The 134,591-nt window shown below is 37.4% G+C and overlaps 3 protein-coding genes and 1 pseudogene across 3 annotated transcripts; 1 reads left to right on the top strand and 3 right to left on the bottom strand.

The window, feature by feature from the left end:
• Nucleotides 1-311: 311 nt before the first annotated feature.
• On the bottom strand, nucleotides 312-9,044 carry LOC132152556 (EF-hand domain-containing family member C2-like; annotated as a pseudogene).
• Nucleotides 9,045-10,466: 1,422 nt separating this feature from the next.
• Nucleotides 10,467-12,716, bottom strand: LOC132153045 (FUN14 domain-containing protein 1). Its single transcript, XM_059562186.1, has 5 exons — nucleotides 12,583-12,716; nucleotides 11,864-12,026; nucleotides 11,635-11,710; nucleotides 10,997-11,125; nucleotides 10,467-10,843 (listed from the first exon to the last, which is right to left on the bottom strand). The coding sequence occupies exons 1-5, from the start codon at nucleotides 12,623-12,625 to the stop codon at nucleotides 10,766-10,768; spliced, it is 489 nt and encodes a 162-aa protein (XP_059418169.1). The 5' UTR covers nucleotides 12,626-12,716; the 3' UTR covers nucleotides 10,467-10,765.
• Nucleotides 12,717-13,372: 656 nt separating this feature from the next.
• Nucleotides 13,373-75,529, top strand: LOC132153046 (lysine-specific demethylase 6A-like). Its single transcript, XM_059562187.1, has 31 exons — nucleotides 13,373-13,833; nucleotides 13,971-14,034; nucleotides 21,635-21,743; nucleotides 21,824-21,873; nucleotides 24,431-24,489; nucleotides 28,862-28,906; nucleotides 36,253-36,373; nucleotides 53,204-53,258; nucleotides 53,695-53,729; nucleotides 55,429-55,522; nucleotides 57,084-57,210; nucleotides 57,570-57,668; nucleotides 58,251-58,470; nucleotides 58,745-58,879; nucleotides 61,728-61,868; nucleotides 61,958-62,017; nucleotides 63,941-64,045; nucleotides 64,133-64,516; nucleotides 64,947-65,719; nucleotides 66,748-66,877; nucleotides 67,217-67,322; nucleotides 68,215-68,420; nucleotides 70,261-70,322; nucleotides 70,409-70,483; nucleotides 71,724-71,872; nucleotides 71,995-72,109; nucleotides 72,231-72,418; nucleotides 73,218-73,359; nucleotides 73,468-73,594; nucleotides 74,253-74,423; nucleotides 74,562-75,529. Exons 1-31 carry the CDS (start codon nucleotides 13,676-13,678, stop codon nucleotides 74,592-74,594), a joined length of 4,338 nt encoding a protein of 1,445 aa, XP_059418170.1. The 5' UTR covers nucleotides 13,373-13,675; the 3' UTR covers nucleotides 74,595-75,529.
• A 403-nt stretch (nucleotides 75,530-75,932) lies between these two features.
• Nucleotides 75,933-80,678, bottom strand: LOC132152492 (divergent protein kinase domain 2B-like). Its single transcript, XM_059561255.1, has 5 exons — nucleotides 80,371-80,678; nucleotides 79,720-79,984; nucleotides 79,145-79,318; nucleotides 77,542-77,830; nucleotides 75,933-76,346 (listed from the first exon to the last, which is right to left on the bottom strand). Exons 1-5 carry the CDS (start codon nucleotides 80,550-80,552, stop codon nucleotides 76,000-76,002), a joined length of 1,257 nt encoding a protein of 418 aa, XP_059417238.1. The 5' UTR covers nucleotides 80,553-80,678; the 3' UTR covers nucleotides 75,933-75,999.
• Nucleotides 80,679-134,591: the final 53,913 nt, after the last annotated feature.

Consider the following 134,591-nt stretch of genomic DNA (forward strand, 5'->3'; position numbering starts at 1 on the left):
AATGTGCATGTCTTTCTGCCTGTATATGAAATATGGTTTGATTTAGCGGCTCATATTTTTAACGGCTCTATATGTGGTCCTAAGGCACATAAGGCACTTCCAAACAGCTCTCTCATTCCAGCATGTTTTGGATTTTAAAAAATACACATAAATGGTATTATGACATTTATGCAGCACAACAGAAACAATTTGAATTTAATCAGTGCAATACACAAAGTCAAGCAAATTTCTTGACTTTTCACATGTTATTGAGGATCCCATCAGTGCATTCTCAGCTTTCATTAATATTTGTGGTGCTGCCGAAGAAAGAGCTAGTAGTTGGTTTTAACTGCAGGGTCTGCAGCTTCTCCACTCCCGTCTGTGTCAAACTGAAAACAACAGGGATTGAGAAACAGAACACAGGTTCCTGGAGCACATATGTTAAGCTGGCACTCTCATTTCATGTCTTTGCAAATTAAGGTGAACCGAGACAGATTTATCAGGCTGGCTTGACTTAAGCACATGGTAAATATCTAGTACTTGCTATTTAAAAGTGTATGACAAATGTTTAAAGACTTTGCATGCTTCAGTAAATCAGACACATAATCATCTTTTAAAAAGAATTGCTGCAGATAAGATTTTTTTATTGCTCAATGCGTTAAGGTGACCAGATTTCTCAAATTAAAACTGTTAATTTTGCTTAAACTAATGTTCATCGATGGATGATGATATCAGCAATGTTATTAATGTTAAATGAACATAAAATGATTACAAATCTTTTTGTTAATTATGTACAGCTGACATAAAATAAGATACTACACTGATAAAAATGATTTTGTGGTGAAGTAAATACTACATAAAAACAAATGTAATTTCTACATTAAATATATTGGAGTATTGCATTTAGCTAAATAATTAAGTAGATATTATTCATCAAACTCTAACTGTCCATGTTAAATTTACTTAATTCCTTTGCTAAATTTTCCTAACATAGTTAAGTATATTTAAGTGAATGTTAAGTTTTAAGTAAATCCTACAAGTTATTTTTTTCAGTGTAAGGAAAATTTCAACTGAAGTACAAAAATGACTAAAACTTAATAAATAAAGCTATATATATATATATATATATATATATATATATATATATACAGTATATACTTTTAAATTAAAATTGACAAGAGCACATAACTAAATTACTAAAATGAAAAATAAATCTGAAAATACAAAGCTGAAGCTAATTCAAAATATGAAAAAAGTACTATAATAGTATACTAAAATAATATGAAGAAATACCATAATATAAATAATATAAAAAAACACCCACTGGATTTCAGTGCATATTGGCCACCAAAGGGGTAAAAATGGGGCATCCGGTTACCCTGTGACAGATGTACAATACCGGTAAGTATACATCATTTTTATGCAAAGCTGTGTGTTTTTTATGAAACATGGCTCTAGATGGGTTAGACAGACCGATTGATCCTTACAGTTTCAATGTTGTCTTGTTCTTCTTTCTTTCATACTAAGAAGTATTTGATAAATGCAGAGTAAATCACCATTGTATGGCACATGGCTCCTAGTTTATGTTCAACGAGGGCCACAGGAAATGGCTGGAAAGTGGGTAATTTAACAGTCAATAAACACTGTGAAATGAGCTATGAGAAATGAGTGAGCAAAGCAAAAAACACAGAATCACACAGCCTGGCTTGCTTCTCATGGATCCATCTCGGAATCGCTATGTATGGTCCTACAATCCCTAAATACATAGAAAAGACAGCAGTGAGAAACTATACAGACAAGACGACCGCTGTCTCCCCCTGCTGGTTAGTTAAGACCCAGCAGAACTGGAAGGCTTCTCATTGTGAGTCAGTGAGCAGATGGTTCTGCTTAGGCTCCAAGGAGGCATGCTAAATTACTGCACTGTAATAAAAGCTCCACTTCAGAGTAGTTGTTGAGTGGGATTTTCCCAAGGCTGATTTACTTGAAATAAGGCTTGGAGGTGCTCAAAACTTGTGGGGCCCACAGGTTACCAGGGCCTGGACCCTGACACAAACACTCTCATGTACATGTGGCCGCTCTAGCAAATGACAAAGAATGACGTCTCAAAGTAGGTGTATGATGACAAAACAAATGGACTATTTTTTTGATTGTCATCATTGCATCCAGACCGCTTTTAAACTCACCTTCACGGTGACATCTGGAAGCACAGCAGGGGCCAGGTTTTCTCTCCAGTTGATAGCGGATAGGAAGGCATGATAGTCAAACTTCTCAGACTCGTCTTGAAACCTGGATGTAAATATAAGAAATGCAGAAAATAAGGATGTGTTTTGGTGTAATGTTAATTGGATAATAAAGCTGAGCTCTGTTGACCCTGGTTTTCGAGGAGGGCTCGCTGTAGGTCATCACACAGCGGCAGTTGGAAGGCCTTCAAGATGATCTGTGTCTCTTTAGAAGAGAGGTGTCCACATCTACAGCACCATTTGAGTAGACAGAAACGAGACAAAAAAGAAGAATGAGCAACTCACATCAGCACATTCTCTAATAAATATAGAAATAAATTAAATGTAATGTAATATATATTATGCTTTTGAAAGAAGTCTCTTTCAAGTGTATATTAAAAAAAAATATATATATATATTTATCTGAATTACAGTTTGAATCTTGTATCTGAATTACTGAGTTACACTTTGCAGCATAACAAATGCTGCTGTCACTTTTAAACAATGTAATACATCCTTGCTGAATAAAAGTATTAATTACTTTACTGACCCCAAAGTTTTGAATGGTACATATTATAAAATACATTAGAAAATAATCGATTCCGAAATGATTTACAGTTTTCTTATGGAGTTCATGACGGAGAGCTGCAGGCATTCCAGATTCATTATTTTCAGAACATCGTAAATAACTAAACTTTCCACAGGGCCACACAAACAGGACAAGCACGTTGACCTGTCGGCATTCTTCCTCATTTATTTCCCCTGCCTGCAACATGCCACAGGTCTTCATCTGTTTCCAATGCTTCACTTGAACCGCTGAAACTAATCGCACCCCTTCAATCTAAAGCAGACTGATGGTTATTCTTCCTCACCGTGATTGTTAGTGGTTGACATCAGTGCCTGCGTGACTCTGAACAGCTGAGATATGGAGTCCTTAAGAGGAACAGTGAGGAATTAATTTGTGGTTCTGTATGAAATATGAATGATATATGTTTATGTTGAATAGAATATTATAAAGTAAACAGTGACAAAATGTTTGATATTATTTAGTTTCCTTTGCTAAGAAGATGAAGTGAATGCACAATTTTTTTTTAATCTAAACATGAGCAGCACATTCTAAAAATGTTTATAACACTACCCACAAAAAATTTATAAGAATATATATTTTAAATAGTTGTCTATATTGACAGCCTTATGTGCACAATTAATTACATAAAAAGATATAAAATATCTAAAAACTAAATTAGCTAATTTAAGATATTCCATAGTATTTGGATTTTTTTTTTTAATGAATGTACATTTTTCTAGTCATGCTAAGCTGTAAAATATTTTGGGTGAGTGGAGGGGATCTTTAAATATCGTTGTGGACAATAAGGCACTTCGAAGTAAAAATAATAATAATTGAGATCCACTGGTGTAAATCAAATTATTTATTGCTGTTAGTTATTTAATCATTTATTGATTGCAGTTAAAGCGGGAATTTTTACATCTAGTCATGTTATTCTAACAAATAAATCAGACAATGCACTGGGAATTTAGTGATATTCACACAGTTGTGGTTTTGATCAATCTTGAGTCCTTTTAGTCTGAGAGCAAGGCAAGACAAAGTACAAATGTGGTTGAGACCAGTCTTGAGTACTAAAACACTATTTTAGTTTTTATGACAAAACAGTGATGTGTATGTTGGGAATTGGAGTTTAATACAGTTACACACAGGTGTTATGTACCTTTTATTTGTGTATTTTGGCCGGCTCCTTATACCTGAATGATCAGCATTCAGTAGCTGGAAGGGCTGATTGTTCATATCCAGCTGAGCTCCCACATACAAACACAAGAACAATGGAATAACAAGGCAGAATCTTAATTTGTTTCCTGATCTGTTTTTAAAAGAACAGGATGCCAATACCTGAGTTTCTCTGAGGAGGTTCAAAGACTGTGTTGTCACTGAGGTAGACATATATGACAAAAAAAGTGTTCCTGTGGCTCAGTGGTAGAGCATTGCGTTAGCAGTGCAAAAGGTTTTGGGCTCAATTCCCAGGGAACACACATACTAAAAAAATAGTTATAGCCTGAATGCATTGTAAGTCACTTTATATAAAAGCATCTGCCAAATGCATAAATGTAAAACACGTCCCCTGTCAATAGAACTGTCTGTCAGCATTTTTGCTACAAATCTCAACACATTGCTCACGAGACCTTGCCTAAAGTTGAGAAAAAAGCTTAATTTATCATCTGGCTGAAGAATGTTTTGTTACAATAGAGAGGAATCAATAGAATAAAAATTTTATCATTGGTTGGACATTTTAAAATCAAACTAATCATGTAGATGCACCATGTATTTGCCTATACTTTGAAATATGTTTGGGCTTGTTTGTTGTCCTCATTTAAAAATTATATTTATTACATTTATTTGTTACATTTGTATACAGAATAAAACATCAAAACAATGCACTAGAGTTTGAGGATTTTGTTTTTAAAATGGTTATTTTAAAGAGATAGTTCACCCAAACCTAAAAATTCTGTCATTATTTACTCAATCTCATGTCATTGTCAATGTGTATGACCTTCTTTCTTTTTCAGAACAACAAAATAATTTTTGAAGAATGATTTTTGCTAATACTGTTTTAAACAGTTTTGGTTAACACTGACTTCTATTATATGCAAAAAAGCACACATTTCTCAAAATTTCTTCTTTTATGTTCCATAAAAGAAAGTTATACTCATTCGGAACAACACAAGGGTGAGTAAATGATGACAGAGTTTCAATTTTTGGATGAACTATCTCTTTAAAAAAGTGGTTGTACAGCTCTTGTTTATGTTATGTATACCATGAATGTTTAATGTGTTGTTAAATGCAGTTTGATTTCACAAAATGTCACCATAGTACGATGCAACGTTAGCTAGCTATAAATGTTTACTGAACACGGTCGCATCGCTGTCGTTTGAACCACATTAGTTTAACAACATAGGCCTGATGTCACACAAAAGGAATAACTTTTGCTATTAAACCGATTAGACATCTCTAAGATGCTGCTGTATTGAACATGGCACCTGATGACTAATTTACGATTTTTTGTTCCGTCATTTTGCTTTTACATTTTTGAAAATTAGATTCAACATTATTTTATATAAGTACAGAGCCAATGAAATGCAGTTAGCATCTAACCAGAAGTGCAAATAACAGTATATAAATAAATATATAATATGTGTATATACATATGACATATAGTGCGAGTTATGAGGTAGGAAGTCAGAGACCAGTTAAATATGTCTTAACAAGAAACTATGCTTCTAACGACAGCTTGAGCTGTAGTTCCAACCACATAAGTTTGCAATGCTGTTTGCGAATGTTCATTTGAACTATGGTTTCGGGAAATCCTGAATCACTGAACTATGTTGGTAACGACGGAACTTGCAAACATAGTTGGCTAACGACGCTTTTGGGAAACACATCCCAGGGCGATTATTGGCGCTGATGTTAAGCTTTATTATGGTTATAGTATCGGTCATTTTCAAAACCGATTTGCCGATAAAATTATTTAAAAGCACTTAAAGAGAGCCTCTGAGAGCCCTCGTTATTCTTAATTTTGACATTAATTTTCCTTTTTGCTCCAGACATATATATTGGTTTAAAAAATTTGTATCGGCATTAGTCCTGATATCGGCATCAGTCCTGAAAAACACATATCGGTCGACCCCTTGCTCACTATGTCAGAGAATAGTGCAACTGAGAATGCATAGAGGGCATTGAATACCACCTGTCACATGCTAGACAATTACAAATGAAAACATGATACAGAAATGTATGAAACTTACTTTAAACTTGCATTACTGTTCGATAGTTTGAGGTAAGAAATTAATACTTTTATTCAAAAGCGACAGTAAAGACTTTTACATTGTTACTATATATATATATATATATATATATATATATATATATATATATTTATTTTTTATAAATGCTGTTCTTTTTAGCTTCCTATATGCATAACAAATCCTTTCCATTCATCAAAGTCTTTCATTTTGTAAATACCACATCAGAATATTAGAATGAAGGATCATTTGACACTGAGAACTGGAGTAATGGCTGGAAACTGAAAAAAAAAGAGAAAAAAGCCTTAAGTCAGCCTCATAGACTAAACAGACCAATCTGCATCTGACATATTATGCCAAGTATTCTTATATGCTCACTATACTAATGGACTTCACTTTACTAGAACGTCTGAAGATCTGTCCTCTTTCCAACTTACATTGCCTATTCTTTAAATATTTAGTTCACCAGACCGACAAGATCAGATGGGTCTTGGTTCCTTATGAACTTTCAAGAAGTTTCCTTACTTATTCAATGTGTCCTGTGTCAATAAGTCCTGTCACTTAGCTGCTTTAAGGTATACTATCTATAAAAGAATCCTTTACTAAGAAGAAACTTATTTTTCCCTTCAAACTCTAGCCTGCCAATGTCCAACAATGTTTTGTCCAAAGCAAATTGAGTGAGCCAGTAATTTGCAGCGTGATACTGCTTCTGGGATTAAATTTGGAAGCAAAGCACTATGAAAACAATGTATAACAATAAACTGACCTGCAAAAGTGTGTTTTACATCAGAAGTATCATGAGATTGCGTTTAAGTTTCTGATTATTTATGAAGGGCATGTATTTCATCCATGTGTTCTTCTGCAAAGTGCTGCACTGATAAAGGAGAACTTTAACAGGACAGGGTCTAAAGTCATCTGTCAAAATGATCAGAAAGCCAGTAAGGGGCTGACATGTTTTGATGTAACATTAATGGTTGTAATATTAAGGTTGCAATATTTTAATGTAATGTTAAGAGAAGCATATACATTTAGGATGTCCTAATGGAGATTAGCTCTGCTGATTACCTGTCTTTTTCCATAAGTCCTTCTGTGGAGCTTTAAGCAGCAAACCCTGAGAGGAGCACAGCGAATCTTCCTCAGATCCAAATCCAGTGTAGGGTGGCACCTGTCTTGCTGGTTTAGAAGGGGACGAGGCCTTGTATGAGGCAGGTGTGAAGTCCTCTGTGAAGCCACACAGAAAGAAAACATCAAACACACACACATTTAAGCAGACATAAGCATGAAAAACTATGAGGCAAGACAGGTTACATTTTCCAATATGAATTCAGTCTGCATCCTCTTTAACACTGAGAAATGAGCAAGTGCTTCATCAGTGCATGTGTTAACCTGGCTCCATTAGGCTCATGTGTAACTAATGCTATGATCTCATCAGTCGGTATAACGCCACAGCAGACAGATGCACGCACATCCGTATTGTGTTACCACTGGCACGGAGCGTGCTCGTGTGCTTCTCATTCCCGGGCTTTTAAAGATAAAGAGGTCAGGCTGGTCATTGCTCATATCTGCTGTCCGAAAATTGAGTCACCTTGAGGTGTCAATCAGTTCTGCTCCTTTAGTCCTCTGCTGTTCAGTTCATGTTATTCTGACAGTTATTCACAGAGATGAAAGCACACTAGAAAGCATTAGTGTCTCATAGAGACATGGGACTTACAACAGGAAGACTTTGAAAATAATGAACAGCTTGTCAGACCACATAGATGTAATGTGTGCTGAGAATGAGCGGTTGGGGTATGTACATTTTCAGTTCACTACATATGGCTGTTGTGGAGAGTTTGTTTGTAGCAATCAAAATAAATATGAAAGTGACGCAACATACAGCCAAGTATGGTGACCCATACTCAGAATTCATGCTTTGCATTTAACCCATCCAAAGTGCACACACACACAAACACACACACACACACCTGGAGCAGTGAGCAGCCATTTTTATGCTGCTGTGCCCGGGGAGCAGTTGGGGGTTCAGTGCCTTGCTCAAGGGCAACTCAGTCATGGTATTGCCAGCCCGAGACTCAAACCCACAACCCTATGGTTAGGAGTCAAGCTAACCACTCTCTAACCACTAGGCCACAACTTCCCAGTATGAGTTCATCACATTGTTCTAAAGTCACAGATGAAACTCAGTACTGACATCATGTGGACATTAATAGCGGTGCCAAACCCCTCTCATCCTTGAGTCACCAATAGCATATTTACATGAGCATAAATACTCTTTAGTGAAGTTGTCGCAGTCACATATTATCACCCTACGACCCCATTCATTAATGTGGCCTCCTATAGTCAAGTCACAGTCTTTATAGAAATCTTCTTCAACTTCTCCAGTCTGTAAAATGTTAAGGAGACATTGACATACTAGTCCATTATAACTGAAACAACTAGCTACTAATTAAACAAATTAAAAATTGTATTTATAAAAAGAAACTCTTTTTTTGGTCAGTACTGACTTTGAGGCCAACCTCCTTGTCCGACTGGTCCAAATGAGGACTGTGCGGTCTGTTATTTCTCCAGGTTGACGTTTGGGAATAGGAGTCTGCTGTTTGACAGAATCAAGAGCAAAATAATTGTAATTTTTCAGAACTTGAAGTACAACTGAAATTTGCTAATGGGTTCATAATTATTTTCTCACTGGGGGATTCCCACAAAACCTTTTTAGATGACATTTAGTGAAAGGCAACAGAATGTGTGACAAGACTACATAACAACAGGAAAAAACCTTAAAAAATCCTTCTTCTTTCATAATGAGTTTGGCCTGTAAAACAAGCAGGGAGCAAACTGAAAAGTGCTTTAGGGAAACTGGATGTTCTTTCAGCCCTGTCAGTCTGGATAAAAGCTTGGCATAGAGGATGGAGAAATTTGTCCAAGCAAAAGAGGAAAGAGGAAGCTGATAACTACTTTGTCTTATCTAAAGATGGAACAGACTGGATTGAATAATAACCATTTAATTTCAGATTTTTCAAACACACTCACTGAAATCATCACCTCTGCATTTATTTGATCAAAATACAGTAAAAACAGTAATATTGTGAAATATTATAACAATATAAAACAACTATTTTATATTTGAATATATTTAAATAATGTCATTTATTTCTGTGATGGCAAAGCTGAACAAAAACATTTCTTCTTATTCTGAGGATGTGTTAATAAATTATGGATATGTTCATTTATTATTATTTTTTTGCAGTGCTGTTTTTTTTTTTACAAATCTTGGGAAAATTGCCCCTGTGCAGAAATTTAGGGACACATGATGGGATCACAGTCTGTAATCATAAAGGTTCTGGAATAGAATGCCATTTCCTGATTGATGTTAAAATGGTGCACATTGTAGAAGCATCATCTTTAGGAGCTGGAAGAGGAAAGCGGTGCCTCCAAATCAGGGTTCCTATATAGGAGGAGGAGACCAGCTGCATTTAAACAGTATGTTTTTACTGGGTTGTCATTAAATAGTGTGCTATACATTTGATTTCAATAGTTTACCCAGTGGGATTCCACTGTTTTTGAGCTCTGGCTCCTCTACTTGTATGGTGTCATTCTCCAGATAGAAGTAAATCTTGCACTTATTTACTCTACATTTTTCTCCCCTCCTCTGAGGTACAGTTTCTTGGAAATAAGCATCAAAACACTGGACCTTGAGGTAACAAAATAGTGATTAATATTAATATACTTTGCACAGCACTAAGGAAATTTTTTTTTTTATGTTCCCTTAGAATAATTACGAACCCGTTTGTCAAAAGCAACCCATGCTGGAGCATCACTGTGTACATCACAAATGCTGAGATTTGTGAAATTTGTCTCTTCTAAGCTGGGAAATAATGGATAGAAAATAAAATGTACACTAAAATGTTGTCATAGTTTTGTTATGACTGCATTTCTATGAGTTTTACTTGTTCTGTCGTTTCTACTCCATTTAATGTGTTTTTGGTTTTCTTCATCAAAAATAGAATGAACTTTACTGCAGGTTGTGAATTTGCCACAACTTTCAACATTTTAGGCAATAGTGACTACCTAACTAAACAGTATAGTATATATATATATATATATATATATTCTACACACACACACACACAAACACAATTGAATTATTTTCAGTTTAAGCAAATATGAACTAACTGCTCCAGATACTAATATAGATAGCAATACTACTTAAACAGCTCCTATTCACAGAAACGTATTGTCCCTCAACACAGACAAAACATTTATTGAATAACATGAATAGAGCGTAAATAACCAGAAGGACAGGATTTGTATTTTTTCACAAACATGTTATTGGTGGGTTATGCTGTATATTCAAAACAAATTCATCACAAAGCTCTCAAAAAAAAAAAAAAAACCTATACATGCCTCTGGACAAGTAAATGTATTGTCAAAAACAAAATACAATAAGAAACACTTGAGTCGTATATGTAAAAGACTTCATGTTGATGTCTTTATGATTAAGGGTAGGCAAAATAATATAAAAATATAACAAAAAAACACCACCAATTTTTGTATAAAGTTATTGGCACAATATATCTCTCTTCATCAGAATGATTAAGCTATGTACAGTTAAGAACAACATTTTGGAGGAATATATTTAGAACAACAGTTCAGACAATACATCAAGTTTCAGTGTTGTATCGCTGCGATACAGAGATAAGGGAGAATATTCATGTGCAAACTACTTAAATCAGTGGCAATACAGTAGATCCAGGTTTCATTTAGGATGCCAGGCCCAGCAGAAATCCTCCAACAAATCCCCCCGAGATAACAATATTCCTCTTCACAAATTCTGTCGACTGGATAAGAAAAATACACCACTTATTGAATGTAGGATAGATAAAACAACTTTCTAAATAATAATACAAAATGCTTTATAGAAAATTTGGGAGCGCAAAATAGCTATTAGACTGGTATATGAAGTAATGATGAATGTATGAAAGAATACCCACGTCTTCAATAAAGGAATTGAGCTCAGGGGCTGCTTTATTTGCCTTTTTCTTCAAATGCTTTTTAGCTTTATTGACATCCTTTTCCACTTTCCTCCAGTCAACCTGCACATAGCCACTGTGGTTGGCAATCTGAAATGAGAAAATTAAGATTTCTTTTCCCTCTTAAGTAAGATGACATAGAAGCATAAAAAACCCTTAAAGGAATAGTGAAAAATGCTAATTTGCTGAATATGTACTCACCCCCAGGCCATCCAATGAGTTTGAGAAACAATCATCGGAACATATTTTGAGAAATTTAGCATGACATCACCTGTTTAACAAAGGATTCTCTGTAGTGAGTGGGTGCCGTCAGAATGAGAAAGCATTATTATGGATAGAGGGCTTGTGTTATGGAAAGATCTGTTTGAAGTTAAAAATGTGAAGTTAAAGTTGTGTTTTGGATTATTGTGATGTTTTTTCAGCTGTTTGAACTCAGCACCCAACAACATAGGATCCATTGGTGAGCAAGTGATGAAATGCTAAATTTCTCCAAGCACATCTACATGGATGGCCCGAGAGGGGCAAATTAGCATTTTTGAGGAAACTATTCCTTTAAAAATGACTATGACATATGATGCAAGCATTATAATAAACCATACTTGTAGTAAAAGAAATCCTCCTCCAACAGCAGTAGCCACAATTTTCCCAACTCTCTGAAAAAGATAACCAGCACACCTAGAGGACAGAGATTTTAAGTAATTAATGCACTCATTATTATACATTAATGCAGTTCTTTCATACATGTAAAACAGAAAATTGAAGTACACCAATCAGAGAATACAGCACATGTGAAATATCTTAGGTTTCTTGATCTATGTTAACACTAACCATCCTGTCACTCCACCCATCATGATCTGTGAAGCCACAGAGTACTTTTCTGCGATGGGTCCTGTACTGTTCCCAAAAACAAGACTCCACCACTGATGCCTCCTGGCATAATCCGTGATGTTAACAACCTCATAAAATTCATCTTCGCTCTCTCCATCTACATCTGAAAACGAAAGTAACTGTTGTTATTATACATGAATGAAGTAATCACAAAGCGTTGATGCAAGTGAAAATACACCACATATATAATTCATTAGAACGTTTTGCATTGGTAAACAAATGGTATAAAGATTATTTCCACCAAAGAACCAAGTGTAGGTTTTACACAACCTGTTTTAGATTATTTTATATTAACCTTTTTTTCGATCTGCTTAAAATCAAAGTAGAAAAATAGCATGAACCTTTCATAATATGATAATAAGGTCTCACCGTCGCACCTTATACTGAAATATCGAACCTGAGAGCAAGACCCTTCAGAGGATATTTTGAATTTTGGCATGCAGTTACAAAAACATAAATGAGAATTAAAACAGTATGAGGTAATTTTCCGAGATTTAGCACATGATATCCGTACAGTCTGCTGACATAATCATCGATTATTTTGCTGCTTTACTACATTGGAAGCACTTGGAATCTCATGCATATAAACTGTATGATCAAATAAACACGTTGTCAACCCAGACTGTTTATTCAAATGTTTGTTTAGCAAATATATTTACCTTCACCGCGATCCGCCATTTTATGAGGCTCGGCTCTGTTCATAGCGTGTTCGAAACCGCCGCAGCTCTACGCAAAATCCTACGCAGTTTACGTGCGATAACTGTCCACGGACTCATAAAATAGCTTGTAAGTGTTATTCACAAAATAGTTTACATATTGTTTTAATTGTAATTTTACAAATATATATATTTGCTTAACATTTTGAAAGATGTAGAGATATCTCCAACAACTTTAAAGAAAATGGAAAAAAAGAAAGAAATCATGATAGGATATGGCAGAACAGAATGCTATTTATTATCTGAAAGTTAGGCATTACACCATTAGACAAACACAGAAATGGAAATAACTACAAGCACAAAAAATAAATACAGTACGGTGCAGTACAATAGAATAATAATAAAGAAAATAAACTGATAATAAAGAAAGAAATAGAAAGCGAGATCTGCCCTGTATTACACATTATACGTGTATCTGAAGTAATAAAAATCATACTGACGCCTGCAAATCTAACTGTATAATAACTAAAAAAAAAATCAGTCAACGTTACATCCTCAAAAAGCTAATTTTTCAAACAGACAGACTCTTGAACCAATAACGCGTTTTATGCTGGTGTTACGTAATCATAATAAACCCAGCTGAGCCAATCGCAGCAGGCGAAAATGCGACGTAAATTTGAGGTGTTTGTTATTTACCCTCCCCCTTAAAAGTTTATATGAAAAAAGGGATCCCAAGACAAGGACGATCACGTGATCGTCAACCGAAAGCAACCATTGGCCAGAACCTCAGAGAGGGCGTTCCGACGGCGGCGGCGTGGGCTCGCTTGAGTGACACAATTATAACAAGTTTGAGCTGGCGACTAGGGGGAAGTTTGAGATATTACTAAATAACAGTTTACCGTTGAATCCCGCATTGCTCGTTCCGCATGCGTTTCGGTGTACCTGCTACCTATGATTCCTTCATGTCGAGGACAATGTGAAAAAGAGGGTGTACAGAGGAAATAATTTTCCGTCTGTTCTTTTTTTGCGTTTAGATCTACGCAAAAAAGGTGGTCGGCTTGCGGTGCGTAAATATTTTCGCTGGAGTTTTTTGTCTATGAAATCGTGCGGAGTGTCGGTGGCCGCTGTAGCTCGCGCTGCTGCTGCTGATGGTGATGAGGAAAAGAAAATGGCGGCGGGAAAAGCGAGTGAAACCGAGGAGGACTTTCCGAAGCTTACGCCGCAAGAAAGAGAGCGTTTAGCCTGCCTAGACAGGTCAGTCAAAGCCCCTTTACTTGCACCGATAACCCTCCGTGCATTTCTATGAGCGTTCCCCGCGTGTTAACGCGGTGCAAATGAATGCGGTGCAGGTAAAGTAACGCGGAACCGCCTGTGTTGTCCTCTGTTTGCAGCACACTGTTTGGATTTCAGAGGCTTCATGAAGATGGCGCCAGAACGAAGGCCTTGCTGTTAAAGGTGAGAGTGTATGACGCTGATGGAGGTCTGGAGACAGACCCACACACTACTCTGTTAATCATATAACAGCACTCTTCAAATATGCTCGTGTTGTACAGAAAAATAAAGCGTAATATTGATACAACACACCATGCAATGACACTTAAGGGAGTCTGTGTAGACATATTTATACACTTTATTAATCAGCAGCATTACACGTTCAGAATATGCACAGAGACAAACATTTTTATTGTACAAAATAATGCAGTGTGCGTGACACTTTTATACACTATATAAAAGGCAAAAAGACAGTATAGACGCAGTATTCAATTCGTTTTGTACTATACAGTAATTATATACTTAAACGTTATACTAAAAGTTGAATATAGTACTTCCAACTTCATCTGTTTACATATAATCTACTGATTTAAGCAACAAATACTATATATAAAAACTGCGTGATTGTTTATCGACGCAAATATAAACTATATTATCGCAAATCTCTACTTTTCTAAATGCGACTGTTTAGGCGTGGAAAAATTAGGATATATTGTAAATATTGACTTTTCGTTAAACTGATTTGAGTATCGTGAAAAATGAAGTTGACTACATAAGGCTGTCAGTGATCTTCCGTAGTTGCTCCCTGCGATTATTTTAAATTAGTCCGCTTTGAAAGTTATTAAACTGAGTGTTATATTAGTTTGGGTGCTTGCTTTGTCGAGGCCTCGCGTTTGTAAACCGCAGGTAGACTTTGAGAACAAATGCTATTTGATATGAAGCCGTTTTCGCCTGTTATGACCTCGTTAACCCTTCGTCAATGCAGTTGAGTGTAATGAGAGTGCTGTTTTTATTCTTTTGCATCCATCTGAATATCAGTTAAACAAGCGAAGGGTGTTGGATTTAATTAATGGTCTTAAGAATAGAGAAAGCTTTTAATTGAGCCAGAATCTGTCGTTGGATGATAAGTCCCTTCAGTGTATAAGATGAGCAGAGCTGTTCAAACTCGGTTGGGCTAAGGCTGTGTACTATTGAATTTATTTGCCGATCTAAGAGCAGTCTGTAGGCTGTCGTAGTGTTTCAGGGTGAACTGGGAAGGTTAAAGCTCTGATCCCAGTGGTGAACCCGGTGTTATGGATCAACTGGCGATCGTGTTACGTTGGGATGTGCGCGTGCATGTGAGCTGTTTTACGTCCCATTCCAGCAGATTCGTCAAAAGTGACTGCAAAGCTCTAATGAAAAGACGTTGGTACATTATTAAATCTTGATGCAATTATTACGCTGTGTTGTTTCCCTAATACCTGTTTTAATGCATGCGACACAGTTTAAGTGTCATTTTAACGTGGTGACAACGTTCACAAACCACGCCCACGTTATCTTGGCACATTCACTTCAATGGAGAATGACCATCATACAAATAAATATACATTTCAAGTGTAATTCACTTCTGAGCATGCAATTAGCATGCACTGAGTGAAAATACCGTTATTTAGCAGTCTGTTATTTACACTAAGTGCAAATAGCCTAGATTTTATTTACACTAGTTAAAAATAGCAGTATGTTTGCATTAATTGTAGATATATGCAATTTATACTTAGTGGAAATAATGGCTGATACTCTATAGGCTACATTATAAAAAAAGTATGCAATTGTTAAAATGTACATATTTATTATAGTTATCAAATGGATGCTGCCTCATGGGACAGTTATTGCGCCCTACACCAACCCAAATACTTCTCAAATAGATTTTTTGGTGATTTATTTCCAACTTTACTGTGAATGTTTTATTCATTTAATTGAAAATACATGTATTTTGGACTAGCTATATGATGGGGAGCAATATTAAATCACATAGCTCTCATCCACACTTTCACTAAAATGAATAAAACATTCACAGGAAAGGTGGAAATAAAGCACCAAAACAGCTATTTGAGAAGTATTTGTGTTGGGGTAGGTGAAGGGAAAACTAACTGTCCCATAAGGCAGCATCCATTTGATAACTATATTATTTACATTTTAACTATTGCATACTTTTTTTTTAAAATAATGTCACCTATAAAGTATCTGACATTATTTCCACTAAGTATAAATTGCATCAGTCTGCACTTAATGGGAAGTAAAACAGCTCACATTTGTGCCAGATTTGTTTTAATGACTTATGTTTTATTTATACATATGGCTGTTGTTTACAACATAGGGGAAACGTATTGGTATTTAAAAAAATTAATTGTCTTTTTGCAGGACCCTTGAAGTAAGCATGAACTGCAGCAAATTGATAAAGATGATCGAAGTCCATGCAAGTTTTAATCCAAAGTGTAGATGCAGGGCTTCTCACAGGTTTTAAATATACTTGCAGAGGACAAATAATGTTTTTTTGTAAATTATGCAAAATTACAGCATTTAAATGGTAGAGTTCACCTTTGTCATATATAGTGTTTCTCTCAGTGAAAGGGACACAGATTTTACTGATACTAGTAAAATATATATATTGAATAATATATGTCAAATAATGTTCTTAGTCTTCCTGTGGGGAAACATCCCAGACAGAAACGACAATAGTTTACAATGGATGAAATTGAAATAAAATTAAATGCAATTAATTGTGTAACCAAAATACAAATAATGCCCAGGAAAACAAACAAACCTGAAATACACCGGGACTCTTATTTTGAAATGTCTATACTATTGCGAGCTGATCCTTCAGATGAGAGAGAGAAGATATCCATTCTTACAACCATCTAAAACATACTGTATAAAGGTTAGGGCTGCAACTTATTATTTTAATGGGATTATACCCCCTATTTTCTTTTTTAATTTTTCTGACAAAAACACTATTCAATATTCTGCCCAAAATCCTTAAAACAAACAAAAAAAACTAAAATGGCCTCTTTTGCCTTTGATAACAGCTCAGATGCTTGCTGGCATTGTTTATGTACTTTTTTTTTACTAATTGGGTATCTGAATAACTACACTATAAAGCACTTTCACAGATAACAGCAGTAATTATATTATAGCATTAAAAATAGCTTACTACGGTTACTAAAAAGCTTACACATATTGTAGGTCTAACCAATACAGAAAGCTAAAAATTATTTTGGATATTACCAATACTGTTAGTTAAGAGCAGCAAGTGGCACAGACCTTCCAAATTGGTTAAAAACCTTACATTTGTTTTAGTAAATTTGTTAATCACTGTAGGCTATATAGTGAATATAGTTTAAATCTCTAGATCAAAAATTAAAACAATAAAGATAATAAAGACGAATAAAATCACAGTAATGCTCTGCAGGAACACACATTGTGTGCACTGATCAGTCAGTCTCTTACTGTCATTTCTTTATCCTGTAAAAGTGTCTGATATTTATATTCAGACAATAGCACGCTGCTGTCCCTTCACAGTTCCCACTCTCATAAATTACTCCCACTTCATGTTGACTTTTAAACCTAAATATAAATGTTAAACAACATATTTCAGCACAGTGGATGTTTTTGCTCTGAATAGTACATCCCTCTCTACTGTGATCCGTCTGTTTAAATCTCGTGCCCGCCCCTCCGGCGCTCTTTTACTAAAGATTTCAACTTAATGCAGACTGTCAGGGTAGGCCTTTATGCAAAAATGGAAAGGCTTTCATGAATTTGTGACAAATACTGATAAGGAGATGACCATTAACTAAAGGAGATGCATTTTGTCCATAAAAATGCATTATTCAGTGCTGTAATTTGATGCAACTGGCTGCAGTTGTACGTGCACTGTAGTAGGGCTGCACGATATTGGGAAAAAATGACATTGCGATGTTTTATTTTTCTGTGATATTTATTGCGATATGAAATCTAATAAAATTTTTTCTTACAAACAAAAATGGGATGAGCACTCTTACATTCTCATTTTAAATGATTTAAACATCGACACCATCGTGTCAATTGATTAATATGCGCGAGGGAGAGAGAGCAAGACAGCGCTCGTGTTGTTTGAAGATGGTGAGCGTGCGGCCGGGGCTCACTCTCTCTCTCTCGCTCGTGCGCTCTCGCGCTGTCTCTCTCTCTCGCGCACACTCTCTCACTCTCTCTCTCGTGCTCTCCCTCTCTAAACTGACAGGACTTAAAACACATGCAAATTATAAACTTTCACTCTATGATGGTTAAGCTGTACAATTAATCCGCGAACCACATTCATCAAGGGCCGGGGAGCAGCTGGCCCGTACAGTTAATGAATAACGGATCAACTACGACAGCCTACATCGCAAATTCTGCGATGTGACTATTGTGGATTCGTACATCACGATATCGATGCTTAAACGACACATCGTGCAGCCCTACACTGTAGGCAGACCTGACTAATGAGAATCGTTGTCAATGATTTTCATTATCGATTTTATCGATTAGTTGTTGCAGCCCTAATCAAGGCTATAAAGTAGACATTGTCATAATTCATCAACTCAAGTTCATAAGCAATCGCTTGGCATTAATGTGTGCTATTCATTGATTGAGAATCCCTTTGTAGGTGAGTGATATAACTAACGATATGATCATGCGCATCTAGTTGGTAAATCTGGTTCTGTGATTACCGCTAAATCGCCACCCCCTGTTTATAATTGGAGTGGCATTTAATAGACAGAGCCGTAGATCACTGACAAGCTACGCAATATCGTGTCCATTATCGAAGGCGATACATCTGGGATAATGAACACAATATTGCCGTTGTTCACTGACAAACTGTGCAAAACATGATTGTGGTTTTGGCACAGCTTTTCAGTGAACAACTGTTCTGTGTAGTAAATGCTGCTCCATGTGAAATCACGCACGTGTAGAGATTTACTGCTGATTACAGAACCAGTATTACTGACAAGATGCGCATTAAATATCAGCCGATATTTATTGTGCATCCCTATCCATTTCATAAGAAATCTTTTGGTCCATTTCTACAAGTCCATGTGGATAGTTATGTTTTTCACATCTTCTGGATTTTTTCCCAAGGAGATAGACAGGGTGAATGTTTAATTACCTTTTCCGCCCCAGGGGAAGACATTTTGAGGTGTGTGTTGGCTCTGACAATAATGAAACAATTCAATTAGAAATTGACGTGCATCCCTCAATCACTCCGCTCAGTGCTGTTGTGCTGTCAGTGAGCGCTGCTTGCTGTCTGTCTGCTGCTGTGCAACTCTTACCACAAGCTAGCCATGTCTGTCAAAACGTTCAGTGTCCCAGATACAGCCAGCACCTCTTTAAAGACCGTGAGAACGCAGCAGTTAAATGAGCGCTTCATTTTAAGTTTCAGTATTTAGAACACATATTAATGCGTTTAGCAGTGATATTATTGGCTAAAATATTCTCAAGTTTTTTTTTTTTTTGGTTTCTAGATATTGTAGAAAAAGTAAATGTTTGTGCAAGATATTTTAAAATGTTGTGCTTATTATTAAAAAGAACTGAGTTCTGACATTGAGCTTCGTAAACAAGCACCGATTATTCAGTGTCAAAGTTTGCATTGGTCAGTCTGAATGTTTAATTTTGCATATGTTGTAATTTGCAGCCCTAATGCATGTTTTAGCGATTGTAACACCCCAAGTGAAATAATTCAACACAGAGACAATAATAGAGAGCAAATACCTCTGTTCTGAACTTATTTTGTCATAGTAAATAACCCATGTATTTAACCTTTTCTGTGACCTTCAGTTCTGTTCAACTCTGGTGACCTTGTAGGTGTTTCAAAGCTTTAAAGAGACAAGCAAACCATACTGCTGGTTGGTTATTGGATGTTGCATTAATATATTTACAATGTTGGCTCCTTGTTTACTTCAATAGCCACTTTTCCACTGTCGGGCCAGACCGAGCCAGGGCTTAAAACGGACCAGGCGGGGCTAATAGCCTCGGACCTCGGAATAGTAGCGCCGAGGCCAGAATAGCGCTGCGTTTCAACCGTCGGGCCTGAAGCTCTGCTGTGCTTCACTAAAACCCGCCCTTTACGCGCCTCTCAGGAACAGTATCATACAACCCCTTCATTTCACCAACAAAGAGAAGAAAACTAAGAAATAAGTCACAGGAACATGCGCGATCACAAAACGAACATGATAAAATGCATGCTTTGTTAAATATTTAAATTCAAAAGCATCAAAAGTAGAATAATTGATACATTGATCATAATGAATGAATTTATCAGGACTCAAAATTAGTCACACAGAAAAATTTTTTATTTCTATTTTATTTATTTATTTTTAACTCTTAAGCTTTATGAAAATAGCCTGCTTATTCAGTCGTGTCTGTTTCTGTTTATTTGTAGCGTCAGTAGCCTATATACGTCACATTTAGAATGAATATCTATTTTTATAAAAGCTCCCGAACAAAAACCGTTATTATATTTTTATGACATAGGCTATGTGGAGCTAAACTCTCGAGACGAGACTAAATAATTACACGATTGTGATAGAGAATAAGAAGCTGACGTCCGATTTCTTCAAGCAGTCATATTTACCATGTTTACTATGGTAATGTTAATGCCTAGCGTGCACATTCTTTTGCATTGCTTATATTTCTGCCTTGTTTGCTGATTATAATCCACATCGGATCGTTATTTCAAACACTCACTGCTGACTGAAAGTGAGTTTTGAGCTCCGCTTATTTAAAAAAGATTTTAATGCTTATGTTGTAGCTTATAGCTTTCTGAAATGATATGCAGCGATGACGCTGTTCAGACACGGAGAAAGTCCACCTTTGTTCATAACCACTCCTCTAGCCCCAGCTGGTCCGCTTCGGCCCAAGGTTTTTGTCGGACCAAAAAACCCTGGCCGTTGGATCCGAGGAAGCCCAGGAAGTGACAGTTGAAACGCGACTGGCCCTGGCACGCATTAGCACGCCCGCTTTTGGCCTGACAGTGGAAACACGGCTAGTGTTGCTTTGTCTCCAACATTCTAACAAAGCAGTTAAAATAAATCTTTAATGATGCATTAGTAATTCAGTTGCCACATTTAATTTGGAGTTAAAATAGTTAGATGTATTGAAGTAAATGTAACATTTTATAAAGCATGTAAGTTCAAAAGTGTAGGGTTTGCATTGTTTTTGAAAAGTCTTATTTTCAGCTGGGCTTCATTTAATTGATGGAAAATACATTTATTTTAATAAATGCTGAAAACAATTGAGCTCTTCAGTATTTTTGTGGAAACTATACTTTTTTTCAAGATTTATTTTTTATTTTAACATTTACTAACATTTATTTGAAAGAAGTGTTTTGTAAAATGCCTTTACTGTCCTTGCTAAATGTATTCATTTAATTTAAGAAAATTTGACTCTAAACTTTTGAATGGTAGTGTATAGCTGCTGTTTAATGAGGCAACATGTTATATAAAGCAGACATTAGGGTACAAAATATTTCATAATGCTTGGTGAGTGCTGAGATACACTGATTATACATGGGTTATATACATTAGAAGTATCAAACAAAGTTCTTTTTGCACTGTATATCAGCACCTTTGGAGTATCTTATGGTAAATATGACAATCGTAAGTTGCTTGAAAAATATACGTAACAGTAACAATTGGTTTGTCTTGGAAAATAATTTACCGAGTTGACGACAAACTGATCGATTTCTTCAAATGGGCATTCTGACTTTTCACATTCACTGTTTGCTTCACAGGCTGTTCGCTGCTATGACGTCTACATCTTAAAAGCTGAAGGGAAAGTGGAGCCAGAGGTGTTTTGCCAGTTAGGTCACTTCAAACTTTTACTGGAGGAATATCCTAAAGGTGAGTTCTGATTGAAGGATTATTTCTGTTATTGTCATAAAGTGACAATCAGTAATCTGTTTCTTTTGTTTTCTTCTCAGCATTATCTGCATACCAGAGATACTACAGTTTACAGTCAGACTACTGGAAGGTGAGAGTTGTTTGATTCTCATTGATTGTGAACTTACACAATTTACAATTGTTGTCAAATCCATCCAACATGTAGACAGTGCTAAATGAATACATTGTGTTAAGATCACACCCAGTTTCAAAGTCTCGTGGTAACATTGGTACATTTTCAGAGGTTGTGGATGCATTTGGTAACATTGCATTTGTCTAATGCAGTGGTGCCCAATCCAGTTCCTTCCTGCAAAGTTCACCCTGACCAAACACAACTGAACCAGCCAATTAATATCCTCAGGGACACTTTATTATTACAGACAGTTGTGTTGAAGCAGGTTTGGAACTGAACTTTGCAGGTAGGTAGATCTCCAGGAATAGGTGCAATGCATCACAAACAATATCTAAAGGTGGTGTAATCATTGTGTCAAAACAAGGGTTTTAAACTTAAATTCTGCTTAAGCAATAACGATACAATAAGAACTGAACAAATGTAGATGCACAAGACTCAGTGGACCATTTGCAGTATGGCTACTTGTATTTGGTTCACATGTAGCAGATGTAATTCCAGGTGTCCATTATTAGTGAAAGCAATTAAATTTGATGTGTCGGTTTAGCTGTAGCTGTCTGTAAGAGAGTTTTTAATGTGAAGTGAGATACTGTGGGAGTGTCAGTAATGGCCTCTGACAGTTCTGGGTTCCAGACACCGTTCTCTCGTTGAGCAAGAGTGACGTTTTTGGCTGTGGAATTTCCATAAGCAGAGTAAACTTTCACCATGTTGAAGTGTTTTTGACTGCAGATATGGCTGTCGACTGTAGAAGTGTCATCTCTCACATATCAGGCGCTCAGCCTCAGCATACGGCTAATAGAAACTGATTTCCAGCACAGATGGGACAAACTTATTAGGTAGTTTCTAACTATAAATTACATTTTTGCATTGGCACGATTTAGTTTGGATGCCTGAATGGAAAATTTGCCAATCTAAACATTGCAGACCGCAGCTGTGGAAGTTGAAGATTTCATATTTTCTGCCAAGCTTATGTAACCGCACCTCCCCCTCTCCCTGTTTAGGATTTATTTTTTGCTCTCAGAGTCAAGGCATGTTCTAAATTTGTGTCTGCGCTGAAAGGGTTAAAAGGTGCTGTCTCAGTAGTCAGACAGCTGTGTGTGATTTGTGCAGGTGTGATGATCGGCCCATGTGCAGTACTGTCAGCCTGGACCATGTGCTTTGCTGTCAGTGCTTATTTGGCACTCTTTATTATTCTGCGCCTATCCTACTTCACACTGCTGTCTGAGGTCTTGCGAGACAGTCATCCTTTTTAAATTGTAAATAAGTAGCATGTGCTGTCGAGCTGGTCATTGAAAGCTCATGTTATTGTTGACTTCGTGACCACATTTGAATAGAGCCACATTCGTCTAAAATGTGAAACCTGGTTTGCTTTTTTAAGACAGTCTTGTGCATTGGAATGCATGGGCTGATGAAAATGTGTACTTTGAATTAAATTTCTGTCACATACAAATGCACATGTAAAACTTTCTCTTGCTTTATCTACTCTATTTTTCTTGTACTTCTGCTCTGGTTAAAATGCATCCAACTGAAATATATAAATTGTCATTGACTGAGAACAATGAGCACTTGTCTCTATGAATAAAGGTGACTTGGGTCTTTATAGTGCACAATCCAAACTTACATTTTTATAATTCATGAATGAGAACATTTTGTAACATGATATTGATTTATGTTTACATGGTAATGCAATCTCTGATTTTAAAATGGGTTTTAAAGGATGAATTTTAAGAGTTTGTTTTCAGTCGATATATAATTTCTGATGATTTCTAAAATGTGTTGGATAAAAAGGCAACGAAGAAGTTGTTTATTTATAAAAAATTTTTTAAACAAAGGTCAAAACTCCTGTTATGTAGATTTTTGAGGGTGCACTCTTGTCACTAAATTAATCTATTACTTTTCCTACATAATTTTTTTACAAAAAACATTGGTAAAATATATATTCGGGTAGTCTTAGACCTTTCCAACAATATATAGTTTGTCAAGATTAGATTAGATTTAATTGTAATATAGTGAAGTAAATGTAGGTTTCCCGTATGTGGGACGGGGTGACGGTTAAAGGGTTAACCCTACAGCCCAGTCCTAGTTTAATTCTTAAGTTATTCTCTTCGTCAAGACAACATCTAGTTTCATCATCTAACGAAAGTGCATTTGTGGGGAAGACAAGCCACAGTGGCTTTCAGTTTGAGTCACGCTTTGCCTCTGTGAGCACAGATAAGTGGTTCAGATAATGTTTCATTGATCCATATTGTATAGCACATCCCGTTATGTAAATATAACCTTTAGTGGTTGCGGGAGACGAAGTCGTTGCCACCTTTTTAACATGTGCTCATTAGCCGCAGATGTTTCTGTCCCCTGCTGAGTGCAGATGTGTCAGACCTGCTGAGAGGGTAAACCATCTCTACTAATACTTACAGTGCCATCCTTAATTAGAAAGTCAATTTGCTCTTTAATTCTACTATGATGAATCGTTTCTTCTAATGTTTCTAATTCTCAACTTTGTTTTTTTTTCTCTCTCCAGAATGCAGCCTTTTTATATGGCCTTGGTTTGGTTTACTTCCATTACAATGCTTTTCACTGGTAAGTACACAATTACTGTATGTTCTGTAATGCATTTGTTTTCTCATGCATTCCATCTGGTTTCTTTTTCTTTTTTGTTAATCTGTAGTGTAACATTGTTGAAATTTCATCCCTAATAGCATTTTTCATGACCTGAGGTGTGATGTTGATGCTTTCTCAGCTTACAGACTATTTAGGAATTCTGTATTTTATTCTCTTGTTTGTCTTTTTTTTATTTAATTTTTTACATTCAGTCTTTTAATTTTTTTGTTGTTGCTAATGTCTGCAGAAAGTATGTGCATCATTTTTGTCTATTTTCTCTCAATGAATAACAGAAGTGTTATTTTGGAGACAGTAGCTCTTGTGTAAAGTACGGCTAAGCAGTTAATTGAATTAAATTAGCTGTTGCAAGATATGATGAAACCACAAAACTTTGGTAAATAAATATATGGTCTGCATGTACTGTGTGGTTAAAAGTAAAGGGGATCTTCATTCTCCTTTTGTTTATAGTCTTTTAAAATACAAGTGTGTGTGAAAGTGGGCTGTTTTCAGGGTGGCTTTGTTTCAGGAGACTAGTTCACATTAGAGGACCCGTTATGATTAACCTACAGCATGATTGTTTGTGTTCCTAACTCTGTATTGGTGTTTCTGCATCATTCTACAAGTATACAGCAAAAACACTAGTTGGCAGTGCTGGCTACGGCAGCAAAGCACAAGCAGAAAACTTTGCTGGAGAAGTGGCAACAATGTTGACAAATAGACCTTTTTCTCTTTTATTCTCTTATAAATCTCTGTTGTTCTTTGATATTGTATATGGATAAACAATGATAATTGACATCACTTGATTGATTCACAGTTTATGACCTTATCAGTCCTCAGTTGTTTCATTAGAAGCTTAAAAATGCAACTGTCATGCACTAGGTGATTAAATACTGTAAGTTGCTTTAAAGACATCCATTTGATTTGTGTTCAACGTAGCTTGATTATGAGTTGAAAGATGTTTGGTCTAAATAAAACATGGTCATATTTAAAATACGTAATATTTATTACAAAAAGGTTCTGTACAATATCGGTCTCTCTCAGCATTCACTCAGTGCTTGTCATAATTGATCACTGTAACATGGAAAAAAAATATACCGTATTTTTCAGACTATAAGTCGCACTGGAGTATAAGTCGCATCAGTCCAAAAATACGTCATGACGAGGAAAAAACATATATACAGGGTTTCCACAGGGCCATAAAAAGTCATAAATTTAACAATAAGAATTTAAGGCCATATAAACGTCCGGATTTTCCATACAAGGTCATAAAAAACATTTAGCCACGTCTTAAATTGATATGCTAGTCCATTAATTTGTTCTTCCATCAAAATGCATGTTTTGTAGTTCTGTATGAGGAATCTGGGTGGTATCACACTGGTATCACAGCGTTCCAGAACTACAAGGTCCATGCGACAGCATACAGACTTGTCAGAAGGACTTTCACAGAAACCTGCGCAAACTCCAAACATACTGTATCATACTGAGTCACTGCTTAGCTTAATTGAAATCATCCTGGCTATCACAATGGGAAAATGTACCTTTAACGATCTATGGCTCGAAGACGGTGCGTTTAGTAGCTGGCTCAAGCCCGTCGCTTACACTCTGTATCAATCATCCAAACACAAGACGCGGAAAAGCTGAACTGAGTCGCTGGTTACTCGCGTGCTGTGTTCGGTGCGGAGAGAGAGCCGCATATCACAGACAGTCCCTCCTTCACATGAACGAACAAATACTAATCGCAGTTTTGAACAAACAAAAGGATGTGAAAAAACCCAATTCAGTACCATGGTGTTCAGGGCTCACGCAGAGAAAGGCGTCTCAAAACGCTTGTACACCGAATTTGCTTCTTTTTGCTCTTGTGCTGATAAATACATACAAAATATGTGAAAATACCCGCCTTGGAAAGTATGCTCAAAAACTTTTTTTTTTCAGTTATTTGTCAGTTATTTCTTAAGTGAAAGTAAACAGTTGAGGAAAAATATGCGTTCATCATCTCTTAAAGTGACCGCGCCTAATTTAGCTACTAGCTGCTGTAATGTTAATCCAAGAAAATGAAAGAAAAATCACTCACTGCTCTTGACTGCATTACTTTGTAGTTTTAACAAGAATTTATGCATAGTCAAACCAAACATTTTTCAGTATAAGCAAACTGTGACACATTATACCCAAAGAATCTTCATAAAGTGAACTACTAGTGAAATAGATAGATATAAATGTTTTATCTAATAACAGTTGTCTGTAGTTTTGGTTGATTGCAATCCATAACGTACATTTCTATCAAAGTTATAACATTATCAAGACGAATTTGTTCTGACAGAGTTTAACTCTATTTTCTTGTCATATTTTATAACCATTTTAGAAGCAATAGCAAATAAACTGAAATAATGTGAGAAATGTTCAAGGTGTCTGAATAAATTTTGGTTTGATTGTATATTTAATTTTTACATTGAAGACTATCCAGTGCTATTTTACATTTAATTATTCGGTTTCTGTACCTGAACACCTACAAACTTGAAAAAAACTTAAACATTGTGAAAATAGCAAAAATAAATAAAAATGAACGAACATACAAATTAAACAATTTCAAACAGGGCCCACTGGTACAACCTGCACCGGGGCCCCACTGACCCCAGCTACAGCCCTGCCTGTGGGTGTTGAATACTGTGACCAAACACCAATAACACTTATTTTGGAAAGTAATGCCATAAAATAATTGTTAATTTACAATGTTACTTTACAATGTTACAATTATGTGTTTCTGTGTTCTTGATACTCAAGAAAAAGAAGGCAAAGGCTTCAGTTTCTTAATCTTAAGAAATAATAGAATAACTCTTTAAATAATAAAACTTGTTACTTTCAATGAAAGTCAATAATAAAAAAAAAGACTTTTGAAAGGAATTTTAATGACTGAAGTTATTTATCGTAATTCGTGTAGGTCATAAATTCAAATCCTAATAGTCATAAAAAGGTCTTAAAAAGTCTTAAAGTTGACTGATTAAACCCTGCAGAAACCCTGTATATAAGTCGCACTGGACTATAAGTCGCATTTATTTAGAACCAAGAGAAAACATTACCGTCTACAGCCGCGAGAGGGCGCTCTATGTTTTCAGTGTAGACTACAGGATAGAGCTTAGATCGGGCCCAACAAATCAAGCCCGACCCTACCCGAGCACGTTGTGTCCGAGTCCGGCCCGGCCTGACACGTTCACACGTTAAACCCGACCATTTTTAATATGTGGGCCGTTATAACCAGGGGCGGCGCCAAAAGGTTTTTTTTTTTTTTTTTTTTTTTTTTTTTTTTTTTTTTATACCGCAGGTGCTGCTGTGCTAGATCATTTAGGCTACGGGGGAGCTGCGCAGTTTATATATATATATATATATATATATATATATGCATGCCGCATTTAATGCACGAGACAAAGCCAACACATATGTTGTCACTCCCCACGACTAGTTTAAAATGTTTCCATACCTCCGATTTTCCTCCAAACTTGCTCAAAGTTAATTCTCCTGTTAAAATTTGTTGCACTTAAGCTACTGAATAGTACAGCATGCACAGCAGGTGTGATGCGTCACGCATGCGAGACTGCGAGTGGACGAGACGCTGCGCTTGACACGTGACGTGCTTTATAAAGGGCCCGACCCGGCCCGGGGATGGTGGCGGGAAATATCGGCCCGCGGGTCGGGTCGGGTCGAGATAGTAATGTTTTCTCTTGGTTCATTTCTCTTGGATCATGTCAAAAAAATTATTTTGATAAATAAGTCGCACCTGACTATAAGTCGCAGGGCCAGCCAAACTATGAAAAAATGCGACTTATAGTCCGGAAAATACGGTATATATATATATATATATATATATATATATATATATATATATATATATATACACACACACACAATATGTAGCTTCTTTATTGTATTTTCTTAAATTAGGTAAATGTCTCATGTTTTTGGTCAGAATAGTTGTCTCTACTGGTTTACAACCGTTTATTTTTATTTTTTTTAATATTGAGGATTTCGTAAGGACTTGTATTGTATCTAGTCAGGTCACATCAGATTAAGTTTAATGTTCAAGATCTGCCGAAGACCAATATTGTGTTCAGCTGGTAATCTTGTACCATCACTGAATGGCAGTTGGGTCTAAAGGATTATGGGGAAAAGCATCGCATTCCCTCAATCATGAATCGGTCAACTTTTTTTTTTTCCTCCCAAGTAGTTATTTAAGGTCAATTTGATATATTGATGATGTATAGCGTATGACATTTGATAGGATCTTGGATCTTGATTTGGCAAATATATGTACAGATGTTGTGATATTTACTACTGGAGGTCCCCTCTTTCCTTGTCTTAGGGCAGTGCAGCACACCCCCTCAGATGCCCATTCTGGACAGAGAAGGTAGGCATACCATATTGGTTTTATAAGGGTATGCCTCAGACATGCTCTGTAGATATCTTCAGCTTGCTCAAGTGGCAAGAATATTTGCATAAACTTGGCATACATAGAAGTACATTGTGTATGTTAGATTAAAATGGAATGACTTGTTAATCGCTGTTAGAAATAAACCTTCTGCATCGTTCAACATTTGGTATGAAAATATCTGCTGCAGTTTTAGGTAGTTGGGGTTGAAAGGACAGATGACAAGCTCATATTTGTTAAAGCTCTTTAATTGTGAAATTTTATTAATATTTATTATTATTATTATTTTAAGAAATCCTTATTTTAAATCATCTTTTTGATAAGTGTTTGCGCCATGTAAAAAGTACTTAATGGATAGTTGATATCATTGCACAGGTTAAGGTTGGCATGCAGTTCTGTTACATAGTGTCATGCTAAAGCATATGATATTACGTTTTGTGAAATTAAGATCTGTTCTTTTAAAACTGTGTAATTGAACTTTTTCTGGTTTATTGTCTTTCCCCATAGATGACTTTTGTGAGTCATTGTAAAGCCAAGTTTTTTTCCTATGGTGATGTACAATTTCACAGGTGCTGTTGATGTAGTGTAGGGCTGCAACTAACGATTATTTTGATAATCGATTAATCTGTCGATTATTTTTTCGATTAATCTGTTTATTTACTTATATTTTAGTGTTTTCCATTTTTCCCCCAAGTAAATTATTAATAAATGGTCTTTATCCTTCAGCATAGATTTTTAAGAGCTTTTAACCATTTTGCACTGTCATATCCTAATTTCACAAGATTTCAAATAATGTTTTCACCATGGCAGTCCTTAAAGCTCCTAAAGTAGTTTAACATCCCAAAAAAAGCTTAAGGAATCTTTCAGAACATATTTTCACGAAGAATAAGGATAAAACAGAATAAAATTGCAGTGCATTGTATTTTATTATTTACTGGGAAACAGCTTTATAGCTTTTGCTGTGAAATTGTAAACAATCCTTCGAATAAAGTGCCAATGGCATGAAACCTGAATGGAACTCACAATTTAAAGTAAAATCCATCAGAAGGTTGTCCAGAAAAAAAAATTGGACACACACAAAAAACCTGCTGTGTGAAAAAGAGCAGTGAATACTTAAATATCTTTAAACATTTACCTCTCATTCAGTCATAATTAGGCTGCACGACCGAATTTTGAACTGGTAAACGACAAACTGATCACAGAACATGTTTGTAAAGCTTTAAATGTTAACTGTTAAAAAGCAATGTTATCAGCTTTTACGACTAAACATTTGCAAACAACATTGTACTGGAGAATCTGCACAAATGAAAGTCTTAGGGGCCGTTCACAAAAAAAAAAAAAAACGCCTAAAAACGCGTGGAAAACGCTAGGCGCACCGCTTTCTCCTTCTTTCCAAAGCGCTCTGGCAGAAGCGCCCCTGAGGCGTCTGCCTTTGCTAAGCAACCATGACGTGCTCTCTCCTTGAAGACGCGGAAATTTCAGCAAAGGAAAAATGGATTTGCAGCTCAAAAATCGCTTGCAGTAGCTCTGCTACTAAATTTATTTCAAAATGGAAATCCATATACAACTATGATCAGCTGTTCCTTTCATCTTGACTGAGCTTTTAACGTTGTTACGGGAAAGGATGAATCTGATTGGTTAGTTCTTGTCACATGACACGCGGAGCGCTTGCGGCATTCTGAAAAGTTGAAATGTTTTAACTCGATGCGGTGCGGTGTTGGAAATAATGAACTTGAGCGCACAAAAGACGCGATATGTGAACGTCCCCTTAAACAGTGCAGTAGTGCAGAGTTTACAGGTTACTCTTCTTTTTTGAAGGCTCAAAGTAAAGTACTCCCACATCACGCTGAATGCTGCAGAGACGCTGTTCCGCAAGCACGTGACATAAAACGAGGCCAGCAATTGGTTATTCCCTACTTCTCCTGCTGTACTGGCTGAGTAAAACCTCCGGTGGCTCATTACTGCCACACTTTGGTCACCGCAGATTTGAAATATGCACGAAATGAGCCGCTTACGGCAAATAAAAGTTATTTAGCAACGAATCGATGACTAAATTAGTTGACAACTATTTTAATAATCGATTTTAATCGATTAAATCGATTCGTTGTTTCAGCTCTAATGTAGTGTAACTATTATTCAACCTGGAGCATTCCATTAGGTTGTTTTTTTGGTCCCATGTAGCTTTCAGGTCTTCTTCAGGTCTAATTCTTGCTTGCTTAGTAAATGATGAGGCAATCTTCCTGTGCCTTTCAATTCCTGAGCAGAAAACTGCGATGACTTGCTTCCCATTTTCACTCCGTTTCTCTCTCATTCTTGTCCACACTCGTGCCAATCGCACTAATTCTGTGATCTTCAAGACCAGAGAGGTCGAGAGACGATAATGATTTTCCATACTGTAATATGATCTGGCCAGATTTTGTTTATAGTTTGTGATCCTAAAGTTTGTGGTTAAAGTAATCTTGCTTACCTTTCAGTTTTCTATTTGTGGAGTTTTCAGATTAGCTATGTGGTTACCTGCTGGTAGGGCTGCACGATATTTCAAAATGAAATGGAAATCATGATTAGGCAGAAGCTGCGATTGTCATGCATATCTTTCAGTGAAGCACGGTTCTGTGATCAGTAGTAAATCTCCATCCGAAGGCCAAAGGGCACTCCTTACGGGGAAACTCCAAATACGCCTCGCAGAAGAAACCGCTGCAGCTGAATAAACAGAAGATTTCAATTCTTTCATTGATTCAACTTGACTAATAAACACACGACTACGACAATGTATGAATTATCTGAGTTTACCTTATTATAATTTTCATTTATAATAAAGTATTTACTAATTATCACAGAACAGGATTTACTGACAAGATGCACAAGATAATCACATTCGATTAATCATGCAACCGACCGCGGTGGTCGGTTGCTACCGTGGTTGTCTACTGCCACCGGCGGTAGTGCACGTGACGTCACAAACTCTATAGCAAGCATAATACAAAGTTTTGTATATAAGTGTAATAACTGTAATAGTTGCAAATTCTAAATCTATGGTAATTAACAAATTACCTCAAACACAGAGTTTCCTTTAGATTGGCAGATTTGAGCGCGAAAATAGTTTATGCATTCAGCAAATTAATTTAGTGTTGGGCGATGGATCTTGTTGGGAAAGCAAATACCACATCACCGATCTGGAGTCATCTGCATTCATGTCACCCATCAGCGTTTGCACAAGTTCACGTTATCGCAAACGCTGGCTGGTCAGGTTTGGTGAGGCTTTCTATAAACTGGACAAATACAAACGCGAGACAGCGATACATAAAAGATGGTAACAAGAAATATGGCAACGATTCCTATTTCAAAGAGAGCGCGTGCAGATGAGGAGTTAACGAACTCGCTTGGTGGCGGAAAAGTAAACCGGACGCAACACAACCGCGTTGCGACAGGTTTAGTCTGTCTAGTGTCTATACAGGACATTTGAACTCAGTGTCAGTACCTCACAAACCGGACGGGGATTTATCATGCCGTGTTGTGCTACATCCGAGCGCCAACCTCTCGCTCTCTCTCGTGAGGCCAATAAGGAAGTGACTAAAACTGCAATTCATCAACTGGCCGCTTTAGGCTGACTGCAAAAGGGAGTCAGTCCCATAGACACCCCATGTTAAAATGCCCAACTTTACAGCAGAAAAAAACATGTTTACAGCCTGGTTCAAAAAAAGATTTTGGTCTAAATGGCTAATTTTGCCCTTAGTGACAACTGTGAGGGGGGTGAATTTTTCTATAACTCATCCGTTTCAATTATATTAAGACTTAAAGTTATGCATAATTAAGGGCGTGGCTACTTGAGTGACAGGTGGATTGCCGCTGCTGACACTGCCGTCGTGCTAAGTGAGCGTGGCTTCAGCAAGTAGCTCCCGCCTTTTTGCCCATTTTCGATTGTCCGTGAGAGTCGCGCGGTGACGTTCTGCCAAGATGGCGACGGCTCACTCTGCACACTTAAGGCTTCAAAAACACACTACAGGACCACGACGTCACGGACACTACGTCCATGTTTTTATACAGTCTATGGCTACATCCAGTGTAGCATCACTGATTATAATGAGTATTTTCTCGCGCTGCGTCGCTCGCGTCCGTTAGACAGGGTGTATTTAACTTTCTTATTTAGGCTACTTTCTTGTTTAACTGCATTATTTCTTTATTTATTTTAGTGTTTTGCAGGCGGCGTTCACTGACAGAAGTTCTCAAATATACACGAACTGATGAGTTAAATAGGATGTGTTAGATGAGTGAGACAGTGCTGGGCTGGTTTCATAGATATGTGCATACATATAAATATATCCTGTATATAATATATATAAAATATATTGCATGCATAGTTTAAGTCAGCTTTAATCACCTTTTTTTGGTAATTCCATGAATTAACTGACCACGACACTGCTTGCATATAGTTTATTTTGCAGTTTCATATGAAAGTATACGCAAAAAGTAAGCGCGCAACGGTGCCTTTGAGCGCAGGACCGTCCGTTCTCGCTTAACTTGCACCTGATAATAAAGTGAGTGGAGCGCGTGTCTGAAACGTCTCCTGTTCAGTCATTCTGCAACTGAATAAATTCACTTCTTGTCATGAGAAAAAGTGACAGAAGCACCAGTTGTGAGTGGGTGGCCATCCCCGCCCCTATACGTTAAATATTTTGAATACGTTAAACTCAAATAAATTATCGCCTTCGTTAATGAGCAACTTTTGACACTTTGACACTATCTCTCTCTCTCTCTCTCTCTCTCTCTCTATATATATATATATATATATATATATATATATTTATATTATTATTATTATTTTTATTTTATCAACACCGCGCTACCGGCGGTTGTTGGTCCATGACTACGGCGGTGGTAAAAATCAGCCACCGTCACAGCCCTAGTCATGGGTTTTGGAGAACATGTAACTTATGAAAGTAACTTATTTAGTTTACTGGCTTCTGGTACTCTTAGCAAATAAGTTGTCCTGACTTGCTTAAATTTTTGGTTTGTATGTTGTGTAAGTGGTACTGGCAGAACAAGTGAGTGGGATGTTGATGCTTGATGATGAATATTTGCAATTGGAAATCAAATTAACCAGCATTGGGACTTTGCTAACAAATCAACGATTGATTAATTGTTGATAATTTAATCAATAAAACGAATTGATGGTTGGTTAAGCAAGCTGCATAGTTTTGGGGTATGTGTGAATGTGCAAAACGCAGACACAAAGAAACAAGCGAGTCGTTAGGGCTGTGAGTAGGGGTGCCAGGCTAGTTCTATTGTGCAAATAATTCAATGTACAAATTATGCTTTTAATGTGATCCAAACTTTAAATGTACATTAAAATAGAAACAATACAAAGTCTTTGAACATCTAATATTGGGAACAGCTCGAAGCCCATCTCTTGTCTTATATCTTCATGTTTTTTTTCCAGTATTCCAAAGCAACGGACACCATTTGTAAATGAAAAGCAAATTCTATTTTCAGTTTAGAATTCTATTTTCAATTTAGAAAAGCAAATTATATTTTCAGCACGAGCAAGACATTTATATTGGATGTTGAACTGAAGGGAGAGCGTAATTGAATACCGGCAAATTATTGTTATTATTATTATTTCATTCCAATATCTTAATTCATTCCTATGACTTATTAGGGTGTAGTTACACTAGGCCCAGTTGCCTTGAAACGAACCAGAGTGTGATTATCCCCTTCCCCACTCCTCCACTGGTCTCCACTCACTTGCACTAAACATTCTGGGATGAAGAATGCTTACATCATGTACGAGATAACAGAGAAAACCACTTTCACTAATAGAATGCCTAATAAATGTATCATTTATGCCATTCAGCGATTTTGACTTGCATGTATCAGAGAATTATTACGGATGTAGCTGACGTTAATGAAAGACTTTGCAGCTTTACTCGAAAACTACAATTCCTGTTCATCAATAAGGTGATGATAAGACCCATTATAAACCTAAATATACCTTAATTTAATTAATTGACAAAAAATAGTAGCTATTCTGAGCTTCGACATGGTAAGCGATCACCTATTACATGTGTACCATGCTCTGACCCATTTCTACCAAGCAAGCCAGGGATGGTTAAATGAAGAGCAATCACAATTAGGGATGGGCGATATATCGCATGCGATTGTCACATGCATTTCGGCAGTAAAGCCGGTTCCCTGATTACCGCTAAATCGACATCACTTGCTTTCAAATGGAGCGTCATTTAATAGACAGAACCGTAGTTCACTGACAAGCTACGCAATACCACGTTCATTATCGCAGATGAATCACCTTCAATAATGAACGCGAAATTGCATAACTTGTCAGTAGACTTCTTAATTTGTTGCAACAGTATCTTTCTTGTTCCCCAGAACTCATGCCCAGGACTCACAAATGAACTTGACGTGCCTTATCTTGTCTAACAAGGACAAACTGTGTTAAAATTGAATGTGACGAGAGATAAAGACTGAAACCCATGAGATATTGCTATAAAATAATTAGGGTTAGGCTAACAATACTATCCGGCTCCGGGGTGTTAATAAAGGCCTTCTGAAGCAAAAAGATGCTTTAGTGTAAGAAATTGATTGAGCTTCCGGTCACTCAAGCAGGTGCGTTCACGACGTGCATTCATAGGTGTAGCGGAAGGCGCGACGTAAGCTAATAAATACTGAGACTAAGAATATTTTATTAAAATGAATTGAATTTTAATGTTAATTAATCTAATGAGCTCTAGCATATTTATTTGCCTGTCATATAGCTTTGGCTCTTGTGAGAGAGATGCGATTATCAGGGAATGAAGAAATTATGATAAATCTTTGTGTTCTGTTATGCAGAACTCTCACACACTGCAGTCCTCTGCAGAGGGAGCAGAAAAGACTGTTTGGAGGAAAGGGTAGAGGAGGGGATTGGGGCCATTGAGTTCAGTGGGCCGTGGCTCAGCAAAAAACACTCTCTGTTTGAGCCAACATTGTATAAGCAAGCAAAACCCACTGCTGTGAGACAACCATGTGTTGCAATCTCTGTCAGAGGAGGAGATTGTGTGTGTGTAACTCACTCTGTTATAAATTTGAACGTCATATATACATGAAGCTCAAGTGTTTCATTAGTATTTCCATTGCAATGATGCTTCTGCTCAATGCAGTTTTGGTATTTGTTGCTTTAAATCAGTCATCACATTTTAATTTCAGAATTTTTTTGATTGCTAATTATAAGTGTAGGCTATATATATATATATATATATCAATCATATTGTTTACATAAATGAGTTTGTCCCTTCCTTGAGATTTATTTTGATGTTTCTTGTCTTCCACAGGGCGATTAAGGCATTTCAAGAGGTGCTTTACATTGACCCTAGTTTCTCAAGAGCCAAGGAGATCCATTTACGACTTGGCCTGATGTTTAAAATCAACACAGACTACGAGTCAAGCCTCAAGGTATGTCTTTAACAGCTCCGTCTCCCTCTCTTAATTACATTTATGCATTTAGCATATGACATAGCATTGCATTTAGCTTTAGTCAGATTTTTTTAATTCATGCATTCCCTGGGAATCAAAACATTCACCTTGGCATTGTTAGTCCCATACTCTACTGTTGGAGCTACAGTAGATACTAGTGATGCAACAATACAGTAAACCCACAGTTCAATGCATAGCATGGTTTTTTTAACCATGGTTTTTGGATTGGTTCGGTTTTGATGGCTTGGCACCTCAGATCGTTTTTTACGATTTGCAAATTAAAATGCACTTTTTAAAACATTAAGGAAAAGCTTCAATTTGCAGTAAGTTTCTTTGTAGGTAGTTAGCTGTTGAATAAGACCACCTACGAGCCTTATGTCTACATGGCCCATGGAAGAGAGGGATGGGGTGAGCAGTTGCTCATCATCATTTAAAGACACATGTACGAAACGGGTCGTTGTGAACAGAGCTGTTTTTGACTAGGAAAAAAAGTGTTGTTTTACATGACCATTGAGGAATTTGTTAGACATTTCATAAAGACCCTAAAGAATCATACCAACTTGTGGAAAATGGGCATCCGATGTCCCCTTTAAATCCACTATTGTGTTGAATGAGAAATGCATGAAAATTGGCTTTAAAAATATATTTTATTTGATTGAACATAACATTTTATACACCTAAATGTTTAGGCTATAATGACCTAACATAAACTAAAGAATGTAAAAGAAGATCATTTAAGAAACATCTGTTTTTTTTGTTTAAACAATGGAATTATATGTTGAACTAAATAAAAGATGACCTAAAACTGTCAGCAGGTGGCAATAAATGTCTTTATGAGTAAATCATTGTCAATATTCATTTGATTCGTTCAAAAGGCTGATTCATACAGGAATGATGTAAAATTCATTATTAATGGGCCTATTGAATGTTTTACCCGAATTGTTAAAAATGTGGTTTAATTCAGAAACAAAACACCGCTGTGTTGCTTGGAGACACACTAGTTCTGCTATAACTTTATAGTAACCTTTGTAAAGTAGTGTTTTTCCTGGATCCCTCACTAGAGTTCACTGAAGTTGATGAGATTAACCTAGGTGTTGAAACAACAAGGTACCGAACGACAAGACATTTTTCGATACATATGACCAAAACTTTATATGAGTGATTTATTTAAAGATAATGATAAATATGAAGTATGTATTTCCTGTAAATAAGTTTGCTATTACATCTACATTGTTGAGACCAGCGGAATTTCAAACAATAAAACAATTATTGAAAATAATTCAACTGTCAGTAATAAAATAGGTAAGGACAAATACAATAGAATAAAAAGATACTAAAAGACTAAAACCCTGTTAAACAGCACCTGATTACTGAAGTAAGTTCTCTTTTGCGCTAATACTGTCAAAACACACAAGGTTTTTTTTGTGTCGTCTGTGTGGTGTTGTCTCTGTGTACTGGAAGCTTATGTCTCTAAAACAAATTCCTTGTATGCGCAAGCATAATTGGCAATAAAGCTCTTTCTGATTCTGGTTTACATGTAGACTCAGTTAGTTTGGCTGTAATGCTCAGACAACTTGCAAAATAGTAAAACCAACATGACAAAGAATCGTGATAAAATTGTGAATCTTGATGTAAAAACAAAAATCATGCTATGATATTTGTCATATTGCCCACCTCTTAATCAAGGTGTTGCAACAGTCCAGTAAAAGTCTAGATCCCATTCTGACTAAAATGCTGGGGAAAGCTGTGTGTAAACAAATGCCCAGAAACCTAAATAAACTGGAGCAACTCCTCTAGAACGATGTGATAAAGTCATACAGAAAATGGTTACTTCATGTTATTGCTGCTAAAAGCAATTGAATCTTAGGGTGTCATGAAAGGGTTGGTACACCCCAAAATGAAAATGATGTCATTAATTGCTCACCCTCATGTTGTTCCAAACCCATAAGACCTTTGTTTATCTTTGGAACACAAATTAAGGTATTTTTACGTCCAGAAACACAGCAGTAAATACAGCAGTAAAACTGTCTTTGTGACATCAGTGGCTCAAATGTATTGTTTTGTGCAAAGAAAACAAAAATAACATCATTTACTCCCCCGAGTTACGTCTTCCGCCATTTGGGAGTATCCAAGAATGTGTTGTACTTAATCAGCATTTTTTACGTTCGGGGGAAAACGCACACATGAACGTAATCTCCATTGTGGTTTATGCTTCGGGGAAAGCGTGTGTACGCATTATAATTCTCTCTAAAATGGTGTCTTCACTTGAGATCTGTCTCTGGGGCTCATCTAATTTTCCTGGTCTCCGCTGACATTCAGGGCTGTAAAGGTCATCTCTAGGTAGGGCTGGGCGATATGGCTTAAAAAAAAATCTCCGATTTTTTTTCACGCCAAACCCGATTTTCGATTTTAATCGATTTTTTTTTCTATTTAAAAACAAACTACAACCGACCAAAGAAATTGCTCAAAACAAATGTACTCTTTATTTTGTTCTGATTTTCGCTTATGCAGTTTAATCTAAATTTCCCCTTTGTGCATAAGTGTAACAGGAAACAAGCCTCAAAACATGCTTGTAAACGAGATGGCAGGCACTGCCATTGTAAACAGTGAAAATGTAGCTTATCAGTTTTCTAATAACTTCAAACTTACAGTGACACAATGCACCTTCAAAATAAATTAAAATATAAATAAAAAATAAAATTGTGTGTCCCTCTTTGATAAAACACTTTTGGTTAAATAAATGTTCTCTTCGTTGAGAGGCACACACCTCCCACTCGGCTGCATGCCTCTGTTTAAGATGCTGGAATAAATTTGTTCTGCTGCTACCTTTTAGTGATGGGCATTTCGGCTCTTTTTCGTGAGCCGGCTCGTTTGACTCAGCTCACTGAAAAGAGTCGGCTCTTTTGGCTCACAAACGGCTCTTTTAAAAACAATAATGTTTTGACTATGATAGGTGTGAAAACAATTCTAATTAAATTATTAAATGAAATCAAACTCACAATTTCTCACAATTTCTTTAAAAATGCATTGATTTGTTATGAAAAAAGAATACTATTAAACATTTGCATTAAAATTACAACTTTTGATAGATTATGTATAGAAACAACAACATTACAAAACAAATACAATCTGAATCTGAACAACATAATAGAAGAAAAAAAAATAACTGAAAGGATTAAACTGGTCCCTCTTTTTTGGCATGTTATATAGTCAGCATGAACTCACTAGTTATGTTTTGTATAACTAGCATGAACACACACACACACACACACACACAATGCTGATCATATTTTTAATTTTTGAGATATTTGCATTCAGAAATGCAAGCTGCCTTACTTTCGAGGGGCTGATGATCATTAAAATGATTCCAACTTCCGACTCATTTTCCTGCTTTTGTTTTGTTTTCAAAAGCTGTTGTGTTTTTCCTCTCCTCTCCTCCGAGTTTGACACTGTGTGTGGTGTGTGTGTGATGGCTCGGCCCCTCCCTCATGCCGTATAATTGATTGACACCACCGTGTATGATTTACAGGAACAGAATGCGAGGCTGATCAGACGGTCGAAATATAATATTTTTTTTGTTCTTTGAATTAGTCAATTATTTTAAATAAAATAAAATGCATCCATTATTTCATTATTACATAATGATTTCATTTCTATAGGCTATATTTTTTAAAATGGAGTCGACTCTTCAGATATGCGAGCCAGCTCCCATCGTTCACCTAAAAGAGCCCGCTCTTAGAGTCGGCTCATTCGCGAACGACCCATCACTACTACCTTTGGTAGCAACGGCTTTTAAACACACTTTGCAATGTGGCGTTATTTGTTCTGTGTCTGACACTAAAAAAGCAAACCAATTCCAAACAACGGATGAAACGGTGCCTTTCTTTGGAACGAGCCCTGCGCTGTTAACTGCCATGTTGTCTGTGTGCGGCTGTAAGGAAAGCGGGGGGAGGGTGAGGCCACTCTGAACTACGGAAGCCTAAGGGGAGAACCGGTGGTGGGAGTTAAAGAGAAAACCGATTTTCATTAAAAACAAATCGCCCTTAACGTCAAATTCGAGTTAATCGATAAAATCGATTTATCGCCCAGCCCTATCTCTAGGTGCTCTAGGATCCACCATCTGGGCTGGATATGTACTGGATCCGGGTGACTGCAGTTACCATCCAATCTGGATACAGACTGGATTTAGTGGTCACCGTGACCTTTGAGTAAGAGAGAAACAGACTAATATTAACGTAGATGCCATTCTTCTAACACTGTAACTAGTACATCCGGTGTTATGGAAAGTGTTCCCGGTTCCTGTTGACCTAATTAATGCAGCCTAAAAAGCCTTCAATGGATTTGAATAATATAAATGTGTTAGTGTGTTATGTGTAAGCTAGGTTAAAGAGATGGGTCTTTAATCTAGATTTAAACTGGCAGAGTGTGTCTGCCTCTGAAACAATGTTAGGTAGGTTATTCCAGGAGTTTGGGCACTAAATAGGAAAAGGATCTGCCTCCCGCAGTTTATTTTGATATTCTAGGTATTATCAAATTACCAGGTTTTGAGAACACCGAGGATGTGGAGGACTATAGTGCAAGAAGAGCTTGTTCAAATACTGAGGTGCTAAACCATTCAGGGTTTTATAAGTAATAAGCAAGATTAAAAAATTCTAGTGTGAGTGTGCGCATGCTGAGTGGTGATCTAGGCTAAAGAAAAGATGACCTTTGTGCAGAGGATTTGATTTTTGAACTTGACTTCCTCCTCCTTTTCAAAAATGTTTCCAATTTTCCTAACCTCTCCTTATCTCTACTTGAACCCATTCACTGGTTTTAAGGGCATCAATGTGCTTACTGAGTTTAAGTTCATGAGGTTTATGGCATCATATCCTCAGTCGGATACATGGCTGTATACATTACATGAAATGGGCTCTGAATGGTTGTTTAACTCATCAAGCAGACAGTCTATTCATAAGTGGGTGATTCTTATATTAAACTGCAGTGTCTGAATGTGTGTGAATGCAGTGCATTCAACATTCCCAACCATCCTTTAGTCTTCTTGGTATTGTGAGCCAGATCAAATGATGGAGTAAGAATGGGCGATATGGCCTAAAATCCATATTGCGATATACATTGCAGCCTCTTGCGATAACGATATATATTGCGATATATAAATTATAATAGAACCATTTCAGAACAGGTTACATAGACTCTTAGGAAAGCCAAACTGCTAATTTTTTTTTTTTTTTTTTAAGAAATAAAGAAACGTTGTATGTCGTTTTGAGAACATTTATTGTGCAAAAGCAAAACTGTAATTAAACACAATATTGCAGATAAATAAACTAAATGTAGTGCCTTTTAGAAAGAAAGACTTTTCTTTTAAGTCCTTGGTTCTTAAATGCCAAGTTGCAGAGAACAAAAAAACTGGTGTCTTACACTGTACTGAAAATACTTCCAGTATTAATTAGTCAAATAAAATTGTGTAATGCACAGATACTTTAAATAAAAACATATTTCAAACCTGCAGCCTAAGGTAACGCATTTGGTTTTAAACATTTTGTTCTCCTAATGAAATTAAAACTGGTGTCTTGTTAATAAAGGAACGGACACTGTGAATTAGGGATATACTTCCAGTATTAGGCATGGCTATTTTAAATAAAGAAAATTCTTCCAAGTGTAGTGCACAGATACTTCAAATGAAAACATTATAAAGTGCTAAATGAAAGCACAAAATAAATAAAATGCTTCCAGTATAAGGGACATATAGTTCAACTAAAGAAAAAATTTAAAGTATAAAAGTTTCTTTACAGTAGTGCCATGCCATACATACTGTAAAAAGTGCAAATGTAGTTTTACCTATTTTCTTAAAGGACACAAAATATGCAAAGAACAGAAAACCTGTCTGGTGTGTTCTCAGTTAAAAAGCAACACAACAACGAATCCTAAAATCAGGCACTCACTGAGATTTTGTTAATACACACCATTTGTCATTTGTTAGGCCCTAAAGATTATTAGCCAGGAACACAAGCTTGTCCACAGTCTCTGGCTTCAACAGAGACCTGTGGCATGTAACAATGTTGCCACCAAAGCTAAATGCCCTTTCCGAAGGAGCACTTGTGGCCGGGATACAGAGATATTTCTGGGCCAGTCTAGCCACCCTTGGAAAATTAGCTTGGTGCAGCCGCCACCAGTCCAGTGGGTCAGTCTCTCCATCAACCTGCATTGTCTGCAGGTAACTTTTTAGCTCCACTTCGATGGCCTCTCTGTCAGCGAGAGCAGCTGTGCCATCGGAGGCCTTTTTGAAAAAGCTTCCCAGGCTCCGTTTTACCTTCTTCGATTGCCTCTCAACAGCTGCTTCAGCACCATCAGCACCAACAGCTGCAGCTTGTGTGCTTGTGTGTGGCAGTGGCTCTCTGACCGTAGCAGCTTGCACCTCCAACAGTGACAGAATTTCTGCTACCGCTCTGGTCTTGATGAACTCCTGGTGGTCATCAGCTATATATGCATCTTTAAACCGTGGGTCGACCAAGGAGGCCATATCCAGCAGGTCAACCGTTTTTGGGTCTGAGTACTTCTCGTTTAAGTACTCTAGGATGACTCTTTTCATGTCCTTGGTCAGCTCTGTGTCATCATCAGCTGCAGCAAGAACAGTGTTGTTGAAAAGATGGAGAACGGGTTTGATGTATGACACACTGACATAATCTTCTCCAGACAGCGCGTCTGTGAATTCCAGCAGTGGGCCGAGGGTCCTGCTTATAGATTCCAAGACATCTGTATCTTGCCAAGTGGGTACCAGGTGTTTGGTTTTCCTGTCTGCTTTCAGTACCTGTGATAGGGCCTTCTCTTGTTCAAGCACCCTCTGGATCATCATCTGGCGTGACCCCCACCTTGTTGGCGTTTCTGTGATAAGCCGATGAAAGGGAAGATGGTGCTCTGCCTGGGCTTTCTTCAACTCCTTTCTTCTTTTCCAAGAGTATGAAAAGGCACTCACAATTTTCTTGCATACGCCAACAGCACGGTCAATTCGGGGGTCTTTAACACTTTTTTCTGTTGACAAATTTGTAAGATATTATTAGTTAATTTCATCTATAATCTCTCTCTCTCCCCACACACACTGAAAAACTATCATTACAACTACTGAAATGCTTGATTAAGATTGAATGAACATTACTTAACACAAATGCAACATTAAAATAGCATTGGGTACACAACTGATCAGAGGCAAATTCTACATCTCTAAACGCAAATGCAACATTACTGTGCAGTAATATAGGCAAATATTACAGTATAATGTTAAAATATTATAATTATGCACTATTATATGAATATTATATATAACAAAAATAATTCATATAATATTCATAATACCAAGTGGGTTTATATATATATAAATATTTATTAAAATACTAATATTATGCATATGCACAAAATGTTTTAACCTACCGATGGCGAGGTGCAGCCTGTGTCCAAAACATTGCAGCCTGGTCCAATCATTCAGAGACGCTGCCTAGACCACGTTCGTTCCGTTATCAGTAGTAATGCAAACTTGGCGTTCTTCTTTTAAACCCCATGACTCGAGCGTTTCCTTGAGTGCTTGTGCGATCTCCTCGGCCGTATGTTCAGCGGGGAAGTACGACGTCTGCAAACACCGGCTGCCAAGATTCCAATCATCCGTTATATAGTGAATGGTCAGACTGAGGAAAGGCTCCATGGTACGGCTCGACCACAGGTCCGTTGTAGTAGCAAAGTATTTCAAGTCGCACAGCTCTTTTTCAACATTTTCGCGGACCTCGGCATACAATTTTGGCATCTCGGTTTCTGTGAAGTATTTGCGGCTTGGCACCTCATATCGTGGATCAATAGCTCTGATCATGGCTTTAAAGCCGCGTCTCTCTACCGTTTGAAAAGGGACCATGTCCTTAAACAAGTAAACAGTTATGGCCCTAGTAATTTCAATCCATCGTGGGCTCTTCCTAATATAAGGAGTACCTTTTGAAAATGACTGTTGGATTGAGGTTTGGATCAGATCCTGTTTTTTCTGTCCTGCGTTCTTCGTACTGGATTTTGCGGTTGGCTGCATTGCCTGGCAATGCTGGTATTCGACGACATGTTTAGTTTTGAGGTGGTAGAACAGATTAGTCGTGTTACCTCTCTTAGCTGGAACTTTTGCCCCACACACTCTACAGAGTATATTTTGCTGCTGCTCGTCGGACGGCTTAAAACCAAACCACGTCCAAATAATATATGTTGCACCAGTCTTTTTCACAAGCTCCTCTGTTTCGCTGACGCTTTCAGCCATGTTTATTCAAGATGATGCGTTGCAGCCGGCTGCAGCTCGTTGCTCTAAATTTCGCGGGTAGATTGCGTCATCAAACATGCATTATCGCGATAGTGCAATAGAATTAGAATCTCTATCGTAGGCCAATTTTGTATCGTTTATATCGCATATCGTTTATATCGCCCATTACTATGATGGAGTGCTAATAAGTCGCGAGAACTGCACATGCAGCACGTCCTCCCTCTGCTTTGGGGAAGGAGTGGCAGGGGTTTGTTGGCAGGCAGCTGAATGTTCACTGGCTCTCTGTGTGTCCCACTTATGGGAACAAAGCCTCTGCTCTGAGGGCAGGCAGCAGTGCTGTCTTTACTCTCCCTGCATTCTGTGACTCTCTCCCGTACAACCCTGCACTCCTCGAACATAACCCTCTGGTAAGTGTCTACCATAGGAGACAACAGGAGGTGATCTTGCTATTGCTCCTACATTTTAAAACAATGTACCTGTTGTAAATGCATACAGAACTTATTCCATTCTCATGACAGAAATTGTTACTGTAGCTACAGCATAGTGGAAAGATGACCAATCTGATGTAGAAATATTAATGAAAAGCATTTATAACGCACTATATGGCTGCTGTAAGAATTTATAGTTAAGAATTTAAAGTTATAGTATTTGATTCACTCGGATCAAGTATGCGCTATGGGGCAGCTGTGGCCTAATGGTTAGAGAGCCGGACTAGTTACCAGAAGGTTGTCGGTTTGAGTCTCGGTGCTGGCAGGAGTTGTAGGTGGGAGGGAGTGAATGAACAGCGCTCTCTTCCACCCTCAATACCATGACTGAAGTGCCCTTGAGCAAGGCACTGAACCCCCAGTTGCTCCCCGGGCGCTGGATCTATAGGTGCCCACTGCTCCGAGTGCGTGTTCACTTCTCACTGCTGTGTGTGTGTGTGTGCACTTGGATGGGTTAAATGCAGAGCACCAATTCAGAGTATGGGCTACCATACTTGGCAAATGTCACTACTTTCACTTCCACTTTTGACTATACCAGGTAAAAAAAAATATATATATATATATATTAAGATTTGTCTTTCACCATTCTAGTTGATAGGAGCTGTCCATTATCCATATATAAATTAAATGCACAGGGTCATATATATATAGTATCGGTTATATATATATATGGCATGGGTTGCTGCTATTTTGCTCCAAGCATGAACTGTATAAAGATGCTGTGTAGAGTTAAAATTGGCTTAAAAATGCATCTTATGGCAGCGGTGTTGCTTTCTATTGCACTTCATCTTCCTTTTTTTTTTTTTCTTCAACAAAGAGCACTTCCTGAAAGTGTGTTGGTTCCATTATTAGAACTCTTGTAACACCTGTTGATATGATGCACTAAATAGCCTGCCACCTCCTGCTTTACTCATCCTTTTTTCCCCTATGCTCTCCTGTGCCAATTTCCTGCAGAGAGCTAGAGAGCGAAAGCTTACGGCAAGCGTACTTTGTGTGTGTGATGAAAAATGCCTGGAGGTATAGAGTGAGAGAGAGAAGGAGAGAGCAGCGTGTCATCTCTCAGCTCCTGTCGCTGCTCTCTCTTGAACAGGAATCAGTATTAGAGAGAGAGAGCGAGAGAGAGACTGGTAATCCTGCTGCATTATCTACTTGCCAGTCAAGAGCCATAGAGAGCGAGCAAGCATGTAGGAAGCAGTTGTTCAGTGGAGATCAGCTCAGCACAAAGGGCTTTCTGTGGTCAGTAATCCGTGTTTTGTTTGTTGGACGATGTCCGTATGAAGCAGATAGATGTATGTTTTCTTGTTTTGACAGATGGTTTTGATGACTCGTTGGCATGTGAGTGCAGAGATTGATAAATGGTTGACTTTCAATGCTAGTTCATGGCTAAATTAACTCTTGGTTACAAAACATTTTATATTTCCATTATTCTGAAATATTTGAATTTGGTGTCTATTTTGGTTATTGTCTGTTAATTTGGCTCCAGTGACTATTATATCGGAGAGGCAAGCTATGAATGTGGACTGTTGGAAGTCATATCAGTCCTTTTGTGATCTGTCTTTGACGTCTTGTATGCTGGACATCAGGACATTGTAATGCATGGCCATGTTCCTTAGTTGTTGCTATGCAGGTGAATGGGTTTTCTCTAGGTACCTCTATGCTGGGACAGGTTCATTGGTTTCTTAGTAACCTGAGCAGCTGGTGATTCTTCATGTCTGGGGTTGTTAAAAGGTCTGTGATTAGTGTTGTGATCATGCTGCTCACAGGGATTGTTTCTGTGTCCCATGCACAACATAATGTACAACACTAGCTGTCTCTGAATGCAGGATCACATCCTCATGACCTTGCTGTATTTCTTTCTTGAGTCAGAATCATTTAGTAACTATATATGTGTAGTCCTATATATATCAATGCAATTAAAGACCAATTTTTCCAATTCTCATTACTGTAATGCATCTGATTTTTTTGCTTTTGTGTTGAAATCCTTAATAGCTTTTTTTAAGCCCATTTAATTTTTTTATTGGTCTTTTTCTTCAGTAGATTATTTGTATTTTTGTGTTGTACCCATAGACTGTATAAAAACATGGACGTAGTGTCCGTGACGTCACCCGTAGTCTCCTGAAGTGTGTTTTTGAAGCCTAAAGTGTGTAGAGCGGGCCGTCGCCATCTTGGCAGCGCGTCACCGCGCGACTCTGCCGGACAATCAAAAATGGGCAAAAAGGCGGGAGCTAGTTGCTGAAGCCACACCCACCTAGCACGACGGCAGTGTCAGCAGCGGCAATCCACCTGTCACTCAAGTGGCTACGCCCTTAATTATGCAGAATTTTAAGTCTTAATATAATTTAAACGGATGAGTTATAAAAAAATTCACCCCCCTCACAGTTGTCATGAAGGACAAAAGTAGCTATTTAGACCAAAATCATTTTTTGAACCAGGCTGTAAACATGTTTTTTCCTGCTGTAAAGTTGGGCATTTTAACATGGGGAGTCTATGGAACTGACTCCCTTTTGCAGCCAGCCTCAAGCGGCCAGTCGATGAATTGCAGTTTTAGTCACTTCCTTATTGGCCTCACGAGAGAGAGCGGAAGGTTGGCGCTCGGTTGTACCACAGCCCTCTACGGACACCTTGGCAACTGAATCGCCATTGGCTAGTAATTTTTTCTTGGTTTACTCGCCAGACTGATATACATATTATAAATGTTTGTAAAATGGCAGTTTTTTTAGATAAGAGTACACTCTTAACATCAGTCTGTGAAGCAATTATATTATGATAAGTATTAATTAGAATTAAAACTTGATAACCATGTTTGAATGCATATTAGTCTTATTATATTCATTTTAACTGGACTGGTGTTGGTGCTTTTTTGGTGACTGTGTTTCTGTAAAAAAAAAAAAAAAAATTGGGGAAATAACACAAATACTGATACGAATTCTACTAATATAGAACAATATAAACAATATAACAATATAAAACAATATAAACACACTAAGGTTTAATGAGTTGCTGGATTCATGAATATTAATCAGGTTGTGTGTGTTTGCTGAAATTAATACAGGGATGATAATAAGTGAGCACCAGCCAATGATATTGCCATTTGCGCCATTATTCTGCCTACTACCGGAAAACCTGGCAGTTCTTTTAAAGCTGAAGAATCCAAAGGAACACCATTATTTTTACAGGAAAATACAACAAAGAATATCCTTAACGTGTAGCGCGTCAATTCTCTCTCTCTCTCTCTCTCTCTCTCTCTCTCTCTTTCTCTCTCTCTCTCTGCGTGAGTGTGAGACAGAGCTGTGCATCCATTGAGATGAACTGAAAATAGCACATGCTTGATGCAGAGTGAAACTCTCAGCTAGTGTGTTTAGCGGGTGAAAATATATCTGTGCTAAACTTATACTTCGCCTCCAACTCACACACGGGCGAGTAAAATCTGAGAATTTATAAGCCATTAGTTAATATTAGACATCATTTAGTCGCCCAGAGTGGAGATTTAGTCACATAAGCGAGCGATTTACTCATTTACTTGCAATGTAGAGGGCTTGTGTGTGTGTGTGTGTGTGTGTGCGCATATATATATACACATACACACACACATGCTTTTGCTAGGCAATGATAAAATTACTTAATCGCAATTATTGTCTGAGATTATTAGTTTTGTGCATAACTATGCAATTAATTGTGATTAATGTTCAAAAGTAGGGTATTTTGCACTTGTTTTCATTTAAAGTATGCCTATACTGCTATATGAACAAAAGTGTAATATTTAGTTTGCAAACACTTTAAACAAATAAGGTGTTTTTTACAGCAGTGTTCCTTTTACATATTAGCAGTTAAAATATTTATTGTGAAAAATAAATCTCAAACTTATAACAGTAATGTAATTAAATTAAATATAAAACAAGCCATTTATAACTGCCAGGACATTAACGTTTTTATAGAAAATATTTTATAGTTTGTTATAGGGCTGGATGATTAATCGAAAAGTAATCGAAACCGAAATTCAGAACCTCTAACCGACTTAATTTTCCCATGTCGGTTTCTCGTTTTTTAAAATCCTTTTTAAAATTTTTTTAAAAAGTTAATACTTCCCCCTAAAAAACATACCGCGTGTTTAGCCACATGACTCTGCTCTCCATCAGTGGCATAAAAGCAAAACACTGAGGTGAACGCCAGTTCAACACATAGTGATGGCGCGCGAGAGGTGAGCCTTGCGTCTTCACTAAACTTTGTCAGTTGTATTTGTTTTATGGTTTGAACATTCAAGCGATTAGATGGTCGGATGTGTATAATTACATCGAGCTACCATGTTCGCGCAGCTGCATTGTGGCATGAACACTAGGGCTGTCGCGATAACCGCAATATTGTAATACCGCGCAATTGACAAGCAAACCGCAGAAGAAAGATAGCAACCGCAGAAACCGCGGCAACCGCAGTGTTCAGGTTTTTTTTTTTTTTTTTTTTTTTTATGAGGCTGTGGCCTTCTTGTTTTTTCAATTTGTCACTGTGCATTTAATGTTAAATAAATTAATGGTACAATATGGTTCCGACTGTAATTTCCTCACGAGCCGTTGTAGCTTTATGGTGCTTCGTTTGTTTTGAATAGGCCGGCTGAAACGATGGGAGGAGCTCGATCTCGTCCCAAAACCTAATGTCACGTCACCAGTTTGGGAACATTTTGGCTTTCAACCCAATGAAAAGGGCGAGCCAGCGAATATAGATGAGCCGATATGCAAAATTTGCTGCAAAAAGGTTCCTGTGACGCAGCAATACATCTAATTGAGGTCATCGGGGCATTCTAAAACGCTTAACGTGAAAAATGCTTAACGTGGTTTAATGTACCAATACAGTGATATTAACAGACCAAACTCACTAAACATCATATTAATAAAGTATACTATCTACAAAAAAATCAGATGATCCCTGAATATGAATTCAATGCGTTTAATAACACGTTAAGCCTTTTCCTCCCACAGAAAACCGTTATAAGGCTTAACGTGTTATTAGACGACTTGCATTCATATTCAGGACTCACACGGTTTTTTTTTTTTTTTGTACATAGTATACTTTATTAGTATAATGTTTAGTGAGTTTGGTTTTTAAAAATCACTGTCTTAGTACATTAAGCGTTTTCTTATAACGGTTTTCTATGGGAGGAAAAGGCTTAACGTGTTATTTAACGAGTTGCATTCATATTCAGGGCTCATCTGATTTTTTTTATAGATAGTATACTTTATTAGTATGATTTTTAGTGAGTTTGGTCTGTTAGTATCACTGTCTTAGTACATTTGGCCATGTTAAGCGTTTTAGAGTGTCCCCTGTCATCCAGCGCAACTGCCCCCTCAAGCATCAGGTCGCGGAGCAACATCAAAAAGAACAGCTGAGACCGGCCGACAGTTAAGAGTAGCTGAAGCCTTTGCGAAATCTGTAAAATACAGCCGTGAAAGTAACAGGCATACCTGCTGAAGTCACGGACAACCTCCGCGTCAGTGCCCATACCCAAGAGAGCGTGAGCAGATAACGAGCTCACACGCTATCTGCTTGAGGAGTGCATCTCCATCTCCCAACGCGAATCCACTGTCCTGGTGGGCCAGTGGTGACGCGATAATCAGTCTAGATTTCCGCTGCTGTCCAAAGTCGCGCGCAAATACGTGTAATACGTGTTAGAACTCTTTGATTTCTTTAATTTTTTTTATTGGAAAACGCATGTTCTTGTTGCTGTTTGGCATTTAACAATAAACAAAAATGTTTTAAAACGTGTCTCTCTGTCAGTTAAAAAAGCAGCAATATATGCTACATAACTCAATGATAAAGCTTTGTATGCAGCAAAATCAGGATAAATTAGGTATGTAAAAAAAAAAAAAAAAAAATGGCGGTAATACCGCATATCGCGCTTTTGAGCCACCCATAATAACCGCAGGGGAAATTTCGTAACCGCGACAGCCCTAATGAACACTCATATAAACAGTGTGAAGTGTGAGGAATGCAAAAAATAGTTGTCAGCGCTGTTCTGTGATTTATTACTAAAGTAGCTTAGAATCTGAAAACGTATTATAGCATATTTTTCTACTTTTGAAGGCTATTTACAACCCACAGCTTCACAATAATATAGAGACGGTATGACTAATTCACACAGGCAATCACTCGTACTGGTACTTGTGCCAATGTATATTTATCTGATCTTTATATATCTCTTACACCGAGCAATAATCTATAAGAAATGTTACGAACATAGATGAAATAACTGCTGATAGTGAGCTATGATGTCAGATCGCGCTTTCAATAGGAAAAAATATCCCACCTTTACTAGTCGATCTCAACTGTCTGACTGAGGCCAGTCTAAAAAGACGCTCAGGACAGTTGACAGAACGCTGCTGCGTGTCGTCATGAAAACGTATCATTTTCACGTGTTAAGACTTGCCACTTGCCAATTTAACCATTCAAAAAACTTTAAAGCATTCAAACAAAAGACACGGAAAGCTGAACTGAGCAGCTGGTTACTCACGCTGTGCTCGGTGCGCATGCGGAGAGAGAGAGAGCCGCGTCTCACAGATAGTAACACTGAACTGAGATCTCCTTTTCGGAATTGCTAATGCAACCTTTTCACACCACAGACTGAACACAATTAATCATTGCTTGGTAATTGTCCAACAAAGTTTTGACTGTTGTATGAAGTTTTGTTTGATAGAAATTTATGTAATGGATTACAATCAAAGTTATCTGAAATTATCAAGATGAATTTGTTCTGACAGTTTAACTGAGTTCTTGACATATTTTATTACCATTTTCTAAACTATAGCAAATAAACTGATAATGTGAGAAATGTTGAAGGTGTCAGAATAAATTTTGGTTTGACTGTATGTTTAATTTTTACAGTGCTATTTTACATTTATTTACTCTGTTTCTGTACCTGGACACTTACAAACTTGAAAAAACTTAAACACTATTTAAATAGCACAATCAAATAAACCGAACGAGCATACAAATTAAACACTTTCAAACAGGGCCCACTGGTACAACCTGCACCGGGGCCCTGCTGACCCCAGCTACGACCCTGCTTACAGTACAAACCTTGTCAGTGAACTATGAGGGCAAAAAAACAAAACAGAAACAAAATAATTGTTCATTAATCGTAATCGAGGTAAAATGTTCAATTAATCGAGGTTTTGATTTTAGGCCATAATCGTCCAACCCTAGTTTGTTATAGAAAAATAAGTTATGCTCAGAGTCCAGAGCCTTGATTATAACATTATAACAGGCATCTTCCTATTAGAGACCTGCACGATTGCAGGACCCGTCACAGCAGAGTGTGGCGCGGGACAACACTTGATGGGCGGGTAGAGACTGTGTGCAGGATGCAAGAGAATAATTAGGGTGTGCTCACACTAGGAAATCTTATCTGTGCCGGAGCGCATTTGACCCCCAAAGCCTGGTTTGTTTGACAAATGTAATCGTTACGTTTAGCAGTCCCTGGCTCGGTTGATAGAGGTGGTCAAGAGCGCGGATCAGTTATATATAGATCAGTGAGCGTGAGTGCTAACCGCACCGGAGTGCAGATCTTCTGATACATGCTGCATGATTGCGTGAATATTTCTGAGCGGTAAAAGCGATAGATCTGTAAAGCAATATATTGTGAGAGGGACGTGTGTTACCCGTTCCATACAACTCAAAATAATAAACCACAAAGTTAACAAAATGATTTACTCCACTGTGTTGAGCGAGAGTGCTTCACGTGCTATCGGAAATTTCATATTTCCAACAAAATCATGATTACGAGCTTGTTGCATTCTTTTCTGTTAAAAATAAGTTGACAGTGGTTTGTGAATGTTGTGAATGCCTAAATAATATAACGGCATTGGTCGGAGAAGAAATGGTGCTTTCACTGTAGATGAAATGGATGGATCATTATGATGGTATGATTGTTTGATGCCAAAATAATTTGGGCATATCTAACAGTAGGATTTCAGTATGATAATTTAGACAATCAGTACCTACTTTCTATAAGGGTTACGAACTGTATCCAGTCTAATCAAACTTTACCTTGTCTTGCAGCATTTTCAGCTGGCATTGATTGACTCCACACCCTGCACTTTGTCCAAAGCTGAAAGTAAGTACCCTCCAACTCGTGTGAATTATTACATATCTTTTTATTAGGAAAATGCTTTGTTACATTGTGCATGAGGGTTTTTTTTTAGCAGCAAAGTGTGGTATCTCATTAAGAGGTTTTCATAAGAAAAAGGAATATTTCCTCAATTAGATTTTTCCTCTTACCATTTCCATCCTGCCTGAGACTGCAGTTGCCAAGGAAACTGCATGACTGGATTCAGCCGTGTGTTCCCTTGAATACGGGCAGTAATGCCATGCTTGAATTACACAAAGGGCAAGCTAATATTCTTTCTTCCCGGTGTCTGTACACCCATAAGCTGAAACTGTGAAGGCAAAGAACGCTGGTTTAATTTGTGGCCTGATATCAGATTTAAATGCATTGTTTCCATCAGAAAAGGATTTCCGGTATTGATCGGTTCTTCTTTTTGTCCCTACAGTTCAGTTCCACATTGCTCATGTATATGAAATTCAGGTGAGTGTTCCACTTTTTTGACACATTATATCAGAATATGCAGTGTTTTATTGATACCCATGTTTTGGGGTATAATGTTCTATTGGTTCTGTATGGTATAGATGGTAACAGTGACATTGTTTCCTGAAATAAATTCCTATCCATATACTTTTGTCATAATAGTTACCCTGTTTAATTTGAAGCAAATGAAGATAAGGTTATGTGGGAAAGGCAAAGGGTGTTGAATCTGTGATGTCAAGCATTTAGATGACAAAATCTGAAAGAAAAGAGAAAAAACTTACCGGTATTTACATTCAAACTTTAATTAACAGAAATGGTGTATTGTTATTTAAGAAAAAAAGTATTGTGTTGAGTACATATTGAGGAGGTGGAGAAAGAAACATGTAAATATGATTTTCTTTGTGTGTTTTAGCATTTCAATTGAGTTATTTTTAATTTCTTAAAGGGATAGTTTCCCCAAACTGAAAATGGTTATTCACTCACACTCATATTTTTCAAAACATGTATGAATTACTTTCTTCTGTTGAACACAAAATATATTTTTATGAATGATAACCACTGGTAGCCTGTGAGTTCAATAGTTGGTTACCAACATTCTCCATATTTTTGTGGTCAGAAGAAATACTCTTGCAGGTTTGGAACAACATGCGTTGTAATTTCCTTATACATTAATTCAAATAAACATTTTAGGAATTCCCAGTGAGATCTTCATATTTGCCATGTGTTAAGACACTACCCAACATTACTTTCAAAACATCCAATTCCCTGCTAAAACTGCACTACTACTTGCCATGATCACTATTTTCATGCTACCGTCAGCTTGTCTGATTGGTAAATCTTGTGATTTCGCCAGTACTTCAAATTGAATTTTACACTGTTTGGACCCCACTGTTGTGTTCTGTTGTCATTGTAAATGGCTGCTTGTAAAGGTGCAGGTTCTAGAGTTTAGAGGGCAGTGGAGTTGGTCCTGGGGTTTGCTTTTGCTCACAGTTTACTGCTTCTGCCCAAACATACACTCTTGATTGATGGATTTGTTTTTAGGGCGCCATCTTGAAGACGTGTGTGTTCTGATCCCTTCCCTTTCCTCCTGCTTTTAGCTTCAGCTTGCCTTTAGTTAGTCTCTTGTCACTCAGTAAGTCTTTTCTTTTCAACTAGCATAGTTCTTATCCACTTAGCCTTAAATGAAAATGTAATGCAATTATATTAAGACATTTACATACTCATTCTTTCTATCAAAACTTTGCTGTAAACAATGATGACTGCACTAACCAGCCAATTAAAGCCTAAGTTTTACAAAAGTTGATTTTGTCCTTCACGCAGATTAATTTAAGTTGTTAGACCAGTGTTTGTGGAGTGGTGCTGCTCAGGTTGGTCAGATATGGTGATCAGCCATCAACTCCAGCAAAGATCTATGTCAAGGTTGCTAAGAAAAACAAACATTTCTTCTGAGAGGGCTTCTCAAGTTACACTGATACAGAGCATGCCTCTGTGTGTCTGACTTGTTAAGTCTAGTCTGGTCTGGACTGACCCTCCCCCTGTTTTGTCTGTCTCCTCCTGCGTCCCTGTGTCTGGCCTGGTCAGTGTCCAGTGTGTTTCCTCTCTTCTGGAGACCATACATTGTGGTCAGCTTGACGAGGCCCTTTGTGTCCACCCTGAGGGGCTGTAAAAAAGCACTGACCCCTTCTCTGTCTGTCTGCAGAAGAAATACCGCATCGCAAAGGAAGCTTACGAGAGTCTGTTACAAACAGAGAATCTCCCTGCACAGGTGAAGGCAACTACGCTCCAACAGTTAGGTGAGTGTGTTTTACTTGCTTCCTGCTTCCCACAGTCAGGGAAAAACCTGGAAATATCGGAGTTTGTGATTTGTATGCCTGAAAAATTAATGGAAGTTAATTTAATAAGTCATGGAATGTCCTGATTTCTGTCATTAAGTATTTTCTAGTTATGCTCAGCTATTAAATATTTAATCAACTGTAAATTACTGTGTAAATTGCAGTATTCATATAATGATCTTAAAAATCCATCCAGTAATCACAACCAGCTGGAAAAAAAATGTTTGGGAACCTGGGCTTTATTTTCGATAGTGTGTTTCTTATGTAGATGATTGTTTGCTGTGTGATTTCAAACTTGATTAGTCACACTTTCTGCACAGATTTTGCATACAAGATCTGGATCCGATTGTGGTAATAAGGAATATATGTGGCAAAATATGGTAAATATTACTGTCTTGTTGGGGGGGGGCATGTCAGAGGGAAGGGATGTTAATTTTTACTCATTTGCATTTTTGGAATTCTGCACAGCTGTTTGTGGAATTCTGCAGCTACAAATTCCACAGATTTGTTATAAGATGTATTTTGAAATGCATTGAGAGAATATTTCATTTAGGTTTTTGAATCCTTTTTACACTTTCAGGTTAGGTAATTGTTAATCATAATTCATTCATTTAGAGTTCAGACAATCCTCACTAATGTATTGCATCATGCCATCTCCCCAAGTGCTGCTAGTGGTGTTCTCAATAACAGCATCCCCAAATGTACAGTCCAGGTTTTCTAAGATATGTTCCAGTTCTTGAGGGTGTGCAATTTTGTCAGGTGCAATAGCTAATAATAAATGTGCAAATTGCTTTTTGGATACCATTGTGTGGTTAGAAATCTGAGCTAAGATAATCCATAAACTTGAAAGTGGCACTAATGAGCAAAGCACTTCAGGATGGAGCGGTCTGCAAGGTACTTTGAGTTAAAAGCATCAATAAATCATGAAATGATTTAAATAATTGGCACCGTTGTGAGTTGTGAATCCTCACAGAAGCTTCTTTCTTTTGCTAGTCCCAAAAGAAAGCAAAAAAAAAACCCGGCTGCCATAAAACCATTGCCACGTTGCTCATGCAATTGTCGGCAGTGGTCTGGTTGCTGTAGTAACGTGTCCCGGGTGCATGCGTTTGCCACAGGTGTTAAGAGCTCGGCTGGGATCAGTGCCTGGGAGAAGCCAGGCCACATGGGGGAAATTCTTTGTCTGCACACGGTCTCGTTCTCCTTAACAACCTCTGGGTGGCTGGGAATGGAGAGGAGAGGGGCTGTTTGGACACAACCATTTCTCCTGGGACCTTTTGAAGCTGCTGGTGGTAGTAGAACCATACCCCCCTCACCACCACCACCACCCGATCCTGCTTTGCCTCATCTCCCCACTCTACCCCAAAGACAGCAAGAACAAACCATTTGCTCCCTTTATGAGCACCAGTGTAACAGCCTTCATAGTGCACAATGCGGTTTCTTGTTGAGGGAGAGAGTGTTCTAGTTTTTTTTGTTGAGAATGCGGTTTCTTATATAGTCCTCATGTTTCCCATCGCTCCCACAGGCTGGATGCATCACACGGTCGAACAGTTGGGAGATAAAGCCAACAAGAGCAGCTATGCTATTCAGTGTCTGCAGAAGTCCCTAGAAGCAGACCCCAATTCGGGACAGTCTTGGTACTTCTTGGGCAGGTAAGCAAACATTTACTTAAATTAAATTCCACTTCCACATACATTACATTACATAACATTACATTGCATTGTTTACATTTTTTTAAATATATTTTTTGTTTTTGTAACAATGCATGGTTAGAAATTACAATATTGAAGTTATATATTGAATATATTATACAAAGATTTTGGCTTGTGCCCTAAAGTAGTCCTGTCAAGTTGTTTATGAGACTCTTTTTAGTTTGTTTAAATCAAACTTTTCAAACGATGCATAAATGCATATCTTGAATCCAGTGTAATTTGCTGAAAGTGTCTTGTCAAATGCATAAACAAAAAATATAATTCTTACATTTTAAGAGGTGTTTTTGCTTGTCATGCAGGTGTTACTCCAGTATTGGGAAGGTCCAAGATGCCTTCATATCTTACCGACAGTCTATTGATAAGTCTGAGGCCAGTGCAGATACATGGTGCTCAATTGGGTAAGCTCTTAATGATCGTTGTTTATCATGTTAAGCTGCTGCCATTTATTATTTATGTGCATTTCTTGCACATTAAAATGAGACACTCATGTTGTTTGCATGTTTTTTTGGAAGCTGGGTGTAAATGGGGTCATTTGGGGCTGATGTTGCCTCAGGCATGCTCTCAGGGGAGGGACAGGAATGCTCAAGACATTTAAGCTGAAGCTGTGTAATCACCTTCTCACCATCCTAACACTTAAAGCAACCATGTACAAACATAACGTTTTCGCCGATAGGTTGCCAAAAACCTTTTGCCATATTGGACCACAAGGTACCTCCCAAAATGTCAGCAAAGCTAATCAGGAAATATGAAATGGTTTATTTGTATATAGTTGTTACTAAATGCTGAAATGTTTGTGTATTGCACATCAAAAGAGAAACCAAGCAAACAGCACAAACGTTTTGACACACCATTGTCGTCATTTGTGGGTAGCCGTGACAAAATCTTATATGGAAGATTGATGTGTTATCCTGTGGCAGCTAGTTAGGTTTGTTTAGCTTTCCCTTGTTTACCATTCCTCTCTGCTGTGTTTGTGTCTCCAGTGTGTTGTATCAGCAGCAGAACCAGCCGATGGATGCATTGCAGGCATATATTTGTGCAGTGCAACTGGACCACAGCCATGCGGCTGCCTGGATGGACCTGGGCACACTCTACGAATCCTGCAACCAGCCGCAGGATGCTATCAAGTGCTACATCAATGCCACATGCAGCAAGTCCTGCAGTAACATCCCAGCTCTAACTGCTCGCATTAAATGCCTCCAGGTAGAGAAAGTGCTTGCACTTGATATTATCAGGAGAGGAAGTGTACATGTATCATTTTAATGTGTCTGTCATTGTTTTTGTTTTTTTGGATGGGGAGGGGGTTGTTTTTCAGTTCCTTCCTGTTTGAGTTTAATCATATACCCTTGTCTGACATACTATACACTGAGAATATGTGTGTCATTTTCATCTGTGATTTGATGCATACCACCATTGCATTGACTTAAGCTTAGCTGAATCCGACGTTGAACATGTTTTCTGCGCTATCTTTTTCTAGGCTCAGTTGTGTAATCTTCCACAAGGTAGTTTACCAAGTAAAAGTAAAATGCTCCCTAGTATTGAGGAGGCATGGAGCCTACCAATCCCAGCAGAGCTCACCTCCAGACAGGGAGCGCTCAACACAACACAACAGGTGAGAACAGATAAGCTAGACAAGCCACTCTTACAACATCTAATGGTTTTAGACTCATAAAAATTATTTTGGTAGTGGTAGCTTGGAAAATGTGGCGTTTTAAAGAATGTTTTGGGTTCAGTAGTACAGGTTGAGCTTAACACCATTTGTGGCTTATTTTTACCACAGATAACAATTGAAACTTGTTACTTAATTTGTATTTATAATTTTTTAAAGTATATGTTGTGGCAACAAGGTATTTACTGTTACAGTACAACCAGATAACTATTAATGGGGTCATATGATGCGATTACAATTTTTCCTTTCCCTTTGGAGTGTTACAAGCTCTTGGTCCATAAAGAAGATCTGTAAAGTTGCAAATAATAAAGTCTCAAATCCAAAGAGATATTCTTTATAAAATTTAAGACTCGTCCACCCCCCCCCCCCCCCCCCCCAAAACGGGTCGTTCTAACACGCCCCCACATCTCTACATCACTGTGTGGGAAGATTTGCATAATGCTGCCCAGAATTTCATGCAAAGAAAGAAGGCTTACCTTTTATTCTCGTTGTAGTATTGTTGTTGCTGCCGCCATGTCGTATAGAGGACACGACTAGAAGTCATGTTTATGCTTGGTTTTATGTTTGTCTCGTCGCTCCGGCTGGACAGGGCATCACAATGTTAAGTGGCGTAACATTACCGTCACACGCTTGAGGTATTTGGCCAATCAGAGCACATCTCGCTTTTCAGAACGATGAGCTTTGTAAAAATCGACACATTTCAGAAGGCGGGGCACAGAGGAGAAACAATAATGTACAATATGTGGAAAATAATTTTTTGAACCTTAAACTGCATAAACACATTTTATTACACCAAATACAACAAATGTTCTTTTTAGCAGCATCATATGACCCCTTTAAATATAATATATACACTACTATTAAAAAGTTTGGGGTCACTAAGATATTAAGCGGCACACCTGTCAACATTGATGATAATAAAAATGTTTCTTGATCACCATATCAACATATTAGAATAATTCCGTTATAAATTACGTTTTATAATATAAAATTTATATCTTTTTTTTCCATATCTTAACCATGTTTTACTATATTGCTGTTTTTACTATGTCAAATAGATGTAACTTTTTGTTAAAGGGTTTAGTTCACCCCAAAATGAAAATTAAGTCATTAATGACTCACCCTCATGTCGTTCCAAACCCGTGAGACCGCCGTTTATCTTCGGAACACAGTTTAAGATATTTTAGATTTAGTCTGAGAGCTTTCTGTCCCTCCATTGAAACTGTGTGTACGGTCTACTGTCCATGTCCAGAAAGGTAAGAAAAACATCTTCAAAGTAGTCCATGTGACATCAGAGGGTAAGTTAGAATTTGTTGAAGCATCGAAAATACATTTTGGTCCATTTTGGTGTCTGTTGTGAGTGAGTTCAAAACACTGCAGTTTAGTGATATCCGTTTCGCGAACGAATCATTCGATGTAACCGGATCTTCTTGAACCAGTTCACCAAATCGAACTGAATCGTTTGAAACGGTTCGCGTGTATAATAAGCATTAATCCACAAATGACTTAAGCTGTTAACTTTTTTAACATGGCTGACACGCCCTCTGAGTTAAAATAAACTAATATCCCGGAGTAATTTATTTACTCAAACAGTACACTGACTGAACTGCTGTGAAGAGAGAACTGAAGATGAACACCAAGCCGAGCCAGATAATGAATGAAATATTGACTCATTCTCGAGTCAGTAACCGGTTGCATCGGTTTTCAGATCACCAGTACACTGAACCATTTCTGTCAGACGCGTCCGATTCGAGAACCGAGGAGCTGATGATACTGCGCATGTGTGATTCAGTGTGAAGCAGACCGACACACAGAGCGTCTGAACCGAACTGATTCTTTTGGTGATTGATTCTGAACTGATACTGTGCTAATGTTATGAGGGCGGGTAAACCAAAGGCTTGAATGAAGAGCAATCATCGCCAATGGCGTCATTACCTTGAGCGCAAAAGAATCGGTGAACCGTTTTTTTTTTCAACCAGTTTATTGAATCGAACTGTCCGAAAGAACCGGTTCGCGGAAAAGAACCGAACTTCCCATCACTACTAGTGTAAATCTAAAATATCTTAAACTGTGTTCCGAAGATGAACGGAGGTCTTACCGGTTTAGAACGACATGAGGGTGAGTCATTAATGACATAATTTTTGGGTGAACTAACCCTTTAAGCATTAGAAATTTCTTTTGAAAACATTTAAAAAAAATCTGCTACAAACTTTTGAAGGGTAGTTTATGGCTGTAAATTTCGTAGCAGTTATGAATTAACAGAAGCCACATCACCACTTTTTTTTTGTTTTGTTTTTTTACGATTAAGCTTAGTCTGTATCGAACCTGTGATATTTCTTTAATGAAACATCAAATTGTGTGGTAAGGCCTTCATGATTAAGTACCACTAAAAGGTCCTTAATTTCCAGTCATACAGAACAATGTTGTTATTAACATTGCTTCTGGAGAATAATCTTAAACTGCAAAGGTTTAAAGTTATTTCCACTAGTTCATTAGACCATAGGACTCATCGGCACACATCATCCTTTGTTTCAACATATTGGTCACTAATTTTGGGGAACAGTTTAAATCTACTAATTGCATATATTTCTCATAAATGTAATTGAAATAATTGTTAGTGAGAAAGTTGCATAAACTTTCTCTTGACCTGGCCTTTTGCTTATTGTGTAATGGAGCAGTTTGACATTGAAACGTCAGTATTGATGCTTCATTGTCAAAACACAATTTGGGTTGCTTTAGTGAAATGTTCATGCAACTGTTCTAGCTGCAATTCTGTATTTCTTGCCAATAGCAGAACACCTGCAAAGCTCATCAGAGCAATGAAGGCCAGTCCCAAGTCCCAGGCCAGTCTCTTCTCTCTCACATGGTTTCTGGCCAGACTGATGACCAGTCCATCCCAGCCAAAAGGAAGAGGACCGCTAGTCCAGCCAGGGTACTAAAGGACAGCATTTTAGTTTGTTTAATCTATTACAGCTGTCATGCAATGTTTTATTATTTACGGGTTTCTCGTCCCACCATCAGAATTCACCTGTTTCCTGGGCAAATGTTCCAGGTCATCATCAAGTCCCCCAGAAGCTTCAGGTTGGTTGCTCATTCTGGGTGTTTCTACATCTGCAAACAGTTCAGCTTTGCTATTAAAGGAATAAATTACATTTCATAATATATTAAAACTGATAACAACTCTTTTAACCTGTTAACAGCACCCCACTATTATGGGTCTTACAGCTGAAAATGACCTACCTAACTTAAAATTGCAATAGTTCCTGACTTCAGTGTGCTACACACACAATTGTGGTGTCTTTGGAAAGAAGACCCTTTGGGCTTTACTGTCCATCCAGAGTTGATAATGCTCAATAAGAAAAAAACTTATAGACAATGAAGTGCCTTGAATATTTTTTTTTTACACCACTGATTTTTTTTAATTTCATATAAAAATACCTGAAATCAGTCCTGGAGCAATGGGTAGAAAGTCACATGTCTCTCAGTTTCTGTTTCAAATCTGAAAATGATACCATGAAAATTAGATTCCTGTCTAGTCCACCCCCCACCCATGTAAATATTATATATACAAAAATACCCATCATATGATAGGTGCGTCACAGCACACATCACAAGCTGTCACAAGAGAGCACCAGAATTCAAATAAACAATATTCCGCTTCTCTTTGACTTTTTTTTTTTTTTTTCTTTTTTTTTTAGTGGTCTCATCCTGTTAGTGACACTGCATGCTACAAAAACATGCTGTTTTTTTATTCAAACAATACTAGTGGTCAACCAATTTGTGTTTTTTGACTGACAATATCTTGGAAAGCAGGGTGGCCGATATAAAGCAGAGATAATTAAAAAATATATATTATAAATATTTTAGAAATTTAAAAACATTTGACAACGGATTAAAAATGTGTAAAATAAACATACTTAAGATTAAAGTATTTTTCACAAATAAATATTTAATCAAATTATAATATTAAAAAAGTTAACACTGTAACCAACAGGGCACTCAGTATTTTGGGAAGTTTTTGTGCATTGGGAATCATAATTTTAAAATAAAGCCAGGGTAACCCTCATTTTACATACAGCACACAGTAAAATGACATGAATATGACAGTTGGAAAATGCATAAAGCCCAGCATAAGTTGAAGTCACGAGTTTAAAGTTTAAAGCATTTAATTCACAGACTGACATCACACAGAGAACATGCGATCATGCTCGATAAAAATGCACACTTCACAAGATTTCACACCTGGAGTTTGCAAGGTTTGTGAAATTAAATGTCCATTAGTCAAAGAAAGTAAATTTTAATGTTTGCTTTTCTATTACTAATAGGCCTAATATAAAATAAATCATTATAATACTTTCTGTATATATTAAGAAAAACTTATCGGCTTATACAGTTATTTGAAAAATGGCAAATATCGGCCTTGGCGAAATATCGATCGACCACTAAACAATACTGTCCCTGAAGAAATGAGACGTAAACAAAGGAATTACTATCCACATTACAAAGTTATTGCTTTGTTGGGCTAAAAGTGCGCTATGAGATGCCGTTCAGTGGACCCTTACCTTTCTTACTAAACTGGGATTTACAGCTGTGGATGTTTATGACTCGTTATTATGATGAATCTGGTATGTACTGCATTTTGATTATGCATGTTTTGATGTGTACTGCTTACACAAATTTTGCAAATACATTCCTTATAAGCTTTCCATTGGAAAAACAGCGATCTGTCAGCGATATATAGTTTGTATTGATGAATTTTGGCCCGTCTCATTTAATCTATTCATAAACATTAACACATGCAAACAAAGAGCCTTCAGTGCTCCGGTGTTCAGGTGCAGGTTAACAGGTTAAATTGTAATAGTATTTCACAATGTTACTGTATTTTTTATTCGGTGAGCATAAGAAACTTATTTCCAATTTTTTTTAAATCATTAAAAAAAACCTTGATTCCTATGAACTACCCAAAGCATACTATTCAGGTTTTTTTTTTTTTTTTTTACTCAGCTTCTGGAACAGTTACGGACCAACAGGGCTAATCTGAAGCCAGTGCAACTGCAAATGCTGGAACAGTTGGAAAAGCAGCTCAGTCTAATGCAACAAAATCAGCAGGTATGGATCATGTACAGTGGTGCATAGCAGACTGCAAACATTTTGGTAGATTTTAATATTGATGGTTTGCCTTGCTCTGCCCAACAGATGAGACTGAATGCTATGGGTCAGATACGACCCAGTGTGTCCAACGGTCCTATAGCCGACCCCTCACTGCTTATGAACTCTAATTCCACATCATCCTCTCACCATCCACACATTGCTCTTTCCCGCACTCCTTCCACCCACTCACGATGCGCTGCTCAGCCAATAGCCAATGGACCTGTCCCTGCAAGCCCTGCCTCATGCACGGCTGGAAACTTGGGTAACACAGATGCCGTGTCTGTGGGCAATAATCACCTCCCAGGAACAGGGAGCAACGGAAACGTGCCTTACTTGCGGCAAAACGCACTACCTCATAACTGCACAACCCCCACCAGCAGCAGCATGGATGATGAACCGTGGAAAAGCCAACACATCAACTCCACTCAGGTGAGATTATAACGTCCTGATCATTATTATCATGTTATGTACAATATTAAAGTTCTTTAGAATCGTTGTGTGGCAAATCAACCAAATTTCAGAAACTTCTCCAGTTCAAAATTTTGGTCTTTTTTTTCTGAAGAAAGGTAAATATTGTGATGAAAGCAAAAATATTACATGTCATGGATAAGTATTTACTGAGTAGTCCACTATTTTGTTGTGGATAATTTGGAGCCAAATTACAGAGGGGTAAAATGACTTTAGAAAGATTGTGACATTATTTTTTAGTGTAAAAGTAGGGTAAATGAGCAGGCACCATTATATATTCAATATCAACTAACAATATATTGTGCTTCTCTAGTTTTGAATTCTTAGGGTAGAATGTAAGATGTATTTCACTGCTTAACCCAGTTTTTCTTTCACTTTGTCAATATTTCAGGGGCTTCAGAAGAGTCCAGGTTCATGTTCTGCAGGTCCTAATGGCGAGCAGCCTTTCTCTTCCGCTGGGCCTTCCCAGCCTACCCTGGCAGCCGGCACTGGCGTTCCAAATCAGGCCGGACGTTCGGCCACAGCCAGCGAAATGTTAGCGCCAGAGGCCAGTCACAATCACCTCCCCTCCCTTAGCTCCCCTCACTCTGCTACCTCAGGTGGACAGCAAGGCATGGTTCACACCAAAGAGAGCAAGCCTTCAGGAAATGGGCATTCCGCAGGGACGCCTAACAGCACTGCCACTGCAGAAGGACTGCCTAATCATGTCCATCAGGGCCAAGCAGACGCTGCTGGGGCGAAACCCTGCTCACCAGGTGTACTTAGTTCAGACAATCCTCAGCTCTCTGCCTTGTTGATTGGAAAAGCCAATGATAGTAATACTAGTAATGGTGGTGGATTGATGGCTGCCTGCACAAAGGTTAACAACGTTCACCCAAGTCTGCACCTGGGGCTTAAGGCACAGGAAAACTTGGTGGCCTCCTCCGCGAGTTCTGCCATGTCTACAGCCACACCCTCACCCAAATCGGCAGACCATCACAATACTCAGAACAGTGTTAACATCCTTAACAGCCCCGCCCTCAATGGCAAAGGTCTAGAGGACTCTCAGAGCCCGTTGAAGGTGGCATCTCCACTGGTTTGTCATAAACCCACGTCTCCCTCGTTCACCCCGTGGTCCTCGGTCTCCATCTACTCCAGCTCCAGTGACGTGCTCAAAGCATGCAGGTAAGTTACTCGTTCTTGTTTGCATATGAGCCGAGTTGTGCAGAATTCCAGACAGATTTCTTGATCGGTTTTGTGCTGTTATTTGGTTATGGTTATACTAAGCCACCTTAATAGGATTATCAGCTTTGTTTGTGTGCATGTAATTACATAGCCCCATCATCACCTTTTCTGGCATAATATAAATCCATCCTAGTTGATTTGGTTTAAATCTGATGTAAATGATGTTTTAGGCTGATAACTTGATGTTTTGATTTGTGCTAGAAACAGATTTGCTGTGGTGAGCTGTTAATTATTTGGAAGGTAGTTGAAATAGTGCTTTTGTTTAGTATTATGTTTACAGACCCTGACATTTTAAATACTAGTGTATGCACGGTTTTATTTGTTTATTTATGCAGTGCTAATTTCATATGCATTTGTTAATCTATCTAGTGACTAGTACTAAGCAAGACTAAAAAATTCCTGCTTGCTAAATATTTTCTATGCCACAGCATAGAAAAAAAAAAAGCTATTCCATCATTAATAATGGCAGAGAAAGTACCACACAAGACTAAGCTGCAGAAAATGTCAAGCAGTCGAACTTGTCAGTTTTCACAATCACCAAGGTTCCGCTTCCAAACAGAAACCAGCATGACTACGCTCCAGCCTCACAGTTGTAATTATTTAAAGAAATTTTAGTTATCGAACTTTTGACCCTCTAGCATGTTGGTTAAAGTGGGACATTTCGTCAGTGCTTACAGTCTTATTAGACTGTTTGTTTTGATTGGAATGGCTGTTGATGGGGAAGGACATTGCCAGTGTGTCTCTGTCTCTAGTGATCTGGCTTGTGGCTCCACCTGTGTCTAGAGAGCAACAGCACATGTGCTGACCCTCAGAGTCCCCATCATTTAGACAAGAAAACATCAGAGATTAGTTTTCACCGCAGCATGCAGTCTATTAAAATGAGATTTGGATATAAATTATGTATTATATTATATTATATACAGCCATCCGGACATGCTAATTAATATCTCATGAAATTTATTTTACAGAAACCTAGGGAAGAATGGTGTGTCCAGTAACAGCATCTTGCTGGACAAGTGTCCCCCTCCACGGTTACCACCTGCACCCTTCCCTCCTCTGCCAAAGGAAAAGCTCAATCCTCCCACACCTAGTATTTATGTGAGTGAAACATCATCAACATCTGACAGGGTGCAGCCTGGATGCTCTTTATCTACTCTTCTAGTTTTACTGCCATCATACTATTTACTAGTCAAAATACAAGCCAAAAAAACTTTTTTTTTTCAATTCCAAGCTTTTTTTTACATTTATGCATTTAGCAGATGCTTTTATCCAAAGTGACTTAACAGTGCATTTGGGCTATACTTTCTTTACCAGTTTGTGTATTCCCTGGGAATTGAACCCACAACCTTTTGTGCTACTGTATGTAATACTTTACCACTGAGCCACAGGAACACTTTTTCTCCAGTTACCTAAACCAACTTTTTAAATCCTTGTCAGTTGGAGAACAAGAGGGACGCTTTCTTTCCACCTCTACACCAGTTCTGCACAAATGCAGCCAACCCCGTTACAGTGATCCGTGGCCTGGCTGGAGCCCTCAAACTAGGTGAGAGTGTGTTTCTGGGTACTTGCCAAAGCACTGCTTACGTGTGAGCACTGATTTGTGGTTTTTGTTTTCATTTGTCATTTTCTGGGTTTTGTTGTGTATTAGCACCTTTGTTTAAATGATTATGTTGTAGTTTTGTAACTGAGCACTCTGTCAAACATTTAAATAGCACCACCACAGACGGAGTTTTACACACATTTCAGGATGATTTTGGTGCAAATGACAACAGCACCATCTGCATGTTGAAAGTGGCATTACATGGGAGCATCCCCACCACAGAAAACAACAGTAGCAGTAGCAGCGTTCTTCTTAAATTGAGTTTTTATGTACCTGCTTTTCAAACCTCATAAATGACATGATGGAATATATCATTTTGCTGAGAGATGGGCTCTATTGGTCACCTTACTACAGAAAGTAGAAGTATTTTAGGAAAAATTTACCTTAAATTTTACAATTAGTTTTGGACTGATATTGTCCTTGTAATCGATTTGTCATGCTCTATCAATTTTAGACCTTTTATGTATACTTCATTATTGGCTGGCAAATTGCTGTCAGGGAAATGTGGGCCATATGGACAAAATTTGTATTCTCCTGTCATGTTAAATGTTATTTTTACTACATAGCAAAAAAGGTTTGTTTGTCCATAATTTTCTATATTTGGCCCCAAACTGTGTTTAAGGGTTTTGAAACCTAAACCTCATATTCACGTTTGATTTAAAATTACAATATCCTTCTATTGTGTCTTGTTGCTAATTTAAAAAGGCTGAAAATTTAAATCACACATTCCTTTCAAAACCATGCCTTAAAAATACAAAAAAAAAAACAGCAATAAAATAATAGTAATAATTATTATTATTTAATATTTATGTGTTTTGGCTTCTCTTCATGTCAGATCTGGGATTGTACTCTACCAAGACTCTGGTGGAGGCTAACCCAGAGCACATGGTGGAGGTGAGGACTCAGTTATCTCATCCCACTGATGAGAACTGGGATTTGACTGGAAGCAGGAAGATGTGGTGTTTTGAGAGCAGCCGGTCTCACACCACCATCGCCAGATATGCCCAGTACCAGGCCTCGTCTTTCCAGGAATCATTGCGGGTGAGTTGTCATAATTCAGATGTTAAGGGAAAGAAAACATGCAATCCTAAAATGTTGAGAGCATAATTCATTAGTGGCATCAGTTTAACATAACTTTAAATTTCTTGGTCGTAACGCAATAAAAAACAATGTCTAGAATCTTGCACTCTTGATTGTTGACGTACTGGCCCCACTTCAGAGCGAATGGACAATCTACATTTTCTCCTTGTGTCATGCCATTTTGGTAGTTTTTTTACACTGAGATTTTTGATAAAGGTGCATTAGCAGTTTCTGAAGCGATCCAAAAACTTGAATCTCAGACAGCTGTGTTAGGGGATTTTCACAATAGCATTGTTTGTTTCATGTCACAGCTCAGTTTGTTAGGATAGAGTGAACGCTGTTTTGTTTTTTTTAACTCTGGTGTGCAAACCGTACCCGAGCCTGCCTAAAAAAGGTGGTCTGGGGTGTGGTTAATGCAAACTCTGGTACGGTTTGCTTCTGATGGGAATGCTGTCATACTAAATCATGGAAGTGAATCGCTATTAATGATCTATGAATTGGTCAATGTGATCGTATGTGTTTACTCAGTCGCTCTCCTGATAAGCGTGACTTCCAAAGTACAAAAATGAAGCAACCATCCATTCATTTTGCCATCTTACATAGTTGATACCTATTAGGGATGGCACGGTTCACTGAAAAAAAACGAACCGTTCGGCACACGCTGGGACAGCGGTTCAACTTAAATCTGACAAAGCATCTGTAATATGGTTTGCTATAAATAGCACACAAAACAAACAGGGTTCAGTTAATATGTGTTTCTGTTGATGGATGCGCATTCTGGCTTCCCAGACATTACAACAACAGCGATGAGAGAGAGAAAAAAAACTTAGACAAAACATTCACTTTTGTTCAATGCGAATGCCGTATTCTGGAATACGAGCAGTCATTTAATCCGTCATCACCTGGGTGCTGATAGAGCGCTCACAGATGAGATCTGAACAGCACACGTTAATATGCGTTTAAACTAAACTCATTTAAACATTTAAGAGCCAGAGGATGCGAGCTTGCACAAATATTAAGCTCTCTCTGAAGTATTGTTTAAATGGACAAATTCACACAAAAATAATGTCAAAATGCCCATCTTGGTAAGTATCCTACAGCAGACATAGCCGGCTGAACGTAGGCCTAATGGATCAGTGCATTTTTTCATCAGTCTTTATATTAATCAACAAAGAAACCATTCACTGCTCTTGATTTAAAAAGCTTTTGTAACTTTAATAAAAAACAATCTTTAATTTATACAGTCAAATATGCAATGCTGTTTTACATTTGATTACTTTATTCAATTTCTGTACCTAAAAACTAATGTTAGACCTTCCTAAACAAAAAAACTGAAAATCACTGTTTATTGTTTGTTTCTTTACTGTATTGTATTTATTTGTGCTGTTGCTTGTAGTAGGATAGAAAAAACTTTTTTTTTTTTCTTTTTTTAGAAAGTATAGTTTTCCAATAAACACAGCACATACTGAATTGTACCGAAACCTTGACTCTAAAACTGTGAAACAAACCGAACCATGAAAAAGTTGAACCATGCCACCCCTAATACCTATCGAAAAGGATAAACATCTCCCGCTATGATGACACAAACGTACCGTGGTTCAGAACCAAAAACTATCCGTGTGAAAGCAAACCAGCGGGGGCAGGGGAGGGGGGCAGCTGTTTAACTCTGGTTTGGACCAAGCAATCAAACCAAGCGTGAAAGCACCCAAAGACAGACACTGAATGCTGTTGATACTGATAAACACTTCATGATTGATGCTTAGATTCTAATGGTTGCTTATTCGCATTTTGCATCTAACAGGAGGAAAATGATAAGAAAGGGCAGAAAGACCACTCAGACACAGAAACTGCTCCATCAGAAAAGTAAGTCAATGTTCAATTAAAGTCCATATGTTTTAAACCCTTTTGACAGAACGATAGTCTTTAACTGGAGCCTGCGTTTGTTTCAGTGTGGTCCGCAGAAGAAGAGGTCCCTTTAAGCACATCAAGTTTGGGACCAACATTGACTTGTCAGATGAGAAAAAGTAAGTGCTCACTGGTTTTGTTCCTCTTCAAGGTGTTTCTTTATTCATGTGCAACATGGAATAGAAAGTTGCAGATCTGCTTATATGCATTAAAGTCATTGTGAAGCCAAAACTTGTTATATGAAAATGAATTTGCAAGCACAGCTTTTGGTGGGAAAATTGCAGATATAGGCACAGCTGTGATCAAGCATCGGTAGGGCTATTATGACAGTGTATAATATACTACCATTCAACCAGACAAAATGTTATAAAAAACCATAACAATGTATATTAGGATTACAGTTTAATCCTCATGTTGTGTTCCCGTCGTTTTGACCTACAGAGATTTCCTTTTTCCTGAAAATGCTAGTTATCACATTGGACTAAACTTACTGACTCTCAGGTGAAATAAGCTTAGATCAGTGAGCCTTACAACCGACCTTAATTGAAAAAAATTGACACTCATTGAATCCAAGATTTGGTGATAATTTTATCTTAATGAGAGATTTACAAGCAATTTTTAAAAGACTGGTCATTTTTGTACCAGTAACACTAAATAAGGTAAAGGATTTTCAGCAAAAAGGTTAAAATAGCTGTAAAATCATTTAACATGATTTAAAATGTTAATTTTTTTAGCTTTGATTGTAGACTGGAGTGTTGAATAGAGCTTGTTGTGTGCGTGCGTGCACGTGTGTGTGTGTGTGTATATATAAAATCCTCCTAATGTGCTAATTTTGTAATTGAGAAAGTTTCTTGTTACTTGTTAAGACCTTTTTCTCAGTAGAAAATGATGCTCCATGAAGTGCTGTAGAAAGAGTTTACCGTATTTTCCGGACTAGAAGTCTCACTTTTTTTTCATAGTTTGGCTGGTCCTGCGACTTATAGTCAGGTGCGGCTTATTTATCAAAATTAATTTGACATGAGCCGAGAGAAATGAACCAAGAAAAAACATTACCGTCTACAGTCGCGAGAGGGCGCTCTATGTTTTCAGTGGTAGGCTACAGGAGCACAGAGCAGCGTAGAGCGCCCTCTCGCAGCTGTAGATGGTAATTTTTTTTTCTTGGTTCTAAATAAATGCGACTTATATGTTTTTTTTCCTCGTCATGACGTATTTTTGGACTGATGCGACTTGTACTCAGGTGCGACTTATCCGAAAGTCCGAAAAATACGGTAATTGAAATCCGAAGGAGGATTGTGTCCGTGTAGTGTTCAGACAGACAGGGAGACGTGCATCTGACCTCTCTGCCCTGTGGCCTTGCAGGTGGAAGCTGCAGCTGGCTGAGTTGAGTAAGCTGCCTGCCTTCGTGCGGGTGGTGTCTGCAGGGAATCTGCTCAGTCATGTGGGCCACACCATTCTCGGCATGAACACAGTCCAGCTCTATATGAAGGTCCCAGGCAGCAGGACACCAGGTCAGCTCATTGGCATGCCAGCACATACACATCTCGCTGTGCTTTACCTCAAATACAGACGTTACAGAGCTGAATGTAGGGATGTTAATAAAAATACTAAGCGATTCCTTTGTTCCATTCAGGTCATCAAGAAAATAACAACTTCTGCTCCGTGAACATTAACATCGGCCCTGGAGACTGTGAATGGTTCGCCGTTCCTGAGCCGTACTGGGGTGTCATGAATAACTTCTGTGAAAAGTGAGCACAATCAAAAAGGCTTTAATTCTACTAAAACACCATACTTTGTGTAATGTAAAATATGAATTTCTGCATGTTTTTATGGCTTGCATATGTACTGACTGACATATTCTTTATGCAGGAATAACATAAATTACCTAATGGGCTCATGGTGGCCTAATCTAGAGGACTTGTATGAGGCCGATGTTCCAGTGTATCGTTTTATCCAGCGACCCGGTGATCTGGTCTGGCTCAATACAGGCACTGTGCATTGGGTTCAGGCTATCGGCTGGTGCAACAACATTGCCTGGAATGTAGGACCACTCACTGGTAAATAGTTGCTTATCATATCACTGTTGTTGGGCCCCTGGATCTGTTCTAAAACCTTGTGAGCTGCTGATGACCTACTGCCTACATATGCAGCTGTTTTCTGACGGAGCGACTGAATCATTGTTGAATGTCTAAAATGAATGTTTGGAACACTCAACTTTGGCAACTTGTTAAAAAGCTTTTAAATCTTTTTTCTAATTTTCTAAAGGTAATTATTTTGTGTTTTGAGATCACTTTATTAATAAAGGATGCATAAATTTAATTTAACATTTTTGAAGAAAGCTGTTTTACAGCCTTGTAAAGTGAAATATAATATTAGTATTACTGTTATTTGTGACCCTAAGGTACATTTTTAGCAATAGCCAAAAATACGTTTTATGGGTCAAAATTATAATATTTTGTTTTATGCCAAAAATCATTAGGATATTAAGTAAAGAACATGTTCAATGAAGATATTTTGTAGATTTAAATATAGCAAAACTTATATTTTGATTTGTAATATGCATTGCTAAAAATTAATTCGGACAACTTCAAAGGTGATTTTCTCAGTAATTTTTTTTGCACCCTCAGATTCTAGATTCAAATAGTTGTATCTCAGCCAAATATTGTCTGATCCTATTAATCCATTTATCAATGGAAGGCTTATTTATTCAGTTGACACTTAAGACTTAAGTTCACTTTCACTTGGTTTTGTGGCCCAGGGTCACATTTAGGTGCTTTACTCTAAACCTTAAATTAAAATGTAGATCATCTATTAGTTATTGATCAAAGTGTCTAATTCTTATCTGTTCTTCGTCAGTGCATCAGTACAAGTCTGCTGTGGAACGCTATGAGTGGAACAAACTCCAGAGTGTCAAATCCATTGTTCCCATGATTCACCTCTCTTGGAACATGGCCAGGAACATCAAAGTGTCAGACCACAAACTCTTTGAGATGATCAAGTAAGTCTACTCAACCACATTTACGATTGTGGTTCTTTGAGAAGTCACAATGAGAAATCTCAAGCAGATTACTGAAACCGTTAAATAAGGTTTGTTCCTCCTCCTCAGGTACTGTTTGTTTAGGACACTAAAGCAGTGTCAGATGTTGAAGGAGGTGCTTATAGCTGCTGGTAAAGAGCTAGTCTGGCATGGAAGGACCAAGGACGAACCTGCTCACTACTGTAGCATCTGTGAGGTGTGTATTCTTCACCTAAAGTCTTTTAGATTTGAATCGTCTACATTTGTTTCAAATTGGACATTTTCTGAAAAAATTTTTTTTTTTAAAAATATTTAAATTCTAAAAATACATGGAAAAGTCAAGTATTTAAGTATAATATTTAAAGTATTTCTAGTTGTGCTCAGCTCTCAAATATTTCTTTGGTTTAAAATTTCATTTTGCAAATGTGATCTCTGAAAATTCTTATCCTTTGATCACAATTGGAAGCGTCGTGAAAAATTAAGTGCTTCTAAAAACCCCCCGTGTTTATTCTACGTCTTATCATGGTAATCATGTTGAGATTACGATAGAAAATATGCCTGTGATGTTGAAATGTATTAATTTTTAAAAATCAGGAATTTCTTTTTTCAACAAATTTTATACAAGGCTTTATTTATAGATGCTAGAATGCATGTTCAAGAAATGTCATACAAGGCTTTGTAAAGTTAACATTCAAAGTTTCTCTTAACACTTTGCTCACTATTAGGTAATAACTATTATTCATTATGTAATTAATATTATAGAAAATAGATATTTTTAGATTTTTACCTGTTTTATTATTTTCATTTGATTGGATGTTTTCTGTTCATGCATATGTTTTAATATATATATATATATATATATGTATTTATCCCAGGTGGAGGTCTTTGATCTGCTGTTTGTCACCAGTGAGAGCAACTCACGTAAGACATACGTGGTGCACTGCCAGGACTGTGCTCGGAGATGCAGCCCTAACCTTGAGAACTTTGTGGTTTTAGAGCAGTACAGAATAGAAGACCTCATGCAAGTGTATGACCAATTCACATTAGTAAGTCTCAAAGGCCTTATCTAGAGAAGCCCTTGCCTTCCATAGATCTCTGGCTGAACCTTTTCTACCACCTTTCTTATATTTGTATGATCAATAGTCTCAGATAGCAAGAAATGAGTCTTCTGGCTCTTTCCACAGGCCCCACCCCTGCCCTCCTCCTCCTCAACTTGACGTTAACTTTAACTATTCCTTGGATAACACCCTGGAACGCAACACATCACTTTCTGATATTCAGGAGACCTGACCCAGTTCCACACCACTGGTTTCTGTAGCAGACCCCCTCAAGGCTGCTGGTTCGAAGCTGTTTGTCTATGCAACCTTGCCAAGTATGGAGTTTCGGCCCACTGGAGTGAAGTGGGATCGTCTCCATCTTCAGGACTGGTTCAGCTTGTTCAGCACCACTTCTCTTTAAAACACAAACTACAAATGGACTAATTTCTGAGGAAAAATGGTTTTGTGTATATACCACAAATGGCAAAATCACTCAAAACTACTGACTCTTCCTTTTTCTTTTACTGTTGCTTTAATCTTTTTTTGTTGTTTTTGTTTCTTTTGTCCTTTTCTGTACTTCATGTACGAGCTAATACGTTTTCTTTGAATTTCATTTTCTCTTACGTTCTACCATAGCTGGACTTTTTCGTTCAACATTTTCTTTAGGTAACAAAAAAAAAGAGAGAAATTTTGTAATGTGAATTTTTTTCTTTTCCTTTTAAAAAATGTTTTCTCTTTTTCTTAAGGAAAATGTTAAGTTGGGGGGGTGGGGTGGCCAAGTCAAAGAAAAATGGGTTGCACATAGACTAAGGAATAAACTTTAATTTGTTTTTTTGTGTTATATTTCTAATCTTGTAAATTTACACTATTTATAAATATTTATTGCTTGGAAAATACTTGTTGATGGAATGCTATGTTGTTGTTTTTTTTCCTCTCCAGAGTTCCTGCCATTAAATTTTATGGAGTAATGTCATTTTGAACATTTCTCTTTTTACATTTTCTATACATGAATAAAACTGCTTCGCGAGCATTGTACAGTAACATGAAGATTGATATGGTTTATGGGTTACTAATCAGAGTTGTCTTTGTAATTAAATGATTCTTTTGTGATGAAATTCCTTGTCTCGTCCATCAGTTATAATATGTATAAATTTTGAATATAATTTTTTTTTTTTTTTGTATGTTTCAAGGTTTGTTTGTTTGTTTGTTTTGATAACAAAGATCCTTCACTGGATATATACTGATTACTGATGATGTTACACAATCCATTTCATGGACTGTATCTGTGTCCTTGATGCTGTAAGTGATAGGCCTTAAAGGGATAGTCCACCCAAAAATTCTGTCATTTACTCACTTTCTTATTATTCCAAACCTGTAGGACCACCTTCTGCGAAACACAATAGATATTTTGAAGAAGACCACTGGAGACCATTGACTTCCATTGTATGGGCAATATTCTTTTTAATTTTATTTCTAATATAGTCAATGTTCCAATGAAGAAAAAGTTTAGAAAACTTGAGGGTGAGTAAAAGAAGATACAAATTATTTCTGGGTGAAAGATCCCTCTCAAGTATGTAGTTTTGGTCTAGAACTTATCACTATAGAGGCATTCAGGATACCTGTATCCATAGAGAGCACTGCATGGCCTTAATGTCTGTAAAATGTCTTTTAAGGTTTGGACAGCAGCAATTATTCTTTGGTCAGACTGAGATTGGTCTGCACAGATAGCGAGAAAACTGACTGCTTCTTTGGGAAGATGACCTGACTGCACATCATTAGGCAAGAGCAGATTGTTAATGACATGTTTGCAAAGTAGAATAAAACTCTGTGCGGCTTGAACAGTTTCACACGGAGGCAGTCTTTCACAAGATCCACTGAGACAGGAGAAGACATCGAGGTGTTCTGGTAACAAGTCTTCATCAGGAGGATATCCTGCAAGAAGGAGCAATGTAATAATGATTTAAGAATAACGTGTATGACGCATAGCGCCAGATTAGGTTAAACAAAAAAATTATCACTCTGTAGTAAACCTCAGTGACAGAACCAAAGGGGTGTCCAGGATGGCACTTAATATCCTAATATTTCATTTTCCTTGTTTAATTGTACTCTCAAGCCACAAGTTCATTTTCTTACAGAGTGAAAAACCGAGCAAAGAGAACAGAGACAAGACAGAGCAGAATACTTTTGATAACGGGAAACAAAGTCTCAGCATTCAAATTCTGTTAGTTTTATTAAAAATTTGAAATGATGAATACAGTCACATGCACATCACATGTGCTCCCGCTTTGCCTCAGTTCAGAGTTAAGGAGTGCTAATTATTATTAGCATGAAATAAGAATGAATATCTGAGGGTGTGCTGAAAGATACACTAAAACTTACTGAATGTATATTGTCTCATGTAATCACTCAATGAGCGTTCAACCGCGGAAAGATAGCAGCTTCTAAACATTGTCACATAACCACATTCACCATTCAGTGTTCATAAACTAGTGAGAAAAATGTACACTAGAGAGGGGTATTTTTATTCATATATATTTATATATATATTTTTGTAATTTATAAAATATAACGTTATAAAAAAAGGTCTAATATGAATGGGGTTTAATAGGGTTCCCTGCCTACAGTTTAGATTAGAAAGGAAAAAAAACCTAAACATTCAGGCCACTTAATCGCAAATTTAGATTATATCCTGAATAATTCTCACTACAGGCTGAACTCAAAGTTGGTAGCCCTGTTTGGATTAAGTTCCTGAACAGCATTTACAAAAATTCACTGTATAAGTTAATGCTCCATCCGCTGGTTAATATGAGAGAAATAAGTTCCAATAGACTAACATGTAGTCTGGTGTATAGCTAATGTAGGGTAATGTGAAGTAATCTTATCATGCTTTTTTTATATATATATACAATTCTATAAATAATTAATTCTATAAATAAATATCATTATTATTATTAATGTTGAAAACAGTTGTGCTGCTTAATATGCAGGATTCTAATGAATAGAAGACTTGAATTAAACTTGAAACATGAAAATGATAAGTAAGTTTGTTTGTGTACATGGTCAAAGCAATATTTGACCATAAAAACTATTTACAGGTTGCTGCACACATAACTAAACCAGAACTGACCTTCCTTCAAGTCAATGATCCCTATGGTACTGGTATCCACAATGAAGACCCTGCTATCATCCAAGGTACCAAACATGTCCTCTGAGATGTTCGTGTAGAAGAGGCTGAACTGGAGGCTGTTGGAGCTCAGGCTCTGCGTGATGTGAAGAAGCTGGTAGGCGATGTCCGCACGGCGCTCCAACGGAGAGGAAAACAGGTTCCTGAGGGGTGTGCTCCCTGCCCAGACCATCATCCTTCCACAGGAGCCATGGTAGCGGAGGAAGGGCCAGCCCTCCGCGCCTGGAAACATCTGGAGGCAGAAAAGTCAAGAGTAGGGCTGAAAACAGGAAGTGAGGGAGATTGAGCATGCAATGCCAGTGTGTTCATTTTTGCTTTCTTTAATTTGAGTTAAAAATGTGTTATCTTTGCCAAGGAAGTGGCAAGATGAAAAACACTATTTTCTGTTTCAAACTTTGACATAGCATCTTTAGGTTATAATAACATTACAAATTTAAATCCAGGTTTTGATTTTCAAAGATTTATTATAAAATTGTAAAGTTATTTTTCATTACTTTGAAACTGTTGAAAATACACAACATAGTAAGTGGATATGACAGCCTCTGAACTTGGTCAGTACTAATTATATTATATCATAATCAATACTTCGCTTCCGAAATGAATTCACCTTGTTAATGCTATAAAATAGTTACAGCAACAAAATAAGATTTCATGATGAACAAGAACATGAACGACAATATCACATTCCCTTACATTCAACTTCCAAAAGTGCATCATCTTTGCCATGTTACATTCATTTAGTTGACTAGTACTATGTGCTGTATTAACAAAAGCATACATGGCATTAATAAAAACACTGACAAGCTAAGCAATATAGCATTCATAATCGAATGTGATTCATCTAATGAACGTGATGTAGCGTAGCTTGTCAGTGATCTACGGCTCTGTGTATTAAATGTCCACGTGAAGGACATTTATCGGTAGGCCTACTATTAAACACAATTTATTTTTATTTTTAATTCACTTGAAAAATATTAACAGCTTAAGTATATATCTCGCAATTCAGATTTTTTCTTTTCCCCCACAGAATCTTAAGTTCGCAACTTATTTCATATCTCACAATAATAATTAATCAATTAATTGAAATAACAATGTTTTTAATTAAGGTACGAAAAAGAAATACTATGGAAGTCAATGGGAACCACCAACATGTTTGACAAAAAAAAGCGAGGTAGGATTGTAGCGAAACAGTTTTAAAATAGAAAATTGAAACGAAATGCAGTGATATTTTTTTTCTCACACATTGTCATTTTAAATTGAAAATTCTAATAATTTGTTTAGCAGTTCCCAACTGAATGTGATGATGCAAGAAACATTTGTTTGTTTTCGAAATTTTAGACATACAGGTAAGAGCTAATTACTTACTAGAATTAGAATTACACCTAGAATTTCCTTCACCGTTCTGTTTGTTTAAAACAATTTGTTTCCCCGCAGTGTTCAAGACTGAGTTCATGCATTGGGAATGCACTGAGAATCACCTTTATGTTGCAAGCGTCATGCTCAATTGCTGCAAAATGTGCAACTGGCAGCCATCTTATTGTTATACCTGCATTATGAGAGGTTGTTGATTGACAGCCAAGGTATAAAGAAGTCTGAGTTTGTCCTTTTCACTGAAGTGCTTCATCTGCACACTACCCACATCGGTCACTTCAAAGTAGCGTCGCACAATGCGGTCCAGCAGCCTCTGAGATGGACAGCGCAGCATCGGGGTCACCAGACCCTAGAAAAAGATTGATTTAAACAACTCATACGTTTTCAAATGAGATCTATAGGGCGTTGTTTATTCAACTATGGGTATGTTCCTTTTGCACTTTAAAATGGTTTGTTGTGGGGGGAAATTACATGCAATTTAGAAATGGAACATAAAAATGCCCAAACTTGAAAAAACTCCCATATAACATAATTGATTTAAAGTTTGGCTACAAAGGAAGAAATACACTTGTTACCTTCATCTTCAGCAAAACTTTAAGAACCACTGATAATCAAGAAAAAAAATGCCACACTGTAAGTGCTTAATTGGCACCTCCTTGTTGTCAAATGAACAACCCTTTGAAATTGAATTGTTCAGACCTTATATCCTGACCGCAAATAGACATCAGAATACAGAGACTGAATGCAGACCTTCACCATGCTGGGAAGCAGTAGGTTGGAGCGGACCCATCTCTGGAAGCGTGACGTGGCTTTGAGGACCGCTTCAATGCTGCAGGATTTCCCTTTGCCTGCTGAGGTGCAAATGCTATTGTCTGATATCTGGTGCAGGTGTGGAGACATCAAGCGGGACACCACCACAGGTCTCCAGCCCGCTGTGCTGTCTGTATAGTTTCCCTCATATGAACGCACATCTGCTGAGGAGAGATTCGACTGAGAAGTCAGCCATCTTTCAAACCTGCGGTAAAATAATAATCAGTGTCCACATTAGCTTCCTGTTTTTGCTTTCATTGCTCATGCGCCCTCAGATCAATGAATAGATACGGTGAGCTGCACATTTTGAGCTTTATACTGACTTTTTATATTCCTATAGCATGCAATGCTCTTATTTGAACATATACAGGCTGTAAGCAGAAAGTTATTAAAGCTGGATATTTCATTTAAATGAATATAATATATTAGATCACTTAACTTTAATATTTAGACATTTTTGTATTTCGACATTTGGATACCTTGTCCTGGAGATCAATATGCTTTTACTATAGTATGAATATCTTTAAAACCTCTCTTTAAGGACAAAGAGAATATTCTTCTCCGACTTAACAGAAAAATATTCTAGTTTACCTTATTTCATCCTTGAAAAACTTCTTGCAAATGGATGTTCCAGTGCAGGCGTTGCATTTATCCAAACCCAAGAAGATTCTTCTGAAGTCATGGAGTTTCTCTTGGGGTGCTGGTGAGGGGTCTGGAGTACCAAGTGCCAGTATGATGTACAATGTCCAGAACTCTGACCATATCCCTGCCATTACTGTATCCGAAACCCCAGAATCACAGCACCATAGTGGGAGCCCAGTATGGTTAAAAACCCTCCACACTTAACATGAGCACATTAAACAATGAAGTGGCACCTCTTGAGTCTTAGCTGTAGTAGATCTGTTATATCCCCACCTCACTTAGACAGGAAACACATGGTGAACAAAGATAACCCTTGTCGTCATGGTGATACTTCCTCGTGCATACAGCCTAATTTCAAAGCTGTACATGCAAAGGTTGGATACCCTTTTATACCCATTGAGTTTTTCTGAAATGGTGATTTTTAAGACCTTTTGTGTGTAATTTATCGATTCCACCTGCATAATGCAATGTTATTTTAAAGATTGCATTTCGAAGTTTGTATAAATTGATCTGAGAGAAAAAAAAACTTTTAATATAAATTAATGTTAGAAATATTGCAAAAAATAAAATTAAACAAATTCATGAAAATGTTTAATATTTAAAAACTATAGCTTAACTGACTGTTGGGCTGTTATTCAGACTAATATTACTATTTTACACTTGCTGTGTCTGCAGTACACTGTCCACAGACACACAGTGTTTTTGTAACAAATGTTTCAAACAGGCCTCCAACACTAAGATCATGTCTAATGATAATCATTCACTTATTATTCACAATTTATTCACTTTATCAGAACCATTCTTTCCACCAACAACATATGATTAAGAGTTATCATCTGCAGTGAAAGACACATATGCTATTTTGTCTACAGAATGTTATGCAAACATTGAATATGGACATACCTCAATGCTTCTTTGTATACTGTAAAAAAAAAAAAAAACTGGATATGCAAAGTAACCAGAGTAATTTGAGAAGGTAACTTGCTCGCTGAAATAATCAGGCTATGTGACACATAATAAGTATATAATATTAGGTATACAAATGTAATAAATAGTGGTCTATACTGTGTAGTAAGCAATATGTTAAGAATTCGTCTCTGATAATATCCCTATTTGGTATTGTGCGCTTGCTTTAATATTGCGATTTTTTTTTTCTCACCTAGACAAGCTGTGCAATACACAAAGCGGGCAATAGATGTCAGTCGTGAGACTTGAAAGACTGACTTCAGCTGCATTTGATCCTGAAAGATTAAAGTTTATTCCTGTCGCGTTAGTCACACTCGTGATTCATAGTGCATGTTAAACATGCTTGTGTTTTTACAGTTTTTGCAGTGGTTTTCAATCCTTGTCCTGGGGACCCACCGCTCTGCAAATGTTGTAAATCTGTCCATCTGACAGACACAGTTCAGTTCATGGAGTCTCTTGGCCTGATTATCTGTATCAGGTGTGTTAAATAACTGGTGTTAAATTCCTGGTGTGTCCCCAGGAGTCAGGACCAGGATTGAAAACCACTGAACTAGAGATTATTCAAGATAAAAAAGAAAATATAAACAATTTATTAGACATAAATATTTAAACACATGAATGTAATAGTCTGCTATATTCTTTTAGGTTTTACCTTCTCCTTTTTTGGTATTAGCTGTACTGAAGTAGGCTTATGTTATTCATTACAGTCACTTAACTGACATTTTTACACAAAGTGATTTACAGTTCACTCAACAACCATCCTGTTAGTTCATGATATCGATCTTTGTGGTGTTAGAAGCACCTTTCTTGTACCAACCCAGATCAGTTACCTGTAGGCGTTATTGTAAAGCATAGTTTAAATAAATAAACAAATAATAGAATGAATAAACACAATGTCTGTTTGTAGAAGTGAAGTAAAGCAGTGACCTGCTCTGCACTGAGAGTGAACTGCTCGTGGCTCTATATATAGGGGACATAAATAGTCCAGCTGCACAATTTGACTCACCGAGTATTAATCATCGTGTTTCAGTCGAGTCCCGGGACGAGCGGAAACCCAGTTTATTGACTAAGTGACTAAACCAAATCTCACTACATGAAATGGTTGCACTTGCAAGCTTTCCTGTGACAAATAAATACCTCATAGTTGCATAAGAATTATATTTTATTACATTTTAGTTGCATAAGACTGATATTTTATATCCTATTTATTATTTTATTAATATAATAGCCTACACATGGCTAGTATTATCAGCACTAATACAAAATGTCGAAAATATTCCAAATGAACTAGATGCCATTTTAACTAATATACTATACTACTAGCCTATAGTTCACTAATAGCAATATAATGCTTGATGAATGGAATAAATTGCTTTACCGTAGGCATGTATTTACTTTGCAAATATGTATCTTTAAAGCAGAATGATCCCTGACTTCGGAAATGGACTTAACCGTTATTATGACCTTGAGCACGAAATTCCCCCAAATACCAGTTGCGTTAGTGTTCATGCTGATGATCTTACTCATGTGTGGCATCAGATTATATTTCCGCTATTAGCCTATGTCAAAGTGCACGTCATCATAAACCAAAGCGGATTGTAATATAAATCGTTTCCACCGTCTAGGGATAATTATGTATTACTTTTAGTAACTTAAGAATGCCTAAAATTTAAAATGCGTTAAAAAAAAGTTTTAAAGTTTAAAACACAAGACAAGTTCAAACTAACTTAAGTGCAACATTATTAATACCCAAATAGAATTTCTTTACGTAAATAGCAATGCTGGCAAGATTTTTTTTGTATGTTTGATTTCAGGCATTAGTTTTATGTAAAATACCGAATCATAAATCATGAGTGTCATGAAAAAGCACTAGGCATTTTAATCAATGTGAATTGATTAAAAAAGGTTTGAATGAATGTAATTTAAGGCAAAGTACTGGGTTAAATGCAGAATTCCTTGGAGAAGTAAAATAAGTACAAGTTAAAAGGTATTTCAGTTCAGCAGGCTATTCGCCTTTCAGACGGTGTGAAAACAACACTGGTTTGTCGACATAAAAACCACGCGATGGCGGTGTTTACAACTCAACTGAATTTAGACATCTGTACAAACAACGAGCAACATGCGAATTAGCTTTGAGGACATGTGGATGCTTATTCATCGCAATGATGTTGCAATTTAATTGTTTAGATAGAAATAAGAATGATGTAGAGCACACTGCATTAAATATAATTTTACATTAACCAATGATATAATAGCATTTTAAATTATATAACCTATATATTTATTTATAATTTCTTCGATGTGTTATTTCTTATCCATGAGTAAACCGACAGGAAGAGCTTAGAGCGCTGTTAAGTATGGAGGTTTCTTTATATATTAGTTCAATGACTCTCTGGTACCCTCGATTGATCATTTCTTTTGTAGCATTTGTTTTCAGAGGATAATAAAGGGAAACCGGGGTTCATTTTCACTCGTTTTACTCGATGCACTGAAAACGTCTCAAGGTAGGTTATTTTTTTGAAAGTTGCAAAAAAAAAAAAGCAAAAAAAAAAGTTTTTAAAACAGTTAATTAGTTATTTGTTTTTTTTTTAAGATAGCAAAAAGTGAAACACAAATATAGCATGCAGAAATATCAGACAATTCTTTTGCCCAACAAATATTAATGCAATTGATAAACTGTAGCCTATATGGATAACACAAAACAAAACACGTGACAACTTTCCCAACCTGACATTTCGTAAAACTCCCTTGTACAGAGAAAACAGGTCAATCTTATGTTTAAAATGTTAGTTGGTTTACCCAACAGCTGTAGCAAAATATGATTAGTTTGATCATGTAATTTTAATTTGAAGGACATAATTCACAAAGATATTCTAATTTAACAAGGATATAAGAACTACACTCTTTAGATTATAAAAACGTTCTTCAGACTTTGAAAAAAAAAGTTCTTTTGAGAACTGCTCACTGAAAAGTTCTTCTATATCATTCTCTGTAAAAGCCTTTTAGGAAAATGTTTATTTTTATTTTATTTGAGTGCAACTACTAAACCACTGCTAGAGAAAAGAAGCATTTGTGTAATTTGTGCAATTTCAACTCATATTTATACTGTTAATATAAGTAGATGTTTATGAACAAATCTGAAAACCATTATGTTTGTCTTGGTTAATGTGTCAGCTGTGAGGAATCAGATCTGTAGGGTGACGGTTGCCACCATGAGTTAAATGCTGGGGCTTGTAGGAGGCTTTGGGTTGCGGTGCATGATGAATGAATCAGCATGGCAATCTTGGCATGCTGACAGAACACCTTCAGGGTTCCTGTGGGCTTCAGTGTGGTCTCGACCGCTTTCGATCCAGTCCACATGCTTTTGTCCAGCCCTGGCGGATCTGTCTACAGTGAAGTAGAGTGCAGAGCCCATATTTGTCCGCTCTCTTCCTACTACCATTTGCTCCCTCTATGAGTCACGTCTTTTTCATTCTATCTAGAATACCCCCTCAATACAGTTCAAGGAAAACGAAAGCTTTAGTTTTTACACTGAGAGGAATTGAGATTTCTTTTATGACATTTAAGCTTTAGTTAGTGGAGTTCATGATGGTCCAGATACCTGTGATCCTGTGTGCTTGTGTCAATGGAAAACTAAATGTTTTCTATCTACATCATTTATTAAGTAATCAGTTAGTGTTTGAGGTAGCAAGCTGGTAATGACATCATTGGGACAATCTGGCAGTGACTGATCCCCTATGTCAGCGTCACTCATCAGATGACTGTCGTTGTCTTTTATGGCTGTGCTGTTATGTGTCAACAAAGCAGAAAGGAAAGATCCTGCTTCTAATCTAACCAGTGACACCTGTAGAATTGACGTACCATTTGACCAGGGTGTGTGTTTGTTACACGTATGGGGACTTTGTTTGTTTACTCGTGTGACACGTTTTGTTAGCAAAACTTTCCCCTCTTTGTTTTATATTACAGTTAAGCAATTACTCAAATTACTTAAATGATTATTCATAGTTCAGCAGCCATGCTTGATGCTGTATTTGCAGAAGTGCAACAGGTTTATCTTCAGTCTCTGGTATTCACTTGCACTTGCTATCTATCACACATGGATGGATGTGTTATTTATAGTTGTATGTTTATTTTATTATAACATATATTTATAATCTATGTAAATATATTTTACTACAAATGTATAATTGCAAAATAATAATAATTATAACAATAATAAATCAGTTAAAATCTAAATCCAAGCTAATAAATTCCTCCATATAAAACATGTTCGTATATATAATACACTGTTGTTCAGAAGTTTGGGGTTGATAAGATTTGTGCATGTTTTTTCATGTTTCTTTCAGCAAAATCTCTTATGCCTACCAAGGAAACATTTCTTTGATCAAAAATAAATTAAAAACATTAATATTGTGAAATATTATTGCAATTTATAACATCTCTTTTCTATTTTATATATACTTTATAATGTAATTTGTTCCTGTAATTGCAAAACAATTTTTTAAGAACCCATTACTCCGGTCTTCAGATTTCAGATTGTTCAGAAATCTCAATAAATATTTCTTATTATCATTGTTGAAAACAGTTGTGCTGCCCAGTATTTTTGTGGAAACTGTGATACATTTTTTTCCAGGATTCTTTGATGAAGAAATTTCTAAAGAAAATAAAAAATAGAAATAGAAATAGAAAATTAGAATTTCTTGTAATACAAACATCTTAACTGTCACTTTTGATCAAAATCATACATTCTTTGATGAACAAAATTCTTTATTTCCTAAAAAAATTGATATGCTCTTTAATAGGTTTATATAAGCACATTTAAATACCACATGTATGTGTGTGTGTGTATATTGTGTGTGTGTATATATATATATATATATATATATATATATATATATATATGTGTGTGTGTGTGTGTGTGTGTGTATATGTATGTATGCATGTATCTTACATGCATTCTGAGTCATTTATTTTGAGCTTGACTGTCTTATATTTCCATGTAGGTTTATTCATCTTACGTTTGAGACCAGAGTGGACTCATTGCCTTCTCACTTCTTCCATGTTCCGTCCCTTTAACGGTTTTTAAAATATGGGGAGAGGAGGGAGGACAGATCAGTTTGTGGAGGAAGCACTGTCATATCCAGGAGGAAGTATGACTCAGCCGTGTTGCATTTTTCAAGGCTGATTCAGCTTTGCCAAGGAAATGGGGTCTTCAAAGTAGTTTGAGTGCCAAGAAAGGGACACTGATCCCTTCTGTGGTCACATTGTGCCAGGTGGCATATAGCAGTCATTGCAGTGTAAGTCCAGCAGTGCTGTTAATGGCTGCTGAGGAACAGAGCTGTCACTTCTACAGAGTTGAGCATCTGAAAGTCAGCACTAAGACAAGAAAAATGAAGAAAGACCCTTCTCTGTTCACTATTCACCCTGGTTCCCTGAAATTCCCCTCATGCCCTCTCTCGCTTTCCTCTTCCTCATCAGCTCTCGTGTTTCAGTGCTTTAGCATTGCATTTAACTCTTTAGAGCCTAAAGTCTTACACTTAAACCAGAACTTTGTGACAAGAAGCATAAGAGATATCATTGGTAAGAGAGAGTGTGAAGATGTCTTCGTTTGGAAATTATATTGTATTAATTTTGTTAGAATTGTATACACTACCATTCTACCAAGTTTGCGGTCAGTCAGATTTAAAAAAATAATTAATTAATACTTTTATTCAAAAGGATGCATTAAATTCCTCAAAAGTGACAGGACAGATATATGTCACAGTTTGAACCTTGTTTTCTGTTTTTCTGTTCTCCTGCATTGTTTCAGGCCCTTGACCTAGTTTTCCTGAATTCCCTTGATAAGTTCATTCAGTTCACCTGTGTCCTGTTAATTTAGTCATTATTCCCTCTCTTGCTTTTGTATAAGTACTCCCCATATCTTTTCAGTCCTTGCTGGTTGTTTATATGTACTCTGCATTGGTTTGCCTTCCTTCTGGATTCCCAGATTATTATTAAAGACTGTGTATTAGTCAACTCCTGCATCATGCGCTTGATCTTCCACTAGTGTGTGTGACAGAATAACTGGCCGAAAAGTTTTGTCTACCCAGATGACTGCCTCTGTGTGTCCTACAACGTGAGCCTCAACACCACTTGCAAAGCGCAGCCGTCCGAAGATGGTCCTTGGGAGAGTTTTGCCACCTTTGTGGAATGGGTACTGGTGAGAAACGGATCCCCGTTCACCATCTGCTACGCTGATGAGAAACTCACCTGCCCCACTCCAGACCCAGAGTCCAGTCCCGCCGCAACGACAAGCCATTGCCTAATTAAGCAATAGAGCTGAGTATCGCCCCGGAGCCAGAGCCTCATGGAACATCTGACAAGGTGCATGAGTTTATCAACTGTTCATCTGCCCTGAACTGTCTGTCTGTCCTGCCAAGACCACAGAGGTCATTCCCCTGTCTGTGGCACTCCCAGAATACGGCGAACTGCAGGCAGAAGGAGGAGCCATGGAGGGATCAGGAGGAACCATGGCGGACCAGACAGAGGGAGGTACCAGGATGGAGACAGCCAAGGTAGACGAAAGGCTGACGACTCCAGGGTGCCGAACGACAGTGGCGGAGCAGGTGGGAGAGGAGCCCAGGGCAGAGATGGAGAGCCGATGAGCCAGGACGAGGATCTTTTGAACACTTACTTAGTCCGCCTCCCTTCTACCCTTTGTTCTGTTACAGCGCGAGGTTGCGCCTGTTCAGAGGGGATATATAATATTGGACAGCACAACTGTTTACAAAATTAATAATAAGAAATGTTTGAGAACAAACCAACATGTAATTTCTTAGGTATCATATGAATTCTGAAGTAATTGCTACTTAAATTTAAACTTTTCCATTTAGTAACATACACAATAAAATTAACAATAGTACTGTAAATAAATACAGCTTTGCTGAGCATAGGAGACTTATGGAATAAAACAAAACCAAAAAATACATATATATATTACTGACCCCAAACTTGGTATTTTAGATAGATTTAAGGTTAGGTTTTGGGGTAAGGATTGGGTTAAGTCTGTACAGTATTTTTGGACTGTAATGTTGATCTAGGAACATGTCTTACTTGGCAAAATCACTGCGACCAGATAGATAGACAAATATCACCTGCTATGTCGTTCAATGTGTTACATCTCACACAGCCAAAACCTCCAATAGATCAATTTTGCAATGGAACATTGCTTCACTTTGGGATATTTTGCTGTCCTAGAGCCTGGCATAAATAAATGTGTTGAGGGGGAAGATGTTTTCTCAAGAGATTAACCCTTAAGATATCCCCTGCACTAGAAAACAGACTTTCAGCTGATTCACACACAAAAAAAATCCATGCACGCACTTACCTGTATGTGTTGTAATGCTGTAATGCAGGGTAGTCGCTAGGCAACAGTCTTACTCTTAAGCTATACGAAACAAAAGGACTCACTCAAAATCTTGCTGTGTGCAGATTTGTAGAGGATCTTCAAATAAAGGACAATGAGAAGTTCTAAATCACAGATTGGCTTTAGTAGAGCTGTCACTGGAGCAGCCATTAAAGGGATGGTTCATCCAAAAATGAAAATTCTGTAACACTTTAAATTAGGGCAGTGGTTTTCAAACCGGTCCTGCGAGCACCCACAGCACTGCACATTTTCTGTGTCTCCTTACGTACTACAACAACTACCTTACTTAATATCAATAGCAGCAACGTTCACTGAAGGAAAACTCAGTTAATAGGGCATTAGTATTCCCTAATTTAAAAAAGTTATAGTAAATCTATCATGTATTAAGCATTGTGCGATTTCCAAAACACCTGACACCTGTGAAACACAAAAGATATTTTATCACAATTTTCATACTGCTGTATTTCATACAATGAATGTGGAAAAATTTGGAAAAGAACCCTGTGTTGAATATCTCTACATGCGTGTTATATCAAATCATAAGGGTTTGGAACGACATGAGGGTAAGTAAATGATGACAGAATTTTAGTTTTGGATGGACCATCTCATTTTTTGTGAACTGTCTTGGTTAATATTGGCTTCAGCCAATATTTTTTCAATATTTTTATTCTTTTTACTATAATTAGTTAAACAAGTGCACCAACAAGGAAAACTTACCAGATGAACTTTATAAATGGTAAAAAGACTTTAAAAGAGAGAGAGAGAAACTTGTAATCCCTGTGCGGTGGCCTCCTGTCATGTGGTGTTCATTTCTGTCATGCTTCTTCCTCTTTTTTTCATCTATCATTGATGGCTTCTCTCCCCTCCTCCTCATATTGCACAACAGCTTCCTTTCTACAAGGCTCAGGGTATAAATGAGAATCTAACCCGTGTCACATGCCACTGGCTGGGGTCAGATGCTCCCTGGCCGCTGAGTTGCTTCCTCGCCAGACTTTGTAAGCTACTGTCCTGCACTATAGGGCATCAGGGATCATATCAGGCTCGTGTGGTCAGATACAGCAGTGAGCAACAGCAGTGCACAGTTGACAGCCAGACGTTACCTTATTTCATAGTGTCACTCTTAGTCTGCTGCTGTGGAACTGTGGAACAAAAATGGTAGAAATTTTAAGAAATAGTTTCCATTTGCTTATTTATTCACATTCATAATGTCCAATTCAATACAAGATCTTTTTTGTTGTATGGACAAGCATACTGTAACATGCTTGTAACATGTAACATGTTATCAAAGGCAAGACATCCACGATGACTCTTGTTAGTCAAACTTGACATTACAATGATATGAATATTAGTCATCAAACCTGATGCTTGGTCCCATATATGATTTGAAAAGCAAGGCAAGAATTTATTGTTTCAATTTTTTTACGACTAATAAATATAAGTGGTCATATGAATGACTTTTGTGGGGTTTTATGTGGTTGTCGTTTTTAAAGCTTGAAAGACATGGTCACGAACTGTTGATGTATAGAAACAACAGAATGTGTGATAATACAAATGATTATACAAATTAATCATTTAATGTTTTACAGAAAAACAACATTTGAGGGTGAGTAAATAAAGACAGAGTTTTCATTTGTAGATGAAGTAATCCTTTAATAAGGAACGGACAACTTAAAGTGAAATTTAGCAATGATTTTTTTATAAGTGTGATTTTATTTTAGTAAGATATTGCTGTTTTGTAGGGGATCTCAGGAATGCATTTTGGAGAAACACTTCAGGCAAATATAGTTCTATAAATTCTATGAAAATATCTCAAACACCCATTTATGTGAAAATTAAATTAATCAGATAATATAGTTTAAGCGTATTATTCTGCATTGTTTCAAAACATTTTTTTTTCAAAATGTGATTCTTGTACAGTATTTTTAAATAGCTATTACATGCAAGCGCTGCTAATTCATATAGAAACTAGCATGCAAATATTGAATATAAGCATAAAAATAATATAAGTATAATAATATAATCTAAACATAAAGAACTCAAAGGATAAGTCAACAATCAAACTGTATGTTTTTTATCCAATTTAATTCACAATCAACTGATACACCATGTTCAGCCTCGGCATAGAAAGGCATTGATGTCACACTTCAGAAGTGGAAAGAGACATGAGGACATGCTGCTATATTAAAAGACAGTTAACCCTTGACTGTTCACCTCTTCTCAGATGTCTAGCAGCTACTCCTGTCTGTACACACATTTACTTCCATCACCCCTAACCTGCAGGGTCACGGATGACTGCTTGTGGAAACATTAGTATTTTTAGTAACCCATTTAGAAAATGTTCACTAGAAAGATGTTTGCCATCGTCCTCATCATGCATGGGCAACTCTTCCAATTGGATGTAAAATTAATGTATGAGCATATTGGAGTCAACTATTCCAACTTAAAGGATAAGGGTGCCCAGAACTGTCTGCAGTCCAAATATTTTAATGCATGCAGTGATTATGCCTCTTGTGATTTATGTTTGTCTGTTTTGCCTCCTCTCGTTCTAGTGGCAGGATGCAGTGTGGAATGTGCACACCTTGGATCATGACAGAGAGAGAGAAGGAAGGAAGGAAGGGGGGGATGGAAAGAGGAAGTGAAGCACATCCGCCGCGTGCGTGCATCTGTGCTGAGGGGGATCCTCTTCCTTGGCTGCTGGTCTACATGTGGAAAGGACCATGCATGTTGGAAACGATATGTCCATTGCCATAGCTCCATATTTTAAATGCTCGATAACAAAACAGATATAATAGATGTATTATTTATGATACTTAGAGGTTTTGATTTTAGTGGCACTATCTGGTTCAAATAAACAGGGCACTGATTCATCTTTCAAGAGCAAGCATTTTGTGAATCCCGCGTTGAACTACAGCAGTTGTCAGTAAAATAATGGGAACACAAAAAAAGATTGGGGTTGTACTGCTGTGGTACAGTGTAAAAAAAAATTAACCACTGATTGTTCGCAGCCTCATGCCTTTTCGCCTTTACAACTTTGCAGATCATTTACATTCACATACAGCTACATTACACAGTGCATGAAAGGTAATATTCGAAATGGCATGATAGGGGCACTTTTTAATAGTCAGTGTATTATGAATGAACAGGAATTAACAATGAACAATAGTGGATAGTGCTATGTACACTTCTGTTAAAAAATTTTTGTAAGTTGTTTTTATTTATTTTAATTAATGCTTTTATTCATCAAAAATAAATTAAACTGAATGAGAGTATGGACATTAATAATATTACAAATAAATGGTTTCTTTTTAAATTCTGTTAATTAAAGAATTCTGGGGAAGAAAAAAGCTTCATGGTTTCCACAAAAAATATTAAGCAGCACAGTAGTTTAAAACATAATAATGGTAATAAAAAAAATAAATAAAACATTTTGCCTTGGCAAGCATAAGAAACTTCTTTTAGAAACATTGAAAAATGTACTGACCCCATACACTTTTGAACTGTAGTGTATAAACGGCCAAAAGTTAAGTTTTAGTTTAGTTAAGTTTTAGTTAGTTTTATGCAACATAATTTTATTTGTTATTTGGTATCATGACATAGCTTTGCAAATTGTTCAATTTTCCCACTATGGCATTTTATCCTAATTATCATAATACCCTCAAAGTTATAGTTTAGGTTTTATACATCAATATCATTACAACACAGCTACAGTAATTAATTACTCAATCAAATGTTATTTTCTCTGTACTTCTAATGAGCTTTTTTTAATTTTGCAATTTATTGTAGTGCACATTTATACTTTAAGATTGTTTTTTGTTTTTCAAATACTTTAATGTCTAATTAAGATGACTTCACTGTTTTTGTCTTCATAATACTTTTGGTAGCACTAACCTCGGATGCAACAAACAAAATGTTCCTTTTATCTGATATCTGAGGTGGCTACTGGTCCACGTCATGTCAGCGCCGGTCCCACAGACACTGTTTTAACCCTGAACTCCTTCATATGTGATCTCTACGTATACACTTAACACATTCCTTCTGCTTCCCACCCAGTCTGCTGTGGTCATGAGACCAGTGTATTGCACACTCTGCATGAGGTACCAGCATTACCTACAGGAGAAAGCCCTACAGCAGGACAAAACGTGCAGCATGTTGATGGAGGGTATCAGGTTGTTAAAGCTTTACAAGTACTTGGTACTGAGTAATGCAGACAGAATGCATTCACACCCACACAGGGGGCCGCCAAAGATGCCAAACGATCACACCAATCCCATGGCACAGCCGTCAGGTGCAGGTATGAGTCATATCAGGGTTTGGATGTAAGACGTCAGTAGAGAGATTTGGTATTGGATAGGCAGCTTCCGGCTCCCAGGAGACTCTTTTTTGTCATTCACGGCAATATGATCTGATTCAGATAACTGAAGCTTGATTAAATTGACTTAACAGTTTTGTCATTCCTTCCATTTACTCTATAGAATTACTTTTGTGCCAGTAAAAATGAATGAAACCTTTTGAAGAAACTTATGAAAATATGATTTGAGTCTGAATAAAATGTCTTTGAAACTGAAAAAAAAAGAAAAGAAAAATGATAAAAGAAAATATCAGACAAAATCTTTGACTTTGCTTTTAATTTACTGTATGTTTTGTTAACTGTTATTTGTTTATTCCTCTTTTACATTGTACTGTAGGGTCTAGGTTGTGCTGTTACAATTTAAAGATAATAGTATCATTATATAATATATATATGTGTGTGTGTGTGTGTGGGTGGGTGGGTGGGTGATATATTCAGCCGTCACTCAAAACAGGCAATCAAGGTCGACAACCCTGGCCATAACACTTAGCATATGAACTTTGACCATCACAATTAATGATCACTTAATTCTGAAGAATTCAAACAATATGAAAATTACAATCATGGCTTGTCAGACTGTACAGACCTCAAAGATCATTTCATTACATATTCAATACAAAGAATGTGGTTGCTGCCAATAGTTTTTTATCATGCTGATAATTATGTTTAGTTATTTTATTTAGTTAACATTATCATCCAAAATGTAAAATTGGAAATCAATTTTTAACAATTATCAACTCTTTCAATTGTGACTTTTATAAACCAGTTACTGTAAATGAATGTTATTGAAACCATGAATTAATTCAAATAAATGTACAGTCTTTATTGTCACTACAGCACATGTAAAGTATCAAAGTGAAAGACTTGGATGCAATTATGTTGTCACAAGGAAAGATCAGAATCCAAAAAAAACTAACTGCATAGTAACATGTAATGCACAGTGTTCTCATACAGTGGGTATAGAAAAGAAACACCCCACTTTAAAAGAATCACATTTTGTTGCTTTGCAGCATGAAATGAAGATGGACACAGTTTTGGTTTTATCCAGCTGTATTTATAACATCAAATCATTGATCAGCAAAAGAAAAAGGAGAAAACAGTTAACAAAACATACAGTGTATTAAAAATAAATTCAAAGTCTTTGCCTGAGATTTATTTATTTATTTTGCCTGAGATTATATTTAGATTTTTATTGGTACAAAAATAATTCCGTATTACTCACCCTCTTATAGTTCTCTTTTTATTTTGCAGAACACAAAGTTATTCAGACTCTTTTTGTTTTATATATATATATATATATATATATATATATATATATATATATATATTATATATTATTATATTTTTTTTAATTAGGAAAGGTTAATGCTCTAAATATTCTATTCTATTCTACATAATAAATTTTTCTTATTTTTGTTGATTTTCTCAATGAAAACAAAAAACATACCAAATACCAAAACCACCTGGAGAAAATTATACAATACAATAATATTAAAATACAATAATATTAATAATTAAATATACAGTTTTACTGAATCATATAAAACATATAATAACATTAACCAAGATTAATAAATGCTATAAAAATGTTTTTTATTAGTATGTGATACTTAATGCATTAACCATTGTAAAAAAAAAAAAATTATACAAACAATTAGACTTAATTTTAAAGTATTACTGATTAAATTTATGTAATTTGCATTTTGCTAATTCAAACTAGAAATCAAACTAGAACATTTAGTGTTGTCTTAAGGGAAATTGTTTGCTTTTGAACAACAACCTTTGGGACTATTAACACAGTTTTTAATAAAAAGGATTTATTTGCCTATATAATTATTGGCTCATCTTTTAGAGCATTTGGAGAGAGGCAGTTTTCGCACCAAGCGTCTCCGTCCAGAAATCTTCACGAGACAAAGCCTCGTCGTCTCCATGGTACCCGAGCGAGCAGATGGATCTATGCAGCTAAGTGAAATGCAGAAACTTTCGTCAGTTTCTAATCTGCCCTTGGCACTGAGGTCCATGTAAGCTGCGCTGATATTAAGAGATTTTCTATGAGTCAATCAGGTATTAAAAGAAAATACAATGCTCCTGCGAGCACTCTTTTAATGTGGGGTTTATTGTCAAATGCATTTGTGCACCAAAGAAGGTTTCAACAGTGCCTTTTAATGCTTGTGCAAAGACACATCCAAGCGTGCAAACTAATAGCCCCATATAAACAACATGTAAAGTGCATGCTTGGGATCCCCTCCTTTGCCTAGTGTTATATATGCAGCGTTTCTATATTGTATTACGTTACAGTCCAAAATTATAATGCATTACAAGGACTGTGGGAGGTAGAAAGAATATTTAGAATATATTTGAATAGATCTACTCTTGTGTGGGGTGTGAAAAGGTCAGGGCTGACTGAGATTAATGTCGCTATATGACCTTTGCAGGTTATCTGCGTATTACACCACATTCAAACCAAGTACACTATGGTGTGTATGTGTGTGTGTTTTGTGTGGCCATGACTTCGCATCTGATTTATAGTGAAAGAAAATAAAACGAGAAGTGTTTGCTTACAGCCGGAAAGCTTCATGCGTTGTTGATGACAACGCAGCTTGTCGTGCATATATTCTGAATGACGTCAGTGCTGTCGGTCATCCCTCACCCCACACTGCACCCTTCACCTTTGACCCATTAAAGAGAAGCCGTGTAAATATGCGATCTTGATGGTCAGATAAATGCGCCCAAGGGAAGCCCTGACAGAGCATCAATTAGCATTCCACACAAACCCAACCATGGCCCCATAGAACCCCCGCTGAGGTCATCACACATCTCTTGCTGCACAAGATATCAAAGGAGCGATTTACTTCCATTACACACTATTCGGGGTGGTGTTGGCGCAGTGGATAAGACACATTGCCTTTGGTGTGAGAGACCTGGGTTCGAATCCACTGTGAGACACCAATGTGTTCCTGAGCAAGACACTTAACCCCTAGCTGCTCCAGAGGCGTACGACCTCTGACATGTATAGCAATTGTAAGTCGCTTTGGATAAAAGCGTCAGCTAAATCTAGAATGTAAATGTCAGAGGTTTACATTTCTGGAATACTTTCACCCTGGAAATGCTAGTGTGAATTATCTCGTGGCTGCGAACGATTGGATAACTGCAACGTCAGAGTTTTAGCTCACAAAGAACAGAAGTGTTCTCGTCTGGAAAGACAGTGTTGCCCATTTGTGATTTAAAAAGTCTTAGTTTGCAGATATGAGACTTCCTGTAGCGCAACAGGTGTTAGCAATGCAGTGTCAAAACAAACTAATAAAATGTAAACCCTGCGTTCAATGTAAAAAATTGTAAATAAGTTTAAGCTTTTATTATTCATATTTTGTATTTCAATTCAAATGTAAGAGTTGTCAGACATTTTAATCACTGTGAAACGCTTCTGTCCCTCATCTGAGGGGAGTGAGTTTAGTGCTTCATGAAGGGAATACAGTCACATGACGGTTGTGTCTGTTGGGGTGAGCAGACAGATGGGAAGTTGCTGTACCTGGAGCAGCTCGAGTCTGTTTTCCCTGTTCCTGTTGTTTTATTGAAGTGATTCCAGTATCCACTGGCAAAGCAGTTGCCTGCAGTATAGAGCGCATACAGAGGCTAATGACCACCTGCCTCCATATTCCTGTTGTACAACAGTAGTGCAAGGGGAAATGGCATCATTGGAAACACCTGTGCCAGTATGCCGTAATGGCCTGCTGCATTCAGACCCCCCTCCACTTTCATTTCTCTGTTCTTCCTTTTGTACTGCCTAAAAGTCACCTTAGGCTTGTAGCCTGTGACGTTACATCGTGAATATCAGCATTATGCTATGTATGCTAATTTAATGTTTTTAAATAAATAGAAAATAAAAATAAGTATTTAACATGTTCTTTTTTTAAATACACTTGTACCATTTACCAGGAACTTTGCAAACAATATACAGCTCTGAGACTTTTTTTTTTTATTTGAACCAAGAGGTCAAACAACTTTATGCAAATTTATAGATCAGAGTTTATCAAGCTTGGTACAAGTTTGCAAAACTTCTTCACATGTGCTTGTATTTTTGCTTTCAGACTCACATGCATATTGATGGAAGTGAATTGTGCTCAAAGTCTAAGTGCTTGAGCCTTACCATGCGAAAATGATGTGCACCAGGACATTTTATTGAATGTGTCATGCCTGGTAGAAATATCACTGCTCCCAAAACTCTCTCATTTTCACCTTGGCACTATTGTTTACTGTGGAAATTTAGCACTGTGAATATACTAAGCTCTTGTATGACCAATTCTTTTGTGATGTTCCTCAAGTTGTTTTAATAAAAGCATTTACTTGCATTCAGTGTGAACAAACAAATTGCTTGTTGCGGGAAACCTGGTTGTTTCAAACACACAGGGACAACAAAAGGAATTTCAAATGGTCTTTTGGAATGGAACTTTTGGAATGTGGTTCGACTTCTAAGAACCTAACCTAGCATACTACAAGTGCTCTTTGAAATGTAACAGGAATTTTGTAAAATTGCATTATCATGCAGTGTCAAAAACTTTTATATTATGCAGCAATATGGAATATGCTGTACGAATGCATTTTGAAAAGACACATAACACAAAGTGAGGACTGTGAGAGATGTGCTTCAGCATTCCTGCAAGGTATTTCTGTCAATATTGTAGTCAGATTGTGTGAAGACATAATGAACCGAGTTCTCTGGGGGGCTTCAGGCTTTCTTCAGTTCTTCATTAGTTTTTCTATGCATCGAATCCCAAAAGACATAACGGTACGCAATATAGGTAATTTTCAGAACGTGATTTTATATTGCATGAATGCTGAATTTTCTTCTAACTTTCATTGTGTGTGTTTTTGTGTGTTGCGGGTGGTTGTATTTAGATGCAGATGGGTAATAGTGATAAGAAGCTCTTCTGGGTGTACGGCTGAAATATCTTGGATGCCTTTTTAATCCCTGGTGAAATCTGACAGTCTGTCATTGGACAGAATCCGTGCAGCCTTCCGAACATCAAGAATAAACATGAGGAGAAATAATTGGACATCATAGTTTTTATACTTTCAGCTTTTTTATTATATTTTATTCTCATGGTAGGAAAAAGTCTTTTTCAAGCATGCATAATGACTTAACAACTCACCTTTTCAATTTCTAAGCAGAGCAGAATTTTTCTGCTGGCCTGAAACCCAGCAGACAATGTAGCTGTAGATTGTACCACACAGAAATCTACATTGTATGCCAGGTTCACGACAGCACAAAAGAATTCATCCTTCGCTCTCCAAAAGCAATGCGATTCAGCATGTCTAACTCTCATTATTTGTCAGCCTTCAACAACTCAAAAACATTTGCACAAAGACAGCTCCTTGTGACAGGAAAATCACAAAGAGAATGTGACATGTTGCCTTGTCCTTTGTTACCTAATCACTTAAACTGAATCTTCAGCAGTCAAACGAGAAACAATGTCTCAGTCCTTCCTTCAAAGATCTCTGAAATGGTTTCTAGAGACAAGCTACACTTTGACAGTTCACTCACCTTGATAAAAAACATTTGGGAAAAAAAATGAACTAGGCAAAAGAGGCAGAAACACCACCAAATCAGTCTGATCGAAGAGACCAGCTGTTGTGACAAGGGCCATCTTTAACATCCATGAAAGAGTGAATCCTGTTCTGACAGGATGAGGCACACATTGTGATAACATACCACACAATCGGAAAGGAATGTGCCAACGGGAAGCAGAAAATGCCATCAGAGACCCAGTAGCCAGATGTAGCTGCTGATTGCAACACAGGATCTACACTGACTACTGAGCACCTCATAAGCACCCTAACAAGCCAGTGGCAGCAGCCGTCCACTTGAGCTGTCCTCAGTGCCTGAGGAAGACAGAGACAAAGAAGCGAATGGTTAGACAACCCCATATCAAAGTGTCTGCAGTTCCGGAGGAGGACAACAGCCCTTCTTTTTGCTTGCAGCACACAGACAGGCAGCACCGGGGAGGGGGAGATAATCTCCCGTGGGCATTTTTAAGCATGGCGCAAATATTTCTCATTCTTTCCCATTAGCCTGGAGGCAGGCAGACAGAGGCCATGGCTCCGACGAGTTTTAAAGGTGCTCATCACACCCTTTTACCCTACCCAGACCTGCTTTTTGCTTTTTTCTCATTACAAACAGTACCATAAACCTTTGTTTGACCAGAATATTGTGTTAAGGCTGTTAGATATCATGAAAATGTAAGCCTGGCTTTGCAACTATTATTTCCCAAATCAACTTAGTGGTTTGGCACGCATTAGGCTACATCATTCAGAGCACTCAACTGAAGTCTTATTAATTAAAAGTGGGTGCTTGTTTGCCACCAAAGGTGCACTTTGATTGGGTCGGTGACTAATTAAATCATCTTCAGCTAGACAAACAAAAAGAGTGACTCACATATAGTGCTAAATACTTCCTGTTGGCAAGGATGCTGAGAGTGTGAGGCAATTTACGTACAAGAATATTGTACTGGTTAACAATAAAGCTTGACTGACAGGAGCATGCAGAGACTGTAGGCTGCCTTTGCCCCCTCCTGTAAAGGCTCCAGCTCTGCATACCTGAGACCTTGTGACTTTATTGATCAAACATACTTCGACCAGCTGATGGTCACTTGACTCCAGTTTTTCTCCATTAGGGAGTTCATTCCTAACCTGAATTCCAATGCTCTGTCCCTGCTCACTGTCAGAATGTTTGGCCCTTTGTAAGTGGTCTGATTAGACCGTGGGACAGTGACTGCATGATGCCATAGAACCACTGATGGTTTTTATAGAACAAGGATGGACTAATTGTGTCTGTTTGTTTGTTTCCAGAATGGTAAAAGGACATACATGTGGGGGTAAATTATACAAATGGGAACCTTGCCTGCAAATAATTACTATCAATTTTCTTGAAATACAATGTAAATAAGCACAGTAAATTATTATGGTAATCATTCAGTATCATGGTATAGGGGTAAAATTTTAAAATACCATTAAATGTGGCAACAGAAAAAATAATTAAATAACGTGCCATCTAAAAAAACTTCAGACATTACATTTTAAAACCTTAAACAACCATAAACATATCACAATGAATATGTACTCATTTTATTTTAAAAAAAATACTTTTATTCAGCAAGGGTGCATTAAATCAAAAGTGTCAGCAAAGATCTTACATTGTTGCTAAAGAATTCTATTCCAAACAAATTATGTTCTTTTTAAATGTTCTATTCATTAAATAATCCTGAAAAAAAAAAAAATATTGTTTCCACAAATATAAGAAGTGTTTCTTGAGCACCAAATCAGCATATAAGAATGATTTCTGAAGGATCATGTGATAATGAATTCAGTTTTGTCATCAAAGGAATAAACTACATTTTAAAATATATTAATATTTCACTATTATTTCACTAATATATTTATATTACTATTTTACTGTATTTTTGATCATATAAATGCAGCCTTGGTGAACAAAACAGACTTGAAAAATAAAATCTAAACAGTAGTTTAGCAAAAAAATTTAAGATAAAAAAAAAATGAGCGTCACACCATTGACCCATATTTCAAAGTATGACAAGATCTATCTATCACTGTACCATGGTACGGACACAGTGCTCTTTTCTAAGAGAGTGTTTTTGAAACAGTTAAGTCCATTTAGTGAGCAGTGAAGTGTCATGCGAGAGTGGTCTTAATAGAAAAGTGCTTGTAGAATAGATCTCTGTGTTGTTGTGTCTTATAAACGTGGGCTTAGTTTATGCTATGCTAGAGTTATGATTATGCGGTTTAAATTAAAAACTGACTGTCTGCTTTGTTGACCTTAAAGTGCTTTGGATTCTAGGGTTTAAAAATTATGTCAAAATTTGTTGTTTCGTTTCCAGAGTGACAGCTGATTCTGTTGGATTTACATTACTATTGTATTTTTATTGGCAGCACCAACAATGGGCTCTGAAAATTAAATGCATGAACGGACACTTTGTAAAGACATAAATCCCAAAAGCCATGCCTTAATTAAACTAAACAATTCATGTGATAAAATTTAAAATATACATGCATCTACCACCCCATTAAGTCTTCCTAATTTGCTTTGTTTTTTATTTTCTTGTGTGTGGCTCTACATCAGGGTGGGGGAGCATGCCATTAGGCTCTTGAGGGAGATATGTGCTTCCTGCTGCAACACTATTGTCTGCTCCTAAGGAGAAACCCCAGTCTGCCACTTCACATGAAAGACCTGTAAACATTAAGTGAATTCCAGCACATTCCATTCATAAACTTCCATAGTCACTGCTCAGCCCAAGGGCCTGCTAGTCAGCACATAAGACACGGATTGTATTGTAGATACTGAAGTTCTTTTCAAAGTGCTGCAGCAGACATTTCTGCACATTTCAGATTAAATGTGATGGCAAGTTAAAGTGTAAGAGCTTTGCAACAGCCACTGATGTGGAAGCTGTTAGTCTATGAAAAATTTATATTCAATTTGAATTTGAACATTCAGTTGTTCTGACAACTTTAAAATGTGTTAGACTGAATTTGTTATTTTTCATTATACATTTATGCATCCACAAGAATGAAGATACTGAAGTTATTGGCAAATGCAGGGAGGCGGGAAATTTGCTGCAATATTAAATGATATATAAATTAATTATAAGCATGTGCTCACCTAAATTGAAATGAAGCATCATGTGATCTGAATAGATTGAGCCTGTCTGGATAACCCTGTAAGGAAAAAGAGAAAAAACAATGAATTAAAAACCCATTTAGCTAAACATATCTCAAATGCCATGTAAGTCCTCTGACATCAATGACACAAAGAAATGTCTAAAAATGGATCTTTGGAAGTACCCAAACCAACATAGTCCCCTTACTGAAAGAGTGAGGCCTACTTGTTATCCAACACCGGGCTTTTCTTTGAGTGCACAAACAAAAGGCTTTTCCAGGGGACTAAGGATGAGATGCTACTACCTTCCTTGTCATTGCACTTAAAATAAGAAATGTAAAAATGCCCCTAAAAAAATCTGTAGATTGAGCTAAAGGCCTCATGCTTATGACTCCTACACGGCACCTTGTAACAGCAATTTTCATGCTTTGGAATAATTTTTGGTAGTGATCAAAGAGAGAATTGCACAAAGCATGACAGTTAAATTTCTGATGTTTCTTAAAAAGTGTATGGAACAGACATCAAAGTTATAACTCGTCAAAGCCTTGAGGGGAACTCCAGAGCGATATTTCAAGGAGAGAGAGTGATTTCTCTCTCGGCTCCATAATGAAAACCGAATCAAATAGTAAATGTGATTTATATATCACTGCTTTTGAAGAAAAATGTTCAGCAACATTAATGATAATGATCAATCATCTCTAATGAAGATGTTCACTGCAGGCAGAGCCCAGATCACAGCAGGCTTTGTGTTTATTGATGCAGATCCAGATAACGGGGGTGGTCCAAAACCAGAACTGATGAGCCTCCACTTGTACTACTCACTATTTACAAGACGTGGGCCAGGGCTGTCTTTTTAGGGGAAGGCTGATGATTGGAGGGGAGGAGAAAAGGAACAGAGGAAGCTGCCAGGGTAACTTCCCTGAGCTGGGCTATTCCTGGAGCCCCAGTGAGTTTCAGTTGATGTGGGTTTCCTCCTGGCTGCCTGGGAGATGACTGGCCTGACCACATCCAGATTTTGAGAGGAGCAGCAGCCGAGCCCCTGACCAGTATGCTGTCAACGTGGTCGCAACTAAACAGGAACTGAATCATTACCCACAGCAGCCCTGTGCACAGGAGGAAGGAGGGGAACCTAGGCAAGTGTTCGAGAGGGTGTGTGTGTGTGTTGTGCCTGCCAATGTGTTAGTAGGTGAGCACAAGAAAATCAATATAAGATGAATGATTCAAACCTTCTAAAGAAGACTGGACTGCTTTCTGTCAATCCCGGCTGTTTGCTATAAATGTGGTCGTATTGAAAACAAACAGGCGAAGGAGTCTGGGCTTCATTCAAAACAAAAAAAAGATGTTGCTTTCACAAACAGGTGGTCTCTTGCCACTGAGAAAGCAGGAGGGTTGGTTTTAAAGTCTAATTCGATTTAGAGTAAGTAGCCATGCTGTACCAGGCTTGATGAGGAATTGCGTCTGGGTAGCTTAGTGTTGGTAATCAACCTTGGTGATACGATCGTACGTGGAGAGTTTAGTGCTGGCTCCGTGAAAGGTGTAAGGGAGAATTTACTTTACCCTAAGCCCACTTGGCCCTCACAGTGGGGAGGGAAGAGTTAGATCTCTGCTTTCTACCAACTTTCTACGAATCAACGTGTAATTTCATTAGCCTAACGGAAAGATCAGATATGGGCGCACAATCTGCCGGGTGAGGGTGAGCGTAATTGGTTCCAACCAGCTTCTAAAAACATTGCTAACCAGTGAGAGACGGGATCAGAAAAAGAGGCTCCATTTCCCCAAAGAGTTCAGGAAAGGTGAGAGGTTTCTGCCATGCTGCCATTGCACTGGGTTTTCCCCTTTTTGCCAAGACCTGACCGACTCCAAAGCCGGGATGTCCATTTGCTTTAAGGCTTGTAATACAGGTCCCATTAGAGTGAAGCCCTACAGATGGGTCAGGTTTGAAGTGAAAGGCGATCCCTAAGCACTCTGAGGAGGACGGAGGAGTCTCACGCCAAACTACCATACACATGAAAAGCCGTACGCATACGCTTTCCGGCCATTTGGAGACCCGCTACTGAAAGCTCTGCACTGGACTCTCGGAAAGGAGAAGTGAGAGACTCTTTCCAGAGGGCTGTATTGATGGGAAAGAGCTGGCACACAACAGAGCCTACAGTCCCTTTACAAGGCCTTGGCAGAAGCGCAGGCTTAAGCGAGAAGGGAGAGAAAGAATGAGAGAGAATGAAGGAGACTGGCCCACAGCACACCCACTCACATGCTGGCTTGGAAAGCAATAGCCTTTTATTCCCCAACGCGAACAACTCCCAGCACCGCCCTGGGCCTGGTGCTGCTCTCCAAGCACACTGAAGCATACAGCATTACACCTAAATGAGAGCCGATAAATTCTTCTCCATTAGGGCAACACTACGCTCTTAAAATAGCTATAATACTCGCTCTATTTGAGAGTGCACTAACCCTGCCGCTGATATGCGAACCACCTCCACCCTGGAGCACAGATCACAGAGGCTCTTAGGAGTTAGGATGCAGGTCTTCCAGGGCATGAAGCTGGGCTGCTCTGGTTTTCTGCTTTACATGCTGTCAGTGGTCCTATTTTCCTAGAAGTTGATATTAAAGCTCTTGCAAAATAGAATCAGAAAGTTCAATACTGCCAAAACAATTAACTAATTAAGACTTTACTATTGCAATGCAACAACAAAATGTCCACCATGCTGTTAAAAAAGAAATTTATAAAAATAAATATGAACATGTATATATTACAGTTACATACTCTATATAACTATAAAAACATAATATACATATATACACATGTGTATATGTATTCAGGATTTATTTGGCATTTTCAGTTGAATTCTGAAAGGCACACAACCTTGCCAAGAATGGTTTGTGTGTAGCTGTAGACAATCTGCTACCTGCTTCAAAATTGACTTTGATTGGACACTGGAATCACTGGAATGAAACAAGAAAGAGAGAGAGGAAACATTGTGATTGCCATTGATTCTTATTTTCCATGACATGTTGCCACATGTACTACACTCGTCACTTATTGGAATACAATGCACTGCCTGCACTCTGCCCAGGTCAGGAAACACTCCCCATATATGGGCATGGTTACACAAAGCGCTGGGTGTGTGTTGTGCCGTTACCTGAGCGTGTACGTCACCCACACACCTTCTCTCGGTCTGCCTCCCTCTATTGCATCTCTTTGCAACTTTCATTACATCAGGAGCAGGGAGGCATGGAGACAGAGCCGGGAACAAAAGCAAGACTCTTACGGGAAGTCTGCTTTATGAAGACCAGATTTTGAGTTTGAGAGAGAATTGTGCTGTTACTTAAACAGATAAGCACAAGATGCTAGATTAAGAACGCTTACAAAAGCTGACAAAACTGGCCCTGTGGCACATTTATGGCAGGTATGTCAATGTTGTGTTGTGCACAGTGACATAAATGTTGCCAGTACACACCCAAGGATACGAAAGCACTCTACACGGGTGAAATGTGCCAGCAGCTCCCCACACTAGTAACTCACACCACTCCCTCTACAGGGAGTGTAAGTCTGACAATTCTTCTTCTAAAAAAGCCACCTGATGATTCACAACTGCCGCTGAAACTCTTAACTGTTTGAAAAAGCATGACCTAGAAATCAACATCATCATAGTTCGCCCCCCCCCCCCCCCAAATGTAATTCTCTTATCATTTATGTTCCAAACTTGCATTTGTATGAAGAGAAGAAAAAAAACATTTGAAAAATGTCTTAGTTGGACACCATTCATTATATGGGCAAAAACATTCTTCAAAACAACTTCTTTTGTGTTCTTCAGAAAAAAGAGAAAGTCATACAGGTTTGGAATGTCATAAGAGTGAGTAAATGATGGCATAATTTTCATTTTTAGGTGAACAATCCCTTTTAAGCTTTGGGTGGGCATGAGAATTCACCATTGTGAGTTGGACAGGAGGGTGTGGTAGATTTCGTGTAGTTTTAGAAACACAAAGACACGGAGGATGCGTGAGCACGTTGGTGGGAGTATGTTCTACCGCCGCACCCTTCTGTAAGCACAGGGGGTCAATGTGTGACCGGCACATTCCTTCAGATGTATGAGGCGTCAGACTCGCATACACCCTCTCCACACCCAACGTCCAACATCCTCCGACTTAATTTCCTGTCAGGGCCTTAAATGGTGGCAGGTAGTCTTGAAATCTAATTTTAGGTTAGATATTGTTTCAGTAGCCTGTGTCCAGTTGGCAATAAAATAATAAGGTAAGTGTGTGAGGTGATGGCTTAAGGGACTTTAACTGCACTTCCTGTGTTTGCAGCACACTATAGACTGGGAGAAAGTAAATACGTAAATACAGAGTATCAAATGAAATTCTTATTGATAAAAATAATATTTAAAAAATTTTATAATGGATATATGTGTGTGTATGTGTGTCTATATATATATGATTATATATGATTTATTCCTGTGATCAAAGCTGAATTTTCAGCAGCTATTATTCCAGTCTTTAGGGTCACATGATCCTTCAGAAATCATTCTAAAATGCAAAAACATTTCTCATTATTATCAATGTTGAAAACAGTTGTGCTGCTAAATATTTTCATGATTATCTGATGAATATAAATGTCAAAATAACAGCATTTATTTGAAACAAGTAAATTTTGTAACAGTATTAATTTCTTTAAAAAAATCTATTTTAAAAACTTTTGAAACTGTTAATAAAATAAAAAATAAAAATTCGTATTAATCAATGTTTCGTTTATCTTAATTCATTTTGAACAACTCTATATAATTAAACATTACATATTAATTTTTTACAGTTATATTCAACAACAAAAAGTTCTGACTCAAAGTCAGTAATTCAACTCAACTCCTTTGAAGGTCATTATGTACAGTAGATCCTGAAGGACAACAGCTGGGCATAGAGCCGAATCTAGTGTCTCTCACATTCTGATTGGCTATTGGCTAAGATAAACATCTACAGCTCTGAGCAGTTTTTTGTTCTATGTACTCACACACAGCCTCACAAATATTGCTACAAATATATCTACATACAAACAAACACTCTTTTATTGCCCAATATTGCAACAACAGCTGATTGAGATGACATAGAAGGTAAATCTAAACACCGGTGATTCCACCCACTGGCTGGCCACTAGTGGGCCGGCCGGCAAACCAGGGAATGTGTCCTCTGATTACCCAAGAGCAGCCGGCCAATCAGAAGTGATACTCACACGCTCCATTCATAAGAAGCAGCATTGTGTAGGGTACTCTCTATAAATTCTTCCTCCTTCTGTGCTCGCTAGCCCTAGCCACGACAGAGCACTCTCTCAAGAGTGGAAACACAACAACCGCTCTCCCAGGGAAAACCCCCAAAATATGTTTTCAACCTCCAACAGGCACATGGACAATTCTTTCTCAAAAAGGTCCCACATGCTGTATTAGGAGAACAGCTACTAGAATTAGCCAAAAACAGCGTTTCAACACATTAACGACACTGATAATGCTAAGATATTTTTCTTATCAGCTCGATAATTAGTTTCGGTTAGGATAAAAACATACATTTTCCTCAGTTAAGTTCCGACATGTGGCACAGACAAAAATGAAAGTACATGGAATGAATGTCAGTCCTATCCATACAAAGTTAATGCACAGACACACACACACACACACACACACACACACACACACAAACACACACACACACACACACACACATATACATACAGTATATTTTACTCTCAAACACTGTACTTCTAAGAATGGATTGCCTGTGTCCCTAATTTCAGCCTCTTAATTTCTAGTCTAGTTACTGAAAACCTGTAAACTATTTCTCAGTTTTAAAGCACACCATATGATATCCATTAGTAGCCAGAGCTCTCTGTCTTTTTTCGTCTCTCATTGACTTACTATGTCTGTGTGAAAAGAGTATTTCCTCATGGCTGAGCGTTGCCTGCATGTGCGGGGTCCCCGACTTCCCCCTTCGTTCAGCCTCTTCAAGGGCCGCAAACACACCGAAAGAAAGTAAGAGCTCCATTAACGTCTCTGTACTGCTGGAAAATAAAACAAAACTCTACTCAGCTCGGTATTATCAGTCTCCTCCATACGAGTTCCAGGCTCCAGTGCTCTCAGTCTGTCTCTCCTTTCTTCTTCTGTTCCTTTTTTCTCTCTCTCTTTCCACTCGCATTCTTTAGCGACTAATCAGTAACAGTCTTAAAGCGATAGAGACAGAGGAAGCGTGCTGTAGACTCTGAAAGTGCTTCCCAGTTTCAGCAGAGAACGAATAATATCATTATCACTGTCACTGAATTTGGACTCTCTACTCTCTCGCTCTAAACAGTCAGTCATACACTGGAGACGGCCTGCCAGAGTACTTATAGTGTCCGGTTGAGGGGCTGAGCGATTTGCCTGCAGCCTATCAGTGTTCAGGGTAGTGTCCTGTTTCAATGCTTCTGTGAATTGAGAGGTTAGAGAGAGGACACCCATTCAGAAAAAAAATAAGGGGCAGAGCAAAAGGGAGAAAGGAGAGAGAGAAAAGCCGGCAGTCATGATGAAAAAACGCCCAGGCTATGCCTCGGATCTTTAGGAGCAGGAAACTCTCCTACTTATGTGACCGAGGAACCTTAGTTGGTGTCTTTCAGTGAAGAATTCGCTCCCGTTCTATGGTACCAACCAGTCTAAATGCTTTTAAAACAGGTCCACCATTGTCAAACATGCCCATACCATTCATTACAACATAATACAAACCTCTTGATAGTCTCAACAAACTGATATAAAGTATAAGAGTCCAATTATAATAAATCCAGCCCGATAAAAAAAATTTCAAATAAGAAGTTAGTTGGGAAACTAACTTCTTTTTCACTAACAATTTTTTTTTTAACCTAAATGCTTTATATACACTAACATTTGGTCATATAAAATTTTGCTAAAACTGAAATGACTGCTTTTTGATCCAGTTCCAGAGTTCGACTCTTCCCGGCTCAACTTCTTCATAAACCTCTAATTCTCCATCTTGGAGAAAGCACCTGAATTCCCATCAGCTCTGGGAAACCCGAGACCACAGACGGACACTCGGCTGTTTAATATTTCAGAGCATCACCTTTCCAGTGAAATAAAAGAAAGACTGAAAGAAAGCGATATGCAGAGGGGAGAAATGACAACTCTACCTGCCCATCTCCCTCTCTCCACAGCCCAATGGAACTGGAGCAGCACTGAAACTTCTTTTAAACTGACATATTTTAGTTGTTAGTCACCAAAAGAATAGTGAGTCATCTCCGTGTGCCGTGAACTGCACCGCGTGGAAGCTCACACAAGCCCTGTATTTTACCCCCGCCGCCTGAGTAACACAGCGCAGCTCTGTGCTTCCATACTGCCCATTTACAATACACAAACAGTGGACGGTCAGCCAGTGCATGCCGCCCCTCTGACAACCCACAGGCTCTTCAACCATGGCTGATTTTACAGGACGCTCAAATGAGGCTCAGTCATGAGAAGTGAAAAGGGGGACTATAGGTCTCCTATGTGACTCAGAAAAAAGTTCTTAGTCATGCTATTCAATGAGAAAGATCAATCTTGTGGTTTAAAGGCTGTGGTTTCATATTTTCCCAACATTTTGATTTCTAAGCTATTTTGAAGATATATTTTGTTAAAATATTCTTACTGTTAAGTTAGTTTTTAAAGTCTTGAAATTTGGGATTTAAAATCTGATATAAACCTGGAAATAAACAACAAGTTTTAGGATTTAGGATAGTGAAGTGACATTCAGCCAAGTATGGTGACCCATACTCAGAATTTGTGCTCTGCATTTAACCCATCCGAAATGCACACACACAGAGCAGTGAACACACACACTGTGAGCACACACCCAGAGCAGTGGGCAGCCATTTTATGCTGCGGCGCCCGGGGAGCAGTTGGGGGTTCGATGCCTTGCTCAAGGACACCTAAGTTGTGGTATTGAAGGTGGAGAGAGAACTGTACATGCACTCCCCCCACCCACAATTCCTGCCGGCCAGGGACTCGAACTCACAACCTTTCGATTGGGAGTCCGACTCTCTAACCATTAGGCCACGACTTCCCACAATATAGTAAAATAAAGAAAGTTTGAGACAAAATATTTTTATATTTAAAATATAAAATTGAGTGTTAAATTAAAAGATGTCTAAGTCACTAATTAAACAAGGAATCTTGTGACACTGATTCCAAAAGGTCAGATTGTAGAAAACAAAACAAAAAAATAAATGTATTAAATCAGAAAACTGTAAAGTAGAAATAATTTCATTAGCAGGGTTAGTTAACAATTATTCCGATTTTTAATCCCCACTATATGTTATTTATATGTTATTTATTAAGTAGACTTTACGTAAATCTCTTGGATTTACAAAGATCTGTGATTTAAGACATTATGTAGGTCAGTACAGTTGTATTCATCAATTGCCTTTAGTCTAGATATCTCCCTCCTACGTTCCCCATCTCTCTAAAGCAATCTGTACACAACATTCAGAAAGTGTTCAAGCTCCTGCTGCGTCAGTCTGCATGGTGAAACTGAGCTTGACCATAGTACAGACAGCATGTGTTCCAATAGAGGGAGGAGGTTACGATGAATCACACATCGTAACGCATCAACATCCCGATTTGCCTTTTCTTTTTTTTTTGCAAACTATTTAACTTGCTCTCGGTTAATTTTGTTGTCAGTGGGTTGAGAGCTTATGAGTCAGAAACATTGCAGTGTAACCACAGGGCAAGCAGGGGCGATTGTTTTTGCAACCATGTGCTTCCCAGTCCTTTCATTTGGGAGAGGAATTAAAAACGGTGTTCCTACTAAAGCAAATTATCTTAAACGCTACCTTAGATATTAAATCAACTGAACAACTTCCAACCAAAAAAGGGTAAAATGCTACAATGTATATTTATTTATTTGGTTACAATTTACAATAAGGTTCGTTATTTAACAGTAGTTAACTGTATTAGTTAACATGAACTAAGCATGAACAATACTTCTACAGCATTTATTGACCTTAGTTAATGTTAATATCAACATTTATTAAGTTGTATTTGTTAACATTAGTTAATGCACTGCGGACTAACATGAACAAACACTGAATAACAGTATTTCCATTAACTAGGATTAACAAAGATTAATAAATATTGTAACAAATGTATTGTTCATTGTTAGTTAATACATTAATGTTAACAAATGGCACTATATTTTAAAGTGTTACCATATATTTCATTAAAATCCATTATAATGTATAATTGTCATATTAAAATATTGCAGATTAAAATGTATTGAACAATTTTTTATTTTTTAAATATTAAACTGTCTGATCCTAAACTGTACAATGCTGTTATTTAACTATTTTTTAAACTACCATGTAGTTTGAAACTTTGAAAATCCAGTCACTTTAAGATTGTTTCCTTTTCTATTTCTTTACCCTATTGTTTTAAACTGTTATCTTTTTTTTTTTTTTTTTTTTTGAATCACAGTCCTATATTACATAAAGTAAATTTGAGTTGGGGGTTTCTATCTATAAACACATAATGGTGACAACAACCATTACGGAACACAAAAATAGCCTTAAATTCTTTACATTGCTGTGTTGTAAAAAGGTGTGAGCTATAGCTGCCAACACCACCATACATTTCAAGATGAAAGAGTCATCCAGCCTGACATAACCATCCTCTGCAACCTCACTGGAACCTGATAAATTATGACCTGACACAAGACAGGGGTCAAGACAGATTTAGAAGGAATGCAAGACCGGCATTATTCATGAGTCCAATGGCTCAAATCATTTTTTTTACTAACTGCTCCATCGACTACAAATCAAGAAGCTCCATCTCAGCAGGTTAAAAGTGACCCATGCTGTAATCACGATTCATCCATTGTGGTTTGCACAATGGGAAGAGCAGATGCCAATATGCCAATATCAGGTGACCACATCAATCATATGGCACACCGAGGATCTCATCGTGACCGAGGCAGCAGTTTGCCCTCATGTGTGTGAATCAGCCGAAATCACATAAGTGTGCTCGGCTGGCTTGAGCCACAATGGAATTCGGTTGAGAGACGTCAGGGTGACATGCTGCCACCTCACGCTCCCTCCTCCCTGGAGCACAGTTTCACGGCTCGTGTACATGCCTGCTGGGTCCCACCATGCCGGTCTCTGCCAGTCTGGCCCCAGGCACTGGATGTCTATATTAGGTGGCTGCTGGTGGGTAAGAAAAAAAATGCAGGGACGCAGCTGTGATGTCATTGTCATGCCGCAGAGGCATGACTTCATGTGCTTTATCGGCTGCAGATAACACTGCATGCTTGTGTTATATTCTGCTACATGCATTCACGCTGTTCCTCCATCACTTCACCAGCATGCAGATGCAGCTTTTAAAAAGACTGTGCACCCAGATACCTTGTAACCATGCCAACCATCTGTTTGACATACTGTAGCTGACAAGACAATGAGGGATTGAGCCGGTGAGTGGAGGCGAATCTGACCCTGATCCAGGAATGTGCAACATTCCTATTGAGGAAACGAACAGTCTATTAATGATTAGTCTTACAACTGTGATTATAATTGTCTGACACTTTGCGACTGTTGGAGATGCTTCAGAGAACAATGGGACTCCTCTGCATATGCAGAGGCAATCTACATTTTTCACTTCAGTATGACTGAGCGGCTAATATGAAACATGATGGTTGAGCAAAAGTTTCATGTGACTGATTTTTTTAAGTATGCAATGGAAGTGCTCGTAAACTTAAAGAGCATGTACTGCAAAATAATGGCACGAAATGTCTTTACAAAAATATCATGGCATGAGTGTAGTCCAATTATACAAAAACATACAGCATTAAAAATACAACATGACCAGTGTAGTCTGATTCCCAAATGAATACTTTTTATATAGTTATTTTTAAAAAAAGATCAGCTACCAGTTTGAATCTGTCTGAAGATCGTACTGATCTGAATTAACAACTGATTGACTTACTGAACTACAGGTAATCATTATTTTAATGATTAAATAAAAAAATTTCATGTTTTTAAAATAATTATCTTATGCTCATAAAGGATGTATTTATTTGGTTAAAAAATACAGTAAAACAGTAATACTGTGAAATATTATTACAAATTAAAATAAATGTTTTATTACATTTTAAAATGTACTTCTGTGATTACAAAGCTGAATTTTCAGCAGCCCTTACTCCAGTCTTCAGTCTCACTCACAGTCTTCAGAAATCATGTATATATTTGGAATATTTCTTCATTTATTGCAAAAACTAATTTCTGTTAGAGATAGTGCTATACACTATTTCAGTGTACTTGTTTTAATAAATGAACATAAAGATATAATAAATTAAAGAGGCCTGACTCTAAGGAACAGTAATGAAGGGTTTCCTTTTGTGAGTGATAAATCAATCTGCTAATAAGTACAATGTTATGCCTTGCCTGTCCTATTTGCAGGGGTTTGGGTGGATGCTGGGTGGGGAATCATGAGATACGGTAAAAGATACGGCCTAACCGGCTCCTTCTCCACCCCTTGGCTGGCCCTTTAAAAGATGTCAGATGAAAAGCAGCGGAGATTGTTGCTTTCCCTCACTCTCTCTCTCTCTCTCTCTAGCATTCTTCTGTCCTCGCCCCCTCAACACCCACGTCTTTTCTCTCCTCCTCAGCTGCCCACACACACCCTGCTAACACTCACAATGACACACACCCAGGACCCTTGTCCCCCCAGCCTGCTGCCTCTGGTTGTCCCTATAAACTCAGGATGCAGGACCCCCGCCTTGCGCCAAGGTGACCCCATCCGCTCTAGTCCACGCTTCCCCCTTGCGTATATCCTGTGAGTGGTCTGGTCCGCCAGTGAGAGAGAGGGAGGAGAGCCACTGCTCCCCCCCCCCCTTCCAGAGCCAGCGCTTGAGCACATGAGAGTGACCAGCGGCGCAGCGGCAGACGCCCTCGCCCTGGAAGTTCCGAACACGTTCTTTAGAAACATTCCATTCCACGCCAAGAAGGCTTTCCTGCTCTCACACCCAGCCCCCCCACCCTCCTGCGCCCACCCTCTGCGCCTGGCCTCCCCCAGCCCAGACAAGGGCTCTTTCAGGGCTTCCTGGAGTACCACCTTCAATTATCTCAGGGTCGGACAGAAAGTGCTGATGTTATACAATGCTGATAAAGTTCCCTTCAATGCATTCCTCACTAAGGCAGAGTGGCGTAATCAAAGGCGGGACTGATTACTCTTGCCTGGGATCGTGCTGGACAATGGCAAGGGTGATGTAGAAAGAGAAACTCAGAGAGACAGATAAAGAGATTTGGGGAAAGAGAGTAACCTTGGACTGGAAGATTGAGCAGAATGAGAGCCAATGGAGAGTGAGAGAGAGAAGAGTCAGCGGCTCTTTTCCAGCTGTTTACAGGGCTATGGGTCACTAGGGTTCATTTCCTCCAAAGCACACACGTCTTTATCTGGCTCATCTGCTGACGGAGCAGATAGAATTCCTGGGAACGCTAGAGGTGTCCCAGCCTATGTCCCTTTGTCTTTAATTCAAGAGGAGCGCCCAGTCCACCGTCACACATCCCCTGCAGACTTCCTGGTGCTGCTGTATTGTCCGCCTTTGCCCTCGCATGTGATTCAGCGTAAAAATCCGGACTTCTCTGATCCACACCAATTCTCCGTCTATGTTATGTCTGCCTAACACAATGGTTTTCAACATTAGGCATTCATACATTAGGCTGACTTTAATCACCTCAAAGAATTCACTGTCTCTAATCAATGTAGAAGATAGTCTTGACTTATTGAAAAGTATTATAACTTAATTTAACAAAATTATAAATTTTGTCCAATCAAATGGTCTATAGAATGAGAACATCTCTCCCATTACTAATATATACTGTACAGAGAGAATTATCTATACATTTTTATTAACAAAAACTACGAAATATTATGAAGCTAACAATAATTAATATACAGGTATTAAATATTTGGGTTTGGAATTTATTATGAATTATTTATTTTAAAAATGAATAAATTTATTTAAAATTAAAGTTAAAAATGCATAATTAAATTGGCATGCATAAATAATTTAAAGGGTTACTGACAACCCTGATATATTGTTATGAAATTTTAAGCCCTAATAAAGATACCAGGCCTTAAATAACTAATTATGAGCGCTTACATCATTTTTCTTCAGTTCAGTAAAAAAAAAAATATGTGCAGGTTGCGTCAATTTGTTTGGAAGAAACAATAGCACATATAGCCTATGAAAACACCAGATGTCGATTTCTTCATCATCGATGAGTCAAAAGCAACACATTTCTGGTTTGTTGTCGCTGAAGGGCTACTTGAGTGATGGAGATGACAAAAGAAGTTTTGAGTTGATCTTGAGTTGATTAATGTGGTGATGTTGACCGTCTGCACTTTATGAAGGAAACATAGGGACTTCACAGCGTTGTCAGGAAAACAAAAGTGTTCTGTCTGAACAGCGAAGTAAAAATAAGAACTAAAAGAGAGTGAATAAAATAATCTTTGACATATGACTCACGGTACTGCATCATTCATGTGTAATACTATTCTCTTGAAAGAGCACAAAAAAAGATACTAGTCACAGGTTGAGAAGAGAGGATGATGTGTCATCTGTTAGATAAAAAGAAATAAGCAAATCGATTATTCAGCTGCACATTATTAACATCCGAAGCCAGTCTTACAACACATGAGAGTTGAAGACAGGAGGAGAGGAGAGGAGAGGAGAGGAGAGGAGAGGAGAGGAGAGGAGAGGAGAGGAGAGGAGAGGAGAGGAGAGGAGTTGCCCCTGTGTGGGTCTGAACAAAAATGAGTCACAAGTGTGCTGCCCACTCAAAACACCCACACAAACCAGAGAGTGGGTGTGAAATTGCTGCGCTCAGAGCCTACGGGCTTTATAGAAAGGGATAGATGATCGTTCTGTTTCTCCGTCTTTCACTTTCTCTACTCCTCTGCACACATACACCTCTTCTACCCACGAGCTGAGCCCACATCGAGGGAGCGTGTTATGGTGTCATCTCCTCAGATCTAAAGAACCACGGCACTCAGGATAATGTGTGGGCTATTATCCTCTATACGTTGGTGCCGCGTGCATGTTAAATACTGCATTTTTTTGGAGGATACTCTGCATTCCTTTATTTCAAACTTTTTCTTTTTGCACAGCTCTGAAACAAATGACCACATTTCTTTTCAACACAACCTCCTGCCTCGCACTGATCTCACTCTTAGCACAGACCCAGGATCAAGTCTGGCACCTGCCAATCATCACCTTAACTTTCAAAAGCATACCATCAGAGTCTGTCGTTTCTAAAAATGCCCACTGCAGCTTGCTCACTCTTAGGAAAGACACTAAAGAGAAAACATTGAACCTACCGATGCAGGATTCGGTTTTAGCAGGTCCATCCTGTTCTGTTTCAGGAATCGTCATCTGAGGTACTACAGGAAAATGAGAAACATAATGATCCATCAAAACCTTGATCATGTTAATATTAAAAGCATATACATCACTTTTTAAATCCGTTCCAGCCATCATGGACCAATTTTATGTTGCATAACATGTTCAATTCAAATTAAACCCTTAAGGACTGTGAAGGAACATTTTGTTGAAACGAACCAGCTAGATGACACTCAAATGAGACAGATTGCTCATTAGAATATTTCACATTTGTGTGTGGGCGATCACCAACAGCCATTCTTCATCACAACTCAAATAATCTCCAGGGATGAGTGCTTCATCTGGCAAAACAATCTCAAATCACACAAATAATCATGTAATTTCTTCCTTGTACTAATTATGCACTTTATATTAATTATAACCCCTGTAACTGTACACTATGGATAAAAGGTTTAAAATATTATTGTGTACAGTAATTGAACACGAAAATGTGGCAATTAGACAGCCGTTGCTATAAAACGGAAGCCTTTTTAAGGCACTTTGAAGAACTTAACTGAAATATACAGTGGTATGAATCAATCGCATCCTTATCATTATGCCAGTTGAAGTACTGGATCCATTAACATCACTTTTGAGGGCGAAAAGAAAATTCTCTGACATGTCTGACAGCACAGAGAAGACCCTGTTAATGCACTACTTTGTAACTGATCAGACGCACCATTTGCTGAAAACTGAAATTACATTTTGACATAGGTTTACTGGGAAATAGTCCTATTTATTTTCTACAGCAGTGTGGAATTCAACAAATACGAGACTTCAGGTATTGAGAACTTTAGTTTTTAAGTACGCAAATTAATCTCAAAAGCAGATTATAAAAACAAATAAACAAATAATACGTGAACAAGACAAGATCAGGTGCTACACAATGCTGCCCGTCAACATTCAGACAACAGCTATTGTTACAGATAAACTGCTAGCCATATTTACAATATCAAATGTAGATATGGCCAATAGGATTGGATTTATTTTTTACTTCTTTCACATAAAGTTTCCTCTTATCTCCCTCTGCATTAACTTCACAGCATGTCTCATGTGTGCCCCCTGATGGAAAATGTTTGAAACAAAAAAAGTACAAATTCACACTTTATTCACAGGTATTTTAGGATTATTAGGCTAATGATTTGTGGTTGCATGACTTTATTTGGCTTACATAAAAAAATAAAATAAAATTGGACATCAATCAAATAAATTAAAAGTTGTTACAGGTGCAAAAAAGCATTTTAATTGCATACTTAGAGCATTAAAGCTAATTTGTTTTAGTAGAATTATTAGCACTAGTTTAGTAATTAAAAATGAATACAGAGATATTGCTGCCACTCCTTTTGGTTTGGGAGTGTGTATGAGGACAATGAGGGGTGCTGGGGTGAGTGGATTCGTTGAATCTATGTACATAATGTATCCACTCAATCTACTTGCAGGCGCCCGCCACTGCACTTCGTCTTCCTAGGCAGTGGTGCTATCCTTGTCATTTGAGGAAAAAATAGGAAAGGGGAAATGTGTCCCCCCCCTTATTTCCCATCTCTAAACTCGCCCCTCTCTCATTCCCCAACTCAATTCCTTCAGTCCCCCCGGGGCAACAGCATTCCACAACACACACAAGAATTTCCTTTTCTTCAGTTCACATACCCTCCCCTCCTACCTCAGATCAAGAAGAGTGAAAAAGAATACATCACCCTTAACCAAATGGTCCTTACACTAAATGTATAAAGAGAGAGAGAGAGAGAGAGAGAGAGAGAGAGAACTAAAACGTCTGTGCAACTTATGCCAAGTCATTAAACCACTTTTTCACAGTCTCTCTTTTCTTGCTCTCTCTCTATAAAATGCATTTGTCAGATACCACACACAGACACTGTTGCTACAGCATGCTGTGCGTTTCGTGCATGCCGCATTTTAAGTTCGAGGCTTTAGAGACAAAGCAACAAATGCAGGAAGCAGCAAAAATAAGTCTTCTTTTAAAATTAATAATCATATTTGTATCACATTTTGTGGAATTCAACCTTATAGTTTGGCCTCATGCTTCTCGAAAGGAAAAAGATTAACCAAATGCTAAACAATGCATCCGAAGGATACCCAGTCTGCAGTTTATGGCACAATATAATAAAACAGACCCACCTTTTGTTTGACTTCGCTGTATGCTCGCATTCGTCCTCCACGCACCATCACCGCTGATAGCGGACAATATGTTTCTCTGCGTCCAGGAGAAAAAGAAAGAAAGGCATAAAAAAAATGCGCTCGGTCGACAAAATGAAAGTACGACTCCGCTGCGAATGCAGAAACAAATCATCATGTTCATTAACGCATGTTTCATTCATCTGCTTGTCTTTTCCCTTTTCCTTGCGCCGGCCGCCTTTTCACGTTGTGCATTAACATATCGAATGTCTTGGAAATGCCACTACTGCCCCATTCACATGAACGCTGCTGACTTCACTAACCAGCATTCAGTTCAGAAATCCCCCTCTGCGGGGGCCGTCCCTTCGCGCGCGAATATCACGGGGATATAAAATAGCATACTGCAGGCAGGCCTATAATATACGCACACGAGTCAGAAATAGACTTTTGTGCAGAAAAGGCGAAAGTTATACGCTGCGATGACATCATTTTTCTACGTTGATCTATGTTTCTGAGAACAGAAAGCGTACAACATCTGCGTCCTCATAACTAATTTGTAGGCAGATGATAAAGATTTCAACAGTAAATTCAAAGGGGAATTTGGCAGTACATTTTGTTCTTCGTGTCGACAATACTGTACATTTTAAAAATAAAGCCAGATGCTGACGACAACTTTTTAAAATTCATTTTTTTTGGTTACGTAGACAACATCATATTTAGAACAGTGTTAGAATAATTCAGAATAATTCACTGACTTTCGGGGATTAAAGGACTTTTTAATCAAAATACTTTTTGTTTTGTTTTTTATAAAAAAAAAGAAATTATAAAAAATACTTTTTATACAAAGAGTCAAATCTCTACTTTCTGAAAAAACTTAATTTTTTGTGTGATATAGCCTACTCGTTACATGTAAATGTATAAAAGAATAATAAAAGTAGCCTACTTGTTTCTGTGGACGTACCAACAGATAACGAATCCAAATAGAACGCTCTCGAGCTCCACTGTTGCTATGGTTACAGCGCCGGCGAACGCGACTTCTGCTGGCAAGCGTCTATTTAAATACACTTACACTAACTTTTGTAGCTAGTTGTTTTTTAAAAATTATTTATTTATTTTTTCTTTTTTTCTTTTTTGTCTTTAGGTACCCATAGTCCTGCAGTTTTGCTGAAATGACATGGTTGGGAATCACCGTTTTAGAGAATACAATAACCTATTATCTAACACAAACAAAAATACAGAAAACACACACACACACACACACACACACACAAAATATGTATTGTGAAAAGAATTATTGATGTGAAGTTTGTGCCACAAATAACCATTAAATAGCCTTTCTTTCTAAGAGTATTTTTTTGTACTGTTAAGACGTTAAGTGCCAGACTGGCATAAGTTGAAGGGTGTTTATCTCAGTATTTTGCCCCTAAAATAAATTTAGGGACTTGACTTGGAATCCAGTTTGGGGAGGAAATTAACACTTAAGGCATTCAGTTGATTGATTCACATTTGGTAAAAACATATTTGAAACAAACCTTTCATGTATATTCGAATGCTTTAGGAACAATCTTATATTCCCCAGATGTGGATTCTGAAATGTGTTCATTGAAGATTATTGCTTTTAAAACTGAATGGTAATTTACAAATCAGTTCCTTATCTAGAGATTATCTTTTTGAGGTCTAAGGAAATTATGTTGTAACTCCAAATTATACATTCACATAATCCTATAGAATACAAGAGAATTTAAGACCTAATCAGTGGCAATGGAAATGTAAAAAGCTTTTAATACTTTCCTAAGGCACAATTTCAACTGCAGTGCATGCCAGATGTTGAAATTTGCATGTTGACAAACGAGTTATATGTATGTGTTCACTAATTTAAGTAGTTTTGCTGTTGTACACTTAAAAGGGAAACCACTGAGCTTTATGTACAACCTGGTTGCTTTCCCTCAGTATCTCCGCATGCAGAGTTGTTTTTACAGTAGACACACGGGGTTTCACCAGAGAGTAAGATTAGCAGGAAAGAAGTACAATGGGAGTTCACCTAACTGACCACATCATCTCATTCACAACAGACCATGAACTCTCTTCTTCAATCCTTTCCCGAATGCAGAAAGGATGCATGGGGGAAATACAACAGCTGTGGGAGGTGCCCAGTGATTAACATAAAATTTCCAAAGTGCCAGATTGGCATATGATGAAATGTCTTTTTTTTTTTTTTCATTCTCTCTCACACTTTAACAGAGAGCATCTCAGAGAAGGCTTTCAAGGGAAAGATGAACAAACGATGAACTTGGGGAAATTTGCACAATTTGACAGGGTTTAAAAATCACATTTCAAAGATTCTAAGGATGGATTCTAGTTTATATGCAAAACAGCTCAAATAATGTGCACATACATTTAATTTTAAATTAAGAAAGCGGAATCGAATACAATAATCCATCATTTACAATTTCAAATGTATTTCTACTTTCTCTCATGTGTTGTATCTAATTTATATTGTTCCAATCTAATCAGTGTGAGCACATCTGCTCTCAGAAAAATATGAAAACAACCTGCGCAGCATGTCTCTTCAGCCCTGCTCACACACACAGCACGGTATGAGACTTAACTGGTATGGAAACATTTTAAATATCAGTTTCACAGCTGCTTCAGCCAAATATGACACAAGTATCAGACAAAGAGTGAGAACAAAACTGTTGATAATTTGGTTACTGTATACAAAAGTAGATTAATACACATTTAAATAATGCATTTAAAAAAATGTAGCCCCCTGAACAAGGTTCTGCTTTTCTAACACTTAACAGAACTATTGCAACTAAATGGTTACAAATACATATTTGTTGTTTATCACTGACATACATTCCATTAACTATTGAGAAACATCTAAATTCCTTACAATAAAATAATAATAATAATTAAATGTTGACCTACACTATTTCAACTCAGTATTTCTTTAAGGGTAGCGTGATTTAATTCCTCTGTTATTATCATGATCGGTAATGACTTGGTAACATTTATGTTTTCATCAGTTTCAGGACTAACCTCTTGAAATGACAGTGGCAAGTGGTTTAATAACATATACAGTACAGCACCCAGAATGGAAAAATACTGAATGTTTTAACAAAGTGATCCATTCTCATGGTACAAACTGTGAATGCACCTATTAAAACCAAGAAACTTTCACTTTAGGACCAACTGAAGTATATCTATAAAATATTTGGAGAAGGCATTCCATGTAATGCGAAGGAAAATCTGTACAAAGAATTGTGCCAGCTGTAGTATTTGGCAGTGAGTACTCTTGTGGATCAAGTGAAATCCACTGGCAAATACAACCCCCCCCGCCCCACTTCACTTCCAGCTCATGATAATGAATCAGTGCTGATTTACTGTTTATGAATAGCATGTTACGATATGGGAGAATTCAGACATAAAACGAGAGAGGTGCTCTAAGAGCTAGATATTTTTCAAGGTACTGTATTGTATATATGGTTACGCTTGGATTAAGATGCAGACAATAGCAAACAATACCAGAATGCATTCTTTGACCTCAGTACCTTCAATCGTTGCTGTTGCTAGAATTTATTTATCCATAAGTCTAAACGATATTTGTTTAAATGTCTTTTTTTAGTTAGACCAGATATATTGTAATGAATAACCATTCCTGTTATATGCCATGTATTCTAACATAATGCACCATGTTACCGTTACGTTTCTACGTTCTTTGATTTTGGATCCTCAGGTACATTTAAAGGTCTGCAGGATGATTGCCTACACATGAACAAAAATTCCTCCTGCATGAACAAGGGTCTCAAATTCCTAAATACCATGTCATCTTAAAGGAATTCAGAGGAACTTTCACCTCTTTCATCATTCACACAGTCAACTATAGAATCGATTTGCAATGTAGACAAACATACTTTTCCTCAATGAATTTTTAGGTCAGAACAGTCTTCGAAAAGGGACATTAAATGTTTAGATGAGACAATGTACACATTTTGCGTGCAAGACCAATTAATACATAAGATCAACTAATTCAGTTTTTTTAAATCTGGCAGTGTTGAAATATCTTAGTCACGGACAGAAAATCAATTGAGAAAGACTGAATCAATTCAAACTAATCAGGCCTTATAGCTAACTGAATTGATACGCAGTCAGTGAATAAAGTTTAAAATAAAGACCAGATTTGTCCGTTTTTCCATTGCTGTTTTAAACCAATCTAAAATTAATCTAAACTGAACTAACAATTATGGTTCATTGTGTTTATAATTGATATTAGTGTGTCTTAGGTTTGCTTTTTTGTCCTTAAACAACACATCCTGCAGAGATTTTCTGGTGAAGTATGCAAGTGAACTATAGTGAGTCGGTACTCACTAAATGCTCGAGTTTGAACAAGCGGCAAGCGGCATAGAAACGTCCCTCTTTGTTTGTCATTTGTAAAGACGGAATGAGACCACCTCTCAGACCACACACCATTTAAATACTTTGGTGCATTGATCAGTGAACTGGAAATGAAAAATATCGCTAGCCCCGCAGGGAAATGACAGCAAGACACTTCACGCTCCCAGCAGACAGTGCGATTCTAACAGCACCACAGGTGGGTCTCTTTGTATCCCCTCCCAGTTGTGCCCCATTTTGGGAAAGCCCCTCGGCGGCAGGCAGCAACCGTCTCCAGCTGAACCTGAAATACAAGACCGAGTGCTGGATTTTCCCACTGCAGAAAGAGGGGATTGATTTCCAGAGATCCGTCTGAGCTAAACCCTCTTAAATGTCCCCCAGGCTTTTGTCTTCACGTTTCAGATGAAATTCATCGAGCGCCGTTTCAGAGAGCACAGGAATGCTCCGGGTTTGACAGGCACCCCTCACCTTCTGCAAATGTATGTATTGGATGGAATACTTCACATACACACTCTTCACTTGTGCACACATGCATTTGGTCACCCACACACAGTGAGCTACATCCTCCCACACAAATACCTATATCCAAACACCCACACACACACTCATGTGCTCCTGAGTGCACTTGCACAGGGCACACACACACGTTTTCACCCACACACACACATGCTCCTACACAATAAGTTTCTCGTGCTCTGATCTGCATACAACACAAACAAATACAGCAGATTTGTTTGTGTTGTAAACAAATAGCCGAGATCCCGCTGGCAAGTTTAAGCATTTTGGGAAGAAGCATACAGGTGTGTGCCATTTATCTCTCTTTAACTGTGGAGAACAAAGAGCAAAGCTGCATTTAAGTCTCTTAAATTCCATTCTAGCAGACACTCTTTGAGCACAGAGAAAAGAATTACAGATCCCAGTCTGTGAAATAAACCTTGCACAGAGGATCCACTGTCACTGCAGCGCACAGCAAACAGTGAGGCGCCTCTATACATGAGGAGTTGAAATTAACCACATTTTTTAGCATGAGACAGACTTGAGTCAAAACTTTACATCGTTGCAGAAACTCTCATTCCATTTGAAATTTCAAGTCGTAGATAAACTCCAATTATTTGCTTTCACTCAAAAAGTTCATATTCAGCTTCAAAAGAATCTTACCTGGACACATGGCATACGTGTGATTTGTTTCTTCCTTTTTCTTGTCATTCCATTTCCTCCAGTGCTCATGTGCCTGTGACTGACTGCGGTATCCTGTTGAGATCTGCTGTTCTGTGTGTGTGCGCGCGTGTGTGTGTGTGTTTGAGGCTGAGCTTTTGCCGTTCTCTGCGAGTGTCATGCTGGAAGTGTTGTATCCACAGGCTGCCTTGGGTTTAACTACATAGCATCTCTACACCCCCATGGCTGCATGGTAAGCGTGTGTGAGCAGGGAAGGTTTCCTGCCTACACAGCTCTGTAAGTCGGCCCCCGGCCCACCCCCACCACACCACACCACACACACACACATTCACTGCCTACTTTAAAATGCCGTCACCTGACCAGCCTACCAGTCAGCCCACACACAATTTCTCCTCTTTTTTTTTTCCAGAGTGTTTTTTTTTTTCATCAGTTTTTCACATTTCAATTATGGTTATGCAGAAAAAGGAATAAAAATAACTAAAAGAATCAAGGAGAAAGTACAAAAATTCAGCATACTGTAATTATTCTCGCCTGCAAGAGGCATTTAAGTGAAACTCTTCATCAGGCACAATCAGACTTTTTGTGCTTTTTAATGAGAGAAGCCATTAAAATGTACACTGTGATGTCTTACAACTGTATAGAGAAAACATTTAGATTAATATTAACTAAATATCTATTCAAATTTCTATTCATTTAAAATTATATTAATATATTATTTAAAAAACATTAATTTCAATTATATTTTTAAATGAAAATAATTTTCTGTTAAGTATTGAAAATATATAAATATCTGTAATATTATCAATAAATAAATATATATATATATATATATATATATATATTTTTTTTTTTTTTTTTTTTTTTTACTGTTTATCCAATATAGCTGTTTTCACAAGCTAGGGCTGATCTTACAGACAAATAATCTGTTTTGAGACATGATCCAGTTAGGATTTGTCATCTGAGGGGGAAAAAAGGAAATTGAATGTGAAATTGTAATTCATGACCTCACAACGCTCACCCTGTTATTGGATTGATTACTCACTCCATTTAATCATAAATAGGTCATTTCAAAATGTGTACTGTTTTCCATGTGTATCTCATCAAATCAGTCCTTTTACACTCATAGACAGTGCCCACTTTTAAAAGTGTGAGGACTCAATGAAATGTCAGTGTACGGAAAACATATGTCTTTGTTGAGAACACAATCAGAGAGCAAATAACTTTTAAGGCAACATCACCAAAAAAAAATAAAAAAAATAAAAATAAAGAAAAGAAAAGAAAAGAAAAATCTGAATGAAAATGGGATACATGGCCCCAACCAGTCTTTCCATCAATTCTGAAATATTACAATGGAGCAGTTTATTACTACTCTATGTGGAAGGAAGCTGTTTGTTGTTTTTTATTCCCATTTCTGGGAAGATATGTTGGAGTCACACTCTCCATATTCTTACATTTTAAAACTAACTAGACACAAAGAGGTCATAAAATACGAACTTGTCTATCTGAAAGCCCACTTAGACAACAAGTGCTCTATAAGAACCAGTCACCTCAGTTATACAGAGTTAACTTCAGTGCTGTTCATTAGGCAGTAGTGGGTGTGTGAGCTTCAGTTTGTGAACTGGGAATTGGACTATTTTAGAGAGCGAGACTAAAAGAATATTCATATACATTCAGGTAATATGGCTATATGGACAAGAGGAAGGAATTATGCGTGGACAGAGCACATGCCCTTTATCATGCAGACAGATTACTCTAATGGAAACAAGTGGGGCTTATCTAGAAAAAAATACTTTTGCTGGTACCTAAAACATTCAACATCAGTTGTGAAAATTCTTTTTTTTATTAGTATTCAGCCTTTTTATTCAAAATATATAAGCGTTCTAAAACTAGATACATTTACTTGCAAAAAAATAATAATAATATAGACTCAAAAAATAATAATATACACTCTTAAAAAAATTTTTTCCACAAAAGTGTTTTTGTTGCGATGCAATAAATGTTGGTTTTCTTAGAAGAATATTTTAATAATATAAAGAACCTTTTCTAATTTACATTCTCAAAAACAAATGTTCTATATTGGCATCAGTGGTTCCATGAAGTACCTTTAGTCTTTCCTTTTCACAAAAAGTTCTTTACAGTGGAAAAAGGTTCTTCAGATTATTAAAATGTTCTACACATTATTAAAAAAATTGCTCTTTTAAGAACTGTTCTGAAAAGTTTCTTCGCAAAACCGAATATGGTTCTTCTAAGGCACCTTTTGACCTTTATTATTTTAAAGAAACTTTGTGTAATTGACATTATCCACAGATGTTAAAAGTTCTTCATGGAACTGTCATTTCAATAAACAGCCTTTATATTTAAGAATGTTAAGAAGGGTTAAGGAAAAATAACTGCACAATACTGATTTTCAAGAATATTTATCTTTATTGATGTTTAAATTGTTTAATTGGAAGACAAAATATTTAGGCCTATTGTAAATATATTAAATATGAATACATTAATATATATATATATATCTATAAATGGTGGTGTATACTGAACTTGGAGGTATCTCTAATTTTGATCAAAGTTCTTTTTCAAATATCTCATTGAAGATTTACAATACAAGTAATTTAAGAAATATTCTTTAAAAACTTCAAATAAGGATAACTTCAAATAGCAGTGATATTGAAAATGAGTAAATTATAGGTTGCTCTCTAATTTTGATCTCCACTGCATGTGTTACTTGAAAATGGTCTATTCTATTGTACATTAAGGTAATTCATTAAACAGACTGTGAGATCCGAAAGCTTGATGTCATTCATAATGAAAAGGTGTGGCTTCTAAAAAAACCAAAACACTCATGTATTTAGTAAGATCTCATCACGTAAGCAAGTGCAAAGACCCCACCTTTACACCCTCACCACAGTTTCCCGACAATCCTCTCCCGCCTTAACCCAGATTTTACCCACAGAGACTGTTTATCTGCTAACCCTGTTCTCGCACACACTCGGGTCACTGGGTTCTTTCTCCGATTAAGGGTGTCCACTCTTGATCTTGCTTTTTAAAGTGAATTTACCCAGGAACAACACAGATTCATGCTGTGGAAAACTGAAATACCTGCAAACAGCCATATATACTTCATAAAATACGGGGAGACCCATGGAATGATAATGACAGGAATAATTGTTGAAATGATTGCTTTTCATTAAAGATCAAGAGTTATTCACAATCAAGAAACTTTCATGTTTCTGCATAAAGTTTTTCAGCTCATGTTGCCCTTTTGCTGGTTTGGTGTTTTTAGAAAGCATAGAATGCAAGTAACATTGTTATCTCTCTCTCTCTCTCTTTTTTTTTTTTGTCTTGAGAAAGACAACTGGCAGGAAGATTCATCGTTTTCTTTGCAACAGATTGCAGTCATCTTCAAGGTACTTTTTCATAGGTGGGATGTGGACAGACACAGTGGGAATACCCTCTGGACTCTCTGCTCAGACAATCATTACTGCAACAAGGCAGCATTAGCTTAACTTTCAAAACATTTTTACTGATTAAGAACTTAAAGGAACAGTTTAACCCCACCCCCCAAACCCCCCAAAAGTCAGAAGGCAGACTTTACTCATGGAAAACATGTGAGCCATTTTGAGCAGATATCTGAATTACTTTCATTCAGAGTCCCCAAGAACTGATGAGCTAATTCAAGATAATTCCAACTCACATGTTCTATTTTAAGTAATTATTTTTAACCTTATCTTATCTGTAATATTAGAGGAAATGCTGTTTTTAGTGTTATTCTGGCATCTGGAGCCAGTTAGAATTTCTTTGACACTAGTTAGGTCATTATAATTTATACAACGGATATTATATTTAAAAATATTGTATATTCTTCTTTAAATTAAAGTTCAAGAAGATAAATAAAAATGTTCGGTATGTTAAGTGGAGGAGGACATGCTGGTAAAATAATGTTCTTGTTTTGATGTAGAAGGGAGTTCCCCTTGTAATTTCACAGCAATGAAAACAAAAAGAGACATTGGTAATTCATAACAGGGTGCTTATTAGTAATTTGTAATAATTTTGCATGGAAATTATTCAAACTAAATTTAAAACACTAGGGATGTGTTGATTTAGGTTTGAAGTTGCTTTATGATCTGATTATTTATGGAAAGCTACGACCCAATGAGCACAATTTTCCAGTCAAATCATGTTTGCCTGGTACCAGTAACCTTTATTCATTCAGTAAAGAATATAACTCAGTTAATTTCAGCTTAGGTGTTAACAAGTTGCTAAGCTGATGTTGTGATAGGATAACAACATACAGAACTGTCGGTTTAAATAATTAAATTAAAGTATGTGTTGTGAAAGATCGGCACTTCGATGGACTGGGTCAGTTCTGCCGTTGACGCCTCACTTACTTCAGTGGATGTTGGGGAAGAGGTCTTGCTGACAACTGGACAGGAATAGGAAATTCAAATTTTTGCTGTCTGAAACGTTCTGATAGCATTCTGCAATGCATTCTGGGAAATGAAGTGTTCTTACACACAGTTAATTAATTCGATCTATCTAGCCTTTACAACTTTTTTTTTCGCGCTACATTATTTCACTATGTTTGAAAAATCTAAGTTCTGTTCAGAAATTATATTAAACGAAAAATAAATGCATAATACTACAAGAATAGTTTTAACATGGTTTATTGGAAGACTACAATTAGCCCAAGTCCATATTGAATGATTGAACTCACCTAGCTTACTTGTCTGTGCAACGTCTCTCTCTACTATGGCGAAGCTGTGGGTAGTTGCTTCAGAAACAGAAAGAATACAGTATGTTGTAACTTTTCCGTTTTCCTTAATTCCTGAATGTATGCGTGCGATCTGTACATTATGTGCGAGCATGTGTGCTTTGTCCGTGTGCAGCAATGCACATTAGTTTCGAGCAGAGATTAACAAACTGTACAATTTATAACATGCTTTGACTTCCTGCACTCGTCCATCGCCAATTTAACATTTATATGTGATCCACATTTCAAGCTAAATTAATATGTTTAAGGGGTGAGTTTGCATAATTTGTGCTCGTGACGGAGTAGTAGCGGAGAGTTTTCGGAGCGAGCGAATACCTCAATCCTTTAAAAAAATCCTCTCCTAGCTCCAGGCAAACTCCTCACTCCGCTCTCACTCTGCTCGGCTCACATAGGCTACTCCAATTAGAAGTAGAAAATGAGGAATTGTAAAGAAAATCTAAGAAAATCAATATAAGCCAAGAGGAGACTGGTTTCCCTTGCCACTAAACAAAACTTGGATCTTGTTAGACTACAATAATCTCATCAGCATGCCACTCTCTTGTGAATGCACATACAACAGTTAGCGGAAGCTTGAGATTATTGTTTGTAAAGTTTTAAATTTGGGTATTTGTCTTACACAAATGCATTGCTTCACTTCACTTCAGAAGGCCTTTATTAACCCCAAGAGCTGTGTGGAGCACTTTTTTTGATGGATGGACGCACTTTTTTTGGCTTCAAAATCTCGGCCCCCATTCACCGTCATTATAAAGCTTGGAAAAGCCAGGACACTTTTAATATACCTCCGAATGTATTCATCTGAAAGAAGAGTCATGTACACCTATATGATGGCTTGAGGGTGAGTAAATCATGGGGTATTTTTTTATTTATTGAATTTTTTTTGTAATTGCATGTAATGTACTGTATATTATAAAAATATAAGGCCCAAAACCATTTTGGGATCCTTTCTGTTAACACTTCTTAAAATATCCATTGTTTCTTAATTTGAAGAACATTTCTATAATCTGAAGAATCTTTTCTCACTACAAAAAAACTTTTGTGAAACAGAAAATTCCATGGATGTTCAAGATTCAGCTATCAATGCTAACAGGGAACCTTTATTTTTAAGTGTGCACTAGCATTAGTACATCAAGCTATCATGAAAGTGGAAAAAAGGTAGGCATCATGCAATTGAAGGTGGAGTGACTGTTGTTTTACACTTGTTTGCTTAATTTATTATTTGTAGCTGTTGGCATCTGGTGGGAGGCCTAGACCAAAGCCACTTCCTGAAATGTTTAACGTCTGACAAAACCAAAGTGAGAATCGTAGATAAGGAACAAATAAACCCACCTCACCTGCTTAAGGAAGGAGACACTCCAGGTACAAGTACTATGCAATGGGGTGGGCTTAGCCGTTCAGGCACACCCTAAATAAATGCTCTGTTCCCCCCCATTCCAAATCCAGTTCCTCTAGTAAAACAGTCATTTTACTCATATTCTGGGAATTCTGCCATGCAGCATGCACAAAAATATATTTGGGGATTTTCTATTAAGGTGCTTCATGAAACAGCTCATGAGGTCTTCTCAAAAACTTGCTGGACATGCAGACAGGTAATTAAGATCAAGACATCAAGTAATGTGAGAGGGAGTCACCCTCTAGCAAGGCAAAATTCACAAACTGACAAATGTGAGCATTCCTAGATAGTCTCATTCTGCAAGCTTGGCTGCATTACTAAGACTTCCATAGCTCTGCTACACTTGTTATAACAAGTAAGAACAGGACACCCTGCTAGAGAAACAGTTCTTATGCTTTCAGCTGAGGGTGAGTCAGGTGTGGAGGATGGCCATAAATTTACATAGCACTCATAGCAAGTGTCAAAGGTCATTCTGACATAACCCACATACCTAATATACACATTGTATAATTTAATAAAATATACACTAACATTTAACATTTTGGGGTCATTGAGATTTAAAAAATCTTTTTTCTTAAATAGTAATATTATGAAATATTATTACAATATTTTGTATTTATTACTGTTTTGCATTTTAATATATTATTATTATTATTTTATTCCTGTGATGCAAAGCTGAATTTTCAGTAGCCATTACTCCATTATTCAGTGTTACAAGATCCTTTAGAAATCAGTCTAACATGCTGACTTGGTGATTTGAAAACAGCTGTGCTATTTCATATATCTGTGAAAACCATGATGCATTTTTGTATAAGATGTTTTTTTTATTGTTTTTGTTTTTTTTTACATTTTCATGTTCTTCAGTAATAATATACAATGTGCAATGCAATACAGTACAATAATCAGTAAATACGATAATACAAAGAGAGTTTTGTGTCTTTCAGATTTTATTAATAGCCACAATAACTCAAATCTTAAAACATTGAAATTGTTAATGTTTGTTGTTAATTTCACAGAGCTGAGGTATCACTTTAATTTCACTTTGGCATCGATTTGGACTTGAATAAAAGTTATTATTATACACTGATATTTCATTTAATTTCATTCAAAAATTGAGCTTTACACACTACTTGATCTGTTACTTGGTAATACTGCTCAAGTACAACTGCAAAAGAATGATCCCCCAAACCTTTATCTGAACAGCAGAATCCATTTCAGTATTGAAGAAATAACAGAAAAAACATCTCTACCCTACATGTATTTTATTTTTCATTGGATTAAGAACGTCTTCTAAATGAATAAACATGCCCATGCAGGCCTTGAAAAAAATAAGTTTAATTTTGTCTTTCTTTTAAATGGGGTCAGAATGAGGTTACAGATAAAAGATGGTTCTATGGAATGCCTTTCTCCCTCATGAGGACTTATGTGATTGTATGCTCATATACCCGCTATCTGCCATCCCCTGGATCTCCCTTTTCCCCTTTGGGTATCATTTATATGGGATTCCCTGTATCTGCTCTGCAACATCCCACTGCTGCTATGAGCGTCACCCCAGGGCTGAGTCAGTGCAGATGAAGCTTTCGGTGCCATGACTCACTGAACAAAACACAAGCTAGCCTGATCCATTCGACTGAGAAGACCCAGGATAAAATGAAGAACTTGTGGAGACCTTTTAATGAGACAATATGACATGACTGTATGTGGCTGCCAGTGCTTTGATAATAAACCTGGATCCACATTAAAAACTTGTTCGGATCCACATGACACAATCTTTTTAAAGTATCTGTTCCATCATGCTTGTAATGGTGTCATTTTTATAGGAGAGAGATCAAGGCTATATCAAGGGCATTCCTAGGAAAGAAAGTCAGGGATAATTAAGAAGTGTTTTCACACATCTCAAAACATAATGGCATCGATAATGAGAAATGGGATATCAGGTTTCATGCCATATGGTTTCATAGTTATAAAAATATTGCCATTTCATATTCCAATTAAAGGCCATGGGATTAAATGGGAGCAACAAAATAATGTGAGAAATGGTGATTCTGACATACCCTTTTTACACATTCATCGATGCGCTGAAAACAAGAATGTACGGTGTGAAACACTGGGAACATTTAAGTGTCTTGTGCACTGTGAAGTGGACTTCACAAGGTGTTCAGCCATCTTAATGAGATTACAAATCACAATGAGCGTGTTTGCTCAGTCCAGTAGACATTATGTTTGATTCACCTCAGGAATATGAATATGAATTTGAGTTATCAAATTTAAACAGAACATAATGGATACAATTTACAACAGGGCTTCTTAACATTAACATTAAGTAATGCATTAGTTATCATCAACCACAGATGAATAATTTTCGAAGCAATTCATGAATATTCTATTGTTTTTTTTTTGTTAGTTTTTTTTTACAAATGTTAAATTTTCATGCAAACATCAACCAAGATAAACAAATGCTGCAAAGTGTTTTTGTTAGTTCATGGTACCAAAAGCATTACTTTTAATTTGAACTAAACTGAACTTTATATATATATATATATATATATATATATATATATATATATATTTATTTATATATAACTTGTGAATAAATTACATTTCCTATACAAATGAATATATTAAACAAATGTATAAATGTAAAAACTTCTGCAGGTATATCATCACTCTGTGTAAGAACAGCGAACACTATGTAGGGACCTTCAGAATTGCATCTTGGCTACTTTGAGTACACAATCCTCCCTCTTTCCCTCAATCTGTGGCTGAGCAATCTGTGTCAGCCCTTGTGCCTGATTATGAACATGTGCCATTGTTATTGAGCAGAGGTTGAACCGGGGGTGACCTTTCCCTTCGATGTGCATATGTGTTTGTGAGTGGGGGTTTGCAGGGTTGTTAGGTGGGCTGTCAGTCACAGAGGGGAAGTGAAGGGTGGAGAGGGATGTGGGTGGATGGGGGCGGGTAAGTAGGTGGTGGCTGCAGGAAGCCACTGCAAATGTGTGTGTTTATGCTTGAACACGCCTGTATGTTTGTTTGGGGTCAAAGTAAATCTGTGATACACATGTGGAACAATTAATGCAAGTATTACCCATGATGGCGTAGGCATGGCTTGCATTTACGCCCACAGAAGACCACTTATAGCCACAGAGTTGTGCTTTTTAGATCTGCAAGATTTAAGCTCTATAAATCTGCGTGAGAACTCAACAGTTACATTGTGAAGGTTAATAATTATATACCAACACAACATTATGGCCCTTCTCCAAAATGAAGTAAGCTGCCATGATGTCTACAGGCTACATAGGCAACTGCCTTTAAAGGCAACATCTAAACTTTCATTGAATCTCATATGTTACTTACATGAAGTGCATAAGATTTGACACACAATTTAATTGCATTTGATATTTGATAAGAATGCAATAACATAAGAATACTTGGCACACACATAAATATAATATAAAAATATATATTTATATAAATGTAAATATAATATATAATATAATTTTATTTTGCAAGGATGCATTAAATCAGGCAGTAAAGACATTTATAATGTAACATGATTTCTATTTCAAATCGATTAGAAAATAGGTATTTTAAATTGTAGTAATATTTCCACAATATTACTGTTTTATAAGAAACTTGTTTCAAAAATATGTATATAAAAAAATTAAAATTACAGTAGTGTAATAAATACCTTCAACCATGCAAACCAGGTAACTGATACAAGTTCACACTGGAATGAGAGAAAAACACAGAAACGGACATTACTATGGTAATAAAAAAAAACAAAGAAGAACATGAAAAAAAGACTTAAACCAGATAATTATTTTAGTGATAGACAAATGAAATGCAATCACATATCTCCCTGGCCCAAAGTATGGTGATTCTTGAGTGCAGCTCCAATACTCCACCCAAAATTCATCCCATGTACCATGTACCAGATGACAGAGACCACAGGCTGACAGCGCCTCATCTCCTCAGTGGGAGTGCTGGTGGTAAGTAAATGACAGAGGGGGAGGTAGCATTGATGGAGACCACCCCACACAGCCCAGTCTATAACCCACACACTAGCGCAGGGCCATGGCCTTTCAGCTGTAGCTCCAGAGATGCTGTGAAACCTCACAGCACAGCCCAATGCTCAGTAGGGTGAAAGTCAGTGGAACTTCTTGTACACACCAAAGTGCACACTGGAAACCATAACTTATTACATAAAACATGTTAAGAGAGGAAAAAAAGAAGAGAAATGGTTTGACGTGGGGTAGCCGTAAAGCAAAAAAATCTGTAGACAGTGGAGACAGTCCTGCCTTTATTTTGAGAGAAATGTTAGTTTGTGTTGTCAGCATTTCGGATGGTATATTTTTGTGCTGGATACTATAGGGTGCTATGAAACAATCAGGTGGCTGACAAATGTCCCGCACTAATGAGGCAAGGCTCTCTAGTTCTCTTAAGATTAGATTGCTGCAGTGTCACAACGTCACAGTAGGACAATTGAACAAG

The sequence above is a fragment of the Carassius carassius genome, chromosome 11 (genome assembly GCF_963082965.1).
Source record: "Carassius carassius chromosome 11, fCarCar2.1, whole genome shotgun sequence".
NCBI classification, from domain to species: domain Eukaryota; kingdom Metazoa; phylum Chordata; class Actinopteri; order Cypriniformes; family Cyprinidae; genus Carassius; species Carassius carassius.

Bases quoted from the DNA above. Each gene is read 5' to 3' on its own strand.
- LOC132153046 (XM_059562187.1), top strand. From the start codon at position 13,676: ATGAAATCGTGCGGAGTGTCGGTGGCCGCTGTAGCTCGCGCTGCTGCT. The intron at 24,490-28,861 runs GTAAGTACACAA...TCCTTGTCTTAG, and splicing joins CATTACAATGCTTTTCACTG to GGCAGTGCAGCACACCCCCT. The intron at 74,424-74,561 runs GTAAGTCTCAAA...CTCTTTCCACAG, and splicing joins TGTATGACCAATTCACATTA to GCCCCACCCCTGCCCTCCTC.
- LOC132153045 (XM_059562186.1), bottom strand. From the start codon at position 12,625: ATGAACAGAGCCGAGCCTCATAAAATGGCGGATCGCGGTGAAG. The intron at 12,027-12,582 runs GTAAATATATTT...TTTCGTTTTCAG, and splicing joins AATGGCGGATCGCGGTGAAG to ATGTAGATGGAGAGAGCGAA. The intron at 11,126-11,634 runs GTATGGTTTATT...TTCTCATTTCAG, and splicing joins GAGGATTTCTTTTACTACAA to ATTGCCAACCACAGTGGCTA.
- LOC132152492 (XM_059561255.1), bottom strand. From the start codon at position 80,552: ATGGCAGGGATATGGTCAGAGTTCTGGACATTGTACATCATACTGGCA. The intron at 79,985-80,370 runs GTAAACTAGAAT...ATTTTACCGCAG, and splicing joins TTTTTCAAGGATGAAATAAG to GTTTGAAAGATGGCTGACTT. The intron at 77,831-79,144 runs GTATAACAATAA...TTCTGCCTCCAG, and splicing joins AACAACCTCTCATAATGCAG to ATGTTTCCAGGCGCGGAGGG.